A 144,179-nucleotide genomic window follows, 5' to 3' on the forward strand; every position below is an offset into this window, starting at 1 on the left:
AGAGTCTCGGTCCGGCACACAGTTTTAATTTGCCAGGAAGTTTCATATCACCACACACACTGCTGCAGAGTGAAAATTTCATTCTGGAAACACCCCCAGGCTATGGCTAAGCCTCGTCTCCGCAATATCCTTTCTTTCAAGAAAGCTCAAGGTAGCTCAGTCGGATTTCCGGCATGGTAGCTCAGCGTGTCTTGTCAGAGGGATAGCTGCCCTCTGTAATAAAAAATTGAATGAATGGATCAATGATGAACATTAACGAGCGTCGTGGGACATCCACACCTAACAAATAGAACGAACAATCACGAACAAAATGAGATGATGAAAAAAAAAGGTCAGTAACGAACAAAATGAGATTATTAAAAAAAACTGGTAGACACTTGTCCGTGAAAGGCAAGGTCCGAGTTCGAGTCTCGGTCCGGCACACAGTTTTAATCTTCCAGGAAGTTTCATATCAGCACATACTCTTTGCAGAGTGAAAATGTTATTCTGAAATGCTTAAATTGTTAAATCTATAAGTATTCATATGAATATCTTTCCCGAAATACATCGTTTTAAGAAAAAAATAAGTGACGCTAAATAATAAAGCTAGAAAACAAAAATTGTTCTGAATGTGCAAAAGTATGTGAAACAACTTTCATAAGTTTGAACTTGATCAGAACAATATTTTGGTCAAAATCGGAGATTTTACGAAGAACTGAAGGCGCTAAATATTAGACTTAAAAATATAAAAATTCGTATGAAGCTTCATCTCGATATAAAAATATTAACTGTGGCACCCCATGAAGCTACCTGTAATAGTTTTCGAATAATTGACTGAAAACTGAATTTGGAACAAAAAGTCCTTATTTGCAGTCGATTAAGTATCAGTTATATTAATGATAGACAGTTCTGAGTACAACACTTGATTACCTCTATTAAATAATGAAGATACAACAAGTTTCGAGTTTAAATGCAGGCGTGCTAAAACTTTATAGATAACTTAACTCCATTCATACAAAAACTACCAAGATTCTAAACTGATACACAACAGTGTTATAAAATGATGTGTGTCCGATAAAGCGGCCATTTTGATGCTGCTACTTGAGGAAAGAGCGGATGACGGCAGGTGTTCCCTTCGGCCGCCGCTGCGCCCATATATAAATACAGCTTGAGAGGCAGTGACACTACCTGACCCACTCCGCACCCAGCTGCATACGGACCGCGTCAGTCAAACGCCGACTTACGCGCTGCCACGGATGACTAAACGCATGTTTTCGGTACACATAGAAAGTGAACTCGCGAGGAATGAACACCGTCCTTAGATTTCGCGGAAGTAACTGTTTGTGTGCCGGCCCTAATGTTAACAAAACCACATGACAAGTGGTGACATTATTTTCCACTTTTGTGGCGAGCAATTAATTTTGTTTATCAGAAATAAGGGCGAAAGACCATTTAATGGGGACTCCGTAGAGGTAGTTGCTGAACTGCTCATAGTGCTGTTTATGACAGTTTTTCAGTTAAGTCTCAGGAAGCTACGATGCACTTTCAATGCTTTAAGCTCACTACCCTTTATGTAATGCGGTTTTCTCATGATGTATGGCTGCCACTACATCGGCCCTTACGTGATTTTGTCTGGCTCTAAAACGTTGGTTCCATGCGAATGTGTATTAACTGGATTGTTGACCAGGGTTCGTAATTCTGTCTTAAGAGCCATTATTGTCAATTTTAAAGTTCTGACATATATACCGTTTGTGGGCTTCACTAATATAGTAACGTAATTTTTATACACTCCTGGAAATGGAAAAAAGAACACATTGACACCGGTGTGTCAGACCCACCATACTTGCTCCGGACACTGCGAGAGGGCTGTACAAGCAATGATCACACGCACGGCACAGCGGACACACCAGGAACCGCGGTGTTGGCCGTCGAATGGCGCTAGCTGCGCAGCATATGTGCACCACCGCCGTCAGTGTCAGCCAGTTTGCCGTGGCATACGGAGCTCCATCGCAGTCTTTAACACTGGTAGCATGCCGCGACAGCGTGGACGTGAACCGTATGTGCAGTTGACGGACTTTGAGCGAGGGCGTATAGTGGGCATGCGGGAGGCCGGGTGGACGTACCGCCGAATTGCTCAACACGTGGGGCGTGAGGTCTCCACAGTACATCGATGTTGTCGCCAGTGGTCGGCGGAAGGTGCACGTGCCCGTCGACCTGCGACCGGACCGCAGCGACGCACGGATGCACGCCAAGACCGTAGGATCCTACGCAGTGCCGTAGGGGACCGCACCGCCACTTCCCAGCAAATTAGGGACACTGTTGCTCCTGGGGTATCCGCGAGGACCATTCGCAACCGTCTCCATGAAGCTGGGCTACGGTCCCGCACACCGTTAGGCCGCCTTCCGCTCACGCCCCAACATCGTGCAGCCCGCCTCCAGTGGTGTCGCGAGAGGCGTGAATGGAGGGACGAATGGAGACGTGTCGTCTTCAGCGATGAGAGTCGCCTCTGCCTTGGTGCCAATGATGGTCGTATGCGTGTTTGGCACCGTGCAGGTGAGCGCCACAATCAGGACTGCATACGACCGAGGCACACAGGGCCAACACCCGGCATCATGGTGTGGGGAGCGATCTCCTACACTGGCCGTACACCACTGGTGATCGTCGAGGGGACACTGAATAGTGCACGGTACATCCAAACCGTCATCGAACCCATCGTTCTACCATTCCTAGACCGGCAAGGGAACTTGCTGTTCCAACAGGACAATGCACGTCCGCATGTATCCCGTGCCACCCAACGTGCTCTAGAAGGTGTAAGTCAACTACCCTGGCCAGCAAGATCTCCGGATCTGTCCCCCATTGAGCATGTTTGGGACTGGATGAAGCGTCGTCTCACGCGGTCTGCACGTCCAGCACGAACGCTGGTCCAACTGAGGCGCCAGGTGGAAATGGCATGGCAAGCCGTTCCACAGGACTACATCCAGCATCTCTACGATCGTCTCCATGGGAGAATAGCAGCCTGCATTGCTGCGAAAGGTGGATATACACTGTACTAGTGCTGACATTGTGCATGCTCTGTTGCCTGTGTCTATGTGCCTGTGGTTCTGTCAGTGTGATCATGTGCTGTATCTGACCCCAGGAATGTGTCAATAGAGTTTCCCCTTTCTGGGACAATGAATTCACGGTGTTCTTATTTCAATTTCCAGGAGTGTATTTTGGCTGTATATGGCACTGTGCGTAACTCTCTCGGCGTAAGCGCCACCTGCCTTTTTGATGTATAACTACATTAATTGTACCAAGGCTCCCATACTGTTATAACGGAAGTGTTAACCGCTTTCCTTCTTTTTATTGTTACTTTATCTAAGGACGTTATTAGTACTGACAATTTACACGTTGCTTTTGTACGCCAATTGGCACATGGTTCGCGCCATGAGCGCCACCTGCCCTGGTCGCAGAGTAACTACGCTGGCCGAATACACTCCGTCGGTTGTGAGCTCTGCCCTATTTCTAGGGATATATTTTAATTTTGACAAATGGATCTATGCCGACATTTGTAAAAACGGCGATGGTACATTAGTCCTTACTAATGTAAAATTGTAAGTACCAGTCGTCGTTCTCATACTTCTGTAATGCAAGAGCTCTCTCTGTTAAAATCTATTCTTGACTTAACGTTCATACCTTTCTAATGTAAGCTATGATGTTCATTGTCCTTAGGTCACCTTCTGAAGAAGACAAATTTAAATTTGTTGAAACCTAGGTAAAGAATTCTTTATCCATTGCAACTGGTCGGCTGTTTATAATTTTATTTATTAGATAGTTTTATTGTATTTTAATTCCCCCACAGAGGGGAGGCGGGCTGGCAGCACCGTAATACGCCGTTCTGCAGCCTTCAGAAGAAGTTAAAAAATATAATGAGGTGATATAACAATAAAATAGGTGATAAAACGATGACAGTTTAAAACAGGTACACAGCGGAAAAGTTGTGCAGAAAACAGAGAAAATAAATGGTGAGCGAAGCTGATTAAAAAAACACTTAGGAAATAGACAGGCACAATTAAAAAACACGGCGACAGTCTGGTTTCTGTTCGCAACACTTTAAAAATGGGACGCACAATAATGAACACTCACGGAAAACACTGCACTATAGAGTACGAAGGCATATGGATATGGGAGGGGGGGGGGAGGGAGGACCTGGACAAATGAGGGAGGGAAAGGGGGGGGGAGGAGAGGAAAAGCTAAAACAATGGGGGAGCCTATGGGGGGAGAGAGAACAGAAAAAGGGGGGAGGGAGCAGGGCGGACGCGAGAAAGGAGTGAGGAAGACAGTGGAGGTGAAAGAAAAAGGCCTCGGGGGGATATGATAGATAATCTGTATTATTATTATTATTATTATTATTATTATTATTATTATCAGGAATATTATTGTTTTACCTGTTAAAGTTTATCAAATATATCGATCAGTTAAAACTCAAAACTTTTTTTAATAATATATGGTTCCTGATCCTGTTGAGTAAATAGAGAGTAGAACATTTCTTTCAGGGAGTATAAGAAGAATGTGGACTTACAGACTGGAATTTATGATCAGAATATTCTCCATCGCGTTCTGGCTGGCAGCAAAACTAGTTTTCAGGCTCTCGAAAATAGATGGCGCCACCGCCCCATAATATGTTTAACGCTCCCAACGGATGGCGTGACTGACTAGTACGGGCTTTCGACACCCCACCTCTTAAGCGACTTCTGATCAAACTGCGTGCCTGTGGACTATCGTCTCAGTCAGTGCGACTGGATTAGTGGTTTCCTGTCAGAAAGGTCACGTTTCGTGGCAATCGATGGGAATTGATCCTCTAACACAGAATTAATATCTGGCGGTCCCCATCTTCCTGTTCTATACAAGTGCTTTAGGAGACAATGCGAGTAGCGCTCTTAGATAGTTTGCAGATGATGCTGTCAGTTGACGTCTCATAAAGTCATCCGATCATCAAAACAAATTGGAAAACGATCGAGTAAAAATATCTGTATGGTGCGAAAAGTGACTATTGACTCTAAACAAGGAAATGTGTGAAGTCATCCACATGACTACCAAAAAGAATCCGATAAATTTCGGTTACACGATAAATCACACAAATCTAAATACTAGGGGTTACAGTACGAACAATATAAGTTGAAACGATCACCTAGATAATGTTGTGGTTAAAGCAAACCAAAGGCTACGATTTATTGGCTGGGCACTGAGAAAGTGCAACAGGTCTAGTATACACTCTTCTAGAGTACTGCTGGGTGGTATGAGATCCTCATCAGATAGGATCAAATGGTTCAAATGACTCTCAGCACTGTGGGACTTAACATCTGAGGTCATCAGTCCCCTAGACTTAGAACTACTTAAACCTAACTAAGGACATCACACACATCCATGCCCCAGGCAGGATTCGAACCTGCGACCGGAGCAGCAGCGCGATTCCGGACTGAAGATTGGATTAGATTAGATTAGATTAATACTAGTTCCATGGATCATGAATACGATATTTCGTAATGATGTGGAACGAGTCAAATTTTCCAATACATGACATAAATAGGTTAATTTAACAACATACTTAAGTTAATATAACAACTTTATTTTTTTAATTTTTTTATTTTTTTAATATTTTTTTCTTTTTTTCTTAATTTATATCTAAAAATTCCTCTATGGAGTAGAAGGAGTTGTCATTCAGAAATTCTTTTAATTTCTTCTTAAATACTTGTTGGTTATCTGTCAGACTTTTGATACTATTTGGTAAGTGACCAAAGACTTTAGTGGCAGTATAATTCACCCCTTTCTGTGCCAACGTTAGATTTAATCTTGAATAGTGAAGATCATCCTTTCTCCTAGTATTGTAGTTATGCACACTGCTATTACTTTTGAATTGGGTTTGGTTGTTAATAACAACTTTCATAAGAGAATATATATACTGAGAAGCTACTGTGAATATCCCTAGATCCTTAAATAAATGTCTGCAGGATGATCTTGGGTGGACTCCAGCTATTATTCTGATTACACGCTTTTGTGCAATAAATACTTTATTCCTCAGTGATGAATTACCCCAAAATATGATGCCATATGAAAGCAATGAGTGAAAATAGGCGTAGTAAGCTAATTTACTAAGATGTTTATCACCAAAATTTGCAATGACCCTTATTGCATAAGTAGCTGAACTCAAACGTTTCAGCAGAACATCAATGTGTTTCTTCCAATTTAATCTCTCATCAATGGACACACCTAAAAATTTGGAATATTCTACCTTAACTATATGCTTCTGATTAAGGTCTATTTTTATTAATGGCGTCATACCATTCACTGTACGGAACTGTATGTACTGTGTCTTATCAAAATTCAGCGAGAGTCCGTTTACAAGGAACCACTTAGTAATTTTCTGAAAGACAGTATTGACAATTTCATCAGTTAATTCTTGTTTGTCAGGCGTGATTACTATACTTATATCATCAGCAAAGAGAACTAACTTTGCCTCTTCATGAATATAGAATGGCAAGTCATTAATATATAATAAGAACAACAAAGGACCCATGACTGACCCTTGTGGAACCCCATTCTTGATAGTTCCCCAGTTTGAGGAATGTGCTGATCTTTGCATGTTACGAGAACTACTTATTTCAACTTTCTGCACTCTTCCAGTTAGGTACGAATTAAACCATTTGTGCACTGTCCCACTCATGCCACAATACTTGAGCTTGTCTAGCAGAATTTCATGATTTACACAATCAAAAGCCTTTGAGAGATCACAAAAAATCCCAATGGGTGGTGTTCGGTTATTCAGATCATTCGAAATTTGACTGGTGAAAGCCTAGACCCTCTCGGCCACAGCAGCCGGCTCAGATAGGATCGAAGGAGGAAGTCGAAGAAGTTCAAATAAAGGACAGATCGTTCTGTAATATCACGAAATAGTGGTGAGAGTGTCACGAATATGAATTAGAGCCGAAATCATTAAAACAATGGCGTTTTCGTTGCGGCAGGATCTCCTCATCTAATTTCGATAACCAACCTTCTCCAAGGAGTGTGAAAATATTTTGTTGGCGCACACCTGCATAGGGAGGAATGATCATCATAATAAGAAAAAGAAATCATAGATCACACAGAACTACTTAGTGCTCGTTTTTCCGGCACGCTGTTAGAGAGTGGAAACGTAGAGAAATAGCTTGAAGGTGATTCGGTGAACCCTCTGCCATCTATTTAATTGTGAACTGCAGGGTAATCGTGTAGGCGTAGATTTAGAACTGTGTGGCCCCCAACATCACTTTGTTAGACTTAGCCACTTTAAAACATTCATGTGAGAGGGTCTCATTCTTAGCACCTGTAACTCCACATACTGTTTTACTGTTATAGGTACGGATCTTTTAGCTCTGGGCATTATTAAAAAACGCTTCCATTGGAATTTAGCATGGCATAACTTTTCTGGAGCCTCTTTGCGATGTTCGATTTCAGTTCTGCAAAATAATTTTAATCTTCAGTAATTTCACTGCTCCCTTTCATTAGATAAATCCCTTATAAACTTTAAATATTACACACCCAAGCATAGCCTGACAGCCCAGAATGACAATAGATTTGCAAGTATGAAAGCGAGTTTGCCGAGCCGTTCTAGGCGCTTCAGTCTGGAACCTGTAGTGGGACGAAATTGAAGCGTCAACCATCCACCAGTGTCAGCCCAGTTTGCAGATGAATATAAGTTTAATTTAGTTTTGTTTATGTATTTTTGTAATATTTGTAATGGTTGTGAAGTGTCTAAAGTTTTGTATTTTTTTATGTTTCATGTACGGAGAGGGCGGCGCAACGAACGGAGACAGCATCTTCGTTGCCGGGACCGGAGAGAAAATTGCTGGTCACTATACGTCGCGGGTCGACATCCAAAGAGCGACAGAAGATTCTGAAACCGATTTGTTGCGTCGTGCTTCTAAAAATTTGAATAATTTGTAATGTTTTGTACAACAATGACGTCGTAGAGAGTTTAATCTTATTGAAAATGTTAGTTTTGTCTCGTCAAGGCTCAGGTTCACGTCTGTATGTAGGAACATAATAAACTAGTGGATGCTACTAAAGTTGAAATACGTGTTCCGAAGATTTATTTATGAAGAATTATGTGAATGAATTAATAATATATTTGACAAGATTATTGGATTTTGACAGCGTTCATCGCGACTTTGAATCTCAAAAAGTCTATTCAATGTGGTTCTATTATCGATTAAATCTGATAACGTGTATCAATATAAATTCTGAGGAGAAACAAACGACGTCTAAAATTGAAAAAGTTTACGCAAACCAATTGGCCCGAGTGAAGTAATTCTGCGCATACGACTCAAATGATTTTTACAGTTTCGTTCAAGAACCATTCTGAGACAATTTCAAAAGAATATAAATAATTTTGAAGTGGGTTGTAACTGACGTAGGTGACGAAGTCTACACATGGTCATATGTCGAAAGAAAATCATTTATAAGAAACTTACGTCGTTACACTACAAACCGCGTGACCGCAACGGTCGCAGATTCCAATCCTGCCTTGGGCATGTATGTGTGTGATGTCCTTGGGTTAGTTAGAACTACTTAAACCTAAGCTGTAAGGGACTGACGACCACAGTGCTCAGAGCCATTTTTTGATGCGACACACATTCCTGGCAGTTATTCCTGCCGATGTACTCCGTCCGGAAACCTGTGTACTGGGATATCCAGTAGTGAAATAGGGCATATCAAGCGAAACATTTTACGTCTTTTTACTTTAACACATCGTATCAGATCGACGTAATTATCATTGTCCTTCAATACGCCGATAGGTAGAAACACATTTTCTTCCTCCGACTACAAAATACAGAAATCACCTCATTCGACACATTGCCTTCAGTAGTATGAAATCAAATCCGAAAATAAAAAATAATCCGCGAGTTGTGGAATATGTTGCGAATTACCAGATACTTTGTTTTTAAGCGTGGGTCTTCTGACTTCACGGACGTTGGCCACTAGTATTACTTCCCCAGTGCTAATCTCTTCATTTTAGCGTCGCTCTTGTCACCCAACACCCTCAATTATCTGTTGGCTATACTCCAATCTCTGTCTTGTCCCATAATTCCAATAATCAGCAGCTCCCTCTAGCAGCGCAGAATTCCTTGATGTCTTAATACACCCATTACTCTATCACTTCTTCATCTCCTTTTTCTTGTCCTCACCGTTTTCTGTACGTATCTTTCCACGCACATAATTTTCAAAATCCTTCCAGAATACCACATTCAAACAGTTCAATTCTCTTCTTCCCTCATTTTCCCATAGACCATGCTTCACTTCCACAGAATCCTGTGCTCCAGTTATACAGGGTGATTCAAAACGAATACCACAACTTTAGGAATTTAAAACTCTGCAACGACAAGAGGCAGAGCTAAGCACTATCTGTCGGCGAATTAAGGGAGCTATAAAGTTTCATTTAGTTGTACATTTGTTCGCTTGAGGCGCTGTTGACTAGGTGTCAGCGTCAGTTGATGCTGAGATGGCGACCGCTCAACAGAAAGCTTTTTGTGTTATTGAGTACGGCAGAAGTGAATCGACGACAGTTGTTCAGCGTGCACTTCGAACGAAGTATGGTGTTAAACCTTCTGATAGGTGGTGTATTAAACGTTGGTATAAACAGTTTACAGAGAATGGGTGTTTGTGCAAAGGGAAAAGTTCTGGACGGCCGAGAACGAGTGATGAAAATGTAGCACGCATCCAGCAAGCATTTGTTCGCAGCCCAGGAAAATCGACTCGCAGAGATAGCATAGAGCTGCAAATTCCACAATCAACTGTATGGAGAGTCCTACGAAAAAGGTTAGTTATGAAACCTGAACGTCAACTACCCAAGGCGATGGATCGGCCGCCAGGCAGCCCGTGACAGAGCACTTCATCACTGGCCTCCAAGAAGCCCTGATCTTACCCCCTGCGATTTTTTCTTATGTGGGTATGTTAAGGATATGGTGTTTCGGCCACCTCTCCCAGCCACCATTGATGATTTGAAACGAGAAATAACAGCAGCTATCCAAACTGTTACGCCTGATATGCTACAGAGTGTGGAACGAGTTGGATTATCGGGTTGATATTGCTCGAGTGTCTGGAGGGGGCCATATTGAACATCTCTGAACTTGTTTTTGAGTGAAAAAAAACCATTTTAAATACTCTTTGTAATGATGTATAACAGAAGGTTATATTATGTTTCTTTCATTAAATACACATTTTTAAAGTTGTGGTATTATTTTTAAAGTTGTGGTATTCTTTTTGAATCACCCTGTATATTCCCAGAAATTTCTTCCTCAGCTTAAGTCCTATATTTGATGTTAGTAGATATTTTTGGCCAGGAATGCTCTCTTCGCCTACGCTGATCTGTTTCTTTATGTCTTCTTTGGTTCGTCCACCAATTGTTATTTTGCTTCCGAGGTAGTAGAATTCCTTCACCTAGTTCGTACCCACCAATTTTGGTGTTGAATTTATCGCTGATCTCACCCTAATTGTCCCTCAACGCACCCTTTCCATCTTCCTGCTGTTTCCTGTGTATAAATGTAGCATTTCTCCTGCGCTCTTAAAGTAACGGCCGTTAGTCTGTCTCATTTTAGCACGGAAAATTCCATAGCACATCAGTGAGGATACTAAAATTTAAGAGCAATAAGTCAAAAAATTTAAAAATCGATAGACAAAAAATGGTATGCCAATATACAAGGTGTTACATAATGGTACGGCCAAACATTCAGGAAACATTTGAGGTCATCAGTTCCCTAGAACTTAGAACTACTTAAACCTAACCTAAGGACATCACACACATCCATTCCCGAGGCAGGATGCGAACCTGCGACCGTAGCAGACGCACGGTTCCGGACTGAAGCGCCTAGAACCGCTAGGCTACCAAGGCTGGCAGGTCAGGAAATAGCATGTCGTTTAAGAAGATTCGAATCCCATCCTCGTCGAAGGATTTTGCCGGGAAGGTGCGTGTTCAGAGGGTTAGCTACCCTCTGTAATATAAAAAACTGAGTGAACGGCTCAATGAACAACCTAAACGGGGCTCATGAGATGTCCGCCTCGAACATATACAACGAACAATATAGAACAAAATGAGATCAACAAATAAAAAAAAATAAAAAAAGGAGACCCGGATTCGAGTACCGGCCGTAGCACAAAAAAAGAAAAAAAGCTGGTAGAGCACTTGCCTGCGAAAGGCAAAGGTTCCGAGTTCGAGTCTTGGTCCGGCTCACAGTTTTAATCTGCCAGGAAGTTTCATATCAGCGCACACTCCGCTGCAGAGTGAAAATCTCATTCTACACTACTGGCCATTAAAATTGCTAAACCAAGAAGAAATGCAGATGATAAACGGGTATTCATTGGACAAATATATTATACTATAACTCACATGTGATAACATTTTCACGCAATTTGGGTGCATAGATCCTGAGAAATCAGTACCCAGAACAACCAACCACCTCTGGCCGTAATAACGGCCTTGATACGCCTGGGTATTGAGTCAAACACAGCTTGGATGGCGTGCACAGGTACAGATGCCCACGCAGCTTCAACACGATAACACAGTTCACCAAGAGTAGTGACAGGCGTATTGTGACGAGCCAGTTGTTCGGCCACCATCGGACAGACGTTTTCAATTAGTGAGAGATCTGGAGAATGTGGTGCCCAGGGCAGCAGTCGAACATTTTCTGAATCCAGAAAGTCTTGTACAGGACCTGCAACATGCGGTCGTGCGCTATCCTGCTGAAATGTAGGGTTTCGCAGGGATCGAATTAAGGGTAGAACCACGGGTCGTAACACATCTGAAATGTAACGTCCACTGTTGAAAGTGCCGTCAATGCGAACAAGAGGTGACCGAGACGTGTAACCAATGCCACCACATACAATCACGCCGGGTGATACGCCAGTATGGCGATGACGAATACACACTTCCTATGTGCGTTCACCGCGATGTCGCTAAACACGGTTGCGACCATCGTGATGCTGTAAACAGAACCTGGCTTCATCCGGAAAAATGTCGTTTTGCCATTCGTGCACCTAGGTTCGTCGTTGAGTACACCATCGCAGGCGCTCCTGTATGTGATGCAGCGTCAAGGGTAACCGCAGCCTGTCATCTCGGCTGCTAGTGATGCGAGGCCGTTGGGATCCAGCATGGCGTTCCGTATTACCCTCCTGAACCCACCGATTCCATATTCTGCTCTCAGTCATTGGATCTCGACCAACGCAAGCAGCAATGTCGCGATACGATAAACCGCAATCGCGATAGGCTACAATCCGACCTTTATCAAAGTCGGAAACGTGCTGGTACGCATTTCTCCTCCTTACACGAGGCATCACAACAATGTTTCACCAGGCAACGCCGGTCAACTGCTGTTTGTGTATGAGAAATCGATTGGAAACTTTCCTCATGTCAGCACGTTGTAGGTGTCGCCACCGGCGCCAACCTTGTGTGAATGCTCTGAAAAGCTAATCATTTGCATGTCACAGCATCTTCTTCCTGTCGGTTAAATTTCGCGTCTGTAGCACTTCATATTCGTGGTGTAGCAATTTTAATGACCAGTAGTGTATACAGGGTGTTACAAAAAGGTACGGCCAAACTTTCAGGAAACATTCCTCACACACAAAGAAAGAAAATATGTCATGTGGACATGTGTCTGGAAGCGCTTACTTTCCATGTTAGAGCTCATTTTATTACGTCTCTTCAGATCACATTAGTCATGGAATGGAAACACACAGCAACAGAACGTACCAGCGTGACTTCAAACAATTTGTTACAGGAAATGTTCAAAATGTCCTCCGTTAGCGAGGATACATGCATCCACCCTCCGTCGCATGGAATCCCTGATGCGCTGATGCAGCCCTGGAGAATGGCGTATTGTATTACAGCCGTCCACAATACGAACACGAAAAGTCTCTACATTTGGTACCGGGGTTGCGTAGACAAGAGCTTTCAAATGCTCCCATAAATGAAAGTCAAATGGGCATCTGCCAACTCTGCATTTGTAAACATTGCACTGACTGCAAAACCACGTTCGTGATGAACACTAACCTGTTGATGCTACGTACTGATGTGCTTGATGCTAGTACTGTAGAGCAACGAGTCGCATGTCAACACAAGCATCGAAGTCAACATTACCTTCCTTCAATTGGGCCAACTGGCGGCGAATCGAGGAAGTACAGTACATACTGACGAAACTAAAATGAGCTCTAACATGGAAATTATGCGTTTCCGGACACATTTCCGCATAACATCTTTTCTTTATTTGTGTGTGAGGAATGTTTCCTGAAAGTTTGGCCGTACCTTTTTGTAACACCCTTTATAGTTTCTGTGTTTACGCAAAATTAAATATAAAGTTTGCGTTTATGACGTTTAACCTATATCGTTCTAATTTTTTTATCAATTTCAGATTTCTCGATGATTCGTATAACCTATGGTCCGATCTAGTCCGGACAAACGAGTTTCTCTCTATGATCCTTTCACAGTAATAATGATATGTATAGCTTTTTACTCAGGTAAACAAATTTTCCATTATTTCATTCCGTTGAAGATGTAACAAATTATTTACCACCCTCCATTTGCTCTGTGTCGTCTGTATTATTTTGGCCCCAAAGGCCTGGAACGCAGTGTGTAAAACAGCACGACTGCTGTTAGGCACGTCATCGTGAGCGTGACGATGGGCATTTGTCTGCCTCACTGACCTGTACTCAGTAATCAATCTGCTGGGGTAGTACAGTAAATCTCTGAGTGGAAGACTGTATGTTAGCAATGTCTTAGCGATTGGCTATGTCTTAGCGAGTCATGCTTGGCCGCAGAATAAATTCTCGAGGCCCCGTGGCGACAGGCAATCACTCTTGCCTTCCGCTTGCTGCCGTGATGTCGACGTGTCGATTCTACCTTGCAGTAAAGACGTTGTTTTTTGTGAGAGTGAAGCAGGCCCACATCCAACCGCTTTCGTGCTGGGTCACAGTCAGATGGTTGCTAGCTCGCACACTTCCCATCATTTACATGATTGTACGTTACGTGGGTTTATCAAATTACAGGAAACTAGCTTAGTGCACGCTCCTTTGCTTGCATAGACTGTGTGGTCTGCATAGATTATTACTTTTTTTCTTTTTCCCTTAATCGAATTTCCATGTTGTTCACAAACTACAACGCCATCCAAACGTATCACTCTAATTAAGATTATGGAAGCACTGTCTTTTCAAAGTGTACTTTTGACAAAAATGTGATTCTTGTAGCTGGAGTCAGAGGTCTTTGTTACTCCTGCCTTATGAGTTCTTGTGCTGATATTTCCATAAAAACTCAACTCTCATCACCAAACACACAATTATTCAGACGACAAACGCTAATTTTCGTAGATTTAGATTTTAGAAAGTTTCAAAATACCGAACTATTTTCATAAGATATTTCACCCCGTAATTCATCCCCTTCGAAAACAAACATATATTTTTTATTTATAACTCAAATGCCTATTTTCGTACATGTAGCTTTAAAAATGCTGTATTAGTTCTTTAATGATTTATTTTAAAAAAACTTTCTCCCACTATTTTACCAACCTTAGGAATGGAATTTGGAATCATCACTTATCAACGATACCTGCAGCCTACGATAAACAGTATCACCAAATATCAAGTTTCAATCTTCGGCGGCGTGGCCTGGGCGATGATGAGTCGGTGTATCAGGCATGTCCTCTTCCACTACTTTAGGGGTTGAATTTCCAAAAGCAGTGAAATGCAGTTTTTCTTTTATTTCTAACCGAGAAGCCAATTTCAAATAATCAGAAATCTAGTTCAAAACCGCTTTCATAAAGAAATATTTTGATAAAAAATTTCATTATCCTTTTCACCCACTTATGGTCTGAATTCTCAAAAATACTGAAACGCGTATTTCTTTTTTCAAACGAGAATCCAAAAAGTTTTCTTAGATTTAGCTTTAAAATTTGTTTTATAACAACATATTTTCATAAAAACTGTCATCCTCAATTTCATCCCCTTAGGGGTTATATTTCCATAAATGCTGAAGCGGGTATTTTTTTATTGTTGATCAAGAAACCAAATACCAATTTTCGTTGGTCTAGTGGAAGTTCGAACAATCTGTTACCTAACGACGCCTTCAGTGAAAAAACAATCTACTCTCCAAATTTCAAGTTTCTGTCCTTAAGCGATTTGGGCCGGTCGAAGATAAGTCAGTGAGTCAGTCATCCCCTTAAGGGCTGAATTTCCAAAAACAGTGAAACATGTATTTTTTTCTTTAAAATGCTTTAGAAATACTTTAACAATTATATATTTCCAAAACCAACTTTCACCCTCCCCCCCTCCCCCGGTAATGTTTAAATTTCCAAAAATGCTGAAATACAAGGATTTCTTTATTTCTGACCCAGAAACCAAATGCTTTCACAGGGAAATATTTTCATAAAAACATTCATTCCGTCTTTCACCTACATTGGAGTCGATTTCCAAAAACAGTGAAACGCTTTTTTTATTTCTGACCGACAAGCCGAATAAACATTTTTCTTACGTTTAGTTTTGAAAATGGTTTCGTAATTATTATTTATTAAAAATTTTCGTCCCCTATTTCAATCCCTTACGGATTGAATTTCCAGAAATACTGAAACACGTATTTTTTTTTATTTGTAATGAAGTCAAATAGCAATTTATATAGATATCCCGTAACTTTAAAAAATATTTTAGTTATTCTTTAATAATGATTTCAAAAAAAATTACCCATAGGTGTTAAATTTCAAACACGCTGAAATACGTGTTTCTTTATCTCTGACGGAGAAGGCAAATACAAGTCTTCGTGGGTATAGTCTGAAAACTGCCTTAACAGCAACATTTGTCAAAAAACCTTTCATCCCCTATTTCACTCTCTTTGGTGTGGAATTTAGAATAATCTCTTCCTAAGCGACGCCTATTGTATAAGATCAATAACCTCCCCAAATTTCAGGTTCTGTTCTTAGCAGTTTAGACTGGGCGTGATGAGTCAGTCAGTCACGACGTTGCCTTTTATACACGTGTATATAGATTAGATTTCGTTACGTGTTACATTTAACATTTGGAAATGTAAACTCTTTGTTCGCATAATCAAACTTTTCAGACACGTGAAATCAGTCTTCGTAGGTTTCAGCAGCTCATCTCACTGCTTTTTCACTCCTTACTTAACATTCTGCTCTAATACGTAGTGATTTGCTTTATTGTATTGAGAAAAGCTAATCATTTGCATATCACAGCATCTTCTTCCTGTCGGATAAATTTCGCGTCTGTAGCACGTCATCTTCGTGGTGTAGCAATTTTAATGGCCAGTAATATATATATATATATATATATATATATATATATATATATATAGGTTGGTCCATCTGAAGTTTCGGATGAGATTATCTCGAAAACAATACTTCGGGTTAAAATAGTGGGTAAGACGAGTTCGCAAGCTCAAAGGGGGACATCAAATGATACAACACGTGATCTCCAGCCCCGCCCCCTTGGGTGGAGCGGGGGACAACTTCTATATCTTAAATGGAAATACCCATTATTTACTGCAGATTCGGATTCTCCATAAAAAAGTAATCAAGTCTTGTCTGAAACATTTTTTTGACCATTGACAAATGGCGCTGAAATTGAGAAAAAGTTTGGGAATAACTTCGATCTATTTAGAATTATCCGAGAAGGACGCATCAAAATCAAATCGATACAAAATGTGCACCAATTCTTTCATTACGCAAAATTAAGCTTTTTTTTTTTACAAAATGTATCCTAACCGCCACAGTTTTTGATTGATGGAGGCGCAATGGTATTAAAATCTCGTTAGGGAACTCTTCACAATTTCATTACTCACCCGACTGTGACGCTACCGTGGCCAAACTGCGAACTATGGCTCAGTATAAAGGTCGGTGCAACGCGATCAGACATCACTTCACTTTCAGATTGTGAACCATAAACGTCAACTGACGAAAGTAAATTATTCCTTACCGAAACATGGCTCGTTATCCCTCCTACTGAGATTGTTGAGAAGATGTTAATTTTAGGTGAATGCCATAACAATTACGCTGCATCTGCGCAGTTGTATGCAGATCGTTTCCCAAACGGACGACATCCATTTGAAAACATTATTCGAAATTGCACTCGAAATGGATACATGCACCGTCCACCATGTCATCGCGAATACAATGAAAATGACGCTCGTACCCTTACCGTTCTCGCCTGTGTTCAACGGGATCCCGAAATGAGTAGTCGTGCGATTCAGAGACAAATTGGAATACGGAAATCAACTGTTTTGAGGATTTTGAAGGCACATAAATATGATGCATATCATATCACAATGACACAGGCATTAACGCCGAAAGATATGCAACTACGTGTGCATTTCTACCAATGGGACTTGGAAATGATAAGAGGTGACAATGATTTTTTTAGACACTTCATGTTCACCGATGAAGCCACATTCAAAAACAATGGCGAATTAAATCGTCATGATTGTCATTATTGGTCCCCTGTCAATCCACACTGGCACAAACCCATTGACAACACAAATGTTCTTTAATAGTGTGGTGTGGAATTTTAAATGGTTACTTGACCGGATTTTTTTTTCTTTTTGAACCGAAATGTTACTGGTGGTTCTTATTTACAAGTTCTGCACACAATTGCAATCTCTGGCGTAATGAATGTCGTACACGCCGCAGTACATCTGGTGTAATGTCGCCGCAGGCTGCTACAATACGTTGTTTCATATCCTCTGGGGTTGTAGGCACATCACGATACACATTCACCTTTAACGTACCCCATAGAAAGAAGTCCAGAGGTGTAGGATCAGGAGAACGGGCTGGCCAATTTATGCGTCCTCCACGTCCTATGAAACGCCCGTCGAACATCCTGTCAAGGGTCAGCCTAGTGTTAATTGCGGAGTGTGCAGGTGCACCATCATGCTGACACCACATACGTCGACGCGTTTCCAGTGGGACATTTTCGAGCAACGTTGGCAGATCATTCTGTAGAAACGCGATGTATGTTGCAGCTGTTTGGGCCCCTGCAATGAAGTGAGGACCAATGAGGTGGTCGCCAATGATTCCGCACCATACATTTACAGTCCACGGTCGCTGTCGCTCTACCTGTCTGAGCCAGCGAGGATTGTCCACGGACCAGTAACTCATGTTCCGTAGATTCACTGCCCCGTGGTTTGTGAAACCCGCTTCATCGGTAAACAGGTAGAACTGCAACCCATTCTCTGTTAACGCCCATTGACAGAATTGCACTCGATGATTAAAGTCATCACCATGGTAGTTGCTGATGTAGCGACACATGAAACGGGTGAAAGCGGTGACGATGCAGTATGCGCATGACACTACTTTGACTCAGTCCATCGGCTCTCGCAATGTCCAGTGTACTCATGTGTGGGTTCATGGCAACAGCAAACACACCAACTGCACCCGCTTCTCCTGTGACGGGCCTGTTACGGACCCGTTTGCGTGCTACGACCATACCTGTTGCATACAGTTGGTGGTAGATGTTTTGCAATATGCGGCACGTTGGATGCTCTCTGTCCGGGTACCGTTCTGCATACACCCTGCAGGTTTCAGCTGCATTTCGTCGACACTCGCCATAGATAAGTATCATCTCCGCCTTTTCAGAGTTCGAATACACTATGGTCACAGTTCCTACAACACTACACTATTACAGACGTCTGGTAATACGGTGTACTACAGTTGGTCTGCGTGCGGAGACGAATGCAGAATAACAATAGCAGCAAGCGCAACATGCGGACACTGCGACAGCTAGACCAAACCACAACAGTGCACTACAGCCACACTCGTAAACACGGTCATCCTCGTAAACATGTCTCTGCAGATGCTGCTCGCCGACCGTGGCCCGTGTTTGATACAACACGCAACTGAACGTCGGAGGTTTCAAGCGTCAACTTTAGATTACAATATCTCCGGATGTAATTAACATTTTACAATGCAACAAACGGCATTGATTACGTATTTGTTTATATGTTCAGATGTGCTAACAAAACTAACGTGGTTCCATTTAAAGAAACGTAGGTTTGTGTTAAAAAAACATACTTCCGTGCATTTTTGTATGGTTTGTATTAAACAATTACACTAGCCCCTCTCCTCACGTTCGGTCTGTGGAATCGGTAACGTTAGGTGACTCACCCTGTATGTATATGTGTGTGTGTGTGTGTGTGTGTGTGTGTGTGTGTGTGTGTGTGTGTGCGTGTGCGTGTGTGTGTGTTCGATGTATTCACTGAAGAACTAAATTTTCTAAAGATAATGTATCCATTTTAACTGATTTCAAAAGCGCGATCTGTTGAACGCTGTTGAACTTAGACACAAGCCATCGAAAGCAGAGACATATAGATGATTTCACATAGTATACCAGCTCAGGATTTTCCACATTAGTAGGTGCTGTAGTGCACAGAGAGGTAGAACATAGGTGCATATAAGATGCAATTGTTATAAACATCAGTAACTACTTGCGTGACGTTTATTGTAAAGATTATAGTTTCTGTTTCGACTTGATTAACTCATCTTAAGGCCTCCTTTGCGTACCCCGTGCTTTGTTTAGTGATGCTGAAACAGGTACACATTCGATCGAGTTCATTCTGGATTATAGTTAGATGGTTGCTTCCTTACATTTACATGATTGTACGTTACGGGTTTTTAAAGTTATCGACCATTGCACCACGAAACTTAAAACAAAGTTTGTCATGTTGAATTAATTCAGATATTCGTTAAATTTTACGTAAATGTGTGACGTTCCACCGCATGGAAACCGGGCTCATTGTCTCTTATGTACTGATAAGTTACAGTAAACAGCAGTGGAAGGCTTTCACAATTTCATGTGATCGACTGCCTCGTAGCCCTTTACAGCAGCGATCTTCCAGCCAGTGGCTGCGTTCACCTCCCCTAAGCTGTTCAGAGGCTCCCGAAGTGCAGCTCCTGTTCTGTTCCGTTCTGGGTAAGCCAAACAGCTATCGCGTGCTTACAGAGGAGCGTAATGCTCCGATGCGAACAGCGCTTGCTACGTGCCGCAACAACACTCCAGAGCTGCTGGAAATCGGCAGCTTTCCCGTGGTCCGTCTCCACACTGACACTCAGCCACAAAACTCCACGTGGAACTCACTACTGACATCGAAGCAGTATGAAACTGAGTCAATTATATAACACACAGGATGTAACATAAGGAATAGCGGAAACAGTCTCGGGCGGGAGTACACAGTAATGGATGCAGAAAAGTCACAGTAAAATTAGAAGGAAGATCAGCATTGGCCGTAATTTTGATGATTTATTAACAGCAAAATCGATTTCCGATCACATAATGATCATCTTCAGAGCCGGAAGTTAAACATTTCACATAGCGATCAATGAATAAGAAACAAAAGACCACAAATGCACCTCAGTGGAAACAAACTGTTGGTAACAACATACCTTTAGCGTACGAATTAAAGCTCGTAGGCACTGGTTTCTAGTTATTAGCAGTAACAGAAGCTATGAAATGATCACAATAACGGAAGCCACTGTTTACCTTCTCCTATACAGCAGACCTCGTTGTGACAGGGGGCTTGGAACGCCCTGTGTGTGACATGTGTCAAGTGAACACTTAACATTACTTTATGTGGCAAGAGATTACCACAAAATACCAAATGTGCACGTGCAAATCATAACTGAATGTTTCAAATTACAAATTGTACATTAAAAAGGCAAAGTAAAAAGGAAGGGGGAAATGCACATCTTGCCAACATACACTGTAGTGTTATTTTCAAAAAAACTTAAACATGTGAGAATAAAAATCAACAGGCAAATTATGCGGCGTCAGATTCCACTACTAGTAAAAAGAAAAAAAAAATATACAAATAACATGACATCAAATATAACAGAATTTATTGTAACAGAGTAGCCGCCACCTGGCGTAGGAAGTCAGAGGTGCAAAGTTCTTAATTTACGTAAAATATTACGTTGAAACCAAGCAGTCAAATACATAAACAGTGATGATTATGCAATATTTTACAGTTTTTTACAATGTAACCGTTTTATCGCCTGATTTTCTTGTTTGTTTTTATTCTCATGATACTTTTTAACTTTTCTGTAGGCTGTAGAGCAGCATATTACGCTGCTGCCAGCCCGCCGCCTCCCCCCTTTGGGGGCGGGGGGGGGGGGAGGAATTTAGGAATTTAAATCTAATAAAGAAAAAAATGAAATGTTTAACTTCCAGCAGTGAAGATGATCATTATGTGATCGAAAATCGATTTTGCTGTTAATAAATCATCAAAATTACGGCCAATTCTGACCTTCCTTTTAGTTTGGTTCAAATGGCTCTGAGCGCTATGTGACTTAACTTCTGAGGTCATCAGTCGCCTAGAACTTAGAACTAATTAAACCTAACTAGCCTAAGGACATCACACACATTCATGCCCGTGGCTCCTTTTAGTTTTATTTATCATATGGTCGTTGTGCACACAGCACTCTATGGAGTCGCCAATCAACAAAGTCACAGTAATCATGGAGAGACAAAACGAAACGTTAGCAAGGTAATAGGAAAGCTGTGGTTACCAGCCTACGATATAGTCTACATCTGTATCTACACTCCGCAAGCCACCTTGCTGTCCTTGTGGAGGGTACTTAGCGTTCCAATAACCTCACCCCCCCGCCCCGCCGACTCCCGGTTCCAGTGGCCAATATTTCGCGGGAACAACAATTGCCGGTATGCCACCATGTGGACCGAATTTCTCCAAGTCCGTACGTACCGTCTTTACGTGAGAGGAGGAAGCAACATATTTGGCGACTCTTCTAGGAAAATACGCTCAATAAAGCACACCGTGTTGCAGAACGGCTGTCTTGCAGCGACTGGAGTTGGTTAATCATCTGTGCAACGCTGTGCGGTTCTTTAACCTGTGAAGAAACGCGCTGCTCCTTTCTTTGGCTCTTCTCTGTTTCCTCTATGAGACCTGTCTGGTGCGTACCCAATACTGAAGAGCAATATTCAATCATTTGCTGAATGATCATTTTGTAAGCTACTTCCTTTATTGATGGAATACATATCCAGTCGATCTTAGTCTGGCATCCGTCTTACTCATGATTAATTTTGTTGTCGCTCCTTGTCGGATCGCTCCGTCCGCATATTCGTAGGTATTTAATGAAAGTGACTGCTTCTGCTTCCAGTGATTTTTCTGCAGTTGTACCGACTGATGTGGCACAAGAGATAACATACTGGACTCGCATGCGGGGGGACGACGGATCAAATTCGCGTGCAGCCATCCAGATTTAGCTTTTCCGCAATTACCCTAAATCACTCGAGGTAAATGCTAGCGTGGTTCCTCTGAAGGGGCAAGGCCGATTTCTTTCAACATCCTTCCGTAATTTGAGCTTGTGCTCCGTATTTAATGACCTTAAGCCCTAATATTCCTTTTTTCTTTTTATGCAATTCTGTAATCATACAATAAAGGGCGTTTCTGTCTTTGTCTTTGCAATATGTACAGTTGTTTATGTTCAGGATTACATTTGTTGATTTAAGGGTAAATTCCTACTTCCTACACCCTGATCTTCTGCCGGTCTTCTTACGTTTCACTACGATTTTTAACCGTCGAGATTTCTCTGTATACATCATCATCATCCGCAAAATGTCTTAAGAAATTCCCAAGTTATCTAGTAGGTTATTTATAAACAGAGTGTCACAAAAAGCACCCACAAGCTTTAGGGAATGGTTCGCAACACCGAAACATGCAAAAATGTCAAGTAAACTTGGGCTCCAAAAAATACCTTAAGAGCTGTGACCACTTGTTCATCTTCGATTCTATGAAACACATCTCTTCTGCTGCAAGGACTTTGCTTCCCATATTCTGGGAAGAGGTGATGCGGATAAAAAGAATTAAAAAGTCTAGAAAACATGGGCTCTGAAATGCATACAATAAGAGCTATCAGCACTTGTTCAGTATAAGAGATCTTTGCCAGTAGCAAAGTTGAACAATTGCTCATAGCCCTTACGGTACGCATTTTAAAGCATTTGAATATTTTTTTCTTTGTTCGGTGTAAGGAACATATCCCTAAAACATGCCGGAGTTTTCGGGGATAGCCGGTATGCTGTGGAAATTAAGGATCCTGTAACACTCTTCTAGGGCACGCTCGAAGGAACTTCTGCGTCTGATGACCTCTCCGTTCAGAATCACATGCTGCCTTCCGATTGCTAGAAACTCTTCAACCCAGTCACGCAGTTGGTATGATATTCCGCACGCTCGTATTCCGGGAGCCAAGGAACACGGCAACCACCTGGTCGCATCTACCTCCGCCGCTGTACCTACTGCTTTCTGCGTCTCTCGGATGAACAGACCGATCTGAGTTTCACAAGACCGTTATTTTCAGAACCCGTGTTGTTTCCTACAACGTATACGAAATGTTAACTTTTCGATCTGTTCCCCGAACAATTAAGCTAAAATTCACTGAAGGCCTAAATTAACAAGGAATACAACACAACTTTAACACTCAACGTATTGAATGTTGAACAAAAATCTTCCACAAGATTTGGTAAGTAGGACATTCACAGCGGAGGGGTATCTACGTCTACATGTATGCTCCGCAAATCTCATTTAAGTGCCTGGCCGAGGGTTCATCTAACCATCTTCACCATAATTCTGTTACTCCACTCTCGAACAGCGCGCGGAAAAAAGGAACACCTATGTCATATGTGATGTGAGGCTTTCCCGGCGAATGTGCTCTATCCAAGGTTCTCGGGTGTCCAGCCTGATCCGATAGTCGAAGTTCCACGATATTTCGGCGAATAACCGTTCCGTGCCACCTGATGATGGCGGAACGGTTATTCGTCGAAATATCGTCGAACTTCGACAATCGTATCCGGCTGGACACCCTAGAACTTTGGATACAACACCTATGTCTTTCCGGGCTAACTCTGATTTTCGTTATTTTGTTATGACGATAGTTTCTCCCTATTTAGGTCGTTGGCAACAAAATATTTTCTCATTCGGAGGAGAAAGTTGGTGATTGAAATTTCGTGAAAAGATTCCGCCGCAACGAAAAACGCCTTAGTTTTAATTGTGTCCACACCAAACCCTGTATCATGACAGTGACACTCTCTCCCCCACATCGCCATAATTAGTTTAGAAAGATCCACTTTAGTTGTACAAATTACTGATTCAAACCACGAACGGTATCGGCATTTTAAAATCCCAACTTCGGGTGCATGCAGCTACCCGGCAGCGGACATTTTCCGCCAACATGCAGTCATAGGAGCTTTTGCACTAACTGTTCCGACCGCATGTTATGTATTACCAAACACAATAATTTCATACAACTGAAGATGTGATTTTAAAATCCTGAAACCGGTCGTGGTTTAAAGAAGTAATACAACTGAAGCGGAGCTCTCTAAATTATCTATCAGAAAGTCTTCCGCTCAGGCTGTTAAAGCCCTTTGTTAAAAGATCACTACCGGTTCGCATTCTCAAAATGCATCATCAGGTGATATCTTTTTAAATCATTTTAGTATACATTTTGATGCCGTGTTACCTCCCTGAGCAGTTAACGGATAAGGTTGCTTTCTAGGCCCATCATTTTAACTTGGACCACCGCTTAACAGCGAGTTACTTATTTCTGTTGCTTTGGAGGAGGACGGTGGGAGTTAGTAAACTACAATGATTTAAAAAGACACTATCACCACATAATGCGAAACAGGTGGTGATCTTTCAATAAATAACTTGAACAGCCTGGCGGAAGGCGTTTTATTCAGTGGAATACTTTCTACTGCCAAGAGTGCATAAACATCTCTTTATATTCGACAACCGATTACGACAAACTTTGCTCTCATCTTCTGGTCTTCTAAAACTTTTGTTACAAAACGTGTTCATCGTGAGTTCCAACCTCACGCCAAGTTGTCATATTATCGGATAAGTAGTACAATATACACCGCCTTCTAAGGTACACCATCAGTGAATGGAACAAGACAAGTTAAAATAAGCAGATGTCCTAACGTACATTTTATTGTATATTGTGATTTTTAAGAGTTAACATTCATCTGTGAGCGCTACGTTTACGGACGTAGCCATGAGCGCAAGGTGCTTTTTCATTGTAATTGTTTTCTTTCTGACACTCTTTTGCATAATGTGCTTAGTTATAATGCATACCCGAACCCGTTCAAGAAGTGTTGTCCTCCAATTTAGATGAAATTCCCTACTCGTTGCGTTCGTGAGTTGCGAATTCTTGCAGACACCTCAAAGCATTTCTTAAATCTTGATACGACTGTTCAATTCGCTGCTCCAGTTCTTCAAAAGTATCAACGGGAGTGCCGCGCACACCACTTCTGGCATGACCTTAGACAAGAAAATTTAGAGCATTCAGGTCAGGTGATCAAAGTTAAATTTATTACGTCATTACATATCGAACCGTGATTTATTTTCAAAGAATATTCTTAAGAGTTTATTTTATTTACTAGCGATTCATCAAGAACATTAACACATTTAATCACACTATGTGAGCATGAAAGTAGTTGCCGGGAAGTAACTGATGAAATCATAACCAAATTCCTTTTAACAAATGGGAATTTTATTCACTTTAATAGTGCCCAAAAGCATTTTTTAAAAGAAACAGATTTAAAATTATTATCAGAAAGCACCCTCTAAATACCAAAGTTACGATTTATTCAGGGGCAGAAAGAAACAAGTTTTGACTTTATGAGCTTACGGGCAGAGAACCTTGCCGCTCCCTTTTGACACGGCCGTAGTTACGACCGCTCACAACAGCCCCTGAAAGACTACACTAGTGCAAATCTGCAACACAACGGATAACTTTAAACTAAGAGTTTTAACAATTTACAGATTACCGAACAACCCGAACCGCAGATTGCTCTAACCTGCCACTACTCCGCAAGGGAAAAACGGACCACCCAATTTATAAACAACTACCTTCCCGTGGGTGGGCAAACGGAGAATAATGGTGGGACGACCCCAAAGCAAAACGGCTGGTGACCTCACCAAGAAAACAAGTAGAATTTAACAAGAGTAAATCGAACAACATATCACCAATCACTTAACTTCTAATAAACTGCGATTTCTCGAGAAGACCTGGCGCAGCACCCCCAAATCGCTCTCCCGAACCGTCCGCTGCCAGCCGCTTCAACGGACGCAGGCAGGCGCGCCAATCTCTCGTCTCAGGGCGTCGCAGCTCGCACTGGCCAGACTGATGTCGCGGTTGACTCCTGTTGCTGTCGTGTCGACCGCGAAATCACTACCCCTCGCTATACACCGCGGCCCACTGGACTCACATGGCGATCTCACATGTTCCGACGCTCAAGATGGAGAAGTCATTATCTGTCTCAGTGCGCGACCGACCAACCGATCGATCCAACCGCCAATGACCATTGCCTAAGCAAACTCTAGCAGTCTGGCGGCCTAACGCGCAGACTCAAATGCAGGAACTAAGCCCCGACCGGGCGACCACTCGCTGAGTTATCTTATTGGAGGAGTGGAAAGACTCTCATTTTGCCGGCTTTAAAGGTTGATCCGAACGACAGACATACTAGCACTCCGAACGATAGACAGACATTAACTGCCTAACCAATGCGGACGAGAGACAGACTAGCAAGCTGGGGACGAGAGACTGACCGACTGGAGAGCTCATAGCGCCTCTTAAATGCACGTGAACAGGCAACCTTTCCCCTTTCCCACCAGAGGGAGACACCAAAGCTGCGATTGCCACAGCGACGCCACCGCCAGAAACGGAGTGCGACTGCTTCACACTACGCGCTGCGGCGCGCTCTTCAAAACAGCAATTTTTAGCACGGCTCACATATCGCAAAGTGCATCTACTTCAATCCACAATGTTTCGCAAGGGTAACGTCCTCAAGGAATCCTTGAAGATCTCGACGCAGAAAATGAATGTACACGCGTACATCAACATTTCTGGGTGTGGCAATAATTTAATCTTCTAGTAAATTGATAGAGGAAATAAAGAATATCCAAAGAATGGAAGCTCGTTTCGTTACAGATTCTTTTAGTAAACATAAAAGTATCACCGATATCATCGACCACATGCAATGGCAGACGCTGCAAAGGACGCGTTCTCCATCACGGAATGGTATATTATTGAAGTTCCGAGAACGTCCTTAGATGAGTCAATAAATATATTTCTTCCCCCTATGTACATCTCGTGAAAAGATCATGAAGGGAAAATTAGAGAGATTCGAGCCTACAAGGAAGGCAGTCGTTCTTCCCAGGAACTATCTGCGACCAGAACAGGAAAGGGGGAAGTGATAGTGGTATGCAAAGTAACCTCCACCACTCACCGCAAGGTGGCTTGCAGCAGCCCTAATCACACTTCTGAGAAGCGCTGCTGGTGTGATGACTCATGAACAGCATGTGGACTTGTATCAAATCTGAACCCAGTTAAATGGGGGCTTCGTCGAAAAGTTTATATTTTAAATAAATTATTACCAGCTGTAACAGTATTTCAAACTGAAGTTAGTAGAGAATTACAACCACACACTCACAATTATCTCTCAAATGACTCATTTGCAAACCAATGTTTAATAGAAAGTTCTGCCTCCATTTTCACATACTTCCGCCCATGTCTGTTTTCGCTATTATAATATACCCTAAATACACACTTTCATTCTCTAGTCCGGAAAATAGAGCATACTCTTGGAAGACGAGGCGTTGTGGTGCCAGGGTCGCTTCAGTAAATACCAGATGGACTAATAGTCGGGTAGAGGGAGTACCAATTGCAGAGGATTTCCAGTTTCGGAAATCATCAAGGAAAAACTTGGTCAAAACCGGGAGGATGGAAACTATTTTTACTTTAATCCAGAGACAAAAGTCACAGAAAACATGTGAAAGTCTAGTGTGTGTGGATGCGTATTTGTTCATGTGCCTTTGGAGTAAAGTAGTTGTTCTGTGTTCTGATGTACAGAAATACGATCACCTGTTAAATGTCGTGTTAGTCCATGTTTTGAACGCAATGCTGCAGCAGTCCTGCACGAAATAGATTCAAAAAGTTCTTGGTAAGTTTCCGGAAGTATGTGGTACCAGATATCTACGCATAAATCACACATTTCCCATTAACTACAGTGTGCATACAGCTGACGTCCAATAAGGTCTGAGATGTGATCCATTGAATTCAGATCAGGTGAATTTTGTAGCCAAGATATCAACGCGAATTCACTGTCATTCTCCTAAAACCTCTGCATTACTAATCTGGCCTTGTGACACGGCCGTTTATCCTGCTGTAAGAGATCAGTACCATCAGAGAACATATCTAGAAAAAAGGGATACATATGGTTCCCAGTAATGTTAACATAATCCACAGAAGTCATCGTCCTTCGATTATTACTGCAGGTGCCATGGAAACCCAGGTGAACATCTCCCCTAGCATAACAGTGCCCTCTCCATGTGCGGCGCAATCCATGTTTCGAACAGCCGGTGGGCTGGGTGATGGCATACCGCACACAAGGATCAAACGGAAACGCGATTTATTTGAGCTGATGACACGTTGCCTTGCTCTCATTGGTCCCATGCCCACTGCAGTCGTAACGGGGTAACATGGGAATTGCTTTAGAGCCCCATGTTTAGTTACGTGTGCTGAATGGTATGCTCCGAAACACCATGCTTACAGTCTACTTTGTCATCAGATGTGCCACAGATCGCCGCCTGGGATGAGGTGTGGAAGTCCAGTACCTGGTCACCCACTTGTGCATTGACTCTCCAATCATTTCCCATAGATCAGGGTCGAGAATTCAGCTTGTGATCTATACCGGGGCTCAGGTGCCATAGCACTTAGCCAAGCTGCCCATTTCCCCCACTGACATGCTGTCTCGGCTTAAAGAGGGAGTGGGTGGGGGGGAGGGGGGGGGACCGCTAAGTACAGTAGTTATACTGATGATCCAAAACACTGTGATCACTGCCCACCACAAGGTTATATGTTGCCTGGCGGCGTGGAGGGCACGTCACACGGTAAGAGAAGTATACGAGCGAAACAGAGGCGAATGGAGAATCATTCCAGCGACGGTAAGTGCCATAAATGCGGAAAATCCAGATTGTTGTGGCCCAATACTGGAAGCGAGCATCTTGGAAACGTTGGAAACGGTGAACTTGTCGGCTGTTCGCGTGCTACTACCGTGAGCAACTGTGGAAAGTGATTGACGATGCTGAAACTGCAAGTAGGCGACAAGAAGTTGGCCGTCCATACCTCATCACAGAACATAGGGATGAGAGGCCTGCCCGCTCTCTAAAGCAGGACAGGCGGCGATCTATGGCAGACCTGACGATAGAGTGCTGGTGCAGAAACAAGTCTTTTGGAGCGCACCGTTCTGAGCGCAGATTTGAACGTAGTATTCCGCAACAGACGACGCCCTACTTGTTCCCATGTTGACTCAACAGCAGTGTTAGTTATGATTACAGTTGGCACAGGATCATCGAGAGTGGACTGCAGATCAATGGAATCGTGTCATCTGGTCGGATGAATCACGTTTAGTATTAAACCAAATCGATGGTCGTGTCTAGAAACACCATTATCTAGGCGGATGGCTGCTCGAAACATGCTGTGCACGACGGAACCAGGCCGGTGGAAGCATTTTATGTTGTGGGGGACACTCACCTGGCCTTCCATGGGATTTGCCGTAGTAATCGAAGGCACCATGACAGCTGTGGACTATGTGAACATTACTAGAGACAACTCCTAACCCCTTGTGATTGATATCTTCCTCAAAAGCGGTGGCTTCTACCAGAGGGATAACTATCCATGTCACGAGCCCACAATCGTGCTGCAGTGGTTTGAGGAGCGTGATAGTGAACTCACGTTAATGTCTTGGCCATCAAATTCGGCTTATCTGAATTCCATGGGACACTATTTGGCGCCAGTTTGCCCACAAACTAACTGCCCTTAGGTTACGGGACGTGGGACCTGTGTCTAGGCACCTGGTGTTACAAGTACTAGGTTGTCACAAACACCTTTCAGCCGTCTAGTTTCCAACCTTATTCTATTTGCCAACCAGTTTCAGCGTTCTACTACGCCATCTTCAGGCCCCTGACCGACGTGTAGGAAGAATCTACCTCTGTTGAGATCAAAACAGGGGCCAGCAATACTGGTTCAAATGGCTCTGAGCACTATGGGACTCAACTTCTGAGGTAATTAGTCCCATAGAACTTAGAACTAGTTAAACCTAACTAACCTAAGGACATCACACACACCCATGCCAGAGGCAGGATTCGAACCTGCGACCGTAGCGGTCTCGCGGTTCCAGACTGCAGCGCCTAGAACCGCGCGGCCACTTCGGCCGGCAGCAATACCGGTATTAGTAGATTCTTGCTATACTGATCACTTCAGCCATCACCTGCCGACAGGCAGGCCGGTGATAGTTGATCACTTAGTTTCATATTTCTCAATAATATCAATCACAAACGAAATAAATTTCCATCATTATTTAATTACTTTTTGCATGCTGAAGACATAATATTATTTTTCCTGGAACAATCTGTCGGCATACGAACAATGGACAGTTTTACAAATTTTTCACTCAGGTCGCCACATCATGACTTACTTAGTTTCATAATCGAAAAACGGTTTTTCACGTCCGTCTACTGATAGAAATTATGTGGCACCTTTCAACGTCGTGTGGACATGTGGTTATAAGGAGAAAACGATATAGACGTCCTGGACAGCTTTAAAATAAAAGATATGTCTTTAATGTGGGAATTACACTGAATTTCAACAGCTCGAAATGGGATGTAAGACTGACAGGGTCTTCAAAATGTTTAGAAAACTTTTTTTTTTTTGTAGGGTTTAAGGGCGCTCAACTGCTGAGGTCATTAGCGCCCAGTCACTGGTGTTAGAGCACAAGGAACCTGCTAAAACTCAAGGGGATGGGGGGACATCAAAAGGACCTGACAAAGATGCAGATGAAATAAGTAAAAAGGTTAAATGTCTTTGGTCAAGCCAGTTAAAGTTATAAAACGCAGAAGACGAGCAGCTGCTCGAGCGTCATCAGCTAAAACATCCGGTAAGGTAGATGGCAGGGACAGGACAACACGAAATTGACTAAAACGGGGACACGACAGTAAAACATGGCGCACCGTTAATGCCTGACCACAAGGGCACTGCGGGGCTGGGTCACCAGAGAGCAGGTAGCGGTGGCTAAACCGGCAATGCCCAATCCGCAACCTGGTCAGAAGGACCTCCTCGCGCCGAGATGGTCGGGAGGAAGTTGTCCAAGCAGTTGGGAGCGGTTTTACTGCCTGGAGCTTGTTTCCTTGGAGGGATGACCAAGCATCCCACCACAAGGACACAAGCCTCTTACATACATCCCCACAAACGTCACATGACGGGACACAATGGGAGGCTGGCCGAGGGTGGAGGACTGCAGCCTTGGCTGCAGCATCCGCAGCCTCATTCCCAGGCACTCCTACATGTCCGGGGACCCACAGAAAGCTGACAGAACCGCCATTATCAGCGAAAGAATGGAGGGACTGCTGTATTCGTTGAATCAAGGGATGGACCGGATAGGGAGCCCCAAGGCTCTGAAGAGCACTGAGTGAGTCAGTGCAGAGTACATACGATGAATGGCGGTGGCGGCGGGCATACTGAATGGCCTGATGGAGAGCAAAAAGCTCGGCCGTAAAGATGGAACATTGGTCAAGGAGCCGGTATTTAAAGATGGCGGTCCCGACGACAAAGGCACAGCCGACACCATCGTCAGTTTTGGAGCCATCGGTGTAAATAAAGGTGTGACCAGCAAGTCGAGCACGAAGTTCGACAAACCGTGAGCAATACACTGCAGCCGGAGTACCCTCCTTCGGGAGTGAGCTGAGGTCGAGATAAATACGAACCGGAGCCTGGAGCCAAGGTGGTGTCGGGCTCTCACCCTCTCTGAAGGTGGTAGGGAGGGCAAAATCCAATTGTCGAAGCAGGCGACGGAAGCGGACTCCGGGGGGCAGCAGGGCAGACACATACAACCCGTACTGACGGTCGAGAGAATCGGCGAAGAAGGACTTGTAAGAGGGGTGTTCGGGCATAGACAACAGCCGGCAGGCATACCGACACAGCAGTATGTCGCGCCGGTAGGTCAATGGTAACTCGGCAGCTTCAGCGTAAAGACTCTCGACAGGACTAGTGTAGAAGGCTCCGGTCGCAAGACGTATCCCCCGATGGTGGATGGAGTTGAGCCGGCGTAAGAGGGATGGCCGAGCGGACGAGTAGACGAAGCTCCCATAATCCAGCTTCGATCGGACTATGGACCGATACAAGCGAACCAGGACAGTGCGATCCGCTCCCCAAGATGAACCGCTAAGAACTCTGAGGACATTAAGGGAACGTGTACAACGGGCCGCCAAATAAGAGACATGTGGAGACCAACACAGTTTCCGGTCCAACGTGAGCCCTAGAAACTTAGTTGTGTCCACGAATGGGAGAACAACGGGACCGAGATGTAAGGATGGCGGAAGGAACGCTTTATATCGCCAAAAGTTGATACAAACCGTCTTCTCTTCAGAGAACCGGAAGCCATTTGCCACGCTCCATGAGTAGAGGCTGTCTAGACAACGCTGGAGGCAGCGCTCCAGGAGGCATGTTCTCTGGGCACTGCAGTAGATCGCGAAGTCATCGACAAAGAGAGAGCCTGAGACATTAGGTGGAATGCAATCCATAATTGGATTGATCCCGATGGCAAAAAGGGCTACGCTCAAGACGGAGCCCTGAGGCACTCCGTTCTCCTGGAGGAAGACGTCGGACAATACGGAACCCACACGTACCCTAAACTTTCGATCCGTTAAAAAGCAATCAATAAAAAGGGGCAGACGACCGCGTAGGCCCCACTTGTGCATAGTGCGGAGGATACCTCCTCTCCAACAGGTATCATAAGCCTTCTCCAAGTCGAAGAACACGGCTACCGTTTGGCGCCTTCGCAAAAAGTTGTTCATGATGAATGTCGACAAGGTCACAACGTGGTCAACAGCGGAGCGGCGGCGACGAAAGCCGCATTGGACATTAGTAAGTAGTCGTCGAGATTCAAGAATCCAAACTAACTGAGCATTAACCATGCGCTCCATCACCTTACAGACACAGCTTGTAAGAGAAATGGGGCGGTAACTAGAAGGAAGGTGTCTATCCTTCCCGGGTTTGGGTATAGGAACAACAACGGCGTCACGCCAACGCATGGGGACCTGACCTTCGGTCCAGACGCGGTTGTAGGTACGAAGAAGGAAGCTTTTGCCCGCCGGAGAAAGGTGTGCCAGCATCTGTACGTGAATGGCATCTGGCCCCGGAGCAGAGGACCGGGACAGTGCAAGCGCACGTTCGAGTTCCCGCATAGTAAAGGGGACATTGTAAGTTTCCAGATTCAGCGAGTGGAAGGAAGGTCGCCGAGCCTCGTCTGCCTCTTTCCTGGGAAGGAAGGCAGGATGGTAATGGGCGGAGCTTGAAACCTCCGCGAAAAAGCGGCCAAAGGCGTTGGAGACAGCCACAGGATCAACAAGGACCTCATTACCTGAGGTCAGGCCAGGTACTGCGGAGTGGGCCCTAATGCCCGACAGCCGGCGCAGGCTACCCCAAACAACGGAACAGGGAGTAAAACTGGTAAAGGAGCTCGTGAAAGAGGCCCAGCAAGCTTTTTTGCTGTCTTTGATGACTCTACGGCATTGCGCTCGGAGTCGTTTGTATTCAATACAATTCGCCAACGTAGGATGGCGGCGAAAGGTGCGTAAAGCACGTCGTCGAGCACGGATAGCGTCCCTACAAGCCTCGTTCCACCAGGGGACGGAAAAGCGACGTGAAGAAGAAGTAGTACGAGGTATGGAACGTTCGGCAGCATGGATAATAACAGCCGTGAGGTATTCGACCTGACTGTCACAACTGGAAACATCGTGGTCCGGAAAGGTCGCCAGGGAAGAGTAAAGTCCCCAGTCAGCTTTCAGTATGTTCCAGCGCGAAGGACGTGGGGATGGGGTGTGGTGCAGGAGACGAACGACACAGGGGAAGTGGTCGCTCGAATAGGTGTCAGAAAGGACATACCACTCGAACCGACGGGCAAGAGTGGTAGAACAGATCGAGAGGTCCAAGTGGGAGTAGGTATGAGTAGAGTCAGAGAGGAAAGTCGGGGCGCCGGTATTGAGGCAGACAAGATTGAGATGGTTGAAGACATCCGCCAAGAGTGAGCCTCTTTGACAGGATGCAGGAGAGCCCCAAAGGGGATGATGGGCATTGAAGTCGCCAAACAATAAGAACGGCGGGGGAAGCTGATCGATCAGGTGCATCATGTCAGCCCGACTAACAGCAGATGACGGTGGAGTGTAGACGGTACAAACTGAAAAAGTAAAAGCAGAAAGAGTAATGCGGACAGCTATTGCTTGGAGTGGGGTGGTCAATGGGATGGGATGGTAATAGACATCGTCCCGAACGAGCAACATGACCCCACCATGAGCTGGGATACCGTCCACAGGGGCGAGGTCATACCGCACCGAGGTATAGTGGGAAAAGGCAATACGGTCAGTCGGGCGCAACTTGGTTTCCTGGAGACCAAGGACGAGCGGACAGTGCAGGCGGAGGAGCAGTTGTAATTCCTCCCGATTAGATCGAATACCTCTTATGTTCCAATGAAACAACGCCATTGCTAGTCAAAAAGTTGGGGGAACGAGACGGGGAAGAGCTGGTCACCCCGATGGCCGCGGAGGGCCAGGTTGCGAGGCAACAACGCTACAACTGACGGCAGGCGGATCCGGTTCCATCGACTCGTCGCCAGCTGCGGCCGCTGTCCCTGATTGTGTAGGAGGGGCCGCATCATTTGCCGACAAAAGGCCGGCGGAACGCCTGGCAGCAGAGCGTCCCGGCGAAACTGAGGACGGCCGGGAGCAGCGACTCACGGATGAAGCGTCAGATGAAATGCGCCGGGGTGGAGAGGGGGATAGAGACTTCTTCTTGGAGGCCTTCCTGGAAGGCCGAGGAGGCACAGGGATGGTGGGCTGGACCCGAAGAAGGTCCTCACGCGCGGGGTCCATTTTGGAATGCCGGACCTCAGAAGCTGGGGTCCGGAACGTTTCCCCGATGGACGCCTGAGAAGAGGATCGCTTCTCAGGTGGCGTGGGGGGAGGAGGAGGAGGAAGGGTGGCCCCTGGGGCAGGGGGGGTGGGGGCCGCGGGGGAGGAGGAGTTGGAAGGGAGGGATTTGGGAGGCGGAGGCAGAGCCCCCTGATGGGCAGAGGAGGCGGAGGGGGGACAGGATAGAGGGGAGGATACAGCGGAAGGAGTGGACACAACTGAGGCAAACGAAGTGGCCAGTGACACGGGATGAAGGCGGTCATACTTCTTCCTGGCCTCAGAATAAGAGAGCCGATCCAAAGTTTTGATTTCTTGTATCTTTTTCTCCTTCTGATAGGCGGGGCAGTCTGGGGACCTAGGCGGGTGGACGCCAGGACAATTAGGGCACCGAGGTGGTGGGGTGCAAGTATGTTCCTCACGAAGAGGACGTCCACAGTCGCCACAAAGGGGCTCAGCCTCACACCGGGACGACATGTGCCCAAAGCGCAAACACCTAAAACAGCGCATAGGAGGCGGGACGTAAGGTCGCACGTCGCACCGGTAGCACATCACCTTTACCTTCTACGGGAGAACGTCCCCGTCGAAGGCGAGGATAAAGGCCCCGGTGTCGATGCGACGGTCTTTGGGGCCACGCTGGACTCGCCGGACGAAATGCACGCCGCGGCGCTCCAGGTTGGCCCTGAGCTCCTCATCAGATTGTAGCAGGAGGTCACGATGAAAAATAACCCCCTGCGTCCTATTTAGTGCCAGATGTGGGACAATGGAGACTGGGATGTCCCCTAGGCGGTCGCACGCCAGGAGTGCCGCCGATTGTGTGGCAGAGGTGGTCTTGATAAGAACGGACCCTGATCGCATCTTGCTGAGAGCCTCGATTTCCCCGAAGACGTCCTCAATGTGCTGAACAAAGAACATGGGCTTGGAGGTGGCGAACGTCCCCCCATCTGTTCGAGAACAGACCAAATAGCGGGGGAAGTACTTCGCCCCAAGCCGGCGGGCCTGTCCCTCCTCCCATGGAGTGGCCAAGGGGGAAAGGGCAGGAGAACCAGAACTAGAAACGGTACCTTTTCTTTTGGAAGACTCGGCCGCAGAGCGACCTGATACGTGTTGACGTTTCATGTGCGAAACGTCCGCCCCGATACCACCCACTCCGACCAGGGGCTCTCCGCACGGGCGCCACCCAGCCGCAGCAAGGGCCACCTGGCAGGATGACCATTGCCGGGAGTCCTGATGCCCCAAGGAGACGGGCATCTACTCCTTGGCCAACGTGGGGAGGGTGCAGCTCAGGTATCGGCAGTACGATCCCTGTGTTGTCAGGGGGCTACAACCTAGAGGGTACATGACGACCCCACCACAACGGGCTGGCTACCGTGCTGGATTTCTGGTGCCATGGAAAGTCCATCATGATCGCTGGTGCAGATGGAGATGCACTATGGGCGTAACTTGGACAACCCATCAGGCGTTTAGGAGCAATTTGAGGAATAATGGGTATGGTGACAACGCCGGTGCAATGCTGAGTGCCAAGGTCTTAGTGCACTTAGGACCAGTGGTACACCATGTAAGGTGTCCTTCCCCAAAAGGCTCGTACTCCTGTAGAATTTTGAAAAATGGAGGTCAAACCCCAAGGGGGACCATCACATTAAGGCCAAAACATTTGAGACTCCTTTTAGTCGCCTCTTACGACAGGCAGGAATACCGCGGGCCTATTCTTACCCCCGAACCCGCAGGGGGATTTAGAAAACTTGAAAGGCAGCTCTTGTGAGACTATTTAAATGATTGAGAATGTAGGCAAAATTTGGTGTATTAACAACATTTATTTTCGCAAAACAGACATAACTTATGCTAAACAAGTTATTGATTGAATAAGGCAAACAACAAACAGGTGATTTAAGACTACACTGGACAAGGACCCTGGGTTGGCAAAGACGGTTTAACTCCGGCCGTAGAAATGTGGATAACGCAAGCTGATTTGGTCCGACGCTGAGCAGACTTTGATTGATCAAATTCACTGAAGTTTCTCTACATAGATGCAGCTGAGAGCAAGTGGCGATTGAGATCTGTACGCCGTGACAATACCGGAGCGGGAGTACGTTACTCTGCTTCGTGCGGCGGCGTGACTGCCAGCTGGCGAGATGTGTGCGGCGGAGGTGAGACGTGGAGGCGGCACCTGCGAATCGATCATGGCCGCGAAAGAAATGTAAAAACCTCACGGTCTAGCTATCAGGCGGGCGGATCGCAATTTACGCTCCACCAGAGCTCTGAAATCACGGTAGATTTCAGTGCGTGACACACCCGGTCGCTGGTTATACCAAGGACCGATTTGGCTTACTTTATACGCCAGAGTGCACAAGGATACCAAACGTCAAGACTGGTAAACCAAAAACAAATAAGTATACCCTCGGCAGACGAGTAGTCTGAGACGTTTCAAGTCACACTGCCGGTACAGTAAGAACTTCACCACAGGCTCCCCAGTCTAAACTACTCGCAAGTGAAGTCAGTCTCAGGACAGGTCCCAGGTACCAACCACACATGCCAGAGCTTCGACCAGAAGTCTTTAACAGAGCCAAGTCCCGCACCCGAGTGTCTTGCACCATAACAAAACAAAATCCATTTTCACGCAAAGTGCACGAATGAAACCGCTTTCACCCCATCTTGAGCCAATCACAGGGGTCTAGAGGCGCTAAATCTCCCCTGCCAAACGACAGCACAAACTCATGTCGAACCTGGGCAAGAGTTAACAAACCTGCGTCTCTGAAAAAAAAAAAAGAAACCGCCAATTACTTGCCTTTTTAAGTTTTTGCAGAGGAGGAAGGAATGATTTTTTACTGAAGTCGTGTCTCTTCCCACGGCAACAAGCGAACAGATACAGTCTCAAAGATCTTTATCTAAATCGCCTGTGCCTTGGAGCTTGTTAGTCCTAGCTATGAGGTGTAGTAAAGATTCTATCTCCAAACGTTTCTCGGACGCCGGATTTTTCTTATACAACGTTGGAAGTGACCTACACTCAAGAGAGAAATCCCTGCGACCACTGCTCACCAACAGATTTTATGCTGCTTGGCTGCGTTGCAGGTGTGTGACACGGTCTACATCTACACGATTACTCTACAATCCACATTTAAGTGCCTGGCAGAGGGTTCATCGAACCATTTTCATACTACTTCTCTACCATTCCACTCTCGAATGGCGCGTAGGACAAAGGAACACGTAAATCTTTCCGTTCGAGCACTGATTTCTCTTATTCTATTATGATAAAATAAGAACATATGCAGCGGAGGTACGAATTCGGGATATTGTAGCGGCGAGACGGTACTAAATGGGCAGTCCATTGTCTTAAGCGACTCTGACAGAGGGCAGGCTGTCAGGGTTCGTCACATTCGAACGAACGTCTCTGAAATGGTGACGTGGGTCAACTGCTCGCGATTTATTATCTCATGCATCTGTGGCAGGGCTCGCCATAGCGTGCTAAACTGCACGTGAGTCCGATGTGTGAGCCGTCTGCGGACCGAGGCTCAGCCTGTCTCGGCTTTGCTCGGTCCTTCTCGAAAGTGCCCGGTACAGAGCGACATTTCATGTAGAAATGCAGTGTGGTGTTTTTCGGTCTGTACGTCTCTCTTCGGTAGAATCGTACTGTCAGTGCTGTTTACCACTTGCTATTTGTTTGTGATATGAAAAGCGTCCATGGCTCCAGTGGCTGTTCGCATAAAAAGAGGTAGTCTAGCGATCCATCGTCACAAGCCTTTAGAATGAATGGGGATGACAGAAGATATGATGAGAATCCTCAATATCTATTACGCAGTCGCGTAATTGACGGGTACCTTAAATTTGCTATGAAACAACATTAAAACACCATACATAAAGAATTTAAAGATTTATCTGGCAACGAAAGAGCAAAGTAACAGAGAGATCGACAGATGGGATTGATTGTTCTGTACATCAAGAAGTACTTTGTTAAATTTGCAGTCATGCAGCACGTGAAAGAATTGGTGGTACCAGTAGTAAATTTTATGAAATCTTACGCATTATTTCACTGTCAGTCGCAACAGTTTTAGATGAAACTGAACAGAGAGTATGGAGACTTTATACAGGGTGAGTCACTAACTATTGCCACAAAGAATAACTCCGAAAATATGATAGGAGCTGAAAACTTTGTTGGACAAATGTTGCATGGGACAACGGGAGCCATAATATGACATTGGTTTTTTGTTGCTAGATGGTGTCACTGCAGATATATGAAGCTCAATATTGTTTTTTCTAAATGAGGTGCTATAGGTTGGTACTTATTTTCTGATAGTGGCTATCGAGACGAATCCACTGATGTGTAACAGTAAGGTCTTTGAAGGTCAACGAAGGTCACAAAGGTGGCATGAACGTCCATTTACAGAAGGTGTTCGAAGTGATGACCATTGGTATCAGTGCAGTGCTACAATCTTCTTATCATAGATTGATTGGTATTCCTTATCACATCGGCACTTATCGAAGCCTGCCCTCTGTCAGAGTCACTTATGACAATGGACTGCCAATTTAGCGCCCGTATCGCCGCTACAATATCCCGAATTCGTACCTCCGCTGCGTACGTTCTTATGTTACCGTGTCACACACATGCAACGCAACCACGCAGCATACAATCTCTTGGTGAGCAGTGGTTACAGGGATTTCTCTCCTGAGTGTAGATTACTATCAATGTTTGCTGACTCACAGGTTGCCTCTAAAGCCCTGAATACGCCAGAGAAAACACAGGCAAATCAGTGTCAATGAACATGAAACAGAGAAGCGTAATATATGTGACGTGTCTTACAAACGCAAAACGTGCATATGAATGAAGAGCGTCTTCGAGAAGAAGGGCGATGTATCGAATATATGAAGAACCACTTCACACGACCGCTGATAGAGCCACATTATTGTCCGTTGACTGCACCAGTGACAGTACTAGTATGTCGATAATTTGAGTGCTTTCAGTACCGAGAACCCCACGTTAATCGAGCGTTGAGTGTTGCCAACTGAGCTAAACACGGTAATTTTGGGATCGTCGCTACCATTATTTTTTACAGAATATCATCAGCTGATTTGTTGTTCGTCATTATGTTCGCCGGCTCGTCTGGCACCACTGAGTTGTATCTGCAAGTTATTATAGAGTATGCCATTCTCTGCTACTGAACTACTGTTTGACATAATGCTCTGTCAGCTATGGTAGTGCACCATAGGTATCGACGCAGGGACTGCTGTGGAGTATTTAGGAAGCATTATTTCCTTACGATATAATTAGAGTGGAAGAGAAATTTCATATTGTAAATTTCTTATTCAGGGCTAAGAAAAATCATAGCGTATCACAGACTTTCCAAAGAAAGTGGAGGAGCGGATAGACATTTGGGGCACGCTCTTGCTCATGCGGTGAGAAAGCCCGTAAAAGGCGGAAGATTCAGCAATCATCAGCGATATGAAGATGGGGAAGGCTGTGGAAACCAAAGCATTAAATTCACAAGCTGCTACAGGGTCGCGAACAGTGGCCCGAATATGGAATAAATTTCCTTTACTTCACGTCTATGGTGTGATGACAAAAAATTTGTGACCCTAGACGTGAAGTAAAGGAAATTCATTTCATTAACGACACATAATGCGTATCCGTAGTACATGGTGCCTATATTATCAAAATATCACGATGGTCTCTCCACAGGCAATAGAGTCCGGATTAGTCCCCCATTCAGATCTTCAGAGAGGGCTGCCGAGGGGAAGGTGACCATGCGAAATAGCTTGTATAACCAACGAAAGGGCAACATTCAACAAGTCTGAATATGCCAAGGAAGCTAAAAAAATCTGAAAAGGAAAATGTAAAGGTTCCATCCACTTATAGTGAGGAAGTCATCAAAGTGAAATGGAAAGAAGGAGTTTTGGTCAGAGTAATATACACTCCTGGAAATTGAAATAAGAACACCGTGAATTCATTGTCCCAGGAAGGGGAAACTTTATTGACACATTCCTGGGGTCAGATACATCACATGATCACATTAACAGAACCACAGGCACATAGACACAGGCAACAGAGCATGCACAATGTCGGCACTAGTACAGTGTATATCCACCTTTCGCAGCAATGCAGGCTGCTATTCTCCCATGGAGACGATCGTAGAGATGCTGGATGTAGTCCTGTGGAAAGGCTTGCCATGCCATTTCCACCTGGCGCCTCAGTTGGACCAGCGTTCGTGCTGGACGTGCAGACCGCGTGAGACGACGCTTCATCCAGTCCCAAACATGCTCAATGGGGGACAGATCCGGAGATCTTGCTGGCCAGGGTAGTTGACTTACACCTTCTAGAGCACGTTGGGTGGCACGGGATACATGCGGACGTGCATTGTCCTGTTGGAGCAGCAAGTTCCCTTGCCGGTCTAGGAATGGTAGAACGATGGGTTCGATGACGGTTTGGATGTACCGTGCACTATTCAGTGTCCCCTCGACGATCACCAGTGGTGTACAGCCAGTGTAGGAGATCGCTCCCCACACCATGATGCCGGGTGTTGGCCCTGTGTGCCTCGGTCGTATGCAGTCCTGATTGTGGCGCTCACCTGCACGGCGCCAAACACGCATACGACCATCATTGGCACCAAGGCAGAAGCGACTCTCATCGCTGAAGACGACACGTCTCCATTCGTCCCTCCATTCACGCCTGTCGCGACACCACTGGAGGCGGGCTGCACGATGTTGGGGCGTGAGCGGAAGACGGCCTAACGGTGTGCGGGACCGTCGCCCAGCTTCATGGAGACGGTTGCGAATGGTCCTCGCCGATACCCCAGGAGCAACAGTGTCCCTAATTTGCTGGGAAGTGGCGGTGCGGTCCCCTACGGCACTGCGTAGGATCCTACGGTCTTGGCGTGCATCCGTGCGTCGCTGCGGTCCGGTCCCAGGTCGACGGGCGACGGGCACGTGCACCTTCCGCCGACCACTGGCGACAACATCGATGTACTGTGGAGACCTCACGCCCCACGTGTTGAGCAATTCGGCGGTACGTCCACCCGGCCTCCCGCATGCCCACTATACGCCCTCGCTCAAAGTCCGTCAACTGCACATACGGTTCACGTCCACGCTGTCGCGGCATGCTACCAGTGTTAAAGACTGCGATGGAGCTCCGTACGCCACGGCAAACTGGCTGACACTGACGGCGGCGGTGCACAAATGCTGCGCAGCTAGCGCCATTCGACGGCCAACACCGCGGTTCCTGGTGTGTCCGCTGTGCCGTGCGTGTGATCATTGCTTGTACAGCCCTCTCGCAGTGTCCGGAGCAAGTATGGTGGGTCTGACACACCGGTGTCAATGTGTTCTTTTTTCCATTTCCAGGAGTGTATAACATGTTACCGCTGTGACGTAGCAGGAGCATTAATGAGGCGAAATGGTTGCCACAATTTGCGACGTGGTCGTAGGTGTCGAGGACGTGTGATGTGTGACTTAGCCTATTTCTGTGCAAGCAGTTTTGTTTTATCAACTGTACGCTAACGCCTGTCCCCGACACAAAACATAAGTACAAAGGAAATTATCACGTACATTCCTATGAAATAAACACGAATAAAAAGATCAAAAACACAACATAAAAATAGAAAATTAGTAGCACTTGTCGCTATCTATGTTTACTTGCAACCACTCACTAATAACAACACGACTAACATGTTTCAGAATGTCGAAATTCAACAATCGAGAGCCCTACTAAGTACTGCCAAACACCCCCTATAAAGACAATTTCAAATACACGCCACAAGCATGGCAGTGGCGGCCAACAAACTGGGTGCGGATCTGCTACGGACATGAGGCAGTCAGAGGCGTTCTCTAACTTGCAGTGCCACCCAAACTCTGCACCGATGGCTGGAGAGCAGCGACAGGCGGGTTGCGGATTCTGGACGCTTGGAGCTGGGTGACAGCCACTCTTGTCCCGGCCACGAGACGTCAGCATGATCTCAATTATGAGGTCTCATGAAAGCACCAGAGTGCAGAGCTGCCAACTACCTGAGCAGTACTTGGTTTGGAGCCTGGGGGAAGTGAGGTTGTTGGCTTTGGCTTCTGAAACTGTGTAGACCCCAAGGCTGCGACAGTAGAACTTACTGATGACGACTGACACATGGCAGGAGCGGTGTATTACCCTGCCATGCCGGTCATCTAGTCGGCTGGGCCAGTGACACTGACACACATCGTGATATTATGCTAATACGGCCTGTCCATAGCTGACTTAGGAGAAGTAGTTGCGTTTATGTCTCACGCGGAAAGGTGTGGAAGAGGGTCCCTGACTGAGGCGCAATAACAAACAGGGCCCCTGACTGAGGCCCATTAACGAACAGGGTCCCTGACTGAAGCCCATTAACGAAAAGTGTCCTTCACTGAGGCCCATTAACGAACAGGGTCACTGACTGAAGCCCATTAACGAAAAGGGTCCCTGATTGAGGCCTGTTAACAAACAGGGTCACTAACTGAGGCTCAGACACGAACAGGGTCCCTGACTGAGGCTCAGTAACGAAAAGGGTCCCTCACTGAGGCCCATTATCGAATAGGGTCCCTGACTGAGGCTCAGAAACGAACAGGGTCCCTGACTGAGGCTCAGAAACGAACAGGGTCCCTGACTGAGGCTCAGAAACAAACAGGGTCCCTGACTGAGGCTCAGAAACAAACAGGGTCCCTGACAGACGCATTAACAAACAGGGTCCCTGACTGAGGCGCATTAACAAAGAGGGTCCCTGACTGAGGCTCAGTAAATAACGTGGTAGTAGGTCGAACTGCAGGTGCTTCCTCAAGGATAGTCAGTGTCCCACACCATTGACACGTCAGAGTCTGAGGGCACAGAGGTGGCTCATTGCTACTGAAGTTGCTGAACAGGTAGGGCATTGTCCGGTGGCGTTCAATGCTTGGATCCCAGTGCTCTGTCTACAGCACTGAGCACAGGCTCTGTTCTGTTCAAAAACACTACTGTGTCACTAGACATGATTGGTACAATGAGCTTGTATTTATTGATCATTTTATCAGAAAGCCTCCATCGATCATTACAATCTTATACTATGCATATTAAGGAAAGATGGACTATCAGCACAGAGATATGCCTGCTGAATAATGGTTACACTGACTCATTAACGTAAGACAAAAAAGCTGCATATCTGTCTCAGAGTTGTCAGCTATGGTCAGCAACACCAGCTGAGGACCAGCCAGAACATTATGATCACTACCCATGGCGAGAATGAATACTGCTTTGTGGCGTCGCAGGTACCTAACGCCAGCGATGATACAGGCTGCAGAAAGGGAAACCTACTGACATGAGCAACTTCAACAAAGGGTGGATTGTTATATCCCTGTGCCTGAGAATGAAACGGGGAAGCCATTCGGCATTTCGCTTGCTACCGTCATCTGCAGCTATGCAGAGTGGTTGAAGGACAGTCAAGCCACTAGCAGGCGACAAAGTGTTAGACATCACACCTGATCACCGAATGCAAAAGTCAGAAGCTTGATACTCATTAAATTAGGATGGAGGTGATCGGTGGCAAGTCTGATAGGAGTTCAAAGCTTGTGCAAGCATTTGTGTTTTGGAACCCAACACACAGTGAACATTAGCAGCTATTGGGTTCCAGACCAGACAACATCATCGTATTCCCTTGTCGGCCCAATTGTTTGGGCAGAGGATAGTAGAGACTATATCATGGCTCAATGCAAACTTTTCAGCTGGTCATATGTCATGTTTCTTGCTAAGCAGTTTGACGGTCATGTCTGGACACCCTGTCACCCAGCTGAACAGTTGCTCGAAACTAAGACTGCGCCATGAACGCAGGCGCATCCATGAGATCAGTGGTAGTAATCAGAGACACCATGACACTTGTGGACTAGGGGAACACTAATGCAAACTATCTGCATCCGCTCATTCTTGATGGTGATGGCATTTTTCAGCAGGATAACTGTTCTTGTCACAAGACCAGAATCGCGCTACAGCAGTTTAAGGAGAGTGGTAGTGAACTCGGGTTGATGTTTTTGTCACCAAATTCACCTGATCGGTACCCGATGAACACGTCTGGGAAGGCACCGGACACCAGGCAGCCAGCTCCACTGGAACTGCGCGTCCTGTTCATAGATATCTGGTGCCACATGTCTCAGGACACACATCAAGGACTTGACGAATCCATGCCAGACATAACCGCGGCTTTATGGCGTTCCGACGGGGAAACATCACGCTATTAAGCACGTGGTCACAACTTTATGATTATCAGCGAATATCAGTGTAACAGAGACAAAAAGTTCCGAGGATAGTGCGCATACTGCTTGGATGATATTTATTCATCGTGAGGTGCAATTTTTCTGAGTCTAACGTTTATCATAAGCTCTACAGCTCAGCTGTAAAACATACTTTCCGCTACGCGTATGGTCGGGGAATTGACGAGTTCCTCTGCAGAGCTGATGGGCTCCCGGCAGTCGGCCTGACGTCACAGCGCCAGCCCATCAGCATTTCAATCAAAGCTCCCGCCGCGTGTGTGTGACAGCGCCCCAAACATTAGCTGCGCTCCTATATCGACATACCAGAGGCCGGCTGCCGTTATTCGAGAGCTCCGATGATTTTGGGTAATCGCTGCTGGCGGGGGAGAAAGAATGCACTCCGCACTAGAAAACAAAAATATCGATGAGCTGAATATTACCAGATGGCGCCAACTATCCATCGTGACTGTTATGGCTTGTGTCATAGGATCACGGTAGTATTGTTTTAACATCGTGAGACGTGTCCACACATCAAGAGACACATAATTAAATAGGAAATAACAACTACAATAAGAACAATAATTTTGCTTGTTCGTTGAGGTACCCGCTGACCTGATCAAGTAACTTGAGTTGTAAGAAGCAAAGGTGTGTTTTTTTTTATCTCGTATCAATCCAAATGAACATCAGCCCATTTTCTTGAGAACTGTGGGTAAAGCAATAAATTAAGTAGAAATGTAAGACAAATCGACAAAACCATTTAATAAATCTTTCTTCAAGGAGATATCTGCAGCCGATAAATATTTGGAATAAATCGTTTTTTGTGCCAACAGCTGCACAAATTTATTTATTCTCTGCCGGTTTAGGTACTGGCTACTGTCTTCCCAGGACATAATAGTGGACATCAATTGATCAAAAATACATCTCTGGTTAATGCTGAAAAATCAGGTATAACATTCGACGAATTATCACAATAATTGTTTCACTACTTTTCCACTAGAGAGATTTACACAATGGAAGCGTGATAAAATGTACATACATGATCACAACTTCAAATAGCCATCACAGTCTCAGTCAGAGCATGATCTGTTCGAGTAGACGCTATGAAGCTTGGTTTGTCAGCGTCTTCTTGTACAGATCATGTTATGACTGAGCTTGCGATGATTATCTGATGTTACCACACTTCGATTGTGTAAATCTACAACAGCGGAAATTCAGTGAAACAACTATTGCGATAATCTGCCGTATTTGGCAGAGATGTATTTTTTGATTAATTTATGTCCACTATTATGTTCTGGGACGATGGTAGTCAGTACTGAAACCTGTAGAGAGTAAATAAAATTGAACATCTGTTGGCACAAAAGCGATTTTTCCAAAAACCATTTAAAGACCAATAAAAGAGATACGTACTAATGGACACGAGGGGTAGGGGGGGGGGCAGCTCTTCTTGCAGTTGTTAAATTCGCAAAACAGGTTTGGAGCATTGTAGCTTCATTTATGGTGATGGCAGTTAGCTTGGGAAATCGTTTTTTCCTTACAAGAATTTAGATTACAAGACGGTGACTGTATTCTCCTTGGGAAACTCTCCTAGTCTGTGTAAATTCAATCCAGGCTCCACAAATTACAAACACCATTGTGTCGACATCAGTCGTGAGAAAGAGTATAGGCACCATAGAGGAAGCCACTGATTATTACTTAGCCAGCTTTGCAGGCAGCAGATGCAGCCGACCAATGCAGAGAGAATTAGACCCGTTTTCAGTTAATACAACCATTGTTGGGAAGTCATGCAAAGGAACATCAACATAGAAAATATTAAATGAAGTTTTTGCGAAAGTTTGTTACTGTTTTGCATAAATGGGCTAGTGCGCGCGCACGCACACACACACACACACACACACACACACACACACGCACACACACACACACACACACACACACACACACACACACACACACACACAGAGAGAGAGAGAGAGAGAGAGAGAGAGAGAGAGAGAGAGAGAGAGAGAGAGAGAGAGAGAGAGAGAGAGAGAGAGAGAATCATCCTTTGTATACTACCAAAAAGTCTGCAAGTCTTAGTAACTTAGTACACCAAGGTATAATAAAAAGAACTAATCTGACAGACATGTACGAGGGTAAGTCAATTATTATCCTCAAAGTAGTTATAAAAAATGGCTCTGAGCGCTATGGGACTCAACTGCTGAGGTCATTAGTCCCCTAGAACTTAGAACTAGTTAAACCTAACTAACCTAAGGACATCACGAACATCCATGCCCGAGGCAGGATTCGAACCTGCGACCGTAGCGGTCCTGCGGTTCCAGACTGCAGCGCCTTTAACCGCACGGCCACTTCGGCCGGCCAAAGTAGTTATAAAATTTTATTCTAATCAAATAGGAAACTTACAAGAACATCAGTTTTCGACATAGTCCCCTTGCGTTTCAGCGCACTTGTCCATCGTTCTACAAGCTTCCTTATGCCCTCATAAAAGAAGGTTCTCGGTTGAGCTGCGAGCCAGGAATGCACCGCTTCTTTCACTACTTCGTCCGAGGCAAATAAGATCGGGACTATATGGAGAATGATCCGGTACTTCAAATTTGAGTTTCTGGAGTGTTTCAGCAGTGTGGGCAGCAGTACGCGGACGGGCATTGTCGTGCAACAACACAACACCTTTAGACAGCAATCCTACGCGTGTGCTTCGAATTGCACGGTTTAGCCTGGCAGTAAGCATCTCACTGTAACGTACACTGTTTATTGTTGTGCCGCTTTCGCCATAATGTTCCAGTACTGGACCTTGTGCGTCCCAAAAAACCATAAGCATCGGTTTTCCTGCAGACGGTTGATTCTTGAACTTGGATGTTTCCGTTCCAAACTCTGGCGTTTACTCTCCGGAATCATATTTCGCCACCAGTAATGATCCTGTTTAAAAGTTGTCCCCTTCGTTACCATAGCGATCCAAATGCTTTTTGCATATGTCCAAGCCCGTTTGTTTAATGCAACTGTGTGAGTTGTTTTGGGACCCATCTTGCACAAAATTTATGAAACCCAAGTCTGTTGTGGGTGATTTCTTAGGCAGAACCGTGACTAATTTGCAGACGATGTGCCACTTCGTCAACATTTAATCGTCTAAGAGAATCAATTCACGTGAACGCCCAATGGTTTCTTCATTTGTGGTGGCAAACGGTCGTCCGGCTCCTTCAACGTGCGTAACGCTTGTGCGACCATTTCGGAATTTTTCAATCCATTCGTAGACACTCCGTTGTGGCAAGACACTGTTCCCGTACTGTACCGAAAGTCTTAGATGAATTTTGGCCCCTGATACTCCTCCCGACCACAAAAAACAGATCACTGAACGTTGCTCTTCTTTGGTGCAAATAGACAGCGGAGCAGCCATGATTAACAGTAGTGCAGCGATAAGGAAACTAACCTAGCAGCTTGAAAATTGCAAAGATACAGCAACAAATAAACAAAGCACTCATCATCAACGTAAAATGACAGCACTACCAAAATAAACAAAAATATAACTAAATTGCAGATAATAATTGATTTACCCTCGTACAATGGTAACTGAAACTGATAGAAACATTATATTAGATCGGCTACAATGTTTAGGTTTGGCTACTTTTGCAATAAGAGCAACTGCTAGCTCTTGAGATATGTAAGTCAGAATACTAACACAGTTCGCGCATTTTCATTTGTTGGTATCTTACGGAATAATATTGTGGTATCTTTTCACTTAGGCAAAAAAGTCATTACACAAAAGAGAGTAATTAGTATTATTCGTGTAGTTCAAAAAATGGTTCAAATGGCTCTGACATCAAACACATCCATGCCCGAGGCAGGATTCGAACCTGCGACCGTAGTGGTCGCGCGGTTCCAGACTGTAGCGCCTAGAACCGCTTGGCCACTCTGGCCGGCCGTGTAGTTCATTCACGTACATCTTTCAGGCATTTCTTGAGGCAGCTTGGAAAAATAATCAAAACCTAACATTGCACTGTATGATCAAAAGTATCTAGAAAGTTATTAGTGGCCATCTTTCACTTTTCTGATCGCTTGAATTCTGCTGGAGATTCTTTAACGAGGTGTCTGAACTAAGAGCCGAAGGCAGAGACGATAGTGATGTTGGGTGCTGGGATCCGTGAGCGCTGATGACATTCCAACACGTGCCGAAGCTGTTCCATTGGGTTCAGGTTGAGACTTTGTGTAGGCCAATCCATTTAAGAAAACTTATTGTCCACAAACCATTGCTTCGCAGGTGCTGCCCTCTGATGGGATGTACTGTCCTGCTGATACTTTTTTTGTTTTTTTGTTTTTAGGGCGCAAAGCTTCTATGGTCATTAGCGCCCGGTCCGTGACGTTGGGAAACAGTAAAAAACCGAAATTGAAAACCAGCAGCAATGGGAACGAAAGACATAAAATTGGAGAAACTAAAAGCAGAAGTAAGGCTTAAAAATCCACTACAGAAAGGGGTTGGTTGTCCCCAAAAAAAAGCTTCAAATGACTGACGTCATTTCACTGGCACTAATAAACTTGAGAACGCGGTCGGCTGAGCGCGTGTCATCTGCTAAAATCGACGATATATCAGGCGATAGCTGTAGACGGCAGCGTAACGGATTAAAATATGGGCACTCAATTAAAAGGTGTCTTACCGTCCACAGCTGAGAGCAGTGGGGACAGAGTGGGGGAGGATCGCCGCTTAAAAGATGTCGATGGCTAAAAAGACAGTGCCCTATCCGGAGTCTAGTTAAAATTACCTCCTCCCGACGACGCGTTCGGGAGGAAGAGGTCCAAGCACAAGGAAGAGCTTTCATGTCCCGCAATTTATTATGGGTAAGTGTCGACCAATGCGTGTGCCATAAATGAACAACACGTCGACATAGAACGCTCCGTAGATCGGCGAAGGGAATCGATTGAATAGCCGGCCGAGGAAGAGAGACTGCAGCCTTGGCTGCAATATCGGCCGCCTCATTTCCACAGATACCAACGTGTCCCGGGAGCCAGAGGAACGCCACCGAGACGCCCCCCAGGTGGAGCAAGCGCAGACAGTCCTGAATCCGGTGGACCAGAGGGTGCACAGGATAAAGAGCTTGGAGACTGAGGAGAGAGCTGAGAGAATCTGAGCAGATAACGTACTGTATCCGCTGATGGCGGCGGATGTAGTGGACAGCCTGGAGAACAGCGTAAAGCTCCGCATTATACACCGAACACTGGTCGGGAAGCCGAAAGTGAGTTGGGGTGTCGCCAACAATATAGGCACTCCCTACACCTAACGATGTTTTCGAGCCGTCGGTGTAAATAAATGTGGCGTCCGTCATTTGTGCACATAGAGCAGCAAATGCCCGACGATGAACAAGTCAAGGGGTACCATCCTTGGGAAATCGACAAAGGTCACGGAGCAGGCAGATCCGGGGACGGAGCCAAGGCGGTGCTGTACCCCAAGTTGTCAAGAAGGTTTTAGGAAAGCGGAAGGAAAGAGAATGGAGCAGTTGACGGAAGCGGACTCCCGGTGGTAGTAGGGAGGAGGGGCGTCCTACATACCCTACATCAAAGGAGGCGTCGAAAAAAATGTCATGGGCTGGATTTGCAGGCATGGAAGACAGATGGCTAGCATAACGACTCAGAAGGACTGCTCGCCGATTGGACAGCGGAGGTTCAGCAGTCTCAGCATAAAGGCTTTCCACAGCGCTGGTGTAAAAAGCTCCAGACACTAAACGTAATCAACGGTGGTGGATAGAGTCGAGACGCCGAAGAATGGACGGCCGAGCAGAGGAGTAGACTATGCTTCCATAGTCCAATTTCGAGCGCACTAAGGCGCGATAGAGGCGGAGAAGGACTACTCGGTCCGCTCCCCAGGAGGTACCATCCAGGACACGGAGGGTGTTGAGGGATCGCAGACAGTGAGCCGAAAGATAGGAAACGTGGGAGGACCAGCACAGTTTTCTGTCAAACATAAGACCCAAGAATTTAGCGACGTTTGAAAACGGAAGGTTGACAGGACCTAGATGTAAGGAGGGCGGAAGAAACTCCTTACGTCGCCAAACATTAACACAAACGGTCTTACTGGGAGAAAAACGGAAGCCGGTTTCGATGCTCCAAGAGTGGAGGCGATCGAGACATCCTTGAAGACGTCGTTCAAGAAGGCTGGTCCGTTGCGAGCTGTAGTAGATCGCAAAATCGTCCACAAAGAGGGAGCCCGAGACATCAGGAAGGAGACAATCCATAATTGGATTGATGACAATGGCAAACAGTACAACACTCAGCACGGAGCCCTGGGGTACCCCGTTTTCTTGGGAGAAAGTACGGGAGAGAGTAGTGTTCACCCGCACCCTAAATGTGCGCTCTGCCATAAATTCGCGAAGAGAAAGGGGCAGCCGACCTCGAAAGCCCCAAGAGAACAGTGTGCGGAGGATGCCTGTCCTCCAACAGGTATCGTATGCTCTCTCCAGATCAAAAAAATATTGCTACTGTTTGGCGTTTCCGGAGAAAATTGTTCATGATATAAGTGGAGAGAGCAACAAGATGGTCAACTGCAGAACGATGCTTTCGGAATCCGCATTGGGCAGGTGTTAAAAGACTGCGGGATTCCAGCCACCACGCTAAACGGTAATTCACCGTACGCTCCAAAACCTTACAGACACTACTCGTGAGAGAAATGGGGCGATAGCTAGAGGGGAGATGTTTGTCCTTTCCAGGTTTCGGAACAGGAACGACGATAGCTTCCCGCCATCGTCTGGGAAAAGTACTGTCGGTCCAAATTCGATTATAAAGGCGAAGGAGGTAACGCAGACTATGGGTTGATAAATGCAGCAACATTTGGACGTGGATACCATCCGGTCCTGGGGCGGAGGAGCGAGAAGAAGAGAGTGCATGTTGGAGTTCCCGCAAGGAGAAAACAGTATTGTAGCTTTCGCGATTTTGAGAGGAGAAAGCAAGAGGTCGCACTTCCGCTGCACGTTTCTTCGGGAGAAACGCTGGCGGGTAATTTGAAGAGCTCGAAATCTCAGCAAAGTGCTGACCCAATGAGTTAGAAATTGCGACGGGGTCCACTAATGTGTCATGCGCGACAGTGAGCCCAGAGACCGGGGAGAAACTAGGCGCGCCTGAGAACCGTCGAAGCCGACTCCAAACTTCCGAGGAAGGAGTGAAGGTGTTAAATGAGCTAGTAAAGAATTGCCAGCTTGCCTTCTTGCTATCGCGGATGACACGACGGCATCGCGCTCGGAGCTGCTTATAGCGGATACAGTTGGCCAAAGTAGGATGGTGGCGGAAAACGCGAAGAGCACGTCGCCGCTCACGTATTGCATCACGGCATGCCTCGTTCCACCAAGGAACTGGGGGGCGCCGGAGCAATTCGGAGGTGCGTGGTATTGAATGTTCCGCAGCTGTAAGAATAACGTCGGTAATATGTGTGACCTCATCATCGACGCTGGGAAAGTGACGGTCATCGAATGTCGCTAGAGACGAAAAAAGTGTCCAATCGGCTTGGGCAGCGTCGCGGGCGCATGTAGGGCAGTTAAAGCTGCAGTCTAGGGACACATGGAAAGTGGTCACTCGAGTGTGTATCATCAAGGGCGAACCATTCGAAGCGCCGAGCTAGCGGAACAGTACCGACCGCAAGGTCCAAATGAGATAAATTTGTCGTGGAGGCAGACAAAAATGTAGGTACCCCAGTGTTGAGGCACACTAGATCTGCTTGGTGGGAGACGTCTAGCAATAGTGAGCCACGTGGACAAGGATGTGGAGATCCCCAAAGCGGGTGGTGGGCATTGAAGTCCCCAACCAGCAAATATGGGGGTGGAAGCTGACCAAGAAGATGAAGGAGATCAGCTCGTGCCATTGGTGTGGACGATGGAATATATACAGTACAAAGAGAGAACGTGTATCCGGAAAGGGAAAGACGGACGGCGACAGCTTGGAAGGAAGTGTTTAAATGGATTGGGTGATAATGGAGAGTTTCATGGAGAAGAATCATGAGTCCTCCATGTGCTGGAGTGCCTTCAACAGAGGGGAGATCATGTCGGACGGACTGAAAATGAGGGAGAACAAAGCGGTCATGGGGACGCAGCTTTGTTTCCTGAAGACAGAAGATGACCGGCGAGTAGGATCGTAAGAGGATCGACAATTCATCCCGATTGGCTCGAATACCGCGGATATTCCAGTGGATAATGGACATAGGGTGAACAGAAAATGGAGGAATGTGACCAAGGTCGCTGTCAACTCAACGACTGCTCAGAGCTTGCGACCGACAGCATGGAATGGCATTCAGCCGAAGGCAGAAGATCCTGATCCATAGGTTGTTCAGGAGCAGCTCCTGCCACCAGCAATCGGCCAGTTGATCGGCCGCCAGCAGTGCGCCTCGGCGACACAGAAGACGGCAGAGGGCGATTTCCGCCAGGTGGTGCTGTAGATGGGACACGCCTTGGCGGAGAAGGAGAGGAACTGGGTTTCTTTGTAGCCTTCTTGGAAGTATGATGTTTAGAGGAAGGAGGAACCGATGGTTGGGAAGTTGCCGTACGTAAAAACTCTTCACGAGTATGCTCTTTTTCCGAAGTCTTGGTGTCTGACTTTTGGGCTCGAGATTTAGCAGAACTCGACGAAGGGTGAGCCAGAGAGTGGGCAGGCGAAAGTGGTGAGGTTGAACGGGCGATCTTTGCGCTGGCCGATCTGACGACCGTGGCACTAAAGGTGAGGTCACAAGTCTGCGTGGCCGCCTCCTTTGTTGGCCGAGGATAAGCAAGGACAGTGCTGTATTTTCCTTTCTGAGGCACGGTGGGCTGTCGACTGGCGAATAATTTTCGAGCAGCAAAGGTCGACTCCTTTTCCTTTACTCTAATTTCCTGGATGAGCTTTTCGTCCTTAAAAACGGGACAATCTCGAGAGGAAGCAGCGTGGTCACCCATACAGTTGATGCAGCGAGGGGATGGAGGTGGACAAGCACCCTCATGGGCATCCTTGCCACACGTAACACATTTGGCAAGATTGGAACAGGACTGGCTGGTGTGATTGAACCGCTGACACCGATAGCAACGCGTAGGGTTTGGGACGTAAGGGCGAACGGAAATTATCTCATAGCCTGCTTTGATTTTCGATGGGAGTTGAACTTTGTCAAATGTCAAGAAGACAGTGCGGGTTGGAATGATGTTTGTGTCAACCCTTTTCATAACCCTATGAACAGCCGTTACGCCCTGGTCAGACAGGTAGTGCTGAATTTCTTCGTCAGACAATCCATCGAGGGAGCGTGTATAAACGACTCCACGCGAGGAATTTAAAGTACGGTGCGGTTCCACCCGGACAGGGAAGGTGTGTAGTAGTGAGGTACGCATCAATTTTTGTGCCTGGAGGGCACTGACTGTTTCTAACAACAGGGTGCCATTCCGTAATCTGGAACAAGACTTTACAGGACCTGCAATTGCGTCGACACCTTTCTGAATAATGAAAGGGTTGACTGTGGAGAAGTCGTGACCTTCGTCAGACCGAGAAACAACAAGGAACTATGGCAACGATGGAAGAATTGACTGACAGGCTGAGACTCAGTGAACTTACGTTTGTGAGCAGACATAGTGGAAGGTGAGGAAACCATTGCGGAAGAATCCCCCATGATTACCAGCGTCTCCGATGGCGCGCTCCTCCCTTGTGGGGGCCCTCTCTGAGGGCACTCCCGCCTTAGGTGATTGTTCACACCTCAGGTCACACCTCCCGACAAACGGACGGAGGGACCAATCGGCACTTTCGGAAGGTATCAGCTCGGATAATCACCCCACCCTGGGCCTGGCCGTTACCAGGGGTTACGTACGTGTCCTACCTGTCTACCCGGGGCGGGGAATTACGCGTTACCCCGTCACCGGCTACGCATGGAAGTGCGTGGGTCGGCCTTCAGACACGCGCAGGGAGGAAGAAAGAGAAAGGGAAAGGAAAGAAGAGGGGTCTCAAATGCTGCAGCGGAGAAAAGGGTAAAGAGAAGAGCTAAGGAAAAGAGAAGGACAAAAGAAGGATGAAGACATACAAGCAAGGAAGGCGAAGAATGCGGTACATTTACAAGCGTCCGTCTGGACGTAGGCACAAACCATACTCCCAGAGGGGGAGAAAGGGAAGGAAAGAGCCAGAGGTGAGGGGGGGGGGGGCGAAGATGGGGGATGGGGAAGGATGCGGAAAGGGAAGGTATGCAGCCCGGAAAGGAAGGAAGGCCACATTAGCTCGGGGTCCCGTGCTCACTACGCACGTATCCACAAAAGAGTTGTGGATCCCCTGGGGGGCTCCTGCTGATACTATCATCGTTTCCTAACAGTTCCTCTCCTGCACTCACTCAGTACACGATGCTGTAGGACGTTTTCTGATCCTGCCGCATTTAGCGTTTTCCTGAGCGCAATACACTGAACATGAAAATCAGTTCCATACCGTAGGTCCACCTCCTTCTTACTTCACTGTTGGAGCTACAAATGATGGCAGGCAAAGTTCTCGAGGCATTCGACAAACCAAAAACCTTCCATTGTTGCAGGGTGTAGCATGATTCATTACTCCAACTCACCCGTTTCACGTATTTCACTGCCCAGTGGCTTCTCTCCTTACAACAGCTGAAGCACCGTTTAGCATTGGCTATAGAAATAAGAGCATTACGGGGCACTGCTAGACCATTGTCTACCATCGTTTTTAACTCCCTATGCACAGTCTTTGTGCTAGCTAGACAGCTGGTACCATTTGACTCGTTAGTGATTCCTTCCGCTGATTTCAAGTGACGTTTTACGACCACCTTCTGCAATGGCCGACGGTCCCTGTCCCTCAGCACATGGGGTCTGTCGGTACGTTGGGTCGTCGTTGTTCCCTCGTGTTTTCAGTTCACACTCATGACACCACAGTTAACTTAGGCAACTTTAGAAGGGTTAGAACGTCCCTCACGGATTTGTTACTCAAGTGACACCTAGTGACGAATCCACTCGAAGTCGACCCATTCTGCTTGCTGTTAGTACTTCTCTGCTGACAACATAATACTTCCCACATCCTTTTACACAGGCAGGTCCGCATCTAGTGATATCTAGTGGTCAATTCTGCATCACATAGAGGCGTTAGGATACTTCCTATCAAATGTATGTTTCGAGTAGCCATTTGCTTGTATGACTGCGTATCCAGGCACTACCATTGACCTGTTGTACAATAGAACCCCTCTAATCCGACCTTGGATGGTCCGTCACTCCAGTTAGTCCGACCATGCTGAGGCTCGCGAGTCTGTGCTACTTGTCACTGAATGGACGCCTGTCGGGCCATTGTTGCGGTGTCTATCGCTGTGCATATTGTTATACTGTACTTTATTGTGGAGTTCTATCCTTTGTAGGGATTAAAAAGCGTCGTTGTTTGCTTTATTCCGTGTTCTCTACAGTACTTATTACTGTAGATTCATTGTGTGTACAGTTGTCTGTTTTTCAACATGTCTGGATTCAAACGTAAACACGTAACTCTTTCACTAAATGAAAAATTAGCAATGCTACAAAGATTGGACGAAGGACAATCGATCCAAAAAATTTTAAAGGAACTGAATGTAGGTGGTACGACAACTAAGGATTGGAGGAAGAATCGGAAAGACATTGAATCCTATACAGTTACGATTGATGGTGAAAACACCCTGAAGAATCGCAAAACATTAAAATAGCCTAAACTTGAACTGCTTGATAACGCATTGTGGATGTGGTTTTGTCAAGAAAGAAGGAAAGGAACTCCAATATCCGGGACAGTTCTCAAAGAAAACGCGACAGTTTTGCACAAAAAACTGGAAGCCGAAAGTAAATTTGCTGCCAGTGAAGGCTGGATTGATCGTTGGAAAACTCGTCATGGTGTCCAAATGGTTCAAATGGCTCTGAGCACTATGGGACTTAACATCTATAGTCATCAGTCCCCTAGAACTTAGAACTACTTAAACCTAACTAACCTAAGGACAGCACACAACACCCAGCCATCAAGAGGCAGAGAAAATCCCTGACCCCGCCGGGAATCGAACCCGGGAACCCGGGCGTGGGAAGCGAGAACGCTACCGCACGACCACGAGATGCGGGCATGTCATGGTGTCCGATTTGTTTCTATTTCTGGTGAAAAACTATCTGCCGATGCCGCAGCTGCTAATGAGTTTTCTGTTAAGTTTCAAGAAACTGTAGAAGAAAATGAACTGTTACCCTGCCAAGTGTATAACATCGACGAGACGGGGCTGAACTTTTAAATGTTGTCAACAAAAACGCTCGCAGCTTCAAATGAATCCGTGGTAGGAACGAAACTTATAAAAGATAGAATAACAGTCATTCCTTGTAGCAACGCAGATAGTACCCGCAAGCTCCCCTTGTTCGTCATTGGCAAATCTAACAAGGGAACCTCCCCATCGCACCCCCCTCAGATTTAGTTATAAGTTGGCACAGTAGATAGGCCTTGAAAAACTGAACACAGATCAATCGAGAAAACAGGAAGATGTTGTGTGGAGCTATGAAAAAATAAGCAAAATATACAAACTGAGTAGTCCATGCGCAAGATATGTAACATCAAGGATACTCTCGGCCCAGGAGCTCCGTGGTCCTGTGGCCAGCGTGAGCGGCTACGGAACGATGGGTCCGTGGTTCAAGTCTTCCCTCGAGTGAAAATTTTAATTTCTTTATTTTCGCAAAGTTATGATCTGTCCGTTCGTTCATTGACGTCTCTGTTCACTGTAATAAGTTTAGTGTCTGTGTTTTGCGACCGCACCGCAAAACCGTGCGATTAGTAGACGAAAGGACGTGCCTCTCCAATACGAACCGAAAACATTTGATCGCATGGTTATAGGTCAACCGATTCCTCCACAGGAAAACACGTCTGATATATTCTATACGACACTGGTGACGGCATGTGCGTCACATGACAGGAATACGTTGTCGACCCACCTAACTTGCACACTTGGCGAATGGGTAAAAAGATTTTTCTACCTTGCCAGATTTAGGTTTTCTTTTGGATGTGATAATCACTCCCAAAAAAGTGATGAAAGCATAAGAGTTTGTCACACAAACTGCAACAAATGAATGCAACAGTTTCACAGTCGTACAGTTTTCCCTGTGCTCTGTCAAAACATATGTTTTTAACGTTTTCAAATTTTTCCTTGTGTAGACCGTCAAATCCTGCATATGTCCAAGCAAATCTGAACATGTCCTGGAATTTTGGAGAGCGAAATTGATGTGTGAGTACCTGAACTTTGATAATTGTCTGAAAACAAAAAATTAAACTTTTCACTCGAGGGTAGAGTTGAACCGAGGACCTCTCGTTCCACAGGCGCTCACGGTAACCACGAGACCACGGTGCTCCTCAGGTCACATCGTCCTTCTTGTTGCCTATCGTGTGCATGGACTACTCAGTTTCTATATTTTGCTTATTTTTTCATAGTTCCACACAACTTCTTCCTGTTTTCTCGATTGATCTGTGTTCAGTTTTTCAAGGCCTATCCACTGTGCCCACTTATAACTAAATCTGAGGGGGGTGCGATGGGGAGGTTCCCTTGTAAGAAGCCAAGGGTATTCAAAAATATAAACTTACCTTCCTTGCCGGTTTATTACCGCAATCAAAAATCTTCTGGGATGGACTGCAACCTTTTTAAATTCTGGTTTTTCGACGAGTTTGTGCCATCGGTCGAAAAAGACTTGAAGCAAAAAAATCTGCCTGTTCGTGCTCTACTGCTGTTGGATAACGCACCATCACATCCATCTGAGGAAGATTTGGTGAAAGGGGACATAAAAGCTCTCTTTCTGCCTCCTAATGTGACTCACTCATCCAACCAATGTATCAGGGCATTATAGAATGGTTAAAAAGGCGATATCGCAGAAAGTATATCAGCTCAATCTTGGAAAAATCTGGAGGTCATAACTTATTTGAGACAATGAAATCCCTGAACATTAAAGATGCTTTCTACACAATCGTTGCAGCATGGGATGAACTGAAACCTGACACACTGCGGAAATCGTGGCGTAAGCCTTGGCCACAAGTTATGACTAAAAATGAGCATACCGAAGATGAGCAAAACAACGACGCACTGTTAATCGTTAAAGATATATAAACTCTGAAGCCGAACGTTCAAATGGCTCTGAGCACTATGGGACTCAACTGCTGAGGTCATTAGTCCCCTAGAACTCAGAACTAGTTAAACCTAACTAACCTAAGGACATCACAAATATCCATGCCCGAGGCAGGATTCGAACCTGCGACCGTAGCGGTCTTGCGGTTCCAGACTGCAGCGCCTTTAACCGCACGGCCACTTCGGCCGGCGTTATTAAATACAGTACAGCACTATAATTTGTTTGTCGTTTTTCCTTTTAAAACCAATACATATTATGGTGTGTGTAGACGTTTTTTAGTTAATATATTGTTTAACGCTGTGTATAAAACATCTTTTTATATTACTGTAGACGTATTTTAGTTCTTAAATCGTTTAATTTTTTGTACTAAATTTATTTTTATATTTTTTGCAATAAATATTAGATTTTTCGCATAATCCGACCTTTTTTCGTTCCGACCATGGTCCCGGTCCCAAAGGTGACGGATTAGAGGGGTTCTACGGTATCAAGAAACTTGAATCACCCCATGAGGTGGCACGTTTCCATTGATCCATGGCCCACTGTCGATGATCGCATTCTGAATGCAATCGTGATTGACGATATCGTTACGTCAACAAGGGAACACAAAGAAGTCGTCTACTGTGGTTCCCCATACTCAGTAACGCGCACTGAGCGGTGAGCTCCGAAACACTTTTGTCTGCACCAGCATTGTACTTTCTCGTCAGACCTGCCATAGATGGCCGCCTCTCCTGGTTTACAGAACGGTCAATCTTCCGACCAACATGTTCTGCTGAAATACAATAACTTGTAGCTTATTCTTCGTTTCATAGTGCTTCAACCACCTTCCATAGACGCTAGTGTCAGTAGCAACAGAAAAGCTGACCAATTTCGCCATTTCCGAGATGCACTTTCCCGTGCTCTTTCCCGCCTTCTTTCCCAGAAACTGGGCTATAAGAATCTGCCCTTTGTCAGATTAGTTTATATCAATAGATTTCCCGATTCGCCACCCATATTGTCACTGGAATGATCCGCTGTTCGTCTCTGCTCCGTATGTGAACTTCCCTTACTACATCATGTGCCACTTAAACGGGGGCTGAGCAGTAGTCACCTTTGGGACATCAATCAGTAGGAGACTGTATGCATCGGTTACCGGTGTAGTTGAAACTTCCTGGCAGATTAAAACAGTGTATCGAACCGGGACTCGAACTCGGGACCTTTGCCCTTCGCGGGCAACTGCTCTTCCGTCTGAGCTACCCAAGCACGACTCAAGACCCGTCCTCACAGTTTCAATTCTGCCAGTACCTCGTCTTCTACCTTCCAAACTTCACAGAAGCTCTTCTGCAAACCTCGCAGAAGGTAGGAGAAGAGATACTTGCAGAATTGAAGATGTGAGGGCGGGTCGTGAGTCGTGCTTGCGTAGCTCAGACGGTAGAGCAGTTGCCCGCGAAGGGCAAATGTCTTGAGTTCGAGTCTCGGCCCGGCACACAGTTTTAATCTGCCAAGAAGTTTCATATCAGCGCACACTCCGCTGCAGAGTGAAAATCTCATTCTACCGGTATAGCTGATAGATTGTACAGAAATATCTCAGCGTGGTAGCATGTAACCACGATAACATGAGGTTACAGACATACGCAATATGTTCCCAGACATGTCAGTGGCTCGAAGACTTCTTAACTAACGGAACCCACTACGTTGTCCTCGTTGTTTAGTGTCGATCAAAGATAAAGGTATCTTCAGGAGTGCCCCAGAGAAGTGTGATAGGACCGTTGTTGTTTTCTATAAACATAAATGATCTGGCAGACAAGGTAAGCGGCAGTACGCGGCTGTTTGCTGGTGTTGCTGTGGTGTACGGGAAGATGTCGTTGAGTGATTGTAGGGTGATGCAACATGGTTTAGTCAATACATCTAGTTGGTGTGATGAATGACAGCTAGCTGTAAATGTGAAAAAATGTAACTTAATACGGATGAGTAGGAAAAACGAACCAGTAATATTCTGGTACAGCATTAGTACTGCCCTGCTCGACATAGGCACATCGCTCAAATATGTAGGTGTAACGCTGCAGAGCGAAATGAAACTGAACGGGCATATAAGGATTGTAGTAGGGAAGGTGAATGATCCACTTCGGTTCATTTGGAAATTTACAGAAAAAAGGTGACTCATCTTAAAGGAGAAAATGGAAATTTACTGCAGTCAAAAAAATGGCTCTAAGCACTATGGGACTTAACATCTGAGGTCATCAGTCCCTTAGACTTAGAACTACTTAAACCTAACTAACCTAAGGACATCACACACATCCATGCCCGAAGCAGAATTCGAACCTGCGACCGTAGCAGCAGCGCGGTTCCGGACTGAAGCGCCTAGAACCGCTCGGCCACATCGGCCGGCTCTACTGCAGTCAGTAGCGAGCCAGCAGCGTGAGAATTGGACACACAAAGAAGTTACGACCCCCCACCCCGCTGAAAATGTCCCCCGCTGATAGGGACGAAACTTTGGGTTTCCAATGTTAAATCAATTCGATCACGGCACAATAGCACGGAACATATTATTATTAGGTTAACATTTCCGGCCGTGAAAGTTTACATTTTATCATTACAGATCGCGCACAGGGCACTACTGCGACCCAATTGCAGTTTGCTATCCGCACACGGTCGGATTACAGGGAAATAGTGAAGCAATTCAAGGGCGGGCTGCTAGATTTTTAACCGGGAGGTCCGAACAACACTCAAGTATTGCGCAAATGTTTCGGGAACTCCAATAGGAATAGGCGATGTTCTTTTCGAGGAGCAACATTGAGAAAATTTAGAGAATCGGCATTTGAGGCTGACTGCAGAACGATTCTGTTGCCGCCAACGTACGTAAGGGCCCCGAAGATTAGAGAGTTAGGTCTTGGACGGAGGCATGTAGACAGTCGTTTTTCCCTCGCTGTATTTGTGAGTGACCGCGTGGGATTAGCCGAGCGGTCTTAGGCGTTACAGTTATGGACTGTGCGGCTGGTCCCGGTGGAGGTTCGAGTCTTCCCTCGGGCATGGGTGTGTGTGTTTGTCCTTAGGATAATTTAGGTTAAGTAGTGTGTAAGCTTAGGGACTGATGACCTTAGCAGTTAAGTCCCATAAGATTTAACACACATTTGAACATTTTTTTTTATTTGTGAGTGGAACCGAAAAGGAAATGACTTGTAGTGGTACAGTGGCTTACGGAGTGTAAATGTAGATACAGAAGCTATCCTTACCGTGGCAAACCATGGTCAAAATCACTAACGTCACAAATAAATCGTACGCAGGCGTTCTTCACCACCTACCAACACCTTGAGGTTTGCCGGAGGAAGACGTTGCAAGAGGATTGGAACTACAACCTTTTCTAAACGTTTGACACTTCCAGAGGGAACATGTTTTTAGGTTTTCATAGGACGTAAAATATTGAATCCTTATTGTAACGTTTAGGTATGTCTTCAGCACAATTTGGGTTTTCCTATAAGGTTACTCCTAGACTCCATGCTGAAGGAAAAAGTTTCTGTTGTTTCTTACTTAGGGTTAAAGACGTGACGAATTCTCTAAATTTCTAGCATCTGAACCTTAAATTACCAATCAGGATCGCTTCGTTTTTGGACGAGTTCAGCTTTAACCTCACATTCCGTGCTCATTTTGACAATACAGACAGGTGTACACCGACATTCTCGATAGCCACCCTGAACTTTTATTCTGACTGTGAGAACTGTTGTGATCGTAATAATAGCTGCGTTTAGCTTCTGCAGAAGGTCATGAATATGTGCTTTCCCAGGATGTGAACAATTTATCCTCAGCCCAGGAATCTGATGTATTCCTCCTCACTAATGAAGCACCCACTGTGAAGTAATACAGTGTCTTCCCTAACAAAATTGACAAAAGCGGAGAGCACCGGGTTTTACTGCAGCTGAGATATGTTTTCCTCCGATACAAGTTGCGAAGTTCTTTGAACACAGTTTTCCGAAAACTGTATTGATCAATTAGTTCGACAGGCCACACGCAATGAAAGTATTTTAGACCCTGTTGCTACAAACAGGCCTGACCCAATCGAATGCGACAGTGTACAGAAAGGGATTAGTGACCATAATGCCATCACGCCGACTTTGGTTGCTAAAATTAATAAATCAATCAAGAAGGCTAGGGGAATGTTTCTGCTAGAAAAAGTAGACAAGCAGTTGTTCGCATCCCACTTAAAAAATGAGATGACATCATTTAGTTCCAGTACGATGGACGTAGAGAAATTCGGAAACCATTTACATAAAGACTGAATACTGTCAGGCTATCTAGCTTCACTATGGGGAGCCAATTACGTTGTGGACTATCCTGTGGTTCAGTGTTTATACATGTAGTGTTAAAAGTAAATATTGATTAATTAGAGGTTAATTAGTGGCCGTGGCGGTATAGCGCGCAGAGCAGTCGACTCTGGCAAGCGAGTTCCTCTGTTCTGTCCCGGATAGAGGCGGGTATTTTATTCGTTCCAGTCCCTCCAAGAAAGCCTCAGATCGACTCATACTGCTGTCAAGCATCCTGCGGCGGGCTTTTTATCGGGTGTAAAAGGTGGCTGGGCGGATGGCCCCATCAAAGTCTATCGACGAAAACAAGGATAAAGTAATTACAGGGGCACTTCACTGCATCATCCGTAACTAATCATACAATCACGATATGGTTTACCACCTGGGAGTATATACAACATTTATTTTCTAATCATTTCTATTTTTCATGTTGCACTGGCTTTACCTTTACACATCAGCTAAATCAAATTACTGTTACCCACCACAGAACATTAAGTATACACACTTCTAAATATTTATGAAGATCATTTCTTCACACACATTGATGAGCCAAAACATTATGACCGACTGCTTAACACAAATAGCTTGTTTGTTTGTGTTTAGAACGAAACACATCACTGATTCTGAGTGCCAGGGAACCGCCAGTTTGTTGGTAGGTTTTTGGAGGTATGTGGCTTCAGATGTCTACGCACAGATCATGTAATTCGCGTAAATAACAGGCCGCTGACTTGCGCACGCGGTGATGGTGCCCGATAGCGACCATAGGATTTACATCAAGATGAGTGTGGTGTGAGTACTGTCAGACCTTCGGTACAGACACCATCAGATTATTTGACTTGTCGCTCTAACAAAGTAGGCGAGTGTCAGCAATGTGTCTCGTGGTCTTATCGTGCCGTGTTTATCTTCTGTCGTTAGGTCAGAATATAGAAATGGCACTTGCACACTTAGTGTAGCAGATTGACGGTGACCAACTTTAAACAGAACTCGATTAATTTTCACACACATTTATTAAAATAATAAAAAGCATAGACATTACATAACTTGATTCTGGATGCTATATACAATTGACAATTTGAAGTTCCTTTGGTCGTGGTACGTTAATCTTATTCTCACATATCTCTGATACTTGACAAAGTGTGTATACATTTATCTTCATGGCTATGTACAGGAATATGATAATCTTCTTAAGTGCAGACTGAAACTTGACTATAGACTGGTACAGACTAATGCAGACTGGTACACACTGGTGCAGACAAATGCAGATTGACTAATCGGAGGTCTGTACACTCGTTATAATACATCATGCGTTCAGGTATCACTGCGCGAGTGTGATCCGGGAGGAGAAAAGGTTCTACATTAGCAGCAATCTCATTGGCTGCGTTACATATTAACACGCGGATCGGCGGAAGCAGAATTTGGTCCGTCTCTAAGGCAGCGCCATCTCGTAGTGCGGAGATGGACGAGCGCTGCCCCTGCACTGTTGTGCTTAGCGGGGCGCGCTCTAGTGGGAAAGTTGTGTACAGGCTGACTACACGGAACTATGTAGACAACAATGAGTTCATTGTAATGCTGCTCAAACCGCTGCAGCACTCTAGTACTATTGCTTAGAGATGTGTTGTAACCACAGGAACAAGCCAAGTCTAATTGCAGTACCTTGAGAATAGAACGTAGGAAGAAGTTAAAGTTGTAGCGCTGGACGCCAGACGTGGCCGAAGGGTCAGCTGAGGCGGCACTCAAACTGCTGGGCAGCTGGGTGCTTGATAAGAAAGTAAACAGCCAGCAGATACAAACGAAGGTCTGTGCAGGGACTCATGATAAGCAATCAAGTAAGGAGTATAAATAGATGCATTCCTGGCTAGAGAGAGGTCTGGGAGTGGAGAGAGAAAGAAAGAGGGCCCTTGGTGGGGACAGCGCTACGTCATGAGGAGCCAATGAAGGGCTCAGGACGCAGTGCGTGACCATATAGGGAGAGGCGCCTCTATCGCTCCACACAGCCTCTGAAGAACAATAGCAACAACAATGTTTTAACGATACCAAATAAGGACAAGTTGCATTCGACGCTACGTCATGCCAAGCGCTGGCGGGGTCGAATGGGAAACGCTAACAAAACCCGAGAGCACGCCGCTCTGAGGGTCTTGTCGGGTCTTGTCTGGAGAAGTCGAAGAGTTAGAGAGTGATAGCAGCAGCCGACTTGGGCTGGGGAACGGGCTGTAGGCAAGCAGCCGGAGATAGTCGCTGGAGCGCGTCAGGGCGTAGCCGCGGGACTCTAACGTAGGGTGTTAGGAAACGTTGCAGAACTTCTAGTAGGCAGTCGGAACGGTGGAGTCAGTCACCGTCTCTGTGTTAGACTTGGCCTTCCTGTGAGTGCAATCACCGCGCAGTTAGGGTGATTTGTTAAAGTTATCAAGACTTTAATTCTACCCGCTTCCTAGCCTTGTGTTTTCACACCAGGAATTTCTACATCTTAGCCAGATCAAAAAGTCTCCCTCTCACTAAGGTCAACCGGCTAAAATCCCATCCACGAACCGTGTCGCTCAATCCCTCGCAATACCCACGCTTGGGACGCGACAGATGGCATCGCTGTCGGGGAAGACATGAAGTATGAAGGGATGCAGGTGGTCTGCAGCTGTCAGCGTGTCTTCGATTACTACCACAGCTCCCATGATAGCACAGGGGAATGTCTCCCGTAGCATAATACTCTTCCCAGTAGCCTGTGTCTGTGTCGCGCTGCACGTTTGGAGCGCCCGTTCGCTTCGATGATAGCGTTTGTAGAGCCGGCCATCGGCGTAGTGTACCAAAAATATGATTCACGCAAAGAGGCGACACATTTCCATTTATCGATGGTCGAATCCCGATGTTCCCGTGCTCAATACATTCGCAATCGCCGATGTAGCTGGGTCAACATGTGAACAAGGAGAGGCTGTCTGCTGCCGTGCTCCATGTGCAATAACGTACGATGAAAGGTGTGCTCCAAAACACTTGTGCCACAGATCACCATCTACCCTACTTTGCAGAGAAGACAAGCCTCCGAACCTCACTTTCTGTTAAGAGTCATGGACGTTCAACCACTTAGCTCCTAGTGCCCTTCTACATCTTTCCATAAATGCTCAGGACAGTAGCACGTGAACATTCGACCGAGCTCGCCGTTTTCGGGATACTTGTTCACAGGTGCTGCGTAATAATAACCTCCCTTTTGTCAAAGTCGCTTATCTCGATGGATTTCCCCATTTGCATCCCGTATCTTCGTTAGGGTGATTCCAAGTCCATGTCTGCTCCGCTTAGATACTTTCGTTACAGCGTCACTGCCCGCAATGCCACCGAGCGGCATCCTACGTCGCGATGGGCATTGGTCATACCGTTTTGGCTAATCAGTGTATACGTATCGTATAGACAGGGTGATTGAAAATTTCTATACAGGCTTCGGTGGATTGAAGAGGCGACGTAGTGTTCGTAGATGAAGTTTTGATAAGGATCTCACGTCCGGAACCGTACCGCTTCAATATAAAATAAGTTTGAAGATAGGAACACTTTCAAACTTGGCACTTCACGGTATGCATACAAGCTAAGAATAGGCGCCCTCGTCAGTCCGTGTTGTAATTATGACGTCACATAACACCTTAGTCTGAATAGAATAAGGGCTGCGAGAAATTGGTATTTTCGAAACTATAAGCATTGGCTATGGTGTTCCAAGGACGCGCTGTGCTCTAGACTATGAAGAGGACGTCCTTCGTCTCGTAGAAGGGAACCCGAGGACGCGTTCTCGAAACATTTCCCATGCCTTGCGGTCCTACAGGACACAGGTCAAAGTTCATTGTCTCCACTGTGTGCTTATTGTGAAGCGGGAAATGTGAAAGCGAACAGATTCTCAAACTGATTTTACATCCAAACGGTATGTTTCCGGACATGGGTTCCTTATCAAACCTTCACCAACTAAATCATCTCTACAATCCGTAGAATCCTGTAATAGGTATTTTGAATCGCCCTTTGTAAGGGACGATCAAAAAGACTCCGTTGATAAAGCTGTTCCAGAATATATGCAAAGTAGCACGACACCGATGCGGGTGTGGCATTCGTGTCTTTCCGATGTGCGGAAACGTGAACTACGGGAAGGTTATCACCAAATGTGTCCAAATAGGACCACCGTGCTGTTAGTCTTCTCTTGGCTGCTGCAGGGCAAACACCGGTAGGCATCCCTCGAAGTATGAATAATTTGTATGGGGGAGCATGCCTGTCGAAAATCGTTTGGGAATGGTGCAACAAGATTCGTGTTGTTCGTGATTCGACACAAGACTCCAGTCGATCTGAAAGGGACCTTTGCTTAATGATTTCAAGGAAACTGGTGCCTCAATCGCTGGGGAACGGTACTGCGTAACGATGGAGAACTTAAGGCTTGCAGTTAAGGCGAAGGTTCAGGGAAAACTGCGACAAAGGGTTGTGCAGCTTCATGATAACGCACTTCCCCTTGTCGTAACGCAGTTAAGGCAACTCAAGTGGGAGACACTTCAGCGCCCACCCTACAGTCTTAATCTCTCCCCAAGCGATTATCAAGCCCTCGGTCCCTTAAAGGCGTTGAAGGGTCGAAGAGTCCTGTCGGACGAGGGTGTGGAGCAGGAAGTTGCCAACTTCACGCAGCAGGACGCAGTGTTTCATCAAACGGCTCTCTTCAATCTCGTGTGTTGGTGCGACGATTGCCTCAATGCTCACGGAGGTATTCCCTGACTGGACTACAGATTCTCAATTGTACGACATTGGAAAGGATACTTTGATTGCTCTTGTACGTAAGAAAATCGTCAAAATTATAACGTTAGTATAGGAAGCTAAACTAATTACTTGGAGCTAAGGAACTAATGACTGTAGAGGAATACTTAGTTTCCCGGACCTGGGTAAGTTTAGAGAAGCAAATGTTGTTCAGAGTTTCAACGAATGACGGAACCTGGGTTATGGAATGCAACCGAAGCCGGACGGATAGCCTTGACAATTGAAACAGTGAAGGGAGCAGACGATCAAACAGGCAAAAAGCCGAAGTCAATTAGAAACCCTTGTGTAACGCACGAGATACTGAATCTATTGAAGTAATAGGGTATACAGACGTCTAAAATCAAATAGACAGGAAATGTAAAGTAGAAAACCGGAAATGGCTAGAAAAGAAATTCAAAAATGCAGAAGCACACGCAACTAGGGGAGAGGTAGATGCCGCCTATAGGAAAATTAAATAAAACTTTCGAGAAAAACGAAAGTATGAGAATCAATAACTCAGGTGGAAGTAAGGACTGAGCAAAGAAGGGAAATCTGGAAGGTGGAAGGAACATATAAAAGGGAAATGATGATGATGATATTATAGAAATGGAAGAACAAGCATATGAAGAAGAGTTGCGAGATATGATATTACGCGATCAGTTTGACAGAGTATTGAAAGACCTGTTGAAACAATGCCGCCGCGGTAGAAGACATTCTCTTACAATATTTTTGAGATCCTTGGGAGAACCAGGCATGACAAAACAGTTCCACCTGGTGTGCAAGATTTATGAGATATATGATACTTTAAGACATCATGAAGAATGTAATACTTAGAATTACAAAGAAGATAGGTGCTGGCAGATGTTTATATTACCAGACAGTTTAAAAAGGCATACCTGCAAAACACTTATAGGAATTGCTTATAAAAGAATGGGGGAACCTGGTAGAAGCAGAAGGTCATGGTACAGCAACCTCTTGAGATGTTCGAGAAAGAATTCAAATGGTTCAAATGGCTCTTAGTCCTATGGGACGTAACATCTGAGGTCATCAGTCCCCTAGACTTAGAACTTCTTAAACCTAACTAACCTAAGGACATCACACACATCCATGCCCGAGGCAGGATTCGAACCCGCGATCGTAGCAGGAGCGCGGTTCCGGACTGAAGCACCTAGAACCGCTCGGCCATAGCGGCCGGCCGAGAAAGAATAAGCAGTCTCAGTAGCATTTTTTATTAATTATTTATTTAATTTGTGGCGCGTTTCATTCCCACAGGAACATCATCAGGCAGCTGGTGAAAACAAACAAGTTTCCTCACAAGGGAACCTCCCCATCGCACCACCCTCAGATTTAGTTATAAGTTGGCACAGGGATAGGCCTTGAAAAACTGAACACAGATCAATCAACAAAACAGGAAGAAGTTGTGTGGAACTATGAAAAAATAAGCAAAATATTCAAACTGAGTAGTCCATGCGCAAGGTAGGCAATATCAAGGAGAGTGAAAGCTTACGAGCGTGTGGTCCCGTGGTTAGCGTGAGCAGCTGCAGAACGAGAGGTCCTTCGTTCAAGTCTTCTCTCGAGTGAAATGTTTAATTTTTTATTTTCAGACAATTATTAAAGTTCAGACACTCACACAATCAACTTCGCTCTCCAAAACTCCAGGACATGTTCAGATTTGCTTGGACATATGCAAGATTTGACGGTCCACACGGAAACATTTGAAAACGTAAAAAACATGTTTTGACAGAGCACAGGGAAAACTGTGCGACTGTGAAACTGTTGCATTCATTTGTTGCAGTTTATGTGACAAACTCCTATGTTTTCATCACTTTTTTGGGAGTGATTATCACACCCACAAGAAAACCTAAATCGGGCAAGGTAGAACAATCTTTTTACCCATTCGCCAGGTATGCAAGTTAGGTGGGTCGACAACATATTCCTGTCATGTGACGCACATGCCGTCACCAGTGTCGTATAGAATATATCAGACGTGTTTTCCTGTGGAGGAATCCATTCACCTACGACCTTGCGATCAAATGTTTTCGGTTCGTATTGGAGAGGCACGTCCTTTCGTCTACTGATCGCACGGTTTTGCGGTGCGGTCGCAAAACACAGACACTAAACTTATTACAGTGAACAGAGACGTCAATGAATGAACGGACAGATCGTAACTTTGCGAAAATAAAGAAAGTAAAATTTTCCCTCGTGGGAAGACTTGACCCAAGGACCTCTTGTTCCGCAGCTACTCACTCTAACCACGGGACCACAGCATTCCTCAGCTACTATTGTCCTTGATGTTGCCTATCTTGCGCATGAACTACTCAGTTTGTATATTTTGCTTATTTTTTCATAGTTCCACATAACATCTTCCTGTTTTCTCGATTGATCTGTGTTCATTTTTTCAAGGCCTATCCACTGTGTCAATTTATAACTAAATCTGAGGCGGGTGCGATGGGGAGGTTCCCTTGTCAGTAGAAATTTATGAGTCAGGAATCAGCTATGAAACTACATTGTCAGTTAAATAAAGCAGCTAGGAAACCAGGATCTGAGTTGTGAAACGAGTTTAACCAAAGACAAACTCACTGGTAAAAACACCCGAGGACCACAGGCAAGTGTACAGAAAAGCCCTACTATAACCAAAAATGGCACGTCATCTAATAAAATTTGTAGGATACATCCACCTGGTAAAAACACTAGAGGACTACTGGCAATAGTAGAGAACGTCCCACACTGACCAAAAATGGCACGTCGTCCAGTAAAACACAGTACACGTCTACGGAAATAAATAATAGTATGTTTCAAAGCGAAGAGCGGTAAGCGGAACAAAGATAAGAAACAACTACATCATACTCCGCAGGCCACCTAATGGTGTGTGGCGGAGGGTACTTTCGGTACCACTATCTGATCCCTCCAACCCTGTTCCACTCGCGAATAGTGCGCGGGAAGAATGATTGTCGGCAAGCCTCTGTATAGGCTCTAATTTCTCGAATTTTCTCCTCGTGGTCAATACGCCAGATGTATGTCAGGGGAAGTGATATGTTGTCCGACTCCTCCTAAAAAGTGCTGTCCCGAAATTTCGAAAGGAAAGCTCTCCGTGATGCACAACACCTCTCTTGTAACGTCTGCCAGTGGAGTTTGTTTCGCATCTCCGTAACGCTTTCTCGCCAGCTAAACGATCCCGCGACGAAACGCGCCGCTCTTTGTTGGATCTTCTCTATCTCCTCTATCAGTCCTACCTCATAGCGATCCTAGATAGAAGAACAATACTCAATAATCGGGCGAACAAGCGCCTTATAAGCCACTTCTTTCGTGGATGAGTTACATTTCCTTAAGATTCTTCCGATGAATCTGAGTCTGGTGTGTGCTTTGCCCACTATCTGTTTTATATGGTCATTCCATTTAAAGTCGCTCTGGATAGTTACGCCTGGATATTTTACAGCAGACGCTGTCTCCAGCTGTTTGTCATCAATAGTGTAGCTGTACAGTAGTGGATTTCTTTTCCTATGTATGAGCAATATGTTACATTTACTTACGTTCAGGGTCAACTGCCAGTCTACACCATTCATCACTTCTCTGCAGGTCGATCTGCAAATTCTTACTATCTTCCGGTGTTGCTACTCTGGTATAGACAACTGTATCATCTGCGAATAGCCTTGGAGACAATCCGACGCTTTCTACTCGATCGTTTATATATACTGTAAACAGCAACGGTCCTATCACACTTCCCTGTGGTACTCCGGATATTACCTCTGCATCTGTCGATTTAGTTCCATTAAGAGCGACGTGTTGAGTTCTATCTGCAAGAAACCTTGGATATAAAGGAAAAAATATTGAGGGCTAAGAGGCCTTGGATCACAGAGTACGTGAGTAATATAAAGAATAAAATCATACACGAGTCACACGTTACCTATGTTACGTGTGCTCGCTCTTAACACAAGGCTGGACATGTTAACAACAGAGGCCAGGTGTATGAAGCGTGCTTATGGCACACGTTTACGGCTCCTACTACAGAGCTATAAATCGTAGTAGGTGGCGCCGCCATACTGGAACACACAATGTGTTTACGAAGTAACTATACGCTTAGATCCATTAGATAAGATAAAAACGAGGAAGCACAACTGAACTATACCGATGTATAAACAAGCCACATGTGCGTAGACATTTATATAAAAAGTAACATCATAGTTACTTTGAGGTTTTCCGATGACATTGTAATTCTGTCAGAGACAGCAAGGGACTTGGAAGAGCAGTTGAACGGAATGGACAGTGTCTTGAAAGGAGGATATAAGATGAACATCAACAAAAGCAAAACGAGGATAATGGAATGTAGTCGAATTACGTCGGGTGATGTTGAGGGAATTAGATTAGGAAATGAGACACTTAAAGTAGTAAAGGAGTTTTCCTATTTGGGGAGCAAAATAAATTATGATGGTCGAAGTAGAGAGGATATAAAATGTAGACTGGCAATGGCAAGGAAAGCGTTTCAGAAGAAGAGAAATTTGTTAACATCGAGTATAGATTTAAGTGTCAGGAAGTCTTTTCTGAAAGTGTTTGTATGGAGTGTAGCCATGTATGGAAGTGAAACATGGACGATAAATAGCTTGGACAAGAAGAGAATAGAAGCTTTTGAAATGTGGTGCTACAGAAGAATGCTGAAGATTAGATGGGTAGATCACATAACTAATGAGGAAGTATTGAATAGGATTGGGGAGAAGAGAAGTTTGTGGCACAACTTGACTAGAAGAAGGGATCGGTTGGTAGGACATGTGTTGAGGCATCAAGAGATCACCAATGTAGTGTTGGAGGGCAGCGTGGAGGGTAAAAATCGTAGAGGGAGACCAAGAGATGAATATGCTAAGCAGATTCAGAAGGATGTAGGTTGCAGTAGGTACTGGGAGATGAAGAAGCTTGCACACGATAGAGTAGCATGGAGAGCTGCATCAAACCAGTCTCAGGACTGAAGACAACAACAACATCATAGTCTCGAAGTAAGCCTTCTTATGAAATATCAGTGGTTCGTTGAGCAGCCTCTCTTCGAGGATGTGCATCTTATTGCCTTTTTGTACAACATGCGGAATATCGAGATCAGCGAGAAAATTTCGAATGTTACTGGAAGGGAGAATATCTCTTTTTGTTAAAACATGATCACTGAAACTGGCTATAAAGAACCTCCCTGTTTGGCCGATACGGTATGCGTTACAACCAAGACACTTCGTTTCATATACTCCCGATCTCGAGAAGGGGAAGACTTAGATTTCTCATTGTGAAGAAGCGGGAACAGTGTTCCCACAGTTCTAGAGAACACAATTTGTACCTTAGTATTCCTAGACAGTTTGGCCAACTCATAACAAAAGGGGTCCAAAAAGGGGATAGCTGTTCGCACATCGCCGGCCGTTGTGGCCAAGCGGTTCTAGGCGCTGCAGTCCGGAACCGCGCTGCTGCTACGGTCGCAGGTTCGAATCCTGCCTCGGGCATGGATGTGTGTGACGTCCTTAGGTTAGTTAGGTTTAAGCAGTTCTAAGTCTAGGGACTGATGACCTCAGATGCTAAGTCCCATAGTGCTTAGAACCATTTGAACCATTTTTTGAACGCACATCAGGGTCAACCGTCTGTGTTTGTGAAGACATGGCGCGTTCGAATGTCGGCAGAGTTCGGGTTCACCCTGTACACCGCTTTACGCTCGTCGTTGGTACAGCTGTAGGATTCGTGCTCTCTAAGGAATATATAAAGCCTTATACCTATTAGCCGTTGACACATGATATCGGATGAATATAAAGTTAATTACAAGCTGCATGCAACACTATCCTCATTGAGCCCTGCGCAGACGCCCATGCGGAGGTCGTTGACAACCTGAACTCGATCCAGCATGGGCTCAGCCCTTCTGTTTCGGCACCCATTAAACAATAATCAGTCTGGAAGGGATCAGGACGGCGGCAGCGAAATGAAAGGCAGGGGCGGAGCTCATCTCCGTTCCATTCTCCCCTTCCCCTCCCAATCCCTACCCCCACCACAGGTCGTCTTTCACGTCTCCTCGCCCCTTCTGCAACCGCCGCTTTGTCTGGGTTCGATCGCTGTTGTCAACACAATCCCCAAAGGCGACTGCCGCATCACTAGCGTATTGTGTGCGCTATAGCCCTATCCCTCCAATTCCATTCTTACGTATCCTACTCTTTCTCTCTCTCTCTACCCGCCTACCTACGCAAGCTGATACCACGGAATGATAATCAATATAATCTGCAAGAGAAACATTGTGACATATTTAGTACCAGTCCAGATAAAAGGAAGTGATTATCATTGATCAAATATTTGGACGGAGCAAAGACAAGACTCCCTGAAAAATGGATTTTTGTCTGCCTACACTGCCAAACGGAGCGGAAAATGGGCTATTGGAGTATCAAACAGATCAGCGTCATATCTGGTCTGTCAAAGAGAAAAAAATTACTTCAAAGTAATCGAGGTGATCAAAAAAGTTTAATGTCTGATTTATGGCAAAATTGAAATATTTTAAATGGAGCTTCAAAAAGTTCATCTCTCGAAGATCTAGTTATCTGGCGCATAAAAACTTACATTGATGTGATCTTTAACTATCAGAAAGGCTTCCTTTGAATCAAATACTTAAGTTAAGACATTTCGACAACAGAAGACTCTAGGAAAACAAATGAAGTGTTAAAAAGTTCATTTCTTCAAGGTGCAAGTATTTTGCGTACAATAAGTTGCACAAGTAAGATATTTGATTTTTAAAACGGCTTTCTTCGAATCAAGTGTTCAACTTGGGAGATTCGAGAACAGCTGACACTGTGAAGACAAATGAGGTGCCAAAAAGTTTATCTTCCCTAGGCCTACCTAAATCGCATATAGAAAATTATAGTGAAATGATATTTATCAGTCAAAATGGTTTCTTTCGAATCAAGTACTAATTTCTGGACATTTGGCGTGCAGAAGCCGCTAGAAAGGAAACGAGTGTCAATAAGAACATGCCTTATGAACGAAACTTGCAAATAAAAAACAAGAACTTGAAAAAGTCGGTCAAATGTTTTGTAAAGTTATTTATTCTGAAAGTTACAAATAAAATACATTAGAGTAACATTTGACAAGCCCTTGAATGACGATCTAAATCATATATAGGAAATGAGGTGCATGAAATATTTCTCTAATCTATTTTATTTCTTACTTTTAGACAAATCATTTCACAGAGTATCTGACAGATTTCCCCCCTCGCCCTCCCCCTCCCCCTCCCCCTCCCCCTCCCCCTCTCCCTCTCCCTCTCCCTCTCTCCCCCTCCCTCTCTCTCTCTCTCTCTCTCTCTCTCTCTCTCTCTCTCTCTCTCTCCCTCTCTCTCTCTCTCCCTCTCTCTCCCATTTCGCTTTAGTATTACTATTGCAAGAATATACATAGGCGAGCCAAACGAGGACAAGACGTAGCTGGGCAAGGAAAGCATACAAGCGAGTCAGAGACGAATGAGGAATCATTCTAGCGATGGAAAAGGACGCAAACGAAAAAATCCACTGACATAAGCTACTTCGACAAAGGACAGACAGGTGTGGCACGATGTCTTGCAAAGTGCAAATGGGAAAAATTGTCGGTAGTTCTTGTGCTGCTGTCGTAAGCACCCATAAGGAATCATTCTAGCGAAGAGAAAGATCGCAATGGAAAAAGCCACTGAAATGAGCGACTTAGACAAAGGACAAATCGTTATGGCCAGCGTCTGGGAGTGACCATCTCGTCAATGGCGAAAATGGTCTGCTCTTCGTATGCTACTGCTGGGAGCATCCGTGCTAAGTGGTTCAAGAACGATGAAAACACGAGTAGGGGTCTCAGTGGACGTCTGCGTCTCGTCACGGAAAGTGGAGGCTAATTAATATTCCAGTGGACACGAAATTGCCAAGATTGGACCTTTAATCATAGCAAATGTTACGTTTGTCGACGTTGTCAACCAGGATATATGCAATCTGCTGCAAATTTTTATTATATTAGGGATTTAAATTCCAGAAGTTGACATCGCATATGAAATCTTTATTTGGACTGGTTACTAGTTTCGGCCATCTTCAGATAATAAAACAGTCTTGATTAGTTCTGGTGCCATTACGGCTTCTCACAGCGTTTAAACCTTTCTCGAAAAGGCAACATCCATACATGGCATGCTTAGGAGAGCTCTTCATTGTTCCTAGCCATTGTAGGTAAACGATGATCGTAAGACAAAGTTCAAAAATGGTTCAAATGGCTCTGAGCACTATGCGACTCAATTTCTGAGGTCATAAGTCGCCTAGAACTTAGAACTAATTAAACCTAACTAACCTAAGGACATCACACACATCCATGCCCGAGGCAGGATTCGAACCTGCGACCGTAGCGGTCGCTCGGCTCCAGACTGTAGCGCCTAGAACCGCACGGCCACTCCGGCCGGCCCGTAAGACAAAGACATTATGTCGCTACAACTTAGTAACTGAAACGATCGGTATTTACTTCATTTCGTAACAGGCAGCGCAATGTGTGTACATATGTTGGAAATGAAACGCGTGATATGATAAATCGTGTTTCTTGTCACTCCAGGTCGATGATCGTGCCGGGATACATCGTAATTCAGGCGAACAGCTGCCCGGAATAAGCACCGCGCCGCTTACCATACTCGTATTATTATGACTATACTCGTAATATTCTAATTATTCTGTAGAGGATATTCACATTGGCTGCCGTGGGATCCATGTTAGTGAGAGAGTATTATTACGGACCACCTGCATTCCTTCTGCTGTGTCGTTCGATCAAGACACAACCGGAGCAAGAGCCATGAAGACTCGCCACTTGTGCGACTTCACCAGCGCCACGGGCGGCATTGAGGTTGAAGAGACCCACTTCGCCCCGACCAATAGCTGGCCGAGGACAATCGGCCAATGACCGCGCGACGCCGGACAGTAGCCTACTCGTGAGATAGAAGAGCATCTCTCGCCTACTTGGTTATAGATCATCGTAGAGGGCTGATGTTACTTATAATCCGTCTTGATTGCATTTTTTTTATTCATATGACCGGTTTCGCTTCATTCAGAACCATCTTCAGATCTGTAACAATAATGATACTAATTTACTATTTCACGGAAGGTAAATCTTTTTCATCCTATCTTATTAACATCAAATGTACCGAACACCGAAATGGAAGGAACCACGGAAGCAGACCGTAGAGGGAAACAAGTCCACACCAGCACTATAGATACATAAATCGCCCTATGTTTTTTAGATCGTATAAAAATGATAATTTTACTGTTTTTTAATTTTAATAAGTACAGATTTTAACCTTGACATATACATATTTTAATTAAATATTTTTTAATAAAAAAAACTACTGAATACAGTATGTGAAAATGGAATGTAACAAATGTACCAGACGCCACCTGTCGGTAATAGTGTTATAATTAATATAAATGACGTGCACTCTGCCAAAGGAGCTAAGTATTTTAAAACAACTGGCCGTAGCGAACGGATATACGTTTAAGCAGGTGATGAATATTTATAGGAAGATAAAGAAGAGGCAAATGAAACAAATAGAAGGAAGTCAAGTCGCAGTTAAGAGGAACAGCAAGATAAAATATGTGGCTCTGGCTCTCACTTACAATGGAAGAATTACAGATAAGATTGAAAGATGCTTTGTAAATCCGACGTTAAAATAGGGTTCCGAACAAATAACACGTTAAAACTGAAGCTCCAGCACAGAATACGTAATAATAGGAATAAAGTTCAGGATTAAGGTGTATATAAGATCAAATGTAATGACTGCTGTAAATAATATATAGGGCAGACTGGTAGGAACTTTGAAACCAGATTCAGGGAGCACACCCAATCAAAACAAAACAGCTTTTGGGGCGCATATGGCTGCGTCAAAGCACTCAGTCACGAACATTGAACACAATTTAGATATCCTCCATAGAGCTCATAAGGGACGGTTTCTTAATATTTTGGAAGAAATTGAAATATACACCCACAAAAATAAAGATCCGGATTTAATCCTCAACGACCAAAGCGATTTCAATCATAACGCCCATTTTAGCATTTATGACGACTTACTAAGATAACTGTTGCGTGTGGAGATCCAGGCCGAGGGATGAGAGATGGTGCGTGGTGGAGAAGCCGGAAGATGCGTGCAGCGCCTGGCGTCGTTGACGGGGCCCTCCTGCGCGGCCCTCCTGCCCACGGCGATGGACATCACACAACTGAGCGGATCGCGGCACAACACCGAAATGGCGGGAACCGCGGAAGCAGACCGTAGAGGAAAACAAGTCCACACCAGCGTCATAGATATGTAAATCGCCCTATGTTTTTAGATCGTATAAAAATGAAAATTTTACTGTTTTTCTAATTTTGATAAGTACAGATTTTAACCTTGACATCTACGTATTTTAATTAAGTATTTTTTAATGTTTAAAAAAAATGAATACAGTATGTGAAAATGGAATGTAACAAATGTACCAGACGCCACATGTCGGTATTAATATAGATGACCTGCACTCTGCCAACCAATTTTATGTGACGCAGCATGTGAAAGTTGCTGAATTTGGACGGGTTACTCCTGTAACTGAAATATCAGGTACGTTCTGGTACATTTGATGTTGATTAGATAGGATGAAAAAGATTTGCTTCCGTGAAATAGTAAAATAGTATCATTATTGTTACAGATCTGAAGATAGTTCTGAATGAACCGAAACCGGTCATATGAATAAAAAATTTGCAATCAAGACGGATTATAAGTAACATTATAAAATCACTGATTGCTGCTATCCAATCAGACATTATGTCTGTTTTTGCAAAGTAGAGGGCTGACATAGACAGGGAATGTCGTTTAGTGAACACTTAGAACTGAACAGACAGTTATTATAAACTGCATTTGCTACGTATTGTGTAGTTTACCTACGATTATTTGTATTTAGCCATTGAGGTCCTTTTTGGTGTTAAATTACACTACTGGACATTAAAATTTCTGCACCATGAAGATGATGTGTTACAGACGCGAAATTTAACAGACATCAAGAAGATGCTGTGATACGTAAATGATCAGCTTTTCAGAGCATCGACACAAGGTTGGCGCCGGTGGCGACACCTACAACGTGCTGACATGAGGAAAGTTTCCAACCGATTTCTCATACACAAACAGCAATTGACCGGCGTGAAACGTTGTTGTGATGCCTCGTGTAAGGAGGAGAAATGCGTACCATCACGTTCCCGACTTTGATAAAGATCGGATTATAGCTATCGCGATTGCGGTTTATCGTATCACGACATTGCTGCTCGCGTTGGTCGAGATCCAATGACGGTTAGCAGAATATGGAATCGATGGGTTCAGGAGGGTAATACGGAACACCGTTCTGGATCCCAACGGCCTCGTATCAGTAGCATTCAAGATGACAGGCATCTTATCCGCATGGCTGTAACGGATCGTGAAGCCACGTCTCGATCCCTGAGTTAATAGATGTGGACGTTTGCAAGACAACAACCATCTGCACGAACAGTTCGACGACGTTTGAAGCACCATGGACTATCAGCTCGGAGACCATGGCTGCAGTTACCCTTGACGCTGCATCACAGACAGGAGCCCCTGCGATAATGTACTCAACGACGAACCTGGGTGCACGAATGGCAAAACGTCATTTTTTCGGGTGAATCCAGGTTCTGTTTACAGCATCATGATGGTCCCATCCGTGTTTGGCGACATCGCGGTGAATGCACATTGGAAGCGTGTATTCGTCATCGCCATACTGGCGTATTACCCGGCGCGATGGTATGGGGTGCCATTGATTACACGTCTCGGTCACCTCTTGTTCGCACTGACGGCACTTTGAACAGTGGATGTTACATTTCAGCTCTGTTACGACCCGTGGCTCTACCCTTCATTCGATCCCTTCGAAATCCTACATTTCAGCAGGATAATGCACGACCGCATGTTGCAGGTCCTGTACGGGCCTCCCTGGATATAGAAAATGTTCGACTGCTGCCCTGGCCAGCACATTCTCCAGATCTCTCACCAACTGAAAGCGTCTGGTCAATGGTGGTCGAGCAACTGGCTCGCCACAATACGCCAGTCACTAATCTTGATGAATTGTGGTATCGTGTTGAAGCTGCATGGGCAACTGTACCTGTACACGCGATCCAAGCTCTATTTGACTCAATGCCCAGGCGTATCAAGGCCGTTATTACGGCCAGAGGTGGTTGTTCTGGGTACTGATTTCTCAGGATCTATGCACCCAAAAAGCGTGAAAATGTAATCACATGTCAGTTCTGGTATAATATATTTGTCGAATGAATACCCGTTTATCATTGGTGTAGCAATTTTAGTGAGCTGGAGTGTACATACAGCGTTGCATAATTCAATATTCGACAATTTACAAATATATGTAAATATTATCGCTGTACACTCAACGTGATTAAATCAGGGTACGTCACAGGTCAGTTATTTAGTGGTACATGCGACGTGCTTACCTGCACTCGGACTTTTTAGAATTCTAGGAAGTCAAAGAGTTTGTTTAGTGTGTGACTGATTTCCGGACGTCTAGGGTATCTAGATAGCGTAGAGGTCAGTGAAGTGAAATGGAAAGAAGATATCGATTTCTGGTCAGATGACTATAGCGTTATATCAACCACAGCAAAAAATAACGGGAGTAGGATTTGTTATGAATAGTAAGGTTCAAATGGTTCAAATGGCTCTGCGCACTATGGGACTTAACATCTATGGTCATCAGTCCCCTAGAACTTAGAACTACTTAAACCTATCTAACCTAAGGACAGCACACAACACCCAGTCATCACGAGGCAGAGAAAATCCCTGACCCCGCCGGGAATCGAACCCGGGAACCCGGGCGTGGGTGAATAGTAAGATAGGGCAGAAGGTGTATTACTGTGAACAGTTCAGTGATAGGGTTGTTCTTATGAGAATCGACAGAAAACCAATCCCCGAAAAGTATTGTTCAGATATACATGCCGACGTTGCAAGCTGAAGATGATGAAAGTATATGGGATAATGAACGGGTAATGCAGTACGTAAAAAGAAATGAAAATCTAATATTCATGGGGGACTGGAATGCAGTTGTATGGGAAGGAGTACAATAAAAGGTTGCAGTAGAATATGGGCTTGGGACAAAGAATGAGAGGGAAGAAAGGCTAATTGAGTTCGGTAATAAATTTCAGCTAGTAATAGCGAATACTCTGTTCAAGAATCACAAGAGGAGAACGTATGCTTGCAAAAGGCCGGGTGATACTGGAAAATTTCACTTAGATTACATCATGATTAGAAATACCAAAATCAGGTACCGGATTGCAAGGCGTACACAGAGACAGATATAGATTCAGATCACAATGTAGTAGTGATGAAGAGCGGCCTGAAGTTTAAGAGATTAGTGACGAAGAATCAATACGCAAAGAAGTGGGATACGGAGCTGCTAATGTATGTCGAGATATTCTTGAAGTTCGCTAAGACTACAGACACAGCAATAAGAAATGGCCCAATAAGCAGTGCAGTTGAAGAGGAATGGACATCTCTGAAAAGGGAGATAACAGATGCTTGAAAGAAAGACAGATACAAAGAAGGTAACTGCGAACAAACTATGGGTAAAAGAACAAATACTTCAGTTGATCGATGAAAGAAGGAAGTACAAAAATGTTCAGGAAAATTCAGGAACTCAGAAATACAAGTGGCTGAGGAATGATTTAAATAGGAATTACAGGGAAGAGAAGACGGAATGGCTGCATAAAAAATCTGAAGAAATTGAAAAGGAAATGATTGTCGGCATATAGGAAAGTCAAAACAACATTCGGTGAAACTAAAAGCAATGGCGGTAACATTAAGAGTCCGAATGGGAATTTCTGTGTTAAATGCAGGGGGGAGAGCGGATAGGTGCAAAGAATACACTGACGGCCTTCATGAGAGCGAAGATTTCTCTGATGTGATAGAAGAAGAAATCGGAGTCGATAGAAGAGATATGGGACCCAGTATTAGAAACAGAATTTGTGAAAGCTTTGGTGGACGTAAGATCAAACAAGGCAGAAGGGATAGATAAAACTCCATAAGAATTTCTAAAATCATTGGAGGAAGTAGGAACAGAACAGCTATTCACGTTGGAGTGTAGAATGTATGAGTCTGGTGAAATATCACCTGACTTTCGGAGAAATATCATCCACACAATTCCGAAGACTGAAAAAGCTGACAAGTGCGACAATTATCGCACAATGAGCTTAACAGCTTATGCATCCAAGTTCCTTACAAGAATAATATACAGAAGAGTGGAAAACAGAACTGAGAATTTGTTAGATCACGATCGGTTTGTCCTTAGGAAAGGCAATTCTGACGTTGCGATTGACAAGGGAGGCAAGACTAAAGAAAAATAAAGATTCGTTCACAGAATTTGTCGACCTGGAAAAAACGTTCGGTAGTGTAAAGTGGTGCAAGATGTGCGAACATGCCGTAGGGAGTGACGGGTAATATACAATATGTACAAAGAGCCAAGAGGAAATGAAATGAGTGGATGACCACGATCGGAATGCTCGGATTAAAAATAGTGTAAAACAGGGATGTAGTCTTTCGCCCGTACTGAGCAGTCTGTACTTCGAAGAAGCAATGATGTAAATAAAAGAAAGATTCAAGTGGAAATAAAATTCAAGGAAAAAGGATGTCAATGTCAGGATTCGCCGATGACATTGTTCTCCTGAGTGAAAGTGAAGAAGAATTACATGATGTGCAGAATGGAATGAACAGTCTAATGAGTACAGAGTATGAGTGGAGAGTAAATCGAAGAAAGACGAAAGTAATGAGAAGTAGCAGAAATGAGAACGGCGAGAAATTTAACATCAAGATTGATGGTCACGAAGTAGATGAAGTTAAAGAATTCTGCTACCTATACAGCAAAACAACCAAGGAAGACATCAAAAGCAGACTAGCACTGGATAAAAGGGCACTGCTGATCAAGAGGAGTCTACTAGTCTCAAACGTAGGCCTTAATTTGGGGAAGACATTTCTGAGATTGTACGTCTGGAGTACAGCATTGTATGGCAGTGAAGCATGGACTGTGGGAAAACCGGAACAGAAGAGCATAGAAGCATTTGAGACGTGGTGCTACAGACGAATGTTGAAAATAAGGTGGACTAATAGTGGAAGGAATGCGGAGGTGCTGTGCAGAATCGGAGAGAAAAGAAATATGTGAAAAACACTGATAAGGAGATGACACAGGGTGATTGGACACCTGTTAAAACATGAGGGAATGACTTCCATGGTACTAGAGGAAGCTGTATAGGGGAGAAAACTAGAGGAAGACAGAGATTGGAATACAGTCACCAAATAATTGGGGACGTGGTTTGCAAGTGCTACTCTGAGATGAAGAGGCTAGCACAGGAAAGGAATTCGTGACGGGCAGCATCAAACCAGTCAGAAGACAGATCACTCAAAAGGAAAGAAAAAAGAAGGGGAACGGCCACACACCTGTCGCATTACCCTCCAAATTGATAAGTTCTAATAATTATTAACTGCAGTCTAGATATGGTCAGTGGTGTAAGCAATACTCTTATCACCTCCTGGTTATCGCATAGAAATAAAAACCTTTGTCTAATGTCGTGAGAAGAACGACGATAGATAGTCACTCGCTGATTTACGAAAATGCTTACTCAGACACACCACAATACTGTTCAGCTTTCAGGTTCACGAAGCTTCATGAATAATTCAATAGTCTAAACGCACTGCAGCTTAAAGTTAGAGTCCCCGGAACTAACCGCCAAAAAAATTCGCAAGTATAAACGAGGTGCCATTTCAAGCTCACGAAGCTAGCTGTGTAAACTTTTCGAAGTTTTAGAACTCCTGCAGAAGATTTTACAAGTCCGATCACGATGCAGTTCAGAGCCCAAAAAATTCAATCATTTCAATCGCGACCGACGCGCTGCCCATAACCCATACGTATGTCCTTGGTGAACTTCAAAGTAAACTGTTGTCAGCCAATATGGCCGACACCCTTAAATACATATGAACCGTCCTTGCGGAAATAACAAACTTACATGATAGTTATTCCTACTAGACATATCACACATGACTTAAGACTAGACTTCCGCAAGCTTTCAGTAGTGTCATTGGATTTCTGCAGGGTCCTCGACTTTTTCGTTATGCACATTTTATTCTTTGAGACAGTTAACTTACTCTTATTTGTTACAGTGGTGTGCAAAACCGTAGTACGGAAGTAACTTTCGCATAATGTTTCACTGCCAAGTTGCCAACCCGGTTAGCCGTGCGGTCTAACACACTACTTTCCGGGCGGGAAGGCGTGCCGGTCCCCGGCACAAATTCGCCCGGCGGATGACGGCCACGGTCCGGTGTGTCGGCCAGACTGTGGATGGTTTTTAAGGTGGTTTTCCATCTGCCTCGGCGAATGCAGTCTAGTTCCCTTTATTCCTCCTCAGCTACACTATGTCGGTGATTGCTGCGCAAACAGTTTCTCCACGTACGCGTACACCATATTTACTCTAACACGCAAACATTGGGGTTACACTCGTCTGGTGTGAGACGTTCGCAGGGGGGGTCCACTGGGGGCCGAACCGCACAATAACCCTGGGTTCGGCGTGGGGCGGCGGAGCGGTGAGTGGACTGCTGTAGCCTGTTGTGCAGTTGTGAACCCCTGAGGGATACGGCGGGGACGAAGTCCCTCCATCGTTTCTAGGTCCCCAATTGAATACAATACAATACAATACACTGCCAACTAACATAGCTCGATGGAACATACACAGAGAAAACTGCTGTAGTATGGTACAGAAAGTAACAAAAATAACGCAATGAGACGTACGGAAATGACACTAATACTCAAAGTGGATAAACACACTAAAGTCACCGCGGTTCTTGGTGGTGGTCCCCTGGACATTACGAACGGCGGAACATGTTTCATAATAGGCAAAATGATCACCACTGACAACCGTGGATGTTCCGCAACGTGCTCCCATGCTGGCAGCAAGGCTCGTAAGGAGTTCTTGTGATGGGGCGTCTCATTCCGCCACCGCCAGTAAACAAATGCTGGATGGTCCTTGGCGCATGTGGGCGCGCCGCACTACGTCTCCCCAAAGCATCCCGCACGTGCTCGATGTGATTTAAGTCGGGAAAATGGGCAGACCAGTCGAGCTGCCGAATGTTCTCTCGTTGCAAGGGCTCCTCTACTTGCGTTGCTCGATGCGGTCTTGCAGCACCATCCACGAAAGTGAAGTAAGGGTGGAACGCACAGTTGAAAAGACCCACGTTGCAAAGAAGTAAAGTGTCACAATAATTTTGACCTGTGTGCCGTGTTCAAAGACATGGAGACCAATATGCCGATGCAGCATCACATCACGCCATAATAACTGGACCATCAAAACTATCATGTTCAAAAATACTGGACGTACCCTTATATCGCGAGAGATGGTTACACTAACACACCCAGAAACATTATCTAACATAGTCGTTTTGTTGGTCCTCGTAGTTGTGGGAGGGCATAATGTTGTGTTAGATTACTGACATGGAAATCTTGGAACACGGGACACTCACCGGTCAACATTGTTGTGTGCGTTCACCGTATGCCGCTGTGTAAGGCGTGTGACCTTGAGTGGGACTTAGCCGCAGAACGAGGCTGTGGCGCGCGATTCAAATGGGCTGGGCAACACGCTCCCTAGTATTACTAGGAGCGTGTTGCTGGAAAATTCACATCCTGTTGCGCAACGGCGCTGATAACTGGCGCGGTGACGTCTTATCAGTGGCGTCATCCAGTACTGAGGCAGCTGCAGGCTCATTCGACTCGAGGCAGCCGCAGCGAGCAGACAGCCATGCCGTACCGACTGCTTATCCCTGTGCGTATTTTCAGAAGTTTTTCGACTCTGACGTCATTTTCGTGCCCAACAGAGCAGGTGGAGTCCTTGGTACGAGAGAATATTCGTCAAGTCGACTGGCCGGTACGTTGCTCCAGCTAAAATCCCATCGAGCACACGTTGTATGCGTTTGGGAGACATATTGCAACAAGTCCACATGCCCCCAAGACTATCCAGCAGTTGTTAACCGCGCTGGTGGATGAATGGAATATCGTACAACAAGAGCTTACTGACCTTGTGTGCAGCGTGGCAGCACGTGGCAGAGTATGCATTGCCGATCACACACCCAATTAAGAACCATGTCCTACCTTGTGTAATGTCCAGGGGGACTATCATAAATCGCGGTGCCTTCAGAGTAATTATCGTCGCAGAACGGAAGTGTCGCTTCTGTTCGTCTCACTGTGAGTTTTATTTAGTTACCTTCTGTACTGTACTGTAGCAGTTGTTTCTATGTATGGTAGAGTTTCATCGAGCTGTGTTCTTCGCAGTGACACATCATGCGAAAGGTACCTTCGGCTTTAGTTTTGCTCACAAGTCTGTTTTGTATTATTAAACGTAATGGAACTTACACGTTCACATACAGCTGTGGTCGTTTACTGTCTTATACTGTCACTACATTTATTTGTTTATAATTTATTTTGCATTAGAATATGTTTTACAGTCTGTGTTACATTAGTATTAAATATTGAAGCTGTATTTCGATTGTGCTCTCCAAACACTGTATGTGGACTCTTTCTTCTATAAAATGGCTTAAGGCATTTGTAAACTATCAATTTTTTATTTTATTGGCTTGTTAAGCTTTTATATTTTCATCATCTGAAGCACTATTCTATCGAGTAAGCGTTCATACGCACTTCCTCGTCTCGTTCTTATTTTTCATTTTGGTTTCATTGCCTGTATCGTAACTCTATCAGTTTGTATTTGACACTTTGTGACCGTGAAATGATTTTGCGACCCGGGCATCCACACTATTCCACCATCATACCCACAAGCGACCAGCAACGATCAAGCACCTGAGGGAAACCCATTCGCAGTAACTCACCAGGCTGTCTGCTGCTCTTCTATTAGCCGCTTACTGCTTGGACTCTTACACTGAACAGGCAAAGAAACTGGTACACCTGCTTAATATCGTCTAGGGCCCCCACGAGCACCCAGAAGTGCCGCAGCACGGCTTAGCATCGGCTCGACTAATGTCTCAAGTAGTGCTGGAGGAACTGACACCATGAATCCTGCAGGGCTGTCTATAAATCCGTGAGAGTACAAGAGGGTGGAGATCTCTTCTGGACAGGATGTTGCGAGGCATGCAACATATGTTCAATAATGTTCATCTCTGGGGAGTTTAGTGGCCAGCGGAAGTGTTTAACCGCAGAATAGTGTTCCTCGAGCCGTTCTGTAGCAATTCTGCACGTGTCGGTTGTCGCATTGTCCATCTAGAAATTCTCAGGTAGCCAAAGAACAATGGAACATTATCTACACAAGCACCTTATGAATTATTATAACCAAAAGTTCGACTCGATATGGTAAGAGTTTGGCACCAGCCATAATACTGTACACCTCCCACGTGGTCGAGCTTACATACCTCAAAGTACAAGATTTAGCCTGGTAGGATAGCCCTCACATAGCCAGGAAACGTTCGGACGTGGACGTAGTCCATCGTTGATTCCCTCGCGATGGGTCTGCGGTTTGGACGCGGTATGTGTTGCCGTAGGCATCTACCGGCAGATATTGTACGCTCAACCAATGGACCTCTGGTTTTTAGTCAGCTTGCGCGGCCATCGTTAAATCAAGAGAACCGTGACGGTGACTCTCGGTGTCAATTGATTGGGGAGCGACCGGGCAGCGTCGTGTAAAGCCATCCAGAGGAAGAATACCAGGCAGGAGTCGTAGCGGCACGTAAATCACGGCGGCGAGCTCGTGCCGATGACAGCAACGCCTCATGCAGCGAACGTAGCGACTGCTGGAGGTGTGATGTCCCGCAGTTTTGATGCTGGCGCCTTGGGATGGCGGCAACCCGCTACGCAAATCTGTATGGCTGGCGGCCGGGCGGAAGGTGCCAGCTGAGGTTAGAGAAAGATCCTCACTGGTGATAGGAAATGAATGTCATGGATTGTCAGTTACTATTTCTTTCAAATCGACAGGAATTCTTGCTGTCGGTCTATATACGTTCAGCTCAACAACTTTCTAAGCAAACATTGTGAATGGAATTGGTTGAAATGGGCATTTGAAGTCCGATAACTCCCAACATAGTGTTGAGTGGTACTTAAGTAAATAAATTAGTGAAATCAAAGTGAAGTAGAAATTAGAATATAAATGAAAAACTTGGTTTAGTTTAGAGACATACTGGCATTCAGCGGGCAGAACAGCAGAACAGAAGAGACAATGACCGTGAAGTCAGCAAGTTCCACATAAGCGGGCGCTGTCGATTCAGCCGTCAGGGCATCGCCCGACCAGCTCACGTGTTTCTCAGTTGTCGCATGTGAGCAAAGGCCCTCGCCTACATCCCAAGAGCCAATGACCGACGTTAAGAAGATTCTTCGAGAAGCTTTTCAGCGTAACAGAAGAGGCAATGACCGTGAAGTCGTTCACCTCCAATAAACTGAAGTGAATAAATACACGAGGCGCAGTGGGCCCGAAAGACGGAGACGCAGACGGAGACGAGAGACGAAGAAGACGAAGAAGTGAAGAAGCGTAGCAGTAGTTTTCAGTCAGTTTCGGTGCTGAAGACCGTCATGCAAGAAGAGACTACATCATGCACAGTCGCACCAAGTCCGCCGCTGTAATGGAATAGCAAGCAGCAGCCTCGGCGCCAGAAGACAGAGGTTAAGAGGTATTTGAAGTCTGGTTTTTACATACCCGGGTGACTCGTGAGGACGGGAAGGAGACGGCCTCACCTGTGGGCTGGGATGAAGATCTGACAGCCGAAGACTGGCAAGCGGGAGTCCGTTGTTCGAGTCCGGGACACTGGCCTTCCCCCGCCGCGCCGCTCCGCTGGCCGACGCACAACACACGCGGCCGCTCAGAGAAGAGAAACACTGGGACGCCACATCCAAGGTATCACCATCCGATGTACGACTTCGCTCGCAATAATTAAACGGGCCACCTCGCGCTGCGCGTCTCCAATCAGCTGGGCGAGACGGCGACACGAGATACACACTGCCACGCGTAATCAGACGCCGCCGCTGCCGCAGCAGACGGCTACGCAAACGACACAGCTGCCGCTCTCCGAACCAGAACATCCAGTAAGATACAGTTGTACGAAACTTTCAATAAAAGTTATCTTATGTAAAAATGCTGTTTCATTCTACCTCATACCCGAGCCAAGGAAGAACCCACCCTGCCCACATATTGTTAAGAGAGAAAAATTGATTAATTTAATATTTTCACCCTGACAGAATGCTTTAGAATGCTCATCCTGACAATTGACTTGCATCAAAAAAGAAAACCCAGTTACATTTAGTACCAGAACTGTTACAATACTGGACAATAAGTTACTGAAGCGTGTGGTGTTGTCCAACGAATTTCGATTTTGCCTTTTTTCAAACGTGCAGTGCGATGAATGTACTGACCACCCAATGAGGCGATAAGCTCGCTGTGTCTTGAGGGTACTGTTATGAAGAAAGAGTTGTTTTTGGAAGAATCCACTCAGTCAGGTTATTATGGACATGAACCAGCATTTTTATTTCAGCCCTTTTTTCTATATGATTAGTACGCTGCGAAGACCCCTGTCCTCCTAGACAACAGCCGTGTTCACAGGGCTGTACGCATCTATTCCTATTTTTGACGAGCTTTCTGGCATCTTATCGTGGCAGTCTTAATCCTACAGACGGCTGAGATAATTCGCTATCGGTGTATGAAACCCAGAAATAAACATTCACGTCGTTTGTTAGTTCTACGGAACCCAAGTAGCAATGAATGGTTCTAACTGGATATGGGATTTCTGAAGAAGCTCGTACACTGTCTTCCTCACAGAATTGTGCGTTATCGTGATTTCTCCTGGAGTGGCTAATTTTTTAGATGGTTTGTTTATCCCACCAACTGGGAATCGGTTCAGAACAAGGTTTTTACGGGGCTTACCGTAGCTGTAAGACTAATTTCGGAACTTGAAATATCGTCCTACTTTTTTGAGAACATTTATTACTCCAATTCTGCCTCACAGGAACGTGGCTGTAAAAATCCGATGTACAACGAAGCAAACAACAATCGTTGTCCATCGTCAGAATAAAAAATGCAACAAATCGTAAAACCAATTCAGTGCACTGATATTGTCGCAGTTGTCAGTCTGCCTTATTCCTCTTACATAGACGTCGCCCTTAAGTCACACCCAACAATCATGAACGCGCCACAGTTCAATTTCAAGCCATAGCGGTACTTATGGCACACGCAAACTAATCTCTGTCACTAGAAGGTCCCTGGTAGAAAAATGTTCTCATAGAGCACCGCTAGTAACTTCAGTTTTCTCGCAAAGCATGTGCCAAGAATATGATATACTTGCCCGCTTTGTCCGTGAAAACTGAATCACCACAGAATCGGACGCTGGATGACTGAGGAGAGCGCTCTTGGCAGGGAAGTCAGAGATTCACTGTGGTATACCAATTCCCGTCGGACGTTCCTCCAGAGAAATATGAAAGGCGATTTATAACGAACCTTTTTCTTCCTTTACGTCGAACTCTACGCCACTGGTTGCATCCTTACGTACTTTTGTCTGCTGAAGAATCATGAAGTAACGACGACCGAAGAAACAACCGATAACCAATATCTGTGTCCTTCTGCACTACTGCCCATAAATATTAAACTGCGTTGCCAGCATCTCTATCACAGGCTTACAAGTTTTTACCACTCTTTGCCGTCCAATAACGCTGCCTTCGAAAAATCCGGATCCATAAATATTGACGGGTTTTGCAGATGTTGCACGTTCCAAAGTTGCTAGCCACAAAAATTTAAATCGTACTTTGTACTTCACTGAAAACTTGTCCATACGTCTATCATTACAGTCATTGACATAAGATTGATGTGAAATCATGAGAAAAGAACCATAATACACTCCTGGAAATGGAAAAAAGAACACATTGACACCGGTGTGTCAGACCCACCATACTTGCTCCGGACACTGCGAGAGGGCTGTACAAGCAATGATCACGCGCACGGCACAGCGGACACACCAGGAACCGCGGTGTTGGCCGTCGAACGGCGCTAGCTGCGCAGCATTTGTGCACTGCCGCCGTCAGTGTCAGCCAGTTTGCCGTGGCATACGGAGCTCCATCGCAGTCTTTAACACTGGTAGCATGCCGCGACAGCGTGGACGTGAACCGTATGTGCAGTTGACGGACTTTGAGCGAGGGCGTATAGTGGGCATGCGGGAGGCCGGGTGGACGTACCGCCGAATCGCTCAACACGTGGGGCGTGAGGTCTCCACAGTACATCGATGTTGTCGCCAGTGGTCGGCGGAAGGTGCACGTGCCCGTCGACCTGGGACCGGACCGCAGCGACGCACGGATGCACGCCAAGACCGTAGGATCCTACGCAGTGCCGTAGGGGACCGCACCGCCACTTCCCAGCAAATTAGGGACACTGTTGCTCCTGGGGTATCGGCGAGGACCATTCGCAACCGTCTCCATGAAGCTGGGCGACGGTCCCGCACCCCGTTAGGCCGTCTTCCGCTCACGCCCCAACATCGTGCAGCCCGCCTCCAGTGGTGTCGCGACAGGCGTGAATGGAGGGACGAATGGAGACGTGTCGTCTTCAGCGATGAGAGTCGCTTCTGCCTTGGTGCCAATGATGGTCGTATGCGTGTTTGGCGCCGTGCAGGTGAGCGCCACAATCAGGACTGCATACGACCGAGGCACACAGGGCCAACACCCGGCATCATGGTGTGGGGAGCGATCTCCTACACTGGCCGTACACCACTGGTGATCGTCGAGGGGACACTGAATAGTGCACGGTACATCCAAACCGTCATCGAGCCCATCGTTCTACCATTCCTAGACCGGCAAGGGAACTTGCTGTTCCAACAGGACAATGGACGTCCGCATGTATCCCGTGCCACCCAACGTGCTCTAGAAGGTGTAAGTCAACTACCCTGGCCAGCAAGATCTCCGGATCTGTCCCCCATTGAGCATGTTTGGGACTGGATGAAGCGTCGTCTCACGCGGTCTGCACGTCCAGCACGAACGCTGGTCCAACTGAGGCGCCAGGTGGAAATGGCATGGCAAGCCGTTCCACAGGACTACATCCAGCATCTCTACGATCGTCTCCATGGGAGAATAGCAGCCTGCATTGCTGCGAAAGGTGGATATACACTGTACTAGTGCCGACATTGTGCATGCTCTGTTGCCTGTGTCTATGTGCCTGTGGTTCTGTCAGTGTGATCATGTGATGTATCCGACCCCAGGAATGTGTCAATAAAGTTTCCCCTTCCTGGGACAATGAATTCACGGTGTTCTTATTTCAATTTCCAGGAGTGTAGTTAAAAACACACACACACGTTTCGCAGCAAGAGGCTTTAGTTGCATAAAATCACATTTTCCACTTAAAACTACACAAGATGTTTCAGACATCTCGCATCAGTTTTATGTCGCAAATGATGCGTCTCGTGTTTTTCAGGCAAAATGCGTTTCAAGCATACGATTATAACACATTAAATGACTAGCTTTACTTTATTTAGAAGCTTTTGGTAAATGGAGAAAATGAACTGAGCTTTGTAGTTTCAAACAGGAACAGGTACAAAATTGTACCGCTGAGTAAAATCCAGAACATAACATATTTTCTTTTTTGTCATAAAATGCAGCCCATATCAGCACAAGTTTTTATTGACTTTTAATTCTATCTTCCGGTTTTGGCCTGTAAGACCATCCTCAGGGCAAGCTTCCAGGTAACCTGAGGAGCCTGTGCGCGGAATCATTCTGCAATACCAGCTGCTACATGTCAAGAACTACTCGTGATATTAACTGCTACATCTCACGAACTACTCAATCGGTATTACGGAGTGCCTCCGTGTACAGGCTCCTAAAGTCACTTGGGAACTTGGTCTGAGGATGGTCTTAGAGACCAAAACAGTTTGCCAGAAGCAGCTTAAGGTGATCTTGACTGCTTTTTATTAGAGTATTAAGAACAATCGCTATTGTTTTCACAACTATGACAAACAGTACTAATATGGTTTGTCTAAAAAGTTTATTTTTATCTTTATTTCTTTAATTATTTTGTGTGCCTCGCTTTGATTCATTCAGACCAAAATTCTGTTCCTGGAGTTGACAAATTAGATTGCGTTTAAGGAAAGGAAAATAAATTGTATAGCGAAAGGAATGTGCTTCTTAAGATTACAGAGACGGGAAAATTTTTTCGAATGTTATGAAAGTGGAATAGGTCTGAGTTGCCGTTTAAATTTTTATTAAAATATGTGAGGAAAAACGTCCTTTTAAATTTCTATTTACGGCAGTATGTGTTAAAAATTATTTCACTTCGTGATATTATACAAAATTTTAAAAATAAAATTGGCAAACACATTCAGATATGTGACAAACTCCCAGTGGCGATGGGTGCAAGTCTTACATATACTGAAGATCATTTATTTCAACACGTTAGTAAGATCGTAGGCGTTTTCCTCACACCAGTCAGATAAGAAAATTCCACATCGTCAACACCATTCTCAGCAGTTACAGAGATACCCTCCATATCTTTGAGCAACGATATGGCAAAAAAGGGTGTATTAATATAACATACTCTAATCACTTTCGTTACACTGACGACATCATACTACTGCCTCTAACGCAAACAATAGCAAACAGATCTCGTTTAAGGCTGGCCCACAAAAACAGTTACAGTAAGACAAAATAAAATGTAATCTGTATATCGGAAAGAAAATTGTACAAATTTAGAATGAGGTCGGGGGGAAATCTTTGATGAGTTTTGTAATCAGGGCAACTGAAGAAAGTGACTCGATCGACAGGAAATTAAGAAGCAGAGTAAATTTGGCGCGGAGTTGTTTTGATAAACTAAGCAGACTTTTCAAAACGAAGCTACTGATATGGCTAAAACAGTGTGAAAAATCAGTATGTGTAACAAGTTTTGGCTTATTGCATTTGGAACAATAAAGCGCACAGCGCAATAGTTCTGCGATCAAATTCTCAAGACCGAGGGAGGTAGCTTAGTGGTTAGCACACAGGACTCGCATTCTGGAGGACGACGGTTCGAACGCGCGTCCGGCCATCCTGATTTAGGTTTTCCGTGATTTCCCTAGATCACTTCAGGTAAATGCCGGGATGGTTCCTGTGAAAGGACACGGCCGGTTTCCTTCCCCATCCTTATCTAATCCGAGCTCGTGCTCCGTCTCTGATGACCTCGTAGTTGACAGGACGTTAAACACTAATCTCCTCCTCCAAATTCCCAAGGAACTCCATGAGAAGCAGTAATGGAGGGTGTTAAGGATACCAGTTCTGGTATTTAGAGTAGGACGAGTGGTTCTGAAAAGACTGTTCAGAACGAAAATTTCTTTAAAAATGTCTTTAGAAATTTATGTAAGGGATACTACCACCTCTAACGATATTGTTTGTTATCTGAATGAGGAAGTAGATGCGGTTTTTTCGACAACAATATTAAAAGCCACTGTAAAACTATATGGTCAGAAAAGGCTAAGTTGAAGGGATGGCGCTTGTTTAAAAGCAGAAAATTTAGATTATTTAGCATATGCTCGGAAGAGAATGAATCTTTTTACAATTAGTCACAGGCGTTTTGGATACCGAATGGAGCAAGACTAAACTGAGGCAATTTCTTTTAAAACAGTGGTATGATAGGAGAACTGGGGAACGTATGAAACAATACTGTAAGAAAATACTAAAAAAATTAAGACAGTCCATGGAGGGAGAAGGACACTATGGTAGCCTTGATAAGAAATTTGTCCCATAATAAGAAATGTAGGTTCATTGCAACTGCTTAAAAGATTTTTTAGCAGACTAAGAGATATAGACAAGCGGCAAAGTAATTTTACTCTATTGGAGAATGAAAAGTCTGATGTATGACAACACTTATGGGGCCTAGGAGGGGAAAGTAAAATGAGGAGAAAGACGGTCAGCTGTGGGGAAGACAGACCTCAGAACATTTATTATTCATTAGTGAACATTAGTATATCGAGAACAGAGACCATATATGTAACAATGGTATTTCGTTCTTTATTATTCTGCATGTTTCCTGCTCTGCTACTGATCTATGTATGCGTCAAAATAACTTTTCAAATATTAGTCAACACAAAGTGGGAATCAAGTGAATAAAAAGCTATAAAACCACCTTCCTAAGAGAAACAATATTCCTGATGACGACAAAATGATAAGAATAAGTGATTGAATTACGAACATAAAAAATTTTGAACAACTTTATGACAGAAATTTTGCAGCACTGACACAAGGAAAATTGATATAGCAGTGGGTCAGTACATAATCGTTTTGATTTAGGCCTCGTACTCTTGATTAGTAACAACAATAAATTTTTAGTACTATATTTCTCTGTAGAAATCTACGAAAGGACTCTGATGTAGTGGCGCTGAAGGCTGACAGAGCTAATACAACCGTTTTGTTACCTCGCAATGTATACGATAAAATGCATATTCTACTAAGTGAATCTACCTGTAAGAGTATTGATTGTAACCCCAAAGCGAGTGCGCAGCGGAAAACTTCTTCATTATTAAATTCCTCCTCCTAGCCTCAAGCGATCATAAAGAGGATAAGAGCACAGGGTTGTGTACCACCAAGACTGTATTGCCTTCCAAAACTTCAGAAGAAAAGTGTTTCATTACGTCCAATAGTGAACAACAATTGAGGGCCTACATATGATTTACCGACCGTAGTGGCGCAGTGGTTAGCGCACTGGACTCGCATTCCGGAGGACGACGGTTCAATCCCGTCTCCAGCCATCCTGATTTAGGTTTTCCGTGATTTCCCTAAATCGTTTCAGGCAAATGCCGGGATGGTTCCTTTTCAAGGGCACGGCCGATTTCCTTCCCAATCCTTCCTTAACCCGAGCTTGCGCTCCGTCTCTAATGACCTCGTTGTCGACGGGACGTTAAACACTAACCACCACCACCTACATATGATTTAACTTCTCGCTTCTTCGCTGAGACCATTGATGTGAAAATTCTCACATCACATCCGTAACTCAGTTGACTTTACCAGTGGACTGGGGGCTTTCCCTCTAATGAGTTCTGACCATTTGCTCAGCTTTGATTTGGTATCACTTTTTGCAAACGTACCTCTCACAGATTCTTTGGCACTAATTGGCAAAATGTTTCAGGCGGGCATCACTGCTTTCGTTTAAAATGGGAAGAATGCTCTGTAAATTTCGAGTGAAAGTGATTTTCCGTCCATCATATAAGATTGCAGACCTTTTGAGATCGGTGAAGGACGACTTATTATTGCGGAAGGCCGGAATTTTCAAAATACCATGTCAGTGTGGTACGGCTTACATAGGACAGACTACACGCACTGTGAAAGAACGCTGTACTGAACTTCAGCGTTGCACTCGCCTTTTGCAACCAAGCAAATCCGCTATTGCACTGTACTTCCAATGGACATTCAATGGACTATGACACAACTGTAATTCTGTCCACAGAAACATGTTTTTAGCATTACATTATTAAAGAATCCGTGGAAATAGGCCTGGTGGAAGAGAAGCGCGTCGGGAGTTTCCAGGAGACAGAAGAAAAACAAAGAAATGGGTCATGGAAGAGACTGTGATGTACTCGTAAAACTGAATTACGACTGAAATTAAAATGGATGTGTGTAGAGCATGTACACAGGTGATTGTAGGCCAGTTGCAGATGGACCAAGGAATTTCTCCTGTCGCTTCCAAGAGGTGAGTACGGACCAAGACAGCGATCTAATGTAAGGTGACTAAAAATCTTACTGCATCAACTTACGTGCATACAGCATAACACCACTAATCACCCATAAATGTCTTTATGTACATGTGGATATCAAGTGGGCGTTCCAAATTAGGTTTGAAGCTTTCGGGGTTGGCGCAGTGGTTTTCAGACTGGACTCGAGTACAGGAGGACGACGGTTCAAACCCGCGTCCAGCCATCCTGATGTACATTTTCCGCTATTTCCCTAATTCGCTTCAGGCAAATGCCGGCATGGTTTCGCCGAAATGGCACTGCCGATTTCCTTACCATTCTTCCCTAATTAGAGCGACGGCGGGCCGCCGTCTCTAATGATCTTGTTGTCGATGGGACGTTAAACACAACTCGCCTTGAAGGTTTCGGGTTTGTCAGTTTTTATCTTTTTTTCAGTTCTGCTGAAAGCCTACTGAAAATGAAACGTTCCAAATAGTCCGCACAATTCCGCACAAAACGTGAGAAAGCGTTATCCATGGGAAAACCATTTTTCGTCTAGTTTTTATTGAATTATTTTTGCATTTTCTTCTCAATGAGTCAGTATTGACAACAAATATTTGTAAAATAACTATACGACCACAAGTTGTCATGTTCCATCCTATGTTTACGGGTACCAATCAGTTATGAATTTTGTATTATATGATATGTGACTGTAATCGATGTTTGCATGTATGAGTTGTTTTTTTTGTTATACATGTTCAATTGGTGACTGTTAAACTTTACTAAAACGAATAAGTACGTAAAAGACGACGTATAGCGTGTTGGCTTTTGTCTCGCAATGTTAGGCCGATGTTTGTTTAATGATGTCTTGAAGTTTTGCCAGTGCGAGAAGCTGAAATCGTCAAATGACATTGTTGGTGACTGAGAGGAGTCGAGCCCGCCGTCGTATGTACAAATCCGGACGACTTCAGTGGTCCTTTCTATGGTCTATATTGCTGTGGTTGTCCCCTTGTTTCTTGCAACGACCGTCCGCTGCAGCACAGGAGGCACATCTACCTAGTGAGTAGGAGACCCTGGTTCGAATTCCGCTCCGTCACAAGTTTTCGACTTTCTCCATTGGTACAAATCAATGCCCACTGGCAGGTAATGCCCTGAATTCCTTTGTGCCTTGGAAATATAGGTTGAGTGCCACTTAGATCCTTCATCCTCTGCTTGCGATTTCGGCATGTGCACCTGTATTATTGTTGTCGATATTGGTTTGGTGTCGAATCGAATGCGAAAGAAAAACTTCGGTCATGGCAGGACACGAATCCACAACACTGCTCATCTGGTCCGAGAGGTGTGTCAAGTTGTTGCATACCAGGTGGCACCTTAAACTACTGCGCAAGTCATCTCTGCGTCGAAAGGAGTAGTTAAATGTGGTGTAGTGGCACTACCATTTGGGACAGGGAAAGTCAGATTTGGTACAATATTTCTGAGCACGCAAGTTTCAGCCAGTGAGTTACGCTCACCAGCAGCTGCGAACTAAAATAGAGGCCACAGGGGCGTAGAACTGCCGGAAAAAGTACACACAGCGGTTTGCATGGAGTAAGTCACAGGCAGAAGGGGCCCACTGGCCAACCTAAGTGTTGTGAGTACGTGAAGTGTGACACCTTTCCTGGACGGTGGGACATGTCACACCACAGGCTACATGCAGCAGCAGATGGGGCGCCAGCATTCCAGTCCACAGCAGGTCCCTGATTCGACCCTCTGAGGCCAATTTGGGGTCCACAGCCAGTCAACAGCTTGCTACCGCGGGCAGACTTGTTGGCCCCCAACACACGCCAGAGGCATCCCGAGCGAGGCCCGCAGATTCGGACATCAGATCACAGGCGCTTGTTGTCGCCCACAATCTGAACCACGACGGCAAAGAAGCATGCAGCGGCACTGAGGCAACAGGGACGAAGACCACTGAGTCAACTGCTAGCGCATCCTGATGTCGCGGCCATACAAGGCCGACACACCGCAGTGCGTGCACAGCTCGCCGAGCCGTTTCACATTCAGCAAAGTGGTGTCCTCAGCGTTGCGGGACCCGGTGACGCAGACTGAGGGGAACGTGGCACTGTAGTTGGAAACAATAAATCACTTGGAAAGCTCGGACGAGTCTTAAAATGGTGCCTTCTACCTCTTCCCACTACAGTGTGAAAGAGGAGCTGTGACGACCTCCCTAACGTGGTGACACGTCCACAATGATGCTGGGCAGAAATATTGTTCAATATGGTGCCAATGTGGCATGGCATACGAACTTCTGAGCTTTCACCTTTTTTTGGCATGTGTCCATATCCTGTTATCTGAAGTGTAGTGAAGTCTGAGAGTGATGTCGCAGTGCGCCACGTTCTGGCACCATTACAAAGGAAGACTGTCCGCACCTTTGATCCTAACTTCAAACTTATTCGTAGAATTGGGAGACATTTACGTGGTTTCGAAAAAGTGATCCTTCGATTCTTTTGCGCAGTGTACTTTATACACTTAAAAACTCAACGTTTACAACCACTAAACCACGATCATCTTGCGAAATTTCAGCCCTTGCGCTGTACCTTGGGTGTCATGAGGGCTTTAACCGTCGATTTGGTATTATATGATTTATAATGATAGCAAATCGCACAATGAACGACGTGCTTTATAAATATTCGTGGTGCCTTTACCTTGAAAGCTATCAACTATGGGATCCAGTATGGTACTCTCCCAAGCATGCCGCATCGAACGCTAGCACGAAGTCCTGAGAACTGTAGGTTACTCGATCGCGGCTACCGCCCGGGAGGACAGTCATATACAATCCTGGAAATGGAAAAAAGAACACATTGACACCGGTGTGTCAGACCCACCATACTTGCTCCGGACACTGCGAGAGGGCTGTACAAGCAATGATCACACGCACGGCACAGCGGACACACCAGGAACCGCGGTGTTTGCCGTCGAATGGCGCTAGTTGCGCAGCATTTGTGCACCGCCGCCGTCAGTGTCAGCCAGTTTGCCGTGGCATACGGAGCTCCATCGCAGTCTTTAACACTGGTAGCATGCCGCGACAGCGTGGACGTGAACCGTATGTGCAGTTGACGGACTTTGAGCGAGGGCGTATAGTGGGCATGCGGGAGGCCGGGTGGACGTACCGCCGAATTGCTCAACACGTGGGGCGTGAGGTCTCCACAGTTCATCGATGTTGTCGCCAGTGGTCGGCGGAAGATGCACGTGCCCGTCGACCTGGGACCGGACCGCAGCGACGCACGGATGCACGCCAAGACCGTAGGATCCTACGCAGTGCCGTAGGGGACCGCACCGCCACTTCCCAGCAAATTAGGGACACTGTTGCTCCTGTGGTATCGGCGAGGACCATTCTGCAACCGTCTCCATGAAGCTGGGCTACGGTCCCGCACACCGTTAGGCCGTCTTCCGCTCACGCCCCAACATCGTGCAGCCCGCCTCCAGTGGTGTCGCGACAGGCGTGAATGGAGGGACGAATGGAGACGTGTCGTCTTCAGCGATGAGAGTCGCTTCTGCCTTGGTGCCAATGATGGTCGTATGCGTGTTTGGCGCCGTGCAGGTGAGCGCCACAATCAGGACTGCATACGACCGAGGCACACAGGGCCAACACCCGGCATCATTGTGTGGGGAGCGATCTCCTACACTGGCCGTACACCACTGGTGATCGTCGAGGGGACACTGAATAGTGCACGGTACATCCAAACCGTCATCGAACCCATCGTTCTACCATTCCCAGACCGGCAAGGGAACTTGGTGTTCCAACAGAACAATGCACGTCCGCATGTATCCCGTGCCACTCAACGTGCTCTAGAAGGTGTAAGTCAACTACCCTGGCCAGCAAGATCTCCGGATCTGTCCCCCATTGAGCATGTTTGGGACTGGATGAAGCGTCGTCTCACGCGGTCTGCACGTCCAGCACGAACGCTGGTCCAACTGAGGCGCCAGGTGGAAATGGCATGGCAAGCCGTTCCACAGGACTACATCCAGCATCTCTACGATCGTCTCCATGGGAGAATAGCAGCCTGCATTGCTGCGAAATGTGGATATACACTGTACTAGTGCCGACATTGTGCATGCTCTGTTGCCTGTGTCCATGTGCCTGTGGTTCTGTCAGTGTGATCATGTGATGTATCTGACCCCAGGAATGTGTCAATAAAGTTTCCCCTTCCTGGGACAATGAATTCACGGTGTTCTTATTTCAATTTCCAGGAGTGTAGTTTGCACCACCAAGCAGGATAGTACAGCCACGTCACGCACAATAAATTCGTAAATGGGCTTGCCGGCATCAAGGTAAGTATATACACGCACAGTGTAACGACGTCCGGAACACCATGGATTGACAGCACAGCGAACACTTTTGAGGCTACACTTAACGCGGCTGTAGAAGGAGGTGCGTCGACAACGGTACGCCCAACGAGATAGGTTTCGCAGGATCGTGTACCTGCGTCACATGCACCCTAAGACAAAAAAAGACGAACCACTAACTAATTATTCGAATGGGACGTAAATCGGTAGATGTGATGTACATGTACTTAAAAATCATTGATTAAAATTTAAAAAGAAAAAAATGGCTCTGAGCACTATGCGACTTAACTTCTGAGGTCATCAGTCGCATAGAACTTAGAACTAATTAAACCTAACTAACCTAAGGACATCACACACATCCATGCCCGAGGCAGGATTCGAACCTGCAATCGTAGCGGTCACGCAGTTCCAGACTGAAGCGCCTTGAACCGAACGGCGACACCGGCCGGCATTTAAGAAGAGTTGGATGATTTATTCAAGAGAAAGAGCTTCACAAACTGAGCAAGTCGATAAGGCGTCGGTCTGCCTCTGGATCTTATGCAACCAGTTATTCGGCTTAGCATTGATTAATAAAGATACTGAATGGCCTCCTGACGGATATCGTGCCAGATTCTGTCCAATTGCCGCGTTAGATCGTCAAAATCTTGAATTTGTTGGGGGGGGGGGGGGGGGGGCTGCCCATAATCTCCAAATGTTCTCAATTGGGGCGAGATCTGGAGACGTGGCTGGCCAGCGTAGTGTTTGGCAAGCACGAAGACAAACAATAGCAAGTCTCGCCCTGTGCGGGCGGGCGTTATCTTGCTGAAGTGTAAGCCCAAGGTGGCTTCCAATGAAGAGCAACAAAATGGGACGTACGATATGGTCCATGTATCGCTGTGCTGTAAGAGTGCCGCAGATGATAACCAAAGAACTCCTCTTATGAAATAGCACTCCTGATCATCACTCCTCGTTGTCGAGCTGCCCGACGGGAGACAGGCTGGTATACCACCGCTGTTCAGGACGTCTTCGGCTGGAATTTCATTGACTGGAATAGGTCTTCAGTGATGACTGCCTCTTTGAACTCAGCGCCGGTGCCCGTCGACGTCGTGTCTGCAGACGCCACACATGGTGGTGTGGTACCAGCCTGACAGTCTCCCGGCATACCACCAGCCAGCCAGGAGTTATGGTCTGGAGTGCCATTTCATTTCACAGTAGGATCCTTTTTCTTCAGTGAATAAACCGCCATTTGATTGTGAATCACTGCACTTGTGTTTTGTACTATCTACATTTCTAGGCCATTATCAACTACGGTGCTACTTGACAATGGCACAAAAGCCCAAATCTAGATAGTACAGATGATAAATACAGTAATACAGAGATAAGTATTGGTTTGTTAATTCAAAAATATTTGATGTTTTTGGCTCAACACCACCGACAACCCTTCGGTTATCATCCGTGGCGCCCTTACAGCACGATATTCCACGTCCCGTTTTGTTGCCCTTCTTGCGAAGTCATCCTGGATTTACACTTCGGCAAAATTGTGCCCGCCCGCACACGGCGAGAGTTTCTGCTGCTTGTCTCCGCACTTGCCAAACACTACCTTCGTCAGCAAGGTCTCCGAACTTCTTCCCAATTGAGAATATTAGGAGCGTTATGAACAGGGCCTTCGAGCCAACTCGGGATTTTTACAATCTAACGCGGCAGTGGGACAGAATTTGGCACTATATCCGTCAGGAGGACGTTCAGAAACTCTGTTAATCAATGGCTGCGTGGGGTAGCCATGAGGTCGAAGGCGCCATGCCTCGGTTCGCGCGGCTCCCTCCGTCGGAGGTTCGGGTCCACCCTAGGGCATAGATGTGTGTGTTGTCCTTAGTGTAATTTAGTTCAAACTAGACTAAGTAGTGTGTAAGCCTAGGGACCAATGACCTGAGCAGTTTCATCCCATAGGAACTTACCACAGATAGCCAATTTGTTAATCAATGCCAAGCCCAGTAACTGGTCCCAGAGTGGAACAATGTGTTATTGACTTGCTCAAATTGTCAAATTGTGAAGCTCTTGAATAAATCTTTGTAATTGATATCCTGTGTTTGTCTGCACATGTACATCACATCTCAGACTTCCATCTCATTCGGTTAATTTCATAGAGGTGTGTCAGTTTTTCCTTCGTAGACCGTATCTCGAGGAGAAGCACCAGCACGAACAGAGCGATGGGGACCACTGTAATAGCATTTGTTGATGCGGCAGGAGATAGAGGCGCACCGACATACTATTTTTCTTTCTCTTTTTTCTAAGTTTATTACATAATTTGTGCCGAAATATCTCACCATACGTGCAGTATACTACGAAGGTAACAACCAGTACTGTCTTTTAGTGGGAATGGAAATATTGAAACATTTGCACAGGTATTGGAAAAAAATGGAAACACGGCGGGAAATGCATGCTTGAACATAAATGCAGATGCTAGTCAAACCTGCCGGCTGCGATGTTGTGTTTGGCCACGAACGGCACACGTGTAACGTCCTCGTGGCCAGAATAGCGTTCTGTGTAGTAGAGAGTGCATCATGTCGGAGCTAAGCGAATTCCAACTCGGGCAAACTGTTTGTGCCCGTATGGTGAGTGCTTCCGTAACCAAGGTACCCGAAGAGTTCGATGTTTTAAGACAGACTGTACCGAATATTTAAGTGTATCCCATACGGGGAAAGCAGGAAAACATCATCCGCTAAGTCACAACGCTGACACAAGTAAGTGTTGAGTGTTCGTGATAGACGGTTATTGAAGATGACAGCTACGAAAAATAAAGTAACGATGGCTGCCAAAGTTACTGCAGAAATGCGTGTCGCACTCGCGAAACTGTCAGCGCCAAAGCAACACGTAAGGAGACCCGTAAGCAGGGAATTCCTAAATAGCTCCTCAATGACGCAAAGTGCTTCAACAGGAAAACCTAGTGCCGAAGGCATAAAATCTGGTTTATGGAGCAGTGGAAAAATATCAACTGGTCGGATGAGTCTCGTTCCAAGCTCTTTCCAACTTCTGACCGAGTTTACTCCCCAAGAGCGAACCATAGCGAAGGTTCGGTAGTGATTTGGATTGCCATATCCGGCCGCTGTGGCCGAGCGGTTCTAGGCGCTTCAGTCAGGAACCGCGCTGCTGCTACGGTCGCAGGTTCGAATCCTGCCTCGGGCATGGGTGTGTGTGTGATGTCCTTAAGTTAGTTAGATTTAAGTAGTTCTAAGTCTAGGGGACTGATGACCTCAGATGTTAAGCCCCATTCTGCTTAGAGCCATTTGAAGCATTTGATTGCCATATTGCGGTATTCCGTGCCCATCGTGATTACTCTGCAAGGAGGTACTACTGCGAAGGCTTACACGACCATTCTGCCAAATCAGGCCGGTGCCATGTTAGAACGTTTGTTCACCAGTTGTGATGCTCTGTTCCAAGCAGACACAGTCCCTGTTCACGCTACTCACATCATGAAGGACTAAATTTGTGAGCAGGAAGATGAATTATAGCATCTCCCATGGCCAAGACAGACAGTCACCAGTTCTAAATTCTGTTAGGCCTTCGTGGTCTACTTTGGAGAGAAAGGTGCGTGATCGATGTCAACTTCCATCATCGTTATCTCAACTTGCATGTACTTTGCAGGAAGAGTTGCAGAAGATTCTCTCGAAAACCATACTGGACATGTTTTTGTCCACTCGGAGCCCACTGGAAGCCGTCTTGATTGTCAGTGGGCTCGTAAATCTATCATGCAGTGCCGTAGTGGTAACACCGGTTTACGTAAGATCACCGAAGTTAAGCGTTGTCGGGCTTGGCTAGCTTTTGGATGGACCACCGTCCGAGTCTGCCAAGTACTGTTGGCATTGAGGTGCACTCAGCCCTTGTGAGGACAATTGAGGGGCTACTTGACTGGGAAGTAGCGGCACTAGTCACAAAAACTGACAACGACCAGGAGAGCGGTGTGCTGACCACTTGCCCCATCGCATCCCCATCCAGTGACGATGACACAGCGGCCGGTCGGTACCGTTGGGCCTTCAAGTTCTATTCGGACGGTGTTCGTTTTTTTATTAGGCAAGGTGATCTGTTTTGTTACCATATTTTTGTCAACCCCTTGTTTTTGAACTAGATATATTTCCAGAACGAAATTTTCACTCTGCTGCGGAGTATGCGCTGATACGATACTTACTGGCAGATTAAAACTGTGTGCCGGACCGAGTCTCGAGTTTGGGACCTATGCCATTCGCGGGCAAGTGCTCTACCAACTGAGCTACCCGTGTACGACTCACGATCCATCCTCACAGCTTTACTTCCGCCAGTGATTCGTTTCCTCTCTTCCACACTTCACAGAAGTTCTCTTGCGAAACTGCCAAGATCGGCATTTATGGGAGAAAGGATATTGCGGAAACACTGCTTAACCAGATCTTGGGGAATGTTTCAGCAACGAATTTTTCCTTTCTTCCAGGAGTGGTAATCTTGCAAGTTTCGCAGGAGAGCTTCTGTGAAGTTTTGAACGTAGGTTATGAGTCACTGGTGGAAGTAAAGCAGTGTGGACGGGCCGTGAATTGTGATCGGGTACCTTAGCCGGCAGAGTGCTTTCCCTCGGAAGAGAAAGGTCTCGAGATCGCGGAAGGAAGTAAACCGCTACCGAACGGCAAGGAGAAGGGACAGGGTGACAAGACATCTGTTAAGACATCAGTGCATGACTTCCGTGGTACTAGAGGGAGCTGTAGAGGACAAAACCTGTAGAGGAAGGAAGGGTTTGGGATACATCCAAGAAATAAAATCAAATGGTTCAAATGGCTCTGAGCACTATGGGACTTAACATCTATGGTCATCAGTCCCCTAGAACTTAGAACTACTTAAACCTAACTAACCTAAGGACAGCACACAACACCCAGCCACCACGAGGCAGAGAAAATCCCTGACCCCGCCGGGAATCGAACCCGGGAACCCGGGCGTGGGAAGCGAGAACGCTACCGCACGACCACGAGATGCGGGCAAAGAAATAATTGAGGACGTAGATTGCAAGTGTTACTCTGAGATGAAGAGGTTGACACAGCAGAGGATTTCGTGGCGGACCGCATCAAACCAGTCGGAAGGCTGATAACTCAAGAAAAAAAAAATTGTCCGCGCTGATAAGTCCCGCTTCCAACTGAGCCCCAATGACCAGCGAAAACTCACCCCACAGCGGTGGGATACCAATGCAGCTGCCCCGGGTCATACGGGCGATAACCAGGAGCGATGGTCTGTGGAGCCATTTCATTTTACAGCAGCATTCTTTTGGTTGTCACCCACGGCTATCTTATAGCACAGTGGGCACCATGACGATATTCAGCGCCATTTTTTTATCCTTCAAGGCAAGCCATCTTGGATTTACATTTCAGCGAGATAATGCCCGCCCACACACGGCAAGAGTTCCTACGTCTTGTCTTAGGGCTTGGCAAGCTCTACTTTGAGCAGCACGGACACCGGATCTCTCCCAAATTCAGAATGTTTACGGCATTATCTACAGGGCCCTCCAGTCAGCTCGAGATTTTGACGATCTGACAAGCATCAGGACCGAATTTGGCACCATATCCTTCAGAAAGGTATCCAACAAGTGCATCAGTCGATGCGGAACCGTACAACTGCTTAGATATGGTCCAGAGGTGGACCAAAGCTTTATTGACTTCCTGAATTTGTGAAAGTTTTTTTTGTCTTAAGATGTTTATACGAGGGGTGTTTGAAACGTCTGTACAAAGGCCGAGAGATGGCACCACCGGCGCGTATCGAGGTCATGTTTAGTTAGTAGCATCTTTGGAAAGAACGCACGCCGCGTTTCAGCCATATTGGTCTATTTCTTAGTGTTTGGCATTCGTGTGAATCAAGGAAGTCGAGTGATTGTCAAAAAATGGACGAAGAAGAATTTCGTGTGGTGATTAAACATTATTTTATGAAAGGCAAAACGCCTCAGGAGACTAAAGAGAAGCTTGACAAACATTACAGTGACTCTGCACCTTCGATCAGAACAGTTTATAAGCGGTTTCAAAATTTTCGGAGTGGTCATATGGGCACAAGTGATGCTGAACGTTCTGGATGCCCTGTGAAGGTTACGACTCCAGAAAACATTGATAAAATCTATGATATGGTGATGGATGACAGAAAAGTTAAGGTGCGTGAGATTGCTAGTGCTGTGGGCATCTCGAATGAAAGGGTACATAATATTTTGCATAAACATTTGAACAAGAGAAAGCTATCCGCAAGATGGGTTCCGCGATTGCTGACGCTTGACCAAAACCGGAATCGTGTGAAGTGTTGCAAGGATGGTTTGCAGCTGTTCAGGAAGAATCCACAGGACTTTAAGCGACGTTTCGTCACTGTGGATGAAACATGAATACTTTAATATACTCCTGAGACTAAACAACAATATAAACAATCGGTTACCAAGGGTGAATTTGCACCAAAAAAGGCGAAGACCAGTCCTTCGGTCGCAAAGGTTATGGCGACTGTCTTTTGGGATTCGCAAGGGATAATCCTCATCAACTATCTGGAAAAGTGTAAAACTATTACAGGTGGACATTATTCATTGTTACTGGACCGTTTGAAAACCGAGTTGCAAGATAAACGCCGGCGATTGGACCGCAAATGTCCTTTTCCATCACGACAATGCACCAGTACACACCTCAGTAGTTGTGGTCGCAAAATTAATGGGAATAGGATTCCAACTCGTTTTAAATCCCCCCTATTCTCGAGACTTGGCTCCCTCGGACTACTAATTGTTCCCCAATTTGAAGAAATGGCTGGTGGGACAAAGATTTTATTCAAAGATGGAGCTGATTGCAGAAACTAATAGCTATTTTGCAGACTTGGACAATTGCTATTATTCGGAAGGGATCAACAAATTATAACAGCGTTGGACGAAGTGTATAAGTCTAAAAGGAGACTATGTCGAAAAATAAAAATGGTTTACCACAAACACGTAAGTAGTTTTCATTTTTGCTCTTTCAAACGACCCTCGTATATACACTTAACACATACTGTTGTCACTTAGTACAAAATCTGGTGTTAAATATACTAATGTCATTCAACGGACCACTTACTTTACATGACCATCCGTGTACAAAAGTCAAAGAAAATCACCGTATATTCTTATTAACGCACAATTACAGAATTGTAACGTGAGAAGACAGCCAGCCTACATCTCACCATAATCGAGAACAAAGTCTCTTCGAAGGGCGCCCTTCATTATCACAAGACGAATCGTCTTTACTAGGGAGATAGACACATTTTCACGACCGCAGGCGGAAGGAGAGACTGTTGTCTTCCGACCATGCGGCCACGCTAGCCGATTCATCCCACCGTGCTTTTCTATTTGCAGGCTCACGTCAAAGCTCAAGCGACTGGCTGAGACATAAACTCAGAGTCCTTACCCAAAGATAACCTATGCTAGCAGACGGAGAAGTGACTGCAGATATTCTGAGACAGGCAAATGTCTACCAAAAGGCGCTTGAATAAAATGCATCAGATGTGCCTAACGGCAGGCAACTTTCAATTAGGAAACATATTTAGAACATAAAAAAAATTAGATTGCTACAATAAAAATATTTGATTTTATAAAACGAGGAAGATTAGAGTTTAACGTTCTATTGGCAATGACGTTATTAGAGACGGAGAACTAGATCGTGTCATGGAGGGATAGGCGAGAAAAATCAACCGTTCCGTTCTGAAAGGATCCATCCAGACAATTGGCTTAAGTTATGTGTGCAAGTCAGGGAAAACCAAATTTGGGTGGCCGGTTGTGGACTCGAACCGTCATCCTCCAGAATGTGTGCCCACCGCATTCCGTTGTTGGCGGTGTCCGTCTTGCCTGATCGTACTTTGCGTCACATTTGGCCTTGGAAGAACAAACTTAAGCTACAGTGTGCTCAAACCGGTCCACATAGATAATCGCGCTCACTTCTCAACTCATAAGCATCATCAGATAGCTTACTGTTCCAGAACTGCTTCGCAGATCCGGAGGAGGGAATTCCACGCAACGAACTCTGAACTTGGGCGGGCAGGGAGGAATCTAATTGCAGCGCTTTCGGGAACATCGGGACGTAATTACCGCCCATAAACGAAAATGTAATTTACCTTCTGTTGCTGCAGCGTAAGGGAAATTATGAGAAGACGAACTTATCTCGAGTACATAATGGAAGCCATTAGAGGACTTTACTTAAGTTCCAAAATAAAAAATATCCGGTACCAGGAAGAATATGGTCGCCAACAAAAGAGTAGTAAGGCATGGGGTACTTGAGCAGCCACTTTAACTAATATTTACGGTATGTAATGAACAAAATTAGGAGTAACAAATAAAAGGACATAAATACAACAGTCTACGCGTATTCCACCAAAGCCGCAAATTTATTTCTTTTGTATTATTTTTCCGCTACTAGTTTCGAGCACTACTCGTTCTTAAGCTGTGCATTTACGGCGTCTTCAACGTTATTTACGAACTACGGCAAAGCAGATCAATGTCGTAGTCCATAAATAAAATAAAGAGCACTAAATGTACCACCCTAAAATGATTCTTGTTAGAAACTAGTAACAGCAACATAATAGAAAATAACATAGAAAAGACTACGTTGCAGCTCTGTTAGAATAGGTGCAAAAAAAATGTATACAATTTATTCAAGCTGAGGAACAACATTTTCTTAATTTTTCAACGTGGCGTCAAAACTGGCTTCAAAGATTGCTTTAAATATTCAGGAAAGAACGTTCAGGATTGTAAAATTGTACACTTCGTTAAACACACTACAGTAGTATCATGTGGTTATAAAATCAATGAGTCACAATTGGAATCGGTCAGCTCGTAAACACACATGTAGTACATAAAGCAGGCGGCAGTCTTCGGTTCATTGGTAGAATACTGTGGGAATACAATCAGTCTGCAAAGGAAATTTTAACAAAACACTTGATCGACTTATCCCAGACTTCTGCTCAAGCGCGTAGAACCCATTCCAACTAACAAGGGGAGGCCACGACGTTTGGAACGCGGATTTACTGCAAACTTCGTACACTCGTAGTACTCCACGAGGACAACAAATGTGTAAGCAGTAGCGCGTACTTCTCAAGCGTTACTGAGAAAATCGCAAGATAATTTCGATCGTCAAATATATATCTGTGCGTGGCCATTTTAACCATGAAGCGGCTGCAGCCGAGCCGAGCCGAGCCGAGCTCAGCGTGTTCGGTCAGAGCGTTAGCTACCCTTGATAATAAAAAGCCTGAGCGAAGGGATCTGCCCTGAACAAATTCAACGAACAATGTAGAACAAAATGCTTTTTGTTTTTTTAAGTGGTTGGAATTCAAGCCGCTGGATCGAGTTCCGTTCGTCAGTTTTTTCTTCTTTAATTTTCAACACAGTCATTTTCTTTATTATTTATATTACAATTGATATAATGGGGAAAATACGTGTAATCGGATGAACTTCTATTAAATTTACGATGTTATTTGGCAGTCTACTAATTTTTATTACCACAAATAATACATTTTCAGCCGGCCGAAGTGGCCGTGCGGTTCTAGGCGTTGCAGTCTGGAACCGCGAGACCGCTACGGTTGCAGGTTCGAATCCTGCTTCGGGCATGGATGTGTGTGATGTCCTTAGGTTGGTTAGGTTTAACTAGTTCTAAGTTCTAGGGGACTAATGACCTCAGAAGTTGAGTCCCATAGTGCTCAGAGCCATGTGAACCAATACATTTTCAGTATCACTTTATGCGTTTGGTCGTTTACTTGTCGATAGTTATGAATATTACATTATTTGTGATAATAAAAATTAGCTGCTTCATGGTTAAAATGGCTACGCACAGATATATATTTGACGATCGAAATTATCTTGCAATTTTATCAGTAACGCTTGAGAAGTACGCGCAACTGCTTACACATTTTGTTGTCCTCATGGAGTACTACGAGTGTACGGAAGTTTACAGTAAATCCGCGTCCCAAACGTCGTGGCCTCCCCTTGTGAGGGATGTGGCAAATAAAACTGGCCTGGAGAACAAAGTTCCAGGGTACAAAGAGCCACACCAGAGGAAAAGAAATGCAGTATTAACCTGGCTATAGCAGATGTTAAGAATGACCACGCTTCATCTCTAGGGACGTCTGACCCCTGTTCAGCAAGTTGCTGATGGCGGATCGAAGCTGGACTGCTGCAATCTCATCTGAAATGTTGTGGTGCAATTCTTGAAGACTATGAGGATTGTCACGCTACATCTTAGAGATGAGCGCTCCCCACACAATCATCACACAAGGACAGATCAGGTGAGCTGGGTGGCCACCTCCGATGCGAGTACCGTTGTGCTCTTTGCACTGCTCCGCTCACACTGACACAGCCCGCATTAAGCTCTGAACCGGTGTGCATCACGTGACGTGCGTACACGTGACGTGCGTACACGTGGTGTGCGCGTCATGGAGTGTAGTTTTACGCATACATTTGTGTTCAATCTCATCCACCCTGCAGGACTAAGAAGGTATAATCACCGTATAAAAAAGACAGTATAAATAGTGGCAGATTTCTTTGATCCGTAGCTGATCATCACTGAGATGCTCATAAAACTAAACTGGAAGATGCTGGAAGATAGACGTAGACTAGCCCGTAAAAGTTTACCAAGAACCAGCTTTAAATGAGGAATCTTAGACTATACTAGAATCCCCTACACATCGCTCTCCTACAAATCGAGAAGACAAGATAAGACTAACTACAGCATGCGCAATCATTCTTCCCAGGCTCCATACTCGATTCGAAGAGGAATTGAAGAAAAATAAATAAAGGGCTTGGCAGAAAACTTCGCCTGCGGTAATTGCTGTTCCTGGTTCTAAGCTCGGATAGAGCAGGATGGTAAGCGTATAGAAAAGGCGTAAAGGAACTGCTAGAAAACAGCGCGAGCTTTCTCTAAGCCGAATAACTTATGAGCATTGTAAGAAGGAGATCGAAAAATATCGGTGTGCACATTACCTTCAACATGAAATCGTCTGCAAAGAATTCAGCTACCCCAGATTGCAATAAATTTACTAGTGTTTCTCGGTGATCAGATTATGGGCCCCGAGAACTTCGTGTTGGAGAGTATAGAAGTGTAATGATCGAATCATGAAAGCTTGCCAGACAAAAAAGAATATCTGTCTAAGTATGAATCTAGGTATGAACCTGTAAGTTAGGTAGAGGCGTACAATACGAGCGCTTTTGTCACTCCATTCACTCCATTATTAGGTCATACGCGTTGAGAAACCGCTGATTTCACTCTCACTTATTGCGAATTGAAGGTAAAGAGCGATGCAGTCACATCCATCTATAAGCAAACAGCCTCAAGTGCCGTATATAGAGGCCCTCAAGCATCAAGTAAGACAGAGCTGCAGTGAGCAGCAGAGTTCCAGATATACAGGGTGTTTCAAAAATGACCGGTATATTTGAAACGGCAATAAAAACTAAACGAGCAGCGATAGAAATACACCGTTTGTTGCAATATGCTTGGGACAACGGTACATTTTCAGGCAGACAAACTTTCGAAATTACAGTAGTTACAATTTTCAACAACAGATGGCGCTGCAAGTGATGTGAAAGATACAGAAGACAACGCAGTCTGTGGGTGCGCCATTCTGTACGTCGTCTTTCTGCTTTAAGCGTGTGCTGTTCACAACGTGCAAGTGTGCTGTAGACAACATGGTTTATTCCTTAGAACAGAGGATTTTTCTGGTGTTGGAATTCCACCGCCTAGAACACAGTGTTGTTGCAACAAGACGAAGTTTTCAACGGAGGTTTAATGTAACCAAAGGACCGAAAAGCGATACAATAAAGGATCTGTTTGAAAAATTTCAATGGACTGGGAACGTGACGGATGAACGTGCTGGAAAGGTAGGGCGACCGCGTACGGCAACCACAGAGGGCAACGCGCTGCTAGTGCAGCAGGTGATCCAACAGCAGCCTCGGGTTTCCGTTCGCCGTGTTGCAGCTGCGGTCCAAATGACGCCAACGTCCACGTATCGTCTCATGCGCCAGAGTTTACACCTCTATCCATACAAAATTCAAACGCGGCAACCCCTCAGCGCCGCTACCATTGCTGCACGAGAGACATTCGTTAACGCTATAGTGCACAGGATTGATGACGGCGATATGCATGTGGGCAGCATTTGGTTTACTGACGAAGCTTATTTTTACCTGGACGGCTTGGTCAATAAACAGAACTGGCGCATATGGGGAACCGAAAAGCCCCATGTTGCAGTCTCATCGTCCCTGCATCCTCAAAAAGTACTGGTCTGGGCCGCCATTTCTTCCAAAGGAATCATTGGCCCATTTTTCAGATCCGAAACGATTACTGCATCACGCTATCTGGACATTCTTCGTGAATTTGTGGCGGTACAAACTGCCTTAGACGACACTGCGAACACCTCGTGGTTTATGCAAGATGGTGCCCGGCCACATCGCACGGCCGACGTCTTTAATTTCCTGAATGAATATTTCGATGATCGTGTGATTGCTTTGGGCTATCCGAAACATACAGGAGGCGGCGTGGATTGGCCTCCCTATTCGCCAGACATGAACCCCTGTGACTTCTTTCTGTGGAGACACTTGGAAGACCAGGTGTACCGCCAGAATGCAGAAACAATTGAACAGCTGAAGCAGTACATCTCATCTGCATGTGAAGCCATTCCGCCAGACACGTTGTCAAAGGTTTCGGGTAATTTCATTCATAGACTACGCCATATTATTGCTACGCATGGTGGATATGTGGAAAATATCGTACTATAGAGTTTCCCAGACCGCAGCGCCATCTGTTGTTGAAAATTGTAACTACTGTAATTTCGAAAGTTTGTCTGCCTGAAAATGTACTGTTGTCCCAAGCATATTGCAACAAACGGTGTATTTCTATCGCTGCTCGTTTAGTTTTTATTGCCGTTTCAAATATACCGGTCATTTTTGAAACACCCTGTAGATGAGTTCCAGGCACAGCAGTCTCAGGCGACCAACAATCTGCAGCAAGACCTACGTAAGCGAGCATTGTCTTCAGCCAAGCTTGTTCACTAAGAAGGACGTGCAAAGTCTGCCTGCCTGAACATTTGGAATAGGGATATTGGTTTCCATCGTATACTTATCCGTACCTAGCTCTGTCTGTCACTTACATTGTGACGAGTACTTGAACCTAACGGTTCGACTACAGAAACATAATCTGTCACTTCCATGGTTCATGGTCTATAGTACCATATACGTTACTGTACATAACAGAATCTTAATGACGTTGTAGACCGGAGAGCCTTTTGTTCTGGAAATTTGTTGGAAATATAGGAAGCCTAGTTTATGTTTTGCACTTACTGAAGCTATAAACTAATCTCTGTGCTCTTCCGCATGCTCATTGCAAGCATGTAATAGTCAATAACAAGTAGACCAAAAAGCAGAGTTTCATTTCTCTGTTATCATATCTACCTCCACAGCCTAACATCTGAGTCACTCTGTACTGTCCCAAACCACGGAGACCTGAAGAATCTCAGCTTCAGCCCGCCGCCGTTTCATTCCTGTATATAGCCACTCGTTTACCAAGAAATGGATGACCAAAGATTCTGCGTCTCCTCTGATCTGAGCGTGAGCTTATAACGAAGTACGTTGCGACCCAAGTCGGGTTACGACAGGAGCTTTCCAAATCTCTTCGTCCAAAAAGCAAGCATTTTGTTGGTACTATACAGATGAGAGAACTTCTAAAAACAGGAGAATTAAAGCAACTGGCAGATATACCAGACTAACTCAACATCTGAAGTCTGACACCGCAAGAAACGAGATACAAGGACGAATGCCACTTTGATTCAGGAAATTACAGAATGTACAAAGGCAAACCAGGAGTCTTGGAAGTTAACAAGCTACTCAAATTTGAAACTTTGTTTCTAGCAAAAATAAAAACAAAGAACTATAACTAAAAAGATTCACAAAAAATGGAGAAATACTGGGAATTACTGAAAGGAAAACAGCTGATGTTCCCCATCACCATTTTAGAATTTCGATGGGAGACTTAAACGCACAAATTAGCAAGAAGAAGAGATTTATAACTGTTGTACAACTGTCCCTGCTCACCAAAAAATTAATAAAAATTCGGGAGGCTAACCAATGCTCGTGCAGCCTTCGAATTGAAACTGATGACAACACATTTTCTGACATGTCCCTTGAAGAAGAAAACTTGGAGCTTTCAGATGGACCATACAGCCGTCTCAAAGAAAAATCAAAAAGAAATTTTGAATGTAAAAGTAATGAAGAGGAGCCATCAGTTCTGATCACCAACTGTCATTACTTACAGTTCAATGTCACCCGAATAGAATTAAAGCAAGAGTAAGTAGAATGCCAAAAAGTGATCGACAATTTCTCAAACAAAATTCGAACACCTTTCGTGCAAACATTGTCAGCTAAGAATCCTGCAACTGACCACAACTTAAAGATAATTACTTACAAATCCCCCAAAGTATTGGTATATCCCCAAGGAAACGTAAACATGGGTGGTGAAGTAATATCTGTAACATGGCAATTTGTTGTTGTTGTTGTTGTTGTTGTTGTTGTGGTCTTCAGACCAAAGAGTGGTTTGATGTACTCTCCATGCTAGCATATCCTGTGCAAGCCTCTTCATCTCCGAGTAACTACTGTAACCTACATCCTTCTGAATTTGCTTATTGTATTCAAACCTTGGTCCCTCTCTACGATTATTACCCTCCACGCTTCCCTTCAATACAAAATTCTTGATCACTTGATGCTTCAGAACGTGTCGTACCAACCGATCCCTTCTTCTTGTCACGCTGTGCCACAAATTCCTCTTCTCCCCAATTCTTTTCAGTACCTCCTCATGAGTTACGTGATCTACCCATCTAATCTTCAGCATTCTTCTGTAGCACCACATTTCATAAGCTTTTATTCCCTTCTTGTCTAAACTGTTTATCGTCAATGTTTCACATCCATCCATGGCTACACTCCATACAAATACGTTCAGAAAAGACTTTCTGACACTTAAATCTCTTCTTCAGAAACGCTTTCCTTGCCATCGCCAGTCTACACCTTATATTCTTTCTACTTAGAACATCCTTAGTTATTTTGCTGCCCAGACAGCGAAACTCATTTACTACTTTAAGTGTCTCATTTCCTAATCTAATTCCCTCAGCATCACCTGATTTAATTCGACTACATTCCGTTACCCTCGTTTTGCTTTTTTTGATGTTCATCTTATATCCTTCTTTCAAGACACTGTCCATTCCGTTCAACTGCTCTTCCAAGTCCTCAGCTGTCTCCGACAGAATTACAATGTCATCGGCAAACCTCAAGGTTTTTATTTCTTCTCCATGGATTTTAAATCCTACTCCAAATTTTTCTTTGGTTTCCTTTACTGCTTGTTCGTTGTATAGAATGAATGACATCGGGGATTGACTACAACTCTGTCTCACTCCATTCTCAACAATTTTTTCACTTTCGTGCTCCTCGACTCTTATAACTACCTTCTGATTTCTGCACAAATTATAAATAGCCTTTCGTTCCCTGTATTTTACTCCTGTCATCATTTGAAAGAGAGTGTTCCAGTCAACATTGTCAAAAGCTTTCTCCAAGTCTACAAATGCTATAATTGTAGGTTTTCCTCTCCTTAACCTAGCTTCTAAGATAAATAGTAGTGTCAGTATTGCCTCGCGTGTTCCTCCATTTCTACGGAAGCCAAACTGATCTTCTCCGAGGTCGGCTACTAGCAGTTTTTTCCATTGGTCTGTAAAGAGTTCGCGTAAGTATTTTGGAACCGTGACTTACTGAACTGATAGTTAGGTAATTTTCAAACCTGTCAGTACTTGCTTTCTTTGGAATTGGAATTGTTATATTCTTCTTGAATCTGAGGATATTTCGAATGTCTCACACATCTTTCCTACCAGAAGGAAGAGTTTGGTGATGGCTGGCTCTCCCAAGGCTATCAATAGCTCTAACGGAATGTCGTCTATCCCCGGGCTCTTGTTTCTACTTAGGTCTTTCAGTGTTCCGTCAAATTCTTCAAGCATCACATCTCCCATCTCATCTTTATCTACATCTTCTTCCATTTCCATAACATTGCCCTCAAGTACATTGCCCTTGTGTAGATCACTCCTTCCACCTTCTGGCTTTCCCTTCTTTGCTTTGGGCTGGTTTACCATCTTGATATTCATACATGTGGTTCCCTTTTCTCCAAAAACCTCTTTAGTTTTTCTGTAGGCGGCATCTGTCTTACCCCTAATGATATATGCTTCTACATCCTTACATTTGTCCTCTAGCCATTTCCGCTTAGGTGTTTTCACTCCCTGTCGATTTCATTTTTGAGACGTTTGTATCCCTTTTTGCCTGATTCATTTACTGCATTTTTATATTTTCTCCTTTCATAAATGAAATTCAATATCTCTTCTGTCATCCAAGGATTTCTACTAGCGCTCGTCTTTTTACCTACTTCATCCTCTGCAGCCTTCACTATTTCGCCTCTCAAAGCTCCCCACCCTCCTCCTACTGTATTCCTTTCCCCTCTTCTTGTCAATTGTCCTCTAATGTCCATCTGAAACTCTCTGCAACCTCTATTTTGCAACCTCTATTTGTTTTAGTTTATCCAGGTCCTATCTCCTTAAATTCCTACCTTTTCGCAGTTTTTCAGTTTTAATCTGCGGTTCATAACCAATAGATTGTGGTCATAATCCAATCTGCCCCTGGAAATGTCTTACAATCTAAAACCTTGTTTCTAAACTTCTTTCTTACCATTATTTAATCAATCTGAAACCTTCTGGTGCCTCCAGGACTCTTCCACGTATACAAATTTCTTTCATGATTCTTAAACCAAGTGTTAGCGATGACTAAGTTATGCTCTGTGTGAAATTGTACTAGGCATTGTCCTCTTTCATTCCTTACCACAATCCATATTCACTTACTGCTTTTGCTACTACGAGGTCATATAGCAAAGAATTAAAGCCTTGAATCCCATAAAAACACGGATAAGTGATATGAATTCACCGCAGTCCAGATGTAGACTTCGAAGATCATTCGGTTTGTACTCCATCACCACGAAAAACCCGACTGGCAGAAATAAAACAAAAGTTCAAGAAAAATAATACACGGAATTTCTCAGGAATTTTTGGAGAAGAAATGTCAACATACGTGTGTCAGCCACTCAGTCTATGCTTTAGACAACCAGAAGGGACTCTGGAAATACATAATAAAGAGAACTGTAAACCTTCAGCAAACCACTTTAAACTATACCACAAAAAAGTGAGCTATGCAGAGAATCATAACCACCAACATTAGAAGTTGACAAAACAATTATTGAAGTTAAAAACAAAGCTCCAGGGGAAGACGAGATAGTAGCAAAAGTATGAATAGTAGACAGTAAAAGCTTCACACATAAAATTCTTGCAGGCATTTGGCTGGAGGAAATAATCCCTAAAGAATGATATAAAACCGATATAAATAACTTCAGGGATATTTTTGACATAAGACATAACCTCTGCGGCTGTGTGGTGGTGCGTGATGTGTCGGAGACGGAGTTGGACGTGTGTGTGGCAGTAATGGCGTCTTGGCGATTGGAGCGAGTTAACACTGTTGACCGTTGGGCTATGGGAGCCCGCGTTTTCCGCAGGATTGACCGATGCTGCCGGCGAGTTTAGTGGGCAAGGAGCGGCTATCATCGCGTGCAACCTGATTACGCCGTGCATCAGTCAACTGTGATGTGCTAAATACGCCGAGATATACTGAATAACTAGTTAGCAACCACGAGTTGCAGGGCAGTATTATCGGGAGCCTACCTGGAATCCTAAAGCTATAGACTTCCTTGACATCAGTTTGAAATTATCTATGAATACTGTTTAGTAAGTACTGCCCTGAAAGATTTTTAATTATGCTCGGTGTGAACTGAGCAGCAATCCGTTTCTTTACGCCTTTCGCCTTTCAGTGACTCCTTTGCGGCTGTATCTCAATCTGGAGGTTTCTGTAACCGCCAAGTTAGTATTTTGCAGTTATAATCTTGTACTTGAAATCAAGGTTTGTTTTATTGTGTATTTGATACTATTGATTGCAGTTTGTTTGTTGTAGACATCATAGGCCTTTCTGGGGCGAGTTATTGCATTTGGGCACGTAATGTAAGTTGTGTGCGCTCAGTCTAAAGGTACGTGCGTGCGTGTGCTCTTACTCCATGTTGAGGAGCCGTTTGGGTTACAGGGTACAATATAATAGGTCATCTGCCATTTGATGCGTAGCCCAATAACAGTGTCTATTATCCCCTAAGAGGCCCCAGTAAAGCTGTACCTTGCCCTTCTAAATCTTGGCTGAATTATTATGCAATTATTATTTTAAATGACATGCATTGCTTCTTGTTATAGCTGGGAAGGTTTGCTTGCAATGTTAAGAGCGGACGGCTCTCATATTGAAGTTTTAATACTTGAATATTTAATTGCCCGTTTAAGTATTACTGTAAATTTTTATCCAACTTACTTCACTATTTGTTGTTTGATATATGTTTACAGCCTCGTACAGGTAGCAGTTGCTGTTCTGTTGGTCCGGGGCAGAGACGCTTTATCCTTCTGGTTTCCCGTAATCGCACGAGGCCTAAGTGCTAGAAGGTTACACAGGATTCTGCGGATCTCCCGATTGTCTCGAGTCGAGTAGTTTATTGTTTTGGTACCGTGCCACGGCGGGGGTGTCGTCGGATTAGGAAGTAATTGATTCAGTATTTCTGTTATTGTAAGGCCCTTGTGGTCGTGCGATCAGTATTTGGGCAAACTAAGCACTGAGTTTCTTTATTTCTTTACAAAGTTAATGGTTTGTCATTTTGTGTTTTAGAGGCCCGGTGCTCTAAGTAGCACACGTGATTTACGTGGAACTACTGTTGCTTCGGTCTCACATGTGGGTAGCCCTTGGGCAACTTGGCCGTATCTTGTCTATATGAGAGCAGAATAACCAGTGGAGATATATGCTTTTAATATCTTTTATTTTGTTTGTTGAGCTTATATTAAAGTCCTTTGGTGGGATTAGCACACATTTGTGATATATTGCAGTTGCAGGGACAGAGTGCCGCAGCAGATTTATTCAGTTAACTGTTTGTAATCGAGCCTCCATGGTGTTGCACAGTTGACATTTTGAGTACTATTTGTAATTTTATGCAAAATGCAAATTTTCTTATACATAGTGAATTTAATATAAAAATCTTAAGTATTCGTACGTATTTCACAAGAATCTTGGTAATTGTCACTTGTTTCATGCTAGAATTGTTATTAATAATCGATGAATGAAGTTGGGCTACACTTCCACATGTTTTCCTTAAATTAATCCCGAACCTTGTTCTTGGTCTGTGTGCACCGATGAGTTTCGAACCTCATGCGAGTGTCCTTGCCTTATGTGTGACAGAAAGGAAAATTTTTCTGATTATTTCTGAGATTATTTTTTAAATACTTGTAGCTGATTTGTTATGTCCTTCGGCTAACTTGTTAAGACAGTTGTGGTTTCGGTAAGAGCTCAGATGATTCTACCGTATTTTATGCACGGCTGTGCTGTAATCCAGTCGAATTAAAATTTTGTGCTGCAGGAAACTGTCGTTAATCTCTTGTACTCCATTGCTGGGACATGTTACCTTGGATCGGGCCCCACTTCACCAGCTGTTCGTCATTTGGAGTGCATACGCTTGATAGGTCTCGCCGCTGTCTTTTGCACTAATTATTGTTTTTGTTCAAGTTAAGTTTATACTTGGAATAATCTGAATTTGTATCCGTTAGCTTGTGGCCTTCACATTAAGCAAATTTTGATGTTCGTTAGGACCCCAACATTTACCTTAAGCTGTAACTTATTATTGTATTATTGAAAAAAAGATGTTAATTTTTCAATTAATTTCCTGGGTTTAAATTTATCTTACCTAGGTATGGGTGTTAAATTGTTTTTCATTGTTTTTGAGTATGGCTTTAGGTTTCTTAAATGAGTGAAGTTTAAATTGTTTTATTCTCACTATTTCACAATTAAAGTCGTTCTGGTCTGCTCAGGCACTGTTGTTTAGACTTACGTCTGCCTCTATTTCGCCTTTAGCCTTACTACATTCTGTGCCTTATACACGGCGTGCCATTGCCTTAAAGGATATTAAGTTTTCTGTTAAAATTAACTTCAATTTTTTTTTTTTTGGAAATTATTTTTACATCTATATCTGCATCTATACTCCGCAATCCACCATACGGTGCGTGGCGGAAGGTACCTCGTACCACAACTAGCATCTTCTCTCCCTGTTCCAAACAGAACGAGGGAAAAATGACTGCCTATATGCCTCTGTACGAGCCCTAATCTCTCTTATCTTATCTTTGTGGCCTTTCCGCGAAATGTAAGTTGGCGGTAGTAAAATTGTACTGCAGTCAGCCTCAAATGTTGGTTCTCTAAATTTTCTCTGTAGCGATTCACGAAAAGAACGCCTCCCGAGTTCCTGAAGCATTTCCGTAATACTCGCGTGATGATCAAACCTACCAGTAACATATCTAGCAGCCCGCCTCTGAATTGCTTCTATGTCCTCCCTCAATCCGACCTGATAGGGATCCCAAACGCTCGAACAGTACTCAAGAATAGGTCGTATTAGTGTTTTATAAGCGCTCTCCTTTACATATGAACCACATCATCCCAAAATTCTACCAATGAACTGAAGACGACTATCCGCCTTCCCCACAACTGCCATTACATGCTTGTCCCACTTCATATCGCTCTGCAATGTTACGCCCAAATATTTAATCGACGTGACAGTGTCAAGCGCTATGCTACTAATGGAGTATTCAAACATTACAGAATTCTTTTTCCTATTCATCTGCATTAATTTACATTTATCTATAGAGTTGGCTGCCATTCTTTACACCAATCACAAATCCTGCCCAAGTCATCTTGTATCCTCCTACAGTCACTCAACGACGACACCTTCCCGTACACCACAGCATCATCAGCAAACAGCCGCACATTGCTATTCACCCTATCCAAAAGATCATTTAATTAGATAGGAAACCCGTGGTCTAGGGGTAGCGTCTTTGATTCATAATCAAAACGTCTTCGATCCTGGGTTCGATCCCCACCACTGCCTAGATTTTGATAAATAATCAGCATTGGCGGTCGAAGACTTCCGGCATAAGAAGTCAGCCTCATTCTGCCAACGGCCTTGTCAAAGAGGGCGGAGGAGCGGATAGAGGTTCAGGGCACTCTCTTGTCCTAGGGGTGGGACATTGCCCCTAAAGGCGGAAGAATCAGTAATGATCAACGATATGAGGTTGCAGAAGGCAATGGAAACCACTGCATTAAAGACACGTAACGTGTATCCACAGGACATGTGGCCTGTAATTGAAGAAGTGTCATGATGATCTCTCCATTGGCAAAAGATTCCGGAATAGTCCCCCATTCGGATCTCCAGGAGGGGACTGCCAAGGGGGAGGTTACCATGAGAAAAAGATTGAATAATCAACGAAAGGATAACGTTCTAAGAGTCGGGGCGTGGAATGTCAGAAGCTTGAACGTGGTAGGGAAAGTAGAAAATCTGAAAAGGGAAATGCAAAGGCTCAATCTATATATAGTAGGGGTCAGTGAAGTGAAGTGGAAGGAAGACAAGGATTTCTGGTCAGATGAGTATCGGGTAATATCAACAGCAGCACAAAATGGTATAACAGGTGTAGGATTCGTTATGAATAGGAAGGTAGGGCAGAGGATGTGTTCTGTGAACAGTTCAGTGACCGGGTTGTTCTAATCAGAATCGACTAAGGAATGACGAGATACGTTTGAAGTTCTCTAACGCTATAGATACAGCAATAAGGAATAGCGCAGTAGGCAGTACAGTTGAAGAGGAATGGACATCTCTAAAAAGGGCCATCACAGAAGTTGGGAAGGAAAACATAGGTACAAAGAAGGTAGCTGCGAAGAAACCATGGGTAACAGAAGAAATACTTCAGCTGATTGATGAAAGGAGGAAGTACAAACATGTTCCGGGAAGATCGGGAATATAGAAATACAAGTCGCTGAGGAATGAAATAAATAGGAAATGCAGGGAAGCTAAGACGAAATGGCTGCAGGAAAAATGTGAAGACATCGAAAAAGATATGATTGTCGGAAGGACAGACTCAGCATACAGGAAAGTCAAAACAACCTTTGGTGACATTAAAAGGAACGGTGGTAACATTAAGAGTGCAACGGGAATTCCACTATTAAATGCAGAGGAGAGAGCAGATAGGTGGAAAGAATACATTGAAAGCCTCTATGAGGGTGAAGATTTGTCTGATGTGATAGAAGAAGAAACAGGAGTCGATTTAGAAGAGATAGGGGATCCAGTATTAGAATCGGAATTTAAAAGAGCTTTGGAGGACTTACCGTCAAATAAGGCAGAAGGGATAGATAACATTCCATCAGAATTTCTAAAATCATTGGGGGAAGTGGCAACAAAACGACTATTCACGTTGGTGTGTAGAATATATGAGTCTGCCGATATTCCATCTGACTTTCGGAAAAGCATCATCCACACAATTCCGAAGACGGCAAGAGCTGACAAGTGCGAGAATTATCGCACAATCAGCTTAACAGCTCGTGCATCGAAGCTGCTTACAAGAATAATATACAGAAGAATGGAAAAGAAAATTGACAATGCGCTAGGTGACGATCAGTTTGGCTTTAGGAAAAGTAAAGGGACGAGAGAGGCAATTCTGAAGTTACGGCTAATAATGGAAGCAAGGCTAAAGAAAAATCAAGACACTTTCATAGGATTAGTCGACCTGGAAAAAGCGTTCGACAATATAAAATGGCGCAAGCTGTTCGAGATTCTGAAAAACGTAGGGGTAAGCTATAGGGAGAGACGGGTCATATACAATATGTACAACAACAAAGAGGGAATAATAAGAGTGGACGATCAAGAACGAAGTGCTCGTATTAAGAAGGGCGTAAGACAAGGCTGTAGCCTTTCGCCCATACTCTTCAATCTGTACATCGAGGAAGCAATGATGGAAATAAAAGAAAGGTTCAGGAGTGGAATTAAAATACAAGGTGAAAGGATATCAATGATACGATTCGCTGATGACATTGCTATCCTGAGTGAAAGTGGAGAAGAATTAAATGATCTGCTAAACGGAATGAACAGTCTAATGAGTACACAGTATGGTTTGAGAGTAAATCGGAGAAAGACGAAGGTAATGAGAAGTAGTAGAAATGAGAACAGCGAGAAACTTAACATCAGGATTGATGGTCACGAAGTCAATGAAGTTAAGGAATTCTGCTACCTAGGCAGTAAAATAACCAATGACGGACGGAGCAAGGAGGACATCAAAAGCAGACTCGCTATGGCAAAAAAGGCATTTCTGGCCAAGAGAAGTCTACTAATATCAAATACCGGCCTTAATTTGAGGAAGAAATTTCTGAGGATGTACGTCTGGAGTACAGCATTGTATGGTAGTGAAACATGGACTGTGGGAAAACCGGAACAGAAGAGAATCGAAGCATTTGAGATGTGGTGCTATAGACGAATTTTGAAAATTAGGTGGACTGATAAGGCAAGGAATGAGGAGGTTCTACGCAGAATCGGAGAGGAAAGGAATATGTGGAGAACACTGATAAGGAGAAGGGACAGGACGATAGGACATCTGCTAAGACATGAGGGAATGACTTCCATGGTACTAGAGGGAGCCGTAGAGGGAAAAACTGTAGAGGAAGACAGAGATTGGAATACGTCAAGCAAATAATTGAGGACGTAGGTTGCAAGTGCTACTCTGAGATGAAGAGGTTAGCACAGGAAAGGAATTCGTGGCGGGCCGCATCAAACCAGTAAGTAGACTAATGACACAAAAAAAGAAGAAGAAGAAGAAAACAACAGCGGACCTACCACACTTCCCTGGGGCACTCCAGATGCTACACTCACCATCGAGGACAACGTACTGGGTTCTATTACTTAAGAAATCTTCGAGCAACTCACATACTTGGGAACCAATCCCATATGCTCGTACCTTAGTTAGGAAGTCAAGGAATATGGCATCCGTCTGATACCCTTCATCCATGGTTCGCAAGATATCATGTGAAAAAGGGCGAGTTGCGTTTCGCAAGAGCGGTGCTTTCTAAAGCCGTGCTGATGCATGAACAACAGCTTCTCTGTCTCAAGGAAATTCATTATATTCGAACTGAGAATATGTTCGAGAATCCTGCAACAAACCGATGTTAAGGATATTGGTCTGTAATTTTGAAGATCCGTCCTTCTACCCTTCTTATATACAGGCGTCACATGCGCTTTTTTCCAGTTGCTCGGGACTTTACGTTGGGCAAGAGATTCGCGATAAATGCAAGCTAAGTAAGGAGCCAATTCAGTAGAGTATTCTCTGTAAAACCGAATTGGAATCCCAATTTAAATTTGCATTGAATTTTAAATGAGTTTCTCACTGTTTGGTCTTTTAATTAATTAAAAAACTTGGCTGCTACGTGATTAAAGCTGTAAAAATTGTCTACCAGTGAATGAAGTGTATAAAATCCCTACTGGTCTAGTCCTTCCTGGTTTTCCTTCCTGGTTGAATTAAGAGGCTGTAATTATTACCATTTCACAAGTATCCTGCTGGTCGTAGTGTTCCACAATGCGACAAGGTGTTTCGTAAGATGCTCTGCAGCATTCTTCCTGTAGCAGACAATAATGGACAGCTAGTTTCGTAGCATAATTGAAGAACGAAAAAATCTTGCGAAGTTTCTGCGTTTATGGTCTGAGCTAACACACTGATCCAAATGGTCTCCCTCGTAATATGAGCAGTTCAGTTATAGATACTGAAACAATGATTCCAATTGGTGTTTGATCAGCATTTTTCCTTCGTATTTGATACTCTTAATCATCTGTACAGAATATTACGATACGATACCGACGAACTTCGACGGGTTTTACAGTGTGTCCTGAGGAACGAACTGATGACAGAAACCCATGTCCGCAAACGTCATACAGCGACGCAGCAGAGCGTCGGAGTTACGGGCGCTGGCGCGTGCCGCTAGGCACCCCTTCTGCCGCAGACTTTTGTGTGCTGACAGATCGTTGACAGAGGTCTCAATGTTGTTTCCCACCGATCGCGACTGACTGCCACGATCGCCAGTGGGGAAGTTGGGGCGACCTGCTGCGTAGACAGACCTTCTCTCATGTGAATGCGATGCTCTCTTACTTTGGTGGATCATGGTTTTGGACACGGCTTTCCATCGGTTCTTTACCTTGCACTTTTGTACCGAAAAACATCGGAGATCTTGGAGTTTCCAGGAGAATGATGAACTGCGGATGGAAACCAGCCCGAAACCGTAATCCGGCGAGGGAACGGCATCCCACTCATAGCAGTCAAGATCTGTCTGTCTTCTTCACTGTAAATCGTGGCACTTAGTCGAGATCACTGAGTAGCAAACAACATTGCGAGGTGTTCCGCCTACTGTCCTTAGCATACAAAGTCACGTTCAAAAGGGCGACCTAATAGCACGTGCCTGCAGATATAACATCGACCCTCCGTAGCATCGTTAAATTACCTTTTTTGACACGGCAATTAGTTCAAGGCACCCTTTACAACCAGTCGAAGTTTGTCGATATCATTTTGTAGAACCATCATAGGTACTCAAGCAATTATGGTTTCTTAATATTTTTTGAGAATGGGACAACATACTTACGTCAAAGGCTTTTAACAGCCTCAATGATGGTATTATAACGGATGTCAGTGTTCAGTCTAGAAGCTGCCACGACATGAGGTAACGGTGAGGCCAAACATTCTATGCATTGTGTCGTTCGTCTTTTGCTACGTAGACGTACCAAAATATAGCTGAAACTTCGCTTTTTCAGCAGACTTAAACTGACATACAGTACGTTCATCTGTTGTTTTTGAGTGAAACACTTCACACCAAACACTGACGTATTTTGTGACTGTACTGCCCTGTTCACGAACTATCAAATTCTATATAGCAAAAAAAAAAAAAAAAAAAAAAAACCAGTAGTGCGCGTGATATCTCAACAAAGACGTTAAAAATATTAAAGCAAAAGGTAGGTTACTCATGGGCGTTCGCTGAAATTTATCGAAGAGGACGCAGTATTCTAAAATTACGATTCTTGATATAACTGATTCAGTCTGAGAACGTATCGCGTCCATAAATTTGATCGGGAGTAAAGTGTCTCGATTTCAAAACCGTAAGCACATTTAATATACATAAAGTAAATACTTTTATATTGTTAATAGGAATGTGAATATTATCTTTTTCAGTCAATTTTTGTGAAATCAAATCATTCTTGAGTTGCAGTTCATGGTTATTCACAAAAACATTTTCATTCTCATCCTAATGTTATGTAAAGTGTAAACCAGAACCAGCATTCGACTAGATAATTGATAAAATGCTACAAGAACTACTCTTAAATCACTCATCGTAGCCAGTTTCGCTGTGCTGCACCGCGTAGAGTTATGCGCAGCCCTAGTTCCTGGGGAAGACACATCTTGAAATTCTCGAATGAAGCGTCTTGATAGTATGGACGCCCGCTTCAAAACCTGCAGCAATATACACTGAACCGCCAAAGAAACTGGTATATGCATTTGTATCCAAATACAGATATGTAAACAGGCAAAATACGGCGCTGCGGTTGGCAGCGTCTATACAAGAAAAGTGTCTGGGGCAGTTGTTACATCGGTTGCTGCTGCTACAATGGCAGGTTATCAAGATTTAAGTGAGTTTGAACATGGTGTTATAATCGGCGCACGAGTGATAGTACACAGCATGTCCGAGGTAGCGACGGAATGGGAATTTTCCAGTACGATCATTTCACGAGTGTACCGTGAATATCAGTAATCAGGTAAAACATCAAGTCTCCGACATCGCTATTGCCGGATAAATATCCTGCAAGAACGGGACCAACGATGACTGTAGAGCATCATTGAACGTGACAGAAGTGCAATCCTTCCACAAATTGCTGCAGATTTCAGTGCTGGGCCATCAGCAAGTGTCAGAGTGCGAACCATTCAACGAAACATCGATATGGGCTTTCGGAGACGAAGGCCCACTCATGTACACTTGATGACTGCAGGGAACACAGGTTTATCGCCTGGCCTGCGCCCGTCGACCCCGACATAGGACTGTTGATGACCGAAAACATGTTGCCTGGTGGAACGAGTCTCGTTTCAAATTCTATCGAGCGCATAGACGTTTACGGGTATGGAGACAACCACGTGAATCCATAGACCGTGCATGTCAGTAGGGGACTGTTCAAGCTGGAGGAGGCTCTGTAATCGAGTGGGACGTGTGCGCTTGGTGTGATATGGGGTTCTTGTTCCGTGTAGATGCGACTCTGACAGGTGACACGTACGTAATCATCCTGTCTGATAACCTGCATCCATTCGTGTCCATTGTGCATTCCGACTGACTCGGGCAATTCCGGCAGGACAATGTGACACCCAACACGTCCAGAATTGTTGCAGAGCGGCTCCAGGAACACTCTACTGACTTTAAACACTTCCGCTGGCCACCAAACTCCCCAGTCATGAACATTATTGAGCATATCTGGGATGCCTTGCAACGTGCTGTTCAGAAGAGATCTCCACCTCTTCGTTTTCTTAAGGATTTATGGACATGCGTGCAGGGTTATGGCGTCAGTTCCTTCGAGCACTACTTCAGACATTCGTCGAGTCCATTCCACGTCGTGTTGCAGCACTTCTGCGTGCTCCCGCGGACCCTACATGATATTAGGCACATGTACCAGTTTCTTTCGCTCTTTAATGTGTCTGCCTTGTGAAACCGAATGTAGCCACAGCAAGCAGTCACAAACCGGGTTCGTCCACAGACAAATGGAAATTACTGTACGGGGGTGGAGGAGGGGTGGCCTTTGCCTTGGGCTAGGGGACAGATTTTGTGCTGTTATACCGCTGCTACGTTTCTGTTATGCTGTTATCACCTCAGACTGTGTGCACCGGGATGTTGTATCAGCCCTTTTCCACAACTCGACAAGGAAGCCACAGAGGAAGGATTGTTGACTATCTCGGATCTATTGTATTCATCCGTTTCCGCTGCAGGACAGCTAAAAACCGAATCGCAGCGCCAAGGATACGGCATGATTTCCTGTGAATAGCGTGCACCCATACAAATCCTAGTTATATAGCAACTGTTAAAGTCACGTGTGACAACGCTGACTCAGCGACCTATATGTACATCCGTTCTCCGCAAGGTACCTTGCAGCGTGTGGCGGGAGTACACTGTGGACCATTGTCATTTTTCCCCTTTCCAATCCCAGCAGAAAATGTTCTGAGGGGAGGAAGATTTTTGCTAAACCTCTACGTCAGCTCAAATCCTTCTAATTTTATCTTCATACTGTTTTCACAAGATGTACACACGAGTGAGCAACGTATTGCTTGACGCTTCTAGGTACGTACGCTCTCAGAAGTTTAAAATTAAACCACACCGCTGTGCGAAACGCCGCTTGTAGTGTCCGCAGTTGGAGTTGGCTCAGCATCTGCGTGTTGCATTTGCACTTACTCAATGAAACGTTTTGATATTCTTTGGACCTTATTTCTTATATCTATCCCATCTCAGACTCACTGGTATTGGTCGAATGAAGGTTTCATAAGCTACTTCATTCGTGGATGACTACACTTCCTGAGGCTGCTTCCAGTGAATCTGCCATCTGCCTTACTTGCGGTTAGTTCTTCTTCTTCTTCTTCTTCTTCTTCTTCTTCTTCTTCTTCCTCTTCCTCTTCTGCACTTTAAGGATTACGCACTTGTGCCTGTTCCGTCTTCAGTTTTCATTGTCATGTCATTCTGCGTCCTTCATCCTCTTGGCTCGTACAGCATGGCCAAACGTGGGATTCTGTTTACACTCATTCTTTGTGGATGATGCTTCCGTAATGTTTTATTTTCTTCAGTCTTTTTGTTAATATTACAAGTATATAGTTTTTGCCTGATACCTACATTTTAGTTTTGTAATTCTTTTTCCTTTTTAAATAGCTCCGTACGCACACTCCCAGACATTGTGTATGTGATTGCTTTGAATGATTGTTCTGCAATCATCTAAATAAATAATAAGGGATCTTTCTTCCCCTTTATACGCAATACGTTACACCTGTTTATGATGGGTGTCAAGTGCCAGTCTCTGCAACAACTGCCGATCCTCTGAAGCTCTGCCCATACTTCGCTATAATGTTCTAGTGTCATGACTTCTCTGTATAAAACAGCATCATCCCCGAAAAGTTTTATAGGCCTTAACAACGTTATCCATCAAATCATTTATACAGGATATGTTAGAGGCCAGGGTAGTCGTGATTCTCAACAAAAAGCTTCAAGTGGACGTATGCTCCACTGCGAATGGTTTCCGAGATGGAACATATTTAATGTAGACTGTTACTTATTTTCTGCATTGAATAATACAGAAAATAAATGTCATTGTTCACAACGTACGGCAGTTTTGTGGAGAGAGTTTAGACGAACAATTTGGTACAGGACACTTCTGGTCTGTCAAGTCGAGAAACTACTTCAAATTAACCTTCAAAAATTACCTAAGCTACAGCGCATGCGCGTCGCTCCAGGTTTTCAATATTCTCGCACCCCCTTCGAGCAAAATGTTAGCCCTAGAGAAAAAATGAATAGGATCGTCTTTGTAGGAAATTAATTTTGCACTGCGAATCGTTTACGCTGGAAGATTCGGTTTTCACACTATTCAAGAATAACTTAAGGGATATTAAATGTGCTCTGTCTCGGAAACCACTCGGAACGTAGTGTATGTCCATACGAAGACTTATGTTCAGAATCACTGACACTACAATACCTCCAAGTAGGTACCCTTCCTGCTGACTCACCGCGTATACACTGTGAAAAGTAATGGTCCTACGACACTACCTTGGGGTACGCCGGAAGTTACTTTTACGTGTTAATATTTCTCTGTGTTGAAAATGAAATGCTGTGTTCTGTTTGCTAGAATCTCTGGTCGGACATTCCGTACGCTCGTATTTGGTTCATTAGACGGCAGTGCGGAACTGTATCGGACGCCTTTCAACAGTCAAGGAAGATACCAGTCTACCTGGCCGCCGGTATGCTCTGCTTTCTGGGTCTCGTGGACGAACAGAGCGATCTAGGTTTCGTACGACCGTCGTTTTCGGAATTCAGATAGACTCCGATGGAGGAGATTCCAGGAGCTGGAATCTTGACGAAACGCGGCAACCGAGACAGGACGACCCCACGTCCCCCTTCCAACGATAGAACGGACGTTGTTCTGACGGCGCGAATTGTGGACCATGGCGCAGCCAGGTTTGCTAACTTCTATAATTTTCTTCTTCTGTTCATCTTTTAATTTTTTTTCCTCACACATGTTTATTCACGGATGGCTTTGCATCTGCAGCCTTATGCCTTATTTGCTTTTCTTTTTCATGTGCTCCGCTATTGTAACCATTTGGTAATCGTATTGAAACAGAGATCATATACTCTTATAACGTCTCCTAACTGTCTCCTAACTGTTTTTGTTTGTTCGAAAAAAAATTTTTTAGAAGGGAAAGAAAGAGTGCATGAGGTGAGTACTCAAGTAATGCGGAATATCTGGATTCGACTACCGGTCGGGCATACATTTTTCACCATTGAACAATTTCTATGTACAATTGCGGTTGATGTCGGTACCTCCCACGCAATATTATTATTATTGTTGTTGTTATTAACCTATCATGTGCAATATCACCCATTATCAATGTATGACAAGTAATAGCAAAACTGATATGATTGAAATTATGCAGCAATAGGAGCGTTCCAGTCAGTCCGGAAACGAGTCGACTGCGAGTAATCTGGTCACAACCCGCCACTGACTTCAATATGAAATATAGTTAACAAAAATATTATGAAAGTGCTAACTTTTAGATCAGGTTCTCATCTAATTGGGCTCAAATTTCAGCCATGGCCTACCTTAATAAAAAATGCGATACTTTTCTAAGCATGTTACGTGCTACAATTTACCGTAGACTTGTACCTCTATAGGAACGTGTCCTACAACTCTGCACTGAGTTAAGAGCTCTTTCAAGCAGACCGGGTTATCTCGTCTGTTTTAACAAGACTGTACTATTTGCTGATACAATTCTACAACCGTGTCGGTACAAGTGCTGCACACTTAACGTTTGACTTCAGACAGAATAATCTACAGTATTGAAATCCGGTGATAGCGAAATTCATGGCACAGGACGTGCACGATATAATCTTAGTGGGCCATATTATCAAGTTAGATTCGTCTTACGTTAGCAGCAAACTGGGCGTGTAACCTATCATGCGATTACCACAGTCCCTTATCCGGATCCAACAGTGAAATTTGAGGCAATTGCATGGGGACTTAAATAAATTTGTACTTTGTTTAGAAATTATTGAAAATTTTTTATTGAAGTATTCTAACAAACTTCTGGAAACCGCATTAGCTGTTGATAAACCTTTATTCCAAGATCATACACGACCGCTTTCCTGATATTGTAATCCCATCCACAGATGAAAAAATCTGCAGCTACATCTACATATATACTCCGCTAGCCACCAAGCGGTGTGTGGCGGATGGCACAATACGCGCCAAAGTCATATTTCCCCCCGTCTGTTCCACTCGCGGATCGCGCGAGGGAAAAACGACTGTCTGAACGCCTCAGTACGAGCTCTGATTTCCCTTATCTTACAAAAACATACACCGTGGATTAGAAGCATATTAATAATATAAGAAAATGTGAGGTACCTAAACTGATAAACGAGGTAGTGAAACACCCACGCAGCTAATTTCAAATTAGGTTATTTAAGTAGTACGGTCTCCAACGTTCGGCAGGGACTTGTCATTAATTAGCATTGCCATTTAAAATGGATCTTCAGTAACCCAGAAAAAGAAAACCAAAAATTAGTGGTTGTAGACTGTGTAACTGAACACTGTAAGTCGCATTTTTTCTCGTAAACAAGGGGATATAGCGTAAGAAACCAGAAAAAACTATGGGGAATGTAACTTATGCTATAGTAGAGGAATGACGGCTTACTAGCGCTGCAAAACCCGTAAAAGAAGGAAAACCCCATACGTAATGGCTGTTGCACTGCTTTCAGCAGGAAGAAAATGTATCTGTATTACTTCCTCGCCACTTTCGCGTCCCCTATAGACATATTCCACTACTTCCCACTTTCCCCCTCACGGTGCGTTAACCAATGTCAGTTTTGTCCAACTTTTCACCTTGTCTACACCTTCCCGCAGTGGTGCGACGTTCCTGCTGGAGGAATAGTCATAGTAAACATTTCTTAACATGTATCAGCTAAGCTGTAGATGCCCGCACAATAAAATGATACAATAGTACTAATTAGGCCAATGTTCTTCGTACCAAAGCTCTTCGTGGGTCGTGGTCACACATTCGCGAATCTCTCGCCAACGGCCCTTTGCTCACCCATGTTTACTGGAACCTTTTTGCACTTAAGACGTTTTCTGCAACGGTTCTGTGCGACTTCAGTGTATTTAGAGAACTGCATCAAGGTGTCACCAAATGCTGTTGCAAGTGTATTTATTCACAGACAACGAGTTTTGCTTAAGCGGCTACAAATCACAGATTGACGTTAAATTAAGTTGAAGAAAGATTTTTTGGTATCGAATACAACTGGTGTATTATACAGTGTAGTCTTTCCCGGCCGGTATTTGCAATGTTGCTACTACTTGACTACTGGGCATAGAGGCGTGGGACAAGGCATAATTGTTTGCCTAACGTTTCGTCTTCCACTACTCGAGGCTATCCGAGGCTTTAACGAGTCAGATAGCTGTTACAGAACAAAGGCGAACCTCCTGAGAATGTTTTGAGTCTGTAACAGCCTCCTGAGTCGTTAAGCACACTGAAGAAGTCCCCAGCAGCAGAAGACAAAACGTAAGCCAGACAATTACGTCTTGGACCACGGTCTTACGCCCATTAATCAAGTATCAGCAATATCACAGTTATTGTCGCTGCAGTACCTGTTACATACACACACAAATATTATACTACACATTTTTCACCAGTCTCCAGTCTGCTCCTGGTAACTGAGTGGCTCGGCGGTACGGTAGCTCAGCGTGTTCAGTCAGAGGGCTATTTGCTCTCTGTAATAAAAAAAACTGAGTAAATAAATCAACAATCAACTTAAACGGATGTCTTTTGGCGTCCGCCCAGACCAAACGCAACGAACAATACCGACCAAAACGCAAACGCGCGACGGAATGTCATGCCTAACGGCCCGGGTTCGATTCCCGGCTGGGTCGGAGATTTTCTCTACTCAAGAACTGTGTGTTGTTGTGTCCTTATCATCCTCATCGACACGCAAGTCGCCGCAGTGGCGTCAACTCGAAAGACTTGCACCAGGCGAACGGTCTACCCGACGGGAGGCCCTAACCACACGGCATTTCCATTTTACCAGTCTCCGAGTGCACATATATCAACAGTCCATTTAAATGTTGAGGATACTGTCCTGCTAAAGTTGTAACATAAAATCGAAAATTATGATATGATTTTTGACCAAGCAGTATGCCTATGCTGAACATTTCAATTCCGTTGATTCGTGTGCATTTGTAGACTAATGGAACTGGAAATGCCGTGTGGCTAGGGCCACCCGTCGGGCAGACCGTTCGCGTGGTGCAAGTCTTTCAAGCTGACATCACTTCGGCGACTCCCTTGCCAATGAGGATGAAATGATGTTGATAAGAACAACACAACACCCAGTCCCTGTGCGGAGAAAATCGCCGACCCAGACGGGAATCGAACCCGGGCCGTTAGGTATCATAGTCCGTCGCGCTGACCACTCAGCTACCAGGGGTGGACGGAGACTAATGAAAAATGTGGAACGTAACAGATGTGTGTATGTAAAGAGTTTAGTAGCAGAGCATTTATAAGGTGCAATAAACCTATTAAAGAAAATCAACTCGTTTTGTATTACAGTGAAATGTGGGCGGGAGGGGGAGGGGGGGAGAGGGGGGTGGGGGGGAGGGGTGCTGCACTGAAGATTGTTAGCGAAGGTACGAGCATACGGAACAGATTACCAGGTATGAGTAGCTCGCAGACTTTCTAAGGAACAGTACGCAGTACGTTGTCCTCGTGTAACAACAACAACGCAGTACTATTGTACATATAATAATTTTTTCTTCTGAATTTCGATAGATTAGTGTAATCGATGTTCTGATTTCATTTCTTTTTTGTTTCATGCCATTATGTTAAGAAAACTGTAAACAAATTTCGATGTGAAATTTAATGTTTATGTCAAATTTCAAGCAATATTGCAATAGAATTGAAGTTTAACAAATGTTAAGACTGCTGTAAGATGTTAAAATTGTAATTGTGCGTCTGGTCCATACGTAGGCAATGTATTAGAATATGTAGGATGCAAAACCTCGGGTGAATACCCTGTCTGTAGGGGAGCGGTAAAAGGTGGATCGCAGGTGAGCGCGGGAAAATGCACACGGGCGCGGCACGGCATAATGGGCTAAGCAGTAGTAGTCGGAGTTGGGCGTCGGTCTGAGAAACACGTTCTGGATCGAGGAGGCTCTCCTGGAAAACGTGATTTCGTTGAGCCTCGGATGTGCCGTTTCCGACGCCTATACAGCATGGCAATATTCCATAGGCACTAAACGGAAAAGTATTGCGACGCTAAGAAGAAGCAAAGTGCCGATACATCAAGAGCCATTGCTGTGGTTGTATGTGTGCTCCGTGCCTCGCCATCTCGCCGCCCGCCAACCGTCGCATCGATACGAACAGGTTGAAACTTTTAGTACTGTATTCGTGAGGACCAGTGTTACTTTGTTCCATACTGTTCAATAACAACTTAAATTTTACCAGAACTGTCCTATCAGTTAATTATCCTCACAACTAACCTAGACAGGGTCCTTTCCACATGTTGTGCAATCCGAGTGTCCCGAAATGAAGATTTAAAGTTTATGTTAATAATAATTACCTGCAGACCTATCTATGTTAGAATGATGTTTAAAGAACTTTGTTGTTAATGAATATATAGGTAAATAACAAAGGTCTGACAAAGTTGGAAGATAATGTTGAAATTGGTTTAGTAATGAAGTTTAATTAATTTGAGACAAAAATAATGGTAGTTAAATGAGCAGGAAATAAGACAAAAAGAGTAGTAACTCATATACTGGAAATCTTGAGTGCTTAATGATTTCAATAATCAAAATTTCAATACAGTGATCATAACAGTTTCAGGGTCCCCCCCCCCCCTTTTTCTTTTCTATTCATTTGAATTCTGAAGTGTACTGAACTGATTTGACCAACAAAGCTAAAGTCAATATAAAACCAAAATTTATCAGTGTTTTACCCTTTTCAAAATTGACATTGTATGTGTGTTTCGAAAGTGCTATTTCTAGGGTAACCTATGCCCGGTTTTAATCCGGTCAATGGACAGTACGAAGTCTTGTAGTAAACATTATAGTGTAATGTTAGGTATTTATGATTTATCCATATTGGTACAGAAAGTGAAATTATCAGTTCAGTAGATTTTCCGGTTCTAAAATTTACCATATTGTGCAGTGTTACTACGTGTTGTTATGCTTGAACGTACATCCACTTGTACAGGGAAGAAACTCAGTTAATGCCTAATTAGGCTGGCGACCGTATTATTAACAAATCGGTAACATCTTCTGTGTTGTTTCTTGTCCGTCCTGATGTGTAGTTGCATTTCGGACTCGCTTGACGTATCATTGTTATTACTGAGTGGGTGTACGTCTGATTTGCCTCCATTCAGGTACACGCAGTCAAAATCTATACAAAAATCCTTTCTCTTAAGGTGAAGCCCGTCAACTTACCATAGTACAGGCTTTAAAGAGTAACGTGTGCATTAGCGCATGTTACACTCGATGGCGAGCACTGATGAGAAACAAGTCAGGAGTGCCTCAATGAGGCCTGATACGTCCACTCTTATTCTATAAATATAAGGACATTCAATAGGTAATGCAAAAAATTTTGTTTCTGAGAGCAGGTTGGTTTTATTCAATATTCCATTACACCATATTATTCCTCACTCTTTTGGCTACAAAACCCTATTTATAAACATAATATTCGTTCAGTGCTACGGCTTTAGTCGAAGGGCGTGTATGACAGTGTGGGACCATTCTACTGGTCGACGTCGGAGCCAACGTCATATTACATCAGTAACCTCCCCGTCACCCACGTAATGCTTCCCGCGGAATGCATCCTTCATTGAGCGAAATAGATGGAAGTCGGAAGGTGCGAGATCTGGGCTGTAGAATGGATGAGAGCAACAATCCAATGAAATTTTGTGGGCTCCTCTCGGGTGCACAGACCTGCGTAAACCCTTGCGTTGTCATGAAAAAAAAGTTCGTTCACATTTTTATGGCGACGATCACGCTGAAGCAGTTTCTTTAATTGCCTGAGGTTGGCGCAGTACGCTTGAGAGATCATTGTCGCATCATGAGGGTAGACATCAGACAGAATAACCCTTCAGTATTCCAGAATACCGTCGCCATGATTTTACCGGCTAAGGGTGCGGCTCTGAAATTTTTCTTCGGAGGAGACGTGGTGTGGTGTCGCTCCATGGATTGCCGTTTCTTCCGTTACGAAGTGATGAACCCATGTTTAATCAGCTATGGTGATGTTCGACAAAAGATTGTCACGATCAGCCTCGTAACGCGCAAACAAATCCACACAGGAATTCCTTCTACGCTCTTTATGTTCTTACGTTAGGCGCCGCGGAACCCAGCGGACACACACCTTTGAGTATCCCAACTAGTGGACGAGTTTGCCAGCACTACTCACAGAGACGTCCAGTTGTGCACCGAGTTGTTTGATAGTGATCCGTCGATCACCTCGAATGAGTGTGTCCGCATGTTCCAACATTGCAGGAGTCACAGCTGCGGGCAACCTTGTTGGGCTAATGACAGATGCCCCGCCCAGCGTCTCGACGTGCCTTTCTTCACGGCCAGGTCACCGTACACATTCTGCAAGATCCTGTGAATATCTGCGATGCTCCGCCGAAAGAAATTCAATGTTAGCTCTCTGCTTGGAAAGACGCCATTTTGAAGAAAAAGTATAGCGCCGCCATGTATCAGAACTTCATTGAACTATATGAAGCGGGAATATTCGGCGATGCCCTCCACAAATTCCGTATCTTTCATCCGAAACTGGCTGAGAACAAAAAATTTGTTGCATTACCCATCGAACGTAAATGGTCTGATGGAGAGGGTGAGCAACAATATGCATCTGTTTGCTGATGACGTTGTGGTGTAGGGAAGGTGTCGTTGTAGAGTTACAGTTGAAGGATACCAATGACTTAGGCAGAATTTCTAGTTGGTATGGTGAATGGTAGCTTGCTATAAATGTAGAGAAATATAAGATAATGCGGATGTGTTGGGAAAAAAGATCCTGTAATGTTCGAATACGGTATTGGTAATGTGCTACTTGACTCTGTCACGTCGATTAACTATCTAGGCGTGACGTTGCAAAGCTATATGAAATGGAACACGTAAGCGTGATAGTAGGGAAAGTGAACGGTCGAATTTGTCTTGAGAGAGGTTCTAGGCGCTTCAGTGCGGAACCAAGCGGCTGCTGCGTGGATGTGTGTGATGTCCTTAGGTTAGTAAGGTTTAAGTAGTTCTAAGTCTAGGGGACTGATGACCTCATATGTTAAGTCCCATAGTGCTTAGAGCCGTTTGAACCATTTTTGTTCTGAATATTGGGAAAGCGTAGCTCCTCTATAAAGGATATTACGTAAAGAATACTAGTGCAATCCATTCCTGAGTAATGCTCGAGTGTTTGGGATCCCCACTGGGTCTGGCTAAAGGATGATATCGAAGCAATTCAGAGGCACCCAAGCATTACGAAGATAATTCATGAGCTCCAATCGAAATCCCTGGAGAGATTGTGACGCTAGGCACTATTGAGAAAATTTAGAGAACAGGTATTTACGACCGACTGCAAAACGATTGTACTGCCAACAACGTATATTTCGCGCAAGGATCACAAATCAAGAGAAATTAGGTCACGTGTAGAGGCTCGCTGCCAGTCGCTTTTTCCTCGCTCTACTTACGAGCGGAACAGGAAAAGAAATGAGAAGTGGCGGTAGGAGATACCTTCCGCCATGCACCATACAGTGGCTTCGGAGTATGTATGTATGTGTAGATGCAGATGAATGTAACGACAGAACAAGCGAGTGGGGGCAACAATGATCATAACAACGGCATTATTTACGCAAAATCAGCGTTCTCCTCCGAATGCTAAAATGTTCTGCTAACTTACCCCTACACAGGGAGAAATGACCATCGTGATGAAATAAGGGAACTCGGAACTAGCACGGAAGGATTTAGGTCTTCATTTTTTCAGTGTTCTATTCGGGAGTGGGGTCTGTGAATCAACTGCTAAAGGCGTAAGTGTGAAATGAAGAGTAATTATGTTGGTCCAGATTCAGTTACTGCAACTAAAAACGATTATATAGTTGAATTGTTAATCGGTGACATGAGAGTTGTCGTTTGATCGTCAATGGCTGTCTGTGAATTTCTAAACATTTATGTAATAAACCGCCTTCACTGGTTTCATAATTCCAATTTTAATATTTCTGTTTCTGTTGTATACTTTAACCGTGTCATTACTCGCTGTCATCATATTCATACATTGATACATTTAGGTTACCTGCGATGCTAGTCGACTTTATTATAAGCACGTACCTCATTATATCGGGTATTCCTTTTATCTTGTGCTCCCCAACTAAACTTCTTGTCTAGCATTAAAAAAGAAAAAAAAACTTTCAAGCAAATGTTAAGCTATCAGGGTGTAATTAACTCCCGTAATTGCGTTTTTTGTACTTTCTGCAGTACGAAGACATAAACCGTAGTACGCCGTTTTAAATAGGGTCACACACTTTTTTTTATTCAATAATCCACTTCCTCTCCTCAAGACCAGTTCAAAAACGTATCACACTGTAAGGTGTAAGTAAACATGACGTTATTAAAATATAAAAGAAAAACGAAATACTGGCTCACAGTGCAGAGACCTGCGTAAAGTAACTCATTACTAGCTGGCATTGACAGCAAACAGATGGATAGACAAGTAAAATACATAGCGATCAGTCAGTCCCGTTTATCGTGATCACCTCAGATAAATAGCATTTCTACTTTCGCTCTGCTGATGTACAACGTACTGACACAAACCTTGAACTGAAGACGGTTGGCTGAATGAGCGCTATGCATTTTCCCTGCATTTCCATGTGTCTGCTGTCAAATCAGGTCAAAGGACGAATTATCTTATTCCGGGTAAAAGCGTTCTGTGCTAGTACACGAAAGTCAAAGTCAGCTTTGTGTTCTGTCTTTAACAAGTTCACTTTTACGTGAATGGCACATTGTGGTACGTTTTTGAATAGATCTTGAGGAGAGGATGTGGATCAACGAATAAAAATTTGTAGTACGCTGTATAAAAAAGATATACTGCTGTTTATATATTCGTTACGAACAAAGTTGCAGGCAAGACAGTCATGCTGATTAATCTTCCCTGGTAGCAAAAAAAAAAACATTTTCTTGATACATTTTTTAAATTTTTTTCTGGACAGAACGTTATTTGAGGTGGTCAGGACAAATGGGACACATTGTATAAGCACAGATTCAGTTCACGAACGTCATATCACTATGGGAGAATTCTACGGACACAAATGATTTCTGTACGTATTGTTGTTGTCGTTTGGTCTACAATCCGAAGACTGGTTTGATGCAACTCTTCACTCCACCTTATCCAGTGCAAGCCTGTTCATCTCCTAATAACTACTGCAACATACATCTAGCTGAAACCGCTTACTGTATTTTTCTCATTCTCTCTAAATTATCTCCCCCCTCCTCACCCTTCCTCTTCCCCCACCCCTCCCCTACACACACATACATACACACACACACACACACACACACACACACACACACTCTTCGCTTCAATACCGAAGTGATGCCTCCTTAATGTCTCCGGAAAAGTGTCCTATAATCCGAGCCCTTCTTTTAGTCAAATTGTGCCACCATTTCTTTCACTATACTTTCCAGTAACTCCTCATTATTTTCGATATCTACCCATCTCATCTCCAGCATTTTTCTGTGGCACAGCATTTCAGATGCTTCTGTTCTCTGTTCTTTACGAGGTATAAATTTTACAAAACTTCCAATGCTTCTCAATATTTGACGACAATGGCTCGCCGCAACAAGCCAGCATGACTCGCTTACGTCAACCGCGAAAGAAATCGTGAATAGCTAAAATGAAACTGCAGCGTCCTCGCTGCCATGTGTCCATTTATTTTCGAGTGATTGTCAGCTGTGGAGCAGCACCTGCACAAAATAAACGTTTGCAGCGTGTGCTCCCGCGCCTCTTGCGGCTACCGTTCGCCCGCCCGCCGCCGCGGCATGCAGAGAACGTAGGGACGCACCTGAGGTACTCCCTGGACGCGATGGACTCCCAGGACATGTTGGCGTGCGGTGCGCTGCGCTGTGCTGTAGTGTGGTGGGTGGCGCCGGTGGCGGAGCTGCGACTCGTGGAGCGGGCGGCGCCGGACTGCGGCGGTGGTCCACGGCAGGGCGGCGGGACCAGAGAGGAGAGGAGAAGGAGAGGGGGCAGGGGAGGGGGGGGCGGGAGAGCAGGGGAGGCGTCCAACGGCGGTCCAGGCCGCGCCTGCGCCGCGATCGATGGCCCGGCGGCTGCGCGCGGTTCTCGGCAGGCAGAGTCCGCCGCGGTGGTCGGCGGCCGTCGCTACACCGCACGCGGCGCCAGGCGTGACCGAGGTCGCGCGCGACCCCCGACGCCCCGGCCGGCGCGCGCCGCCGTGGCTCGTCCCACGCGCCGGACACCCCTCCCAGCCTTCCACCGCCTCCTCTAAGCTCGGCTAACTGCCGTCGACAGGGCATCGCAAGTCGATTCCGTATTCGAGGTGCGATATGAAAGGATTGGAAAAGGGCACAGGTCATCCCCGTTTTCAAGAAGGGACGTCGAACAGATGTGCAGAACTATAGACCCATATCTCTAACGTCTATCAGTTGTAGAATTTTGGAACACGTATTATGTTCGAGTACAATGACTTTACTGGAGACTAGGAATCTACTCTGTAGGAATCAGCATGGGTTTCGAAAAAGACGATCGTGTGAAACCCAGCTCGCGCTATTCGTCCACGAGACTCAGAGGACCATAGACACGGGTTCCCAGTTAGATGCCGTGTTTCTTGACTTCCTCAAGCCGTTCCATACAGTTCCCCACAGTCGTTTAATGAACAAAGTAAGAGCTATCAGACCAGTTGTGTGATTGGATTGAAGAGTTTCTAGATAACAGAACGCAGCAAGTCATTCTCAATGGAGAGAAGTCTCCCGAAGTAAGAGTGATTGCAGGTGTGTCGTAGGACCGTTCCTGTTCACAATATTCATAAATGATCTTCTGGATAACATCGGAAGTTCACTGAAGGTTTTTGCGGATGATGCCGTGGTATATCGAGAGGTTGTAACAATGGAAAATTGTACTGAAATGCAGGAGGATCTGCAGCGAATTGACGCATGGTGCAGGGAATGGCAATTGAACCTCAATGTAGACAAGTGTAATTTGCTGCGAATACATAGAAAGAAAGATACTTTATCATTTAGGTACAATGTAGCAGATCAGCAACTGGAAGCACTTAATTCCATGGGAGTAGGCATTAGGAGTGATTTCAGATGGAATGATCATATAAAGTTGATCGCCGGTAAAGCAGATGCCAGACTGAGACTCATTGGAAGAATCCTAAGGAAATGCAATCCGAAAACAAAGGAAGTAGGTTACAGTACGCTTGTTCGCCCACTGCTTCAGTACTGCTGAGCAGTGTGGGATCCGTTCCAGATAGGGTTGATAGAAGAGATTGAGAAGACCCAACGAAGAACAGCGCGCTTCGTTACAGGATCATTTAGTAATCGCGAAAGCGTTACGGAGATGATAGATAAACTCCAGTGGAAGACTCTGCAGGAGAGAGGCTCAGTAGCTCGGTACGGGTTTTGTTGAAGTTTCGAGAACATACCTTCACCGAAGAGTCAAGCAGTATATTGCTCCATCCTACGTATATCTCGCGAAGTGACCATTAGGATAAAATCAGAGAGATTAGAGCCCACACAGAGGCATACCGACAATCTTACTTTCCACAAACAATACGAGACTGAAATAGAAGGGAAAACAGATAGAGGCACTCAAAGTGCCCTCCGCCACACACCGTCAGGTGGCTTGCGGAGTATGGATGTAAATGTAGATGTAGATGTAGATCTCAGCACAATTAAGCCACTGCCGAAGAGATCACTAGAATAACAGCTCACTCGCTGTTCAAAAATTGTTATTGATGCCTTTCGGAGACAGCCCATCATCACAACATCAAAAGGATGTGTCATTTTGAATGATGACTATCACAGCACTAAAAAATAATTCATATAGAGTAATGAAAATTCGGGAACATACACTACTGGCCATTAAAGTTGCTACACCACGAAGATGACGTGCTATAGACGCGAAATTTAACCGACAGGAAGAAGATGCTGTGATATGCAAATGATAAGCTTTTCAGAGCACAAGGTTGGCGCCGGTGGCGACACCTACAACGTGCTGACATGAGGAAAGTTTCCAGCCGATTTCTCATACACAAACAGCAGTTGACCGGCGTTGCCTGGTGAAACGTTGTTGTGATGCCTCGTGTAAGGATGAGAAATGCGTACCATCACGTTTCCGACTTTGGTAAAGGTAGGATTGTAGTCAATCGCGAGTGCGCTTTATCGTATCGCGTCATTGCTGCTCGCGTTGGTCGAGATCCAATGACTGTTAGCAGAATACGGAATCGGTGGGTTCAGGAGGGTAACACGGAACGCCGTGCTGGATCCCAACGGCCTCGTATCACTAGCACTCGAGATGACAGGTATCTTATCCGCATGGCTGTAACGGATCGTGCAGCCACCTCTCGATCCTTGAGTCAACAGATGGGGACGTTTGCAAGAAAACAACCATCTGCACGAACAGTTCGACGACGTTTGCAGCACCATAGACTA

The sequence above is a fragment of the Schistocerca americana genome, chromosome 8 (genome assembly GCF_021461395.2).
Source record: "Schistocerca americana isolate TAMUIC-IGC-003095 chromosome 8, iqSchAmer2.1, whole genome shotgun sequence".
NCBI lineage: Eukaryota > Metazoa > Arthropoda > Insecta > Orthoptera > Acrididae > Schistocerca > Schistocerca americana.